The sequence below is a fragment of the Dermacentor andersoni genome, chromosome 1 (assembly GCF_023375885.2).
Source record: "Dermacentor andersoni chromosome 1, qqDerAnde1_hic_scaffold, whole genome shotgun sequence".
Lineage (NCBI taxonomy): Eukaryota > Metazoa > Arthropoda > Arachnida > Ixodida > Ixodidae > Dermacentor > Dermacentor andersoni.
Window position 1 is genome coordinate 214,754,253 of NC_092814.1, and position 144,179 is coordinate 214,898,431.

General features: G+C 46.9%; 1 protein-coding gene across 3 annotated transcripts; it reads left to right on the plus strand.

Annotated features, from left to right (window-relative positions):
* The first annotated feature begins 15,694 nt into the window (after nt 1-15,694).
* pins (G-protein-signaling modulator pins) lies at nt 15,695-109,331 on the plus strand. 3 transcript variants are annotated; one of them, XM_050196222.3, is made up of 12 exons: nt 15,695-15,885; nt 16,219-16,455; nt 16,767-16,902; nt 30,127-30,269; nt 30,429-30,552; nt 42,704-42,819; nt 53,856-54,120; nt 57,865-57,931; nt 65,224-65,294; nt 75,470-75,680; nt 85,040-85,251; nt 100,341-109,331. In XM_050196222.3, the coding sequence occupies exons 2-12, from the start codon at nt 16,232-16,234 to the stop codon at nt 100,617-100,619; spliced, it is 1,848 nt and encodes a 615-aa protein (XP_050052179.1). In that variant the 5' UTR covers nt 15,695-15,885; nt 16,219-16,231; the 3' UTR covers nt 100,620-109,331. The 3 variants fall into 3 exon arrangements, with proteins under 3 accessions (XP_050052179.1, XP_054919132.1, XP_050052180.1); XM_055063157.2 differs by having other exon boundaries at nt 100,476-109,331; XM_050196223.3 differs by lacking the exon at nt 16,219-16,455 and having other exon boundaries at nt 15,696-15,885.
* The last annotated feature ends 34,848 nt before the right edge of the window (nt 109,332-144,179 follow it).

Genomic DNA, 144,179 nt, shown 5'->3' on the forward strand with positions numbered 1-144,179 from the left:
ATAGCCGGCGCGGATGCAACGGACGCCGGGGCTTCGTTCAAAGCGGCGGACATTTTGGCCCGTTCAGCGCCGCCGATACGCCTCCCCGCCAAGCGCGTCCAGGCGTGTTTCAGTGCCACGTGTCTTCGTGTGTGCGTGTGTGTGTGTGTGCCACGCTTGTCAAAGCGCAGCAGCCGGGGAGAGGAGCTCCCCAAGTGTGAAGCGAGGAGGTCTGTTCGGCGCCGGCTCGGCGATGCGTCACTACACTCGTCTCAACATGTCTCTCAGCCTGTCCGGGCCCAGAGTCACGTGGACTCATCCCGAGACGTTCCTTCTTGCCCTCAACTCCGAGAGTATAAGAGCAGCTGCCCCCGGACGCCGAGAGAGAGGCTCCGATTTCTTCCGTTGAATTACGTGCTCTCCCGTCTCTCCACTTCGGTCGACCTGACCGCCCGCTCTTTCGCGATGTTAGAATAAACAAGTTGTTCTGTTACCAGTTGACTCATGCTTTGCCGGGACCTTCGGATGCTTCCAGTTGTGCCCCAGGCCGCCAGGCCAACGCTACCCTTGGGGCTTGCGACCCATTTGCAACAACTCGTGCTAGCGGTGCGATTGCAACAACGGGCGTCAGCACTGAGGTCCCAACAACTGGTGGCGCGGTGGGATTGCAACAACTGGCTGGTAGCGGTGAGATCGCGACAACGGAGGCCAGCAGCGAAGATATGCGGTTGACAGTATGCTGAGCAGCACAACGACCATCCGGGAGCAGTGCAACGAGCCCTGTGTGATGACTGGTTGCCTGCAGCGGAACGACTGCGCTGAATTCTGGGCTGCGAGGTTTGGTGAGTGCGGGACTTTCTTCTTCTGAGTTTTGCCAGGCTTTTGTTAGTGTCAGAAACAGAGCTGGTAATTGTGGTTGTCGTTGCTGCCGGGTTAGTTTGCGGCAAGACAATAGTAGGCAGTAGAGAAAGCAGCGTTCAGAGCAGCCATGGATTTGAAGTCGTTGCGCAAACCGAAATTGCTGGAGCTTGCAAGAGAGTTGGGTCTGGATGTCTCAGACAAACTCAGAAAACCAGAACTGCTGAGGGCTATTCTTGAGTTAGAAGCTGAGGATGACGAGCTGTCGGAATGCCTTGAGACCATTGAGGAGAGGGAGACGGCAAAAAGACAGGAGCGCGAACTTAAAGAACAGAAACAGGAGCGCGAACGAAAAGAGCAGAAAGAAAAAGAAGAGCGCGACCACGCTTTGGAAATGAAGCGTCTCGAGATAGAGATGGAACGCGCTCGTAATGGAAGTCAGGCACACGGTGCAGGAGAACGAGTATTGTTCAAAATGACTGACCTGATGCGGCCGTTTAAGCTTGGAGAGGACATTGGTTTGTTCCTGGTTAACTTTGAGCGAACGTGCGAGAAGCAGGGGTTCTCTCGGGAAACGTGGCCACAGCGCTTGCTCACTTTGTTACCCGGCGAGGCGGCCGACGTAGTCGCTCGCTTGAAGAGAGAGGAGGCAGAGGATTTCGACCAAGTGAAATCGAGTCTGCTAAAAAAGTACAGGCTGTCAGCGGTGGCTTTCCGTCGGAAGTTTCGGGAAAATGAGAAAGGCAAAAGTGAGTCATATACAGAGTTTGCGTACAGGCTTATGTCAAACATGCAGGAGTGGCTCAAAGAAGAGAAAGCGTTTGGTGACCACGAGAAAGTTCTGCAGTGTTTCGGGCTGGAACAGTTTTATAGTCGGTTACCTGAGAACGTGCGGTACTGGGTCTTGGATAGGCCAGACGTTAGTACGGTGGCTAAAGCCGCCGAGCTAGCCGAGGAGTTTGTGACGCGTCGGGCTCGCGGAGCTAAGGACGGTCAAAAGGGTGAATTTGGCTCCAAGTTTGAGAGGCCGAAGTTCACGCCCATGAGAGCAAAGGGGGACACACGTAGTGCGGATGCGAGTGAAAGCAGTCCGACCGAACGTAAGGAGACGGCGGCAGCCGAAGCCGAACGCAGAAAGCGGTTCGAGATGAGGCAAGCGCGCGTGTGTTATACGTGCCAGGAGCCGGGTCACTTTTCGGCGCAGTGTCCAGAAAAAAAAACAAAAGTCGTGTTTTTGTCATTATGCAGCACTGACGAGAACATGAAGCTTCTCGAGCCTTACATGCGAGACCTCCTCGTGAACGGGAAAGAGTGCCGAGTGCTTCGCGATTCCGCAGCTACGATGGATGTAGTTCACCCCTCCTACGTAGAACCCGATATGTTCACGGGCGAGTGCGCATGGATCAAGCAAGCCGTGGAAGCTCATAGCGTGTGTCTGCCCGTAGCAAAAGTGCTTATTGAAGGACCTTTCGGAGCACTTGAGACGGAGGCCGCAGTGTCATCTATGCTGCCCCCCCAGTACCCGTACCTATTTTCGAACAAGTCCGATCACCTCCTGCGCGAGAAGGGGCTTTTGTTTGGTGAGGCTAGCGTTCAGGCCTTAACCAGATCGAAGGTTCGGGAGCTCGCTGCAAAAGCGGTAGTTGCGGGGCCGACGTTGTCGAACAATGAGAAAGGGTCAGAGGCGCAGCAAGCTGATATTCAGAGCACGCCCGAACTGAATAAAATTGAGCCTGTAGCGTTAAAGGCACCAGATACTGGAGAGGAAATTCCCGATACGGGAAAGTTAGAAGAGCTATCTGCAGATTTGCTCATCGCGCCTACGTCAGACGGACTTAATAGGTTGCTAAAAGTCAGCCGGTCGGCTTTGATAGCCGAGCAAAAGAAGGATGGCAGCCTAGAAAACATACGCTGCATTGTCAAGGAAGGTATCGCCAAGAAAAATGCTCGCTTTGTGGAAAGAGGTGGGGTCCTGTACCGGAAGTATCTAGACCGCAGGGGAGTGGAGTTCGATCAGCTGATCGTGCCTCAGTGCTATCGTCAGGATCTGTTGCGCTTGTCGCATGGGGGTTCGTGGTCCGGACACCTAGGAGTTAAGAAAACTAAGGACCGTCTCTTGCAAGAGTACTATTGGCCAGGGTGTTTTCGGGACGCAGACCACTTTGTGAAGACATGCGACACCTGTCAGCGGGTGGGCAAACCAGGGGACAAATCGAGGGCGCCGTTGAAGTTGGTACCTATCATTACGGAGCCTTTCAGACGGCTCGTTATTGATACAGTGGGACCTCTGCCGGTAACAGCCACGGGGTACAGACACATTTGACTGTGATCTGCCCAGCGACAAAGTTCCCTGAAGCAGTGCCGCTTAAAGAACTAAGCTCAGTTGAGATAGTCAATGCACTACTGTCCATATTTGCGCGAGTTGGTTTTCCTGCGGAAATCCAGTCAGATCAGGGCACGGTGTTTACGAGCGCTTTGGCGACAGCCTTTCTCGAAAGGTGCGGGGTAAAGCTGTTAGACAGCTCAGTGTACCACCCACAGTCGAATTCCGTTGAGAAGCTCCACTCCATCATGAAGCGCGTGTTGAGAGCATTGTGGTTTGAGCAAACTGACTGGGAGCTGTGTCTGCCTGGAGTGATGTTTGCATTAAGGACCGCGCCGCATGCGGCTACGGGGTTTTCGCCAGCTGAGCTAGTGTACGGTCGCTCGCTGCGATCTCCGCTTCGCATGCCTCGAGACGGATCACTGCCCTCTCCAATGGCTGCAGACCATCTCTTCCACAAATGGCCGCCTCCTGCACTGGAGCCTCGCTTTGCAACAACATTCCTTTGAGGTGCGTTACAAAAAGGGGAGTCTCAACGGTAACGCCGATGGCTTAAGTCGAAGCCCCTAACGTGGGAATCAGCCTCAAAATTGTTTGTTACTGATGTTTTTCTTCCTGAGGCAGGATTTTTAACCTATTGCTTTTGTGTAGTGTTTCAAAGTGATGATGTGCTTTCTAGTGCAATTTTCCGATTTGTGGACGCGTTCTGAGTGCTGCTAAATTACTGTAAGGAACTAGGCAGTAGTATAAAAGGGGAAAGAGCCTGGCAGGGCTTAGTGAGGGTTGTGCCGTGCTTGCTGACTGAGCGGTTGACTTTCGGCGTAGTTCTAACGCTTGCCGGGAACGAGAACAAAAATGTCAACTCTCCCGAAGTCACTTTGCAGTGTCCTGTGTGAACCTGAACGAGAGAACGAGGCCTTCTCTGTGCGCTGCGCTCAAGAAACGCCGAAGGACGACCGACTTCGGTTATGAGCATCATCAAGCGACATCCCTCCGGACAGCGGATGCAGTCCCCTGACCATCGGGATCTCCTTCCCCCGGCGGGGCGGTCTGTTACGTTTCGCCTACGACGCGCGGTATAGCCGGCGCGGATGCAACGGACGCCGGGGCTTCGTTCAAAGCGGCGGACATTTTGGCCCGTTCAGCGCCGCCGATACGCCTCCCCGCCAAGCGCGTCCAGGCGTGTTTCAGTGCCACGTGTCTTCGTGTGTGCGTGTGTGTGTGTGTGCCACGCTTGTCAAAGCGCAGCAGCCGGGGAGAGGAGCTCCCCAAGTGTGAAGCGAGGAGGTCTGTTCGGCGCCGGCTCGGCGATGCGTCACTACACTCGTCTCAACATGTCTCTCAGCCTGTCCGGGCCCAGAGTCACGTGGACTCATCCCGAGACGTTCCTTCTTGCCCTCAACTCCGAGAGTATAAGAGCAGCTGCCCCCGGACGCCGAGAGAGAGGCTCCGATTTCTTCCGTTGAATTACGTGCTCTCCCGTCTCTCCACTTCGGTCGACCTGACCGCCCGCTCTTTTGCGATGTTAGAATAAACAAGTTGTTCTGTTACCAGTTGACTCATGCTTTGCCGGGACCTTCGGATGCTTCCAGTTGTGCCCCAGGCCGCCAGGCCAACGCTACCCTTGGGGCTTGCGACCCATTTGCAACAACTCGTGCTAGCGGTGCGATTGCAACAACGGGCGTCAGCACTGAGGTCCCAACAAGCGACGTTCCGGAATCGCCAAATGAAGAGAAGGCCATTGCAGTCAGGCAGGGCAGGAACCCGACGCTCGAGGGTTCTAGTGACACATGCGGTGACCACCAGGTAGCGAAACATTGGTTCAGGCGGCGGAGGATCGAAAGAGCGAAGTATTTGGCGCATCGGACACTCGCGAAAGACGCCACATCGCCGCGCGTGAGGCAAAGGCGCAGGCCATCGCGCAAAGCCGAAAAAGGTTCGTTGTGGCGATTCCGGAAACGGAGGCGTCGCGAAAGGTTGATAAGCACAGGAGAGAGCACGTCTCTGCGAGTAAGCGTGCGGCGGAAAAGTTCAACTGAACTGAGACATGCATGCGCGTCGGAACCGGATCGGTCGCGCGGTCACTGAGGTGGAATGCGTCGCGAGGGCGAGAACGAGGGAAGAATGGGCATTTATTCCCGCGTTTACGGCCTGCCCCTCAGGGACGAGACAGCAAGCCGCGAGCACATGAAGTGACCGTTGACGGCATAGGGCAATCTAGGTCCTGCACCCCAGGTGCTCAGCGTGGCCCAAAGGCTTTCAGTCGGCGATCCAATCGAGCGCGCATGAAGAGAGCAATTGTAGAATTAAGCGCTTGTACAGGTTTTATTTTGTTATTGTTGTTTCCTTTTGTAATTAGTACGCGAGTCATTGTTTTGTTAGTTATTAGGAACATAAAGAGTATTTTTTTTCTGTTTTGTTCTAAACTCCAAATGTTTATCGTTTGCCTCAGAGCTGCGTGAGTTGCGCCTTCTTTGAGACACGATAGAAACGAAATTGACCAACACGTTAGTCATTATTGAAACTTTGTTTAGGGTCTGAAATTTAATTTACTAATTAATTTGTTTAGGTTCGTTTGAGCAGTGCTCCTCTATGGCTGCCTTTCCGGCGCTCTCTGGTTCTGACCTCGGGATTAATTAAGGGAGAGGGAGGATTACCTGGCATATCTCGGAGGGTGTTTGGCCCCTTGCCTTGTCGCTGCTCGGGCCCTGTGCGGACTTGGTCACTAAAATGCCAGTTCCAAGCCTACGACCTGCAGCCAACCCCCCCCCCCCCCCTACAAGATGGCCATTGGACGTGATCCTCCCGGCGAGCCCGGGACTTCGAGCCGGAGCTTAGCCTGCTGAGTGGCCAAGTCTTCTTCAAGGAGCACTGATGAGCTGACCCCTTGCGAGCCCTCTTCCTGGCGGTGGACGGGCGGCTGTTGTGATCGGCCGTTCGATTTTCCCAGTGAGCCCGGGACTTCGAGCCAGAGCTGAGCCTGCTGAGCGGTCAAGGCCTCTTCAAGGGGCACTGATGAGATGCCCCCTTGCAAGCCCACTTCCTGGCGGTGGACGGGCTGTTGCGATCGGCCGTTCACCCCGCGACAACCCTCGGTCACGGCTCGCACGATTATAGGGAACGGGCCGACGGCCTCGTCTAAATGGTTCTCGACACGGATGAAATATCGTTCAGGAGAGGTTTGAGCAATTAGCAGTGATACGGCTGTCACCTGTCAGCAGCACAAAATGACGTGTCCAAGCCGGAGACGTGGTCAGTGCGATGATCCGGCCATCACCTGTCAGAGTACGATCGGAGTCAGCGAAAAGGGCAACCTACCTCCGGATTGGTGGTGTCATCGGCCTCCTGACACAGGATTGGGGGAAGTGACTAAACAATGATCATGCAAGGCATAAAAGGAGCTACGGACGGCGGGAGAAGCGGCGGCTACCACTTAATCATCAACTTTTCTGTATTACTTTGCATTTTCTTGTACATATTGTTACGTTTCGCCTACAACGCGCGGTAATGCCGGCGCGGATGCAACCGAAGGCGGGGGTTTGTTCAAAACGGCGGACATTTTGGCCTGTTCAACGACGCCGCAACGCCTACCCGCCAAGCGTGTCCAGGCGTGTTTCAGTGCCACGTGTCTTCGTGTGTGCGTGTGTGTGTGTGTGCCCTCGCTTGTCAAAGCGCGGCAGCCGGGGAGCGGAGTTCCCCGAATGAGGGGCCTGGAGGTCTCTCGGCTCAACCGCTCGCGCCGTCGTGGGCCCCTGCTGCGCCGTCCCGTGACCTTCATCCCGTGACCTTCCCTCCTTCCCTTTTGGACCGCGACGCCGAGGGTATAAGAGCAGCTGCCCCCGGACGCCAGAAGAGAGGCTCCGATTTGTACTGTTGAGTTACGTGCTCTCCCGTCTCTCCAATTCGGTCGACCTGACCGGCCGCTCTTTTGCTATGTTAGAATAAACAAGTTGTTCTGTTACCAGTCTTCTCATGCTTTGCCGGGACCTTCGGATGCTTCCAGTGCCCCAGGCCGCCAGGCCAACGCTACCCTTGGGGCTTGCGACCCATTGGCAATAACGGGCGTCAACACCGAGTCCCCAACAACTCGTGCCAGCGGTGCGATTACAACATCTGGTTGCCAGCGGTGAGATCGCGACAACGGAGGCCAGCAGCGAAGAGATGCGGTTGACTGTATGCTGAGCAGCACAACGACCATCCGGGAGCAGTGCAACGAGCCCTGTGTGATGACTGGTTGCCTGCAGCGGAACGACTGCGCTGAAGTCTTGGCTGCGAGGTTTGGTGAGTGCGGGACTTTCTTCTTCTGAGTTTTGCCAGGCTTTTGTTAGAAACAGAGAAACAGAGCTGGTAATTGTGGTTGTCGTTGCTACCGGGTTAGTTTGCGGCAAGACAATAGTAGGCAGTAGAGAAAGCAGCATTCAGAGCAGCCATGGATTTGAAGTCGTTGCGCAAACCGAAATTGTTGGAGCTTGCGAGAGAGTTGGGTCTGGATGTCTCAGACAAACTCAGAAAACCAGAACTGCTAAGGGCTATTCTTGAGTTAGAAGCTGAGGATGACGAGCTGTCGGAATGCCTTGAGACCATTGAGGAGAGGGAGGAGCAAAAAGAGAAACAGGAGCGCGAACGTAAAGAACAAAAAGAGAAACAGGAGCGCGAACTTAAAGAACAGAAAGAGAAAGATGAGCGCGAACGTAAAGAACAGAAAGAGAAAGATGAGCGTGAACTTAAAGAACAAAAAGAGAAAGAAAAAGAAGAGCGCGACCGTCAACACGCGTTGGAAATGAAGCGTCTCGAGTTAGAGATGGAACGCGCTCGTAATGGAAGTCAGGCACACGGTGCAGGAGAACGAGTATTGTTCAAAATGACTGACCTGATGCGGCCGTTTAAGCTTGGAGAGGACATTGGTTTGTTCCTGGTTAACTTTGAGCGAACGTGCGAGAAGCAGGGGTTCTCTCGGGAAACGTGGCCACAGCGCTTGCTCACTTTGCTACCCGGCGAGGCGGCCGACGTAGTCGCTCGCTTGGAGAGAGAGGAGGCAGAGGATTTCGACAAAGTGAAATCGAGTCTGCTAAAAAAGTACCGGCTGTCAGCGGAGGCGTTCCGTCGGAAGTTTCGGGAAAACGAGAAAGGCAAAAGTGAGTCATATACAGAGTTTGCGTACAGGCTTATGTCAAACATGCAGGAGTGGCTCAAAGAAGAGAAAGCGTTTGGTGACCACGAGAAAGTTCTGCAGTGTTTCGGGCTAGAACAGTTTTATAGTCGGTTACCTGAGAACGTGCGGTACTGGGTCTTGGATAGGCCAGACGTTAGTACGGTGGCTCGAGCCGCTGAGCTAGCCGAGGAGTTTGTGACGCGTCGGGCTCGCGGAGCTAAGGACGGTCAAAAGGGTGAATTTGGCTCCAAGTTTGAGAGGCCAAAGTTCACGCCCATGAGAGCAAAGGGGGACACACGTAGTTCGGATGCGAGTGAAAGCAGTCCGACCGAACGTAAGGAGACGGCGGCAACCGAAGCCGAACGCAGAAAGCGGTTCGAGGCGAGGCAAGCGCGCCTGTGTTATACGTGCCAGAAGCCGGGTCACTTTTCGGCGCAGTGCCCAGAAACAAAACCAAAAGTCGTGTTTTTTTCATTAGGCAGCACTGACGAGAACATCAAGCTTCTCGAGCCTTACATGCGAGACCTCCTCGTGAACGGGAAAGAGTGCCGAGTGCTTCGCGATACCGCAGCCACGATGGATGTAGTTCATCCCTCTTACGTAGAAACCGATATGTTCACAGGCGAGTGCGCATGGATCAAGCAAGCAGTGGAAGCTCATAGCGTGTGTCTGCCGGTAGCAAAAGTGCTTATTGAAGGACCTTTCGGAGCACTTGAGACGGAGGCCGCAGTGTCATCTATGCTGCCCCCCCAGTACCCGTACCTATTTTCGAACAGGTCCGATCACCTCCTGCGCGAGAAGGGGCTTTTGTTTGGGGAGGCTAGCGTTCAGGCCTTAACCAGATCGAAGGTTCGGGAGCTCGCTGCAAAGGCGGTGGTTGCGGGGCCGACGTTGTTGAACGATGAGAAAGGGTCAGAGGCGCAGCAAGCTAGTATTCAGAGCACGCCCGAACGGGATAAAATTGAGCCTGTAGCGTTAAAGGCACCAGATACTGGAGAGGAAATTCCCGATGCGGGAAAGTTAGAAGAGCTTCCGGTCGAGCTTCCGGGACTAGGCTCAGTGACAAACAGGAAAGACGCCGATCAAGTCATTAGTGACTTAATAAGTAAAGCATCGCTGTCGCCTGAGCAGAAAACAGAACTACACCAGCTCTTACAAGAGTTTCAAGGTCTGTTCTCTGAGAGGCCTGGTAGGACTTCTGTCCTTACTCATGACATAGAACTTACCTCCCCAGAGCCAGTACGATCCAAGGCGTACCGGGTGTCACCCCGCCAGAGCGATATTATGGAGGCTGAGGTAAAGAAAATGCTACAGCTCGGTGTTATTGAAGCGGGTGAGAGTGATTATACCTCCCCTTTGATTTTAGTTGAGGTACCGGGCAAGGAACCTCGTCCTTGCGTCGACTACCGCAGGCTTAATTCCATCACTAAGGATCAAATTTATCCGATCCCTAACATCGAGGAGCGCCTTGAGAGAGTGAGTAGCGCTCAGTTTATTTCCACCCTAGATCTTGTCAGGGGTTATTGGCAGGTTCCACTTACAGAAGAGGCTAGTAGGTATGCGGCGTTCATTTCACCAATGGGGACATTCCGTCCTAAAGTTTTGAGTTTTGGTTTGAAGAACGCGCCATACTGCTTTTCAAGCCTCATGGATAAAGTGTTGCGGGGACAGCAAGAATTCGCTTTACCGTATCTAGACGACGTAGCGATATTCTCCGCATCCTGGCCGGAACATATGGCGCACTTGCGGGCAGTGCTAACCCGCCTGCGCGATGCGGGCTTGACAGTCAAGGCTCCCAAGTGCCAGTTAGCACAGGCCGAGGTTGTCTACCTCGGACACGTGATTGGTCGGGGTCGTCGCCGCCCCTCTGAAATAAAAGTGGCCGCTGTGCGAGACTTCCCGCAACCGCGCACGAAGACCGATATTCGGTCGTTCTTAGGTGTCGCCGGCTATTATCAGAGGTACATTCCCAGGTACTCTGATATCGCGGCTCCCTTGACGGATGCTCTAAGAAAGACAGAGCCGCAAACAGTCGTCTGGGATGAGACGAAGGAAAGAGCTTTTAGCGCCCTAAAGAGCGCCCTAACAAGCCAGCCTGTGCTACGATCGCCCGACTACACAAAAGGGTTCGTTGTTCAGTGTGATGCTAGTGAGCGAGGCATGGGCGTTGTACTGTGCCAACGGGAAAATGGAGAAGTAGAACACCCCGTCCTGTATGCTAGTCGTAAGCTGACCAGTCGTGAGCAGGCGTATAGCGCCACCGAGAAAGAGTGTGCGTGTATCGTGTGGGCCGTTCAGAAATTGTCATGTTACCTAGCCGGCTCGAGGTTTATCATTGAAACGGATCACTGCCCTCTCCAATGGCTGCAGACCATCTCTCCCAAAAATGGCCGCCTCCTGCGCTGGAGCCTCGCTTTGCAACAATATTCCTTTGAGGTGCGTTACAAAAAGGGGAGTCTCAACGGTAACGCCGATGGCTTAAGTCGAAGCCCCTAACGTGGGAATCAGCCTCAAAATTGCTTGTTACTGATGTTTTTCTTCCTGAGGCAGGATTTTTTTCTAACTTATTGCTTTTGTGTAGTGTTTCAAAGTGATGATGTGCTTTTTAGTGCAATTTTTCCGAGTTGTGGACGCGTTCTGAGTGCTGCTAAACTACTGTAAGGCACTAGGCAGCAGTATAAAAGGGGAAAGAGCCTGGCAGGGCTTAGTGAGGGTTGTGCCGTGCTTGCTGACTGAGCGGTTGACTTTCAGGCGTGGTTCTAACGCTTGCCGGAAACGAGAACAAAAATGTCAACTCTCCCGAAGTCACTTTGCAGTGTCCTGTGTGCACCTGAACGTGAGAACGAGGCCTTCTCTGTACGCTGCGCTCAAGAAACGCCAAGGACGCCCAACTTCGGTTATGAGCATCATCGAGCGACATCCCTCCGGACAGCGGATGCAGTCCCCTGACCATCGGGATCTCCTTCCCCCGGCGGGGCGGTCTGTTACGTTTCGCCTACAACGCGCGGTAATGCCGGCGCGGATGCAACCGAAGGCGGGGGTTTGTTCAAAACGGCGGACATTTTGGCCTGTTCAACGACGCCGCAACGCCTACCCGCCAAGCGTGTCCAGGCGTGTTTCAGTGCCACGTGTCTTCGTGTGTGCGTGTGTGTGTGTGTGCCCTCGCTTGTCAAAGCGCGGCAGCCGGGGAGCGGAGTTCCCCGAATGAGGGGCCTGGAGGTCTCTCGGCTCAACCGCTCGCGCCGTCGTGGGCCCCTGCTGCGCCGTCCCGTGACCTTCATCCCGTGACCTTCCCTCCTTCCCTTTTGGACCGCGACGCCGAGGGTATAAGAGCAGCTGCCCCCGGACGCCAGAAGAGAGGCTCCGATTTGTACTGTTGAGTTACGTGCTCTCCCGTCTCTCCAATTCGGTCGACCTGACCGGCCGCTCTTTTGCTATGTTAGAATAAACAAGTTGTTCTGTTACCAGTCTTCTCATGCTTTGCCGGGACCTTCGGATGCTTCCAGTGCCCCAGGCCGCCAGGCCAACGCTACCCTTGGGGCTTGCGACCCATTGGCAATAACGGGCGTCAACACCGAGTCCCCAACAACTCGTGCCAGCGGTGCGATTACAACAATATGTAAATATGTACGTGTTTGTCCAACGTCCTCGCATTCACTTACCCCTCCACGAAGAAAGAGGATCCCACGTCTTCGGACCCCGAGTCGCAGCAGCAGTACTGGATCCGCTTTATCACATCTTGAGTGGCTTTCTTGATGACCGACGCTGGAATTCTACGGCAGACATCTGTTATCGTTGCCTTGAGCTAATCTGACGTCCGCCTCGATCATGTAAGCACGATCTTTCACATAACCCCAAAGAAATAAGTCGAGTGAAGAGAGGTCAGGTGACCTAGCCGGTCAATTCACAGGCCCGTGCCTTCCAATTCTATTGCGCATGAAAAGTCGCATCCAGCCAGCTTTGTGCTCGGCTGCCACTGTGTGCTGGTGCCCCATCTTGTTGATACCACAGAAGTGGTAGACCTGACAGGGGGACTTCGCTGAGAAACTCATTCACCACTCCTCCAAAGACTTCGTCCACGCAACGCTGTCCTGACAGGGTGTGCTCGAAGAAGATGGGACTGATTATAGCCCCGGCGTAAATTCCGCACCACACATTGAACGACCACAGGTACTGGTGCCGATTGCGCCTTACCCAGTGTGAATTGGAGTCACTCCAATAGTGTACATTATGCAAATTTACCTGGGTGTTTCTGTGAAAACTGGCTTCATCTGTTCACATGATGCTGCTCAAAGAGTCCGGTGACTCATCGGCTTTTGTGAGAACCCAATTCGAGAAATCTAGACGATTCTACAGGTCCATATCTTCCAAGCATTCCAAGTCGTCATTTAGAATCCTCTAAACTGACGACTTGGAAATCGGTACTTGGGCGGCCACGTCCCGCACGCTAAAAAAATTAAATTATGGGGTTTTACGTGCCAAAACCACTTTCTGATTATGAGGCACGCCGTAGTGGAGGACTCCGGAAATTTTGACCGCCTGGGGTTCTTTAACGTGCACCTAAATCTAAGTACACGGGTGTTGTGCACGGGTGTTGTACACGGGTGTTGTACACGGGTGTTGTACACGGGTGTTGTACACGGGTGTTGTACACGGGTGTTGTACACGGGTGTTGTACACGGGTGTCGCATTTCGCCCACATCGAAATGTGTCCGCCGTGGCCGGGATTTGATCCCGCGACCTCGTGCTCAGCAGCCCAACACCATAGCCACTGAGCAACCACGGCGGGTGTCCCGCACGCTAGCGTGAGGGTTTGAGGCCGTAAATGTTAGGACATCCGTGTGTAGGCTAGGATTGAGAAATGGCGTCCTCCGCCACTGTTTCTTGAAGCTGCCAGTTTGTCTCAGGTTTCATAATTTCCGATGATAGTCGATGCATTTTGTCTACCGCCACACTTCCGTGACTGATATATATTTGCAGCTCCCAAGGCAAGGATCATTTTTACATTCTGCTCAATAGAGAAATACATATGGCGACTGGGACGAAACAAAACGCACCTTTGAGCACGTGAACTTGTCAATTTGCGGTCAATTCGCTTTTTGGTGATAGGTCTTGTGGCAAAAAAAGAAGAAAAAAAAAAAAAACCGTGCACATTATCTACGCTGACAACAGCTATAACAGCTGCTTTCCAACTAACACCAAACACGACGTGTTATTTCGGCCGGGGCGTGGCAGATAAGTCACTAGCTCGATCACGATGTTTTTCTTTATTTCCTTTATTTCGTTCTCGCTAACTCAGAGGGAGCCTGTTCGAGAGCGCTGCTTTATGACGCAGGTGGGAGCACAGTCACGTAGTATTCTTCCTATTTCGCGGCGTTTATTTATCAGTCGGAAAAAATTTGTACGCAATTAGTACGTCGCTGAAAGTACTTTAGATGTGCCTACAAACGCCTCATTGACACTTTGATAAGTAGGATAGTACGTATCCAGTTAGATAATTAAATATGATTACCTAATTAAATCTCAGTAACGAAAAAATTACTGACAGCTACTCCACTGTACTGGAAACAATATGCCCTAGATTTTCTTCGAGTGGTGCATTGCTGTTCTTTTAAATCTTGGTGCATGATAGTTAATTGGGATACCCTATATTTAGACCTCTGCATGCAAGTGACGATGTTTCCATCCCTAATAATGTTATAAATTATTAGAAGTCTCTTTTTTCTTCATGAGTCGTTAGAATTGCTTACTGGAAAGAGACGCAATACTGAGACACATATCATTCACGTGCATTTCACACGCCGTGAAACCCGCCCTGGTTGCTTAGTGGCTATGGTGTTGGGCTGCTGAGCACCAGGTCGCGGGATCGAATCCTGGCCACGGCGGCCGCATTTCGATGGGGGCGAAATGCGAAAACACCCGTGTACATAGATTTAGGTGCACGTTAAAGAACCCCAGGTGGTCCAATTTCCGGAGTGCCCCACTACGGCGTGCCTCATAATCAGGTCGCGGTTTTGGCACGCAAAACCCCATAATTTGATTTCTTAACACCGTTGATAAAAGTTAGGCTCTGTCGAAGGGGTCACGGAAGTCTACAGGTTTTTTTGAGGGTCAACAAAGCACGCAAAGTAATTTGAAGCGAGGTGAATATACATATTTAATCTCTAGGCATAGGCTATCAATACCTTTAAAATAATTGTTAATTGACTACCTCCTACTCTTTCAAATATATAAAAAAATTGTCCTGTGTATATATTTATGTATATTGTGTATGTGCATGATGTTTACAGTAGAAATTTAATACAATGTTGAAGTGAGAAAATACGAATGGGGCAGCCGCCGCTTGGCGCTTCTAATGCGCTTGTCATCCTGTTGTCGGGATATGCAGAAATAAAGCGAAAGTATGAATTAAAATCTGTGCACGTCCACGCCAACAATGATGAAGTAGACTATTAGCCACAATAAATTTTAAGTGCAGAAGGTCGAGGCAAGGCAAAAGAAACCTCAAATGATGTGGGTGACAAAATTCTGGTAATGACACTCTAGCTGAGGGGGTGATAGGCTACGCCATAGCCGAGGGGGGAGGGGCAGAGCCTCCCCCCCCCGGGAAACTTTGGAGGGGGCTCGGGCCCCAATTGCTGTGACGTACAACAGTTGCTACAGTTTCGGAAAAGTATGCCAGCTTGAACAGCGCTTCCTGCTTGACATATGATTACAGTTATTGTGAACTGCTTAAAATATTTCACATCTTAGTTTCGACGACTTCAAAAGATTCGTCATTATTCCTCGACCTCCAGAGCGCAAAACCAGAACCAGAACAGTGCGGAGAGCAGCGTCAACCTTCCGATAGCTATTGATGGTCACGTGCCTTTTCTGCGGTACCGGGCGGTAGAATTCAAACGACTGAGGAGGTGGTTGGATGCGTTGACACGAACGTGGCACACCTTATGGATATCTTGCTTTTACTTTTATTGACCACACGTGAAATGGTAATTTATGGTGCCCCAGGTCATTGTTGGGGTCACGTTTCAATAATTTACAATGGACTTCGTAACCCATTTCTCTCGTACTCAGTTTTTAGCAATTATAGCGCAGTGCCAGTTATTATCTAAGCGAATGCGCTTTATTCGCAATCTGGTAGTCTATCGCATTTACCAAGGAAGTACAACTCCGTTAATACAAGCGTTCATAATCGCACCAGTGGTTCATAACAATTTGAGCCCTCCCACGAAATGCAGCTGCCGCAGCCTCTGCTGCCACACCGTGGTCCCTGGTTCCTACGCAGTCGGCGCCGGTCCCGCCTACTGTTGTCATGGCAACGCCTTACGTCAGTTCGTCTCGTCCTCATCCGCGCTCTCCTACGATGTCCTTCCTTCTCTCTCACAGCATACCCGCAAACCCGCATTTACGTACGCTGTGCCGAGCCCTGCTGAAGCACGTTGCTTCATGACCACCGCTGCAGATTAATTCCAGGATCTTCGCTCCCCATCTTTGGATTTAACTTAAAAGTCTGCTGTTATCCCGGCGGGATGGCAGTGTTGATCTACGTGTAACCACTTCAAGCCTCCACTAAGTGAGTCTCCAAGCATCTTCGCGGATTGCCCAGTTCGTCTTCTTCAAACGTAGTGTAACAGATTTTACCAAACAGTCGTTCCTGTGTAACGTTTGTTGGCCATTAAGCCTATGGTAGATATGACCGAATATTTGGATGTGTAGCGCATTATTTAAGAACCGTGGCAGTTCTCTGTGATTGATCGCTTCAGCGACTTACCTAAAGCTAAGCGTATGCGACGGAGGCGTCAGCGGGGCAGCCTATGTGCGCGCCGCAACGGTCAGCGGCATACGAATTGCAGCAGTATCATTCAGCGCGCGCGACGTTCAGCCGATTTTCTCCTTTCTTTTGCAGGTTCATTCTTAGCATGGAGTCAAGTACTTGTTTAGAGCTTGCGCTTGAGGGTGAACGCTTGTGCAAGGCAGGCGATTTCCACTCAGGTGTCGAGTATTTAAGCGCTGCGATCAACGTAGGCACGGATGATACGAGAGTGCTTAGCGCCGTTTACAGTCAGCTGGGAAATGCTTCATTTTACCTCGGAGATTATAATAAGGCTCTGCAGTACCATCTGCTTGATCTCAATACAGCCAAGTAAGTGCGATACAGGTTATATTTATTGCAGGATTCATTAATGCACATATGCAGCAGTAAAATGTCAACAGCGTCCGTGATTTTTTATTTTTAAAAAGGACGTGTCAGCTCTAATTTTCTTGCTTTTTTTATTACTTTTCGTTTAATTGCTGCTTGCTTGATGTTTGCGTGAAATTAAAGATTGCTCATGCTTGATTGTTTTTTGTTTATTATTATTTACTGCGTTAAATTTCTCACGCATAGTGCAGTCTGCTTGTTAACGTAGCAGACATTTCTTGCTTGTTTGGAACGTTTTTCCTTCGTCTCTCTAGGGCAGCTGGCGACTTATTGGGGGAGGCAAAGGCGAGCGGAAACTTGGGCAACACACTCAAAATGATGGGCAAGTTCGATGAAGCAGTCACAAATTGTGAAAGGCACCTAAGCATATCCAGGGAAAAAGGCGACAAAGTATGCTTTTCTGTTTCTTTGTTTTCTTTGTGTTGCTTGTTTTAGTCCTTAGTTGCATTTTCCCTTTGTGCATTTAACTGTTGCGTGGTGGTTTGGTTCACTAACCATCACTTCTGTGCAACAGCATTCTTGCACTCGTTATAGTTTTGTCTTTATTTCTTATTTTGTGTTCGCTCCTTTCATTTCTTTTCACTAGCACGTTAATGGCACTTTTTTTTTTTTTTGTCAGCAGGTAAAAGGAAATGTTACCGTCAATGTACCAACTGATTGCACATAACCATGTTAGGAAGTTCACCTATAAACTATCATATATGCAAGCATCATGTTGTAATGCTGTGTGCACCACCACCTTTATCTGCTGACATGCACTGAATATACAACATCCACCATATTGGATAGTCAGGCATGCTAGCTGACTGATTATTACTTTGAATGGGGTTTGGTGATCGCAGCACATGATTAAAGTCCCCCCCCCCCCACACTGTTTATAGAGTATCACCATTGAACCAACATATGTATGTTCACTTAAAAAAAAAGTTTTGTTAGATTCAGTTTCAGAGATGCCATGAATTCACATGGTTAGCTCTATATATGAGGTCTATTCGATTCAGCCAAGTTTCTCTGCACCTTCTGCACCTATTCACGGTGCACTGCACCTAGACCCTCGATTCCCCAAGGTGCAGCAGTGCACCCTGCACCCCCGTGCTCGATTGAACGGGGTGCAATGCAAAGTGCCGCCGCGGTGCACTGCACCCTTGAACCTTGCAGCGGGTGGGTGCAGCCCGGCACCCCCTGCACTTTTTCGTTTGAGGTGCCGTGCACCTTTTTCTGAATCGAATAAACCTATGGTCAGATGTGCTCAATATTACTGTTCAACAGCTTGCATTTGTAGGAGAATCCCATTGCACACTTCTTTTTTAACAGCCACACCACCATGCCTTATGTACTGGAGGTGTGGCATAATTAGTCTTTTTATTTTTTGGCAAGAAATTCTGTTTCTAAAGGGTATTCACCACTTAGCAATAACACATAGAATTGTGCTTCCAAACTGACATCCAGGCAATGATATGCTGTTGTGTTAATACTTGTGCCACACACTCTTTCAATTGCGATTGAGCCAGACTGGAGTCAGAATTTCTTGATTGCAATTGGCTTCCTTACCCAAGCTGTGGAAGAAAGCTAATCACAGTTAAGAAATTCAATCATGATTGAGATCGAATGTGCCCCATGTGACTGGGGTATTGTATTATTTGCTGTTCTCTAACAAACAGAAACCTTTGTAATGCAGTATATTTTAAGAATCTTCCTATTAGCATGGCTCAGTGCACAGCAGGAGCGCTAAGGGAAGAATGCCATAGGCTCTTAATATCAATTGCTTGCTCCATGTAGCCATTGATGGTGGAATTCTTCAGAAGCTCATCTAACAGGCTATTTGCAAAGGTTAAGAGTTTGTTTCAAGCTTTAAAAAAAAGGTGTCTTTTTTTCGGAATTATTTTGATCAACCAGCTTGTTTTATGTTTCCTTTTTTGTCTTCTATTTTATGAAGGAATGATTGTTTTATGCTTAAATTTGGGTCTGTGGTAAGAAAAAAAAAACTTCTATGAACATTGTCAGCTTTATTTTGTGCTTAGTATAGCAATGATATGAATTTTTCACTGGTATTTCATATCTTGATCACGCTCTCTATACAAATGATCACACCATGATGGCGTAGGGGCTTTGGTGTTCTGCTGCTTAGCCTAAGGGAATGGCATCAAATTGCAGCCATGGTGGCCACATTTCAATGGGGGCGAAATGAAAAAAATGCCCATGTACCATGCATTTGGTGCACATTAACTCTTTTGTTGCCGTGTCTATAGAAGTTGATCAATTTGATCCACAGTTTTTCTGTGTTGTTAAACATTTATGTTGTAATTCTTCTACTAGCAGCATCATGCAGCATTTGAACTGACAGTTGAACTTTAGCTATTTGTCGGGTTTGACCATGTAAGGCAGATTGAGGAGTCTAGAAAAGTAAAACTTCAATTTCAGGTATCGTCAAAATTGGCCTTCAGTGCTCCTAACTTCTTTAATAAAAACATGCAAAATTCGCACTTTCGTCGGGTCGGCAACATAATATTTAGAAGACAGCAGCAGTGAAGACAGAAACTTCTCTCTGGTTGTAAATTTTCCAATCCGATGTATAGGTTGTTTTAGCGATGTCTCAAACAACGGTAGATGCTCATGGGTACGTATTATTTGTGATTATTGCGTACACCTAATGTCAAGTGCAACTTTATTTTTCCCACCATGGGTTGCTTTTATTCATCAGTGCTTCGACAGTGTGTGTATAACTCATTACAAGCAATATTTCTCATTGTGTGTTCTTTTCACTCTCACAAGAACATGGACTCGATTTCAGAACTGACCTTCAACCAGAGCTTGACTAGCCGTCTAATCTCGTACATTCTGAACACTGCTTGCGCATGTGCCCTTATTCATTACTGTACAATATTGTGCAATGCTCCATGCTACTGTACAGCACTGTACAGGAACTGAACAAAGCATGTAGAGGCTCCAGTGCCAGTTGATCGCAACTAAGACCATCTTGCTTGCATAGAAAAGCTGATCAAACGCAATAATCAAGCATGAGGAGGCTTCTGTGTGCTTCCCTGACCTGACAACCATTGCTTTGCAAGCCTTAAGAACGCATTAAAAAACAAACCAAGTGCCTGCTGCAGTGAGTGTAAATAAATGCTTCCTGTACATCAGGAACTCGCCCGTTTTCACATTTGCAAAGCTACTGCTTTTCTGCATAGCATGGGCATCACTATGGCTGGTACTGACGCCAACAAATCTTCACAATAATGTTTTTGCATGATCTGACTTACATAAGTTGGGAACTAGGAACCAGCTGTATATTTTGTATATTTTGTATATTTCAGATTTTTTTAACTCTCGGTACTTAAAATTAGCAAATTATTAATGAATTATTACTTTCATTTGTGTTCCTTGAGGTGCTTCTTTGAAGTTTTACATAAGAATTTCAAGAATTGTCTTGGCAATTATTACTGCTATACATCCATTCAAAACACCCGCCATGGTTGCTTAGTGGCTTTCGTGTTGCGCTGCTAAGCATGAGGCCACAGGACCAAATCCTGGCCACTGGCAGCTGCATTTCAGTGGGGAAGAAATGCAAAAACACCTGTGTACTTAGATTTAGGTGCACGTTAAAGAACCCCAGGTGGTAAAAATTAATCCGGAGTCCCCCACTGCTGCGTGCCTCAAATCAGATCGTGGTTTTGGCATGTTAAACCTCATAATTTCATTTCACATCCATTCAAAACACCAGTGATCAGACTATAACTTTATGTATTTCTGTATATGTTGCAAACTACTGTGTCTTAAAATAAAATGTTAAAACATATAATCGAAAATGAACACACTTCTGGTGGTGACGAAAGAGTTAAAGAACCCAAGGTAGTTGAAGTTAATCCAGAGCCCTCCATTACGGCATTCCTCATAATCATATCATGGTTTTAGGATGTATTTCTTTTATTTTGATCACAAGGGGTGCCCGGGAGGTGTAAAGTAGTCTGACCAATAAGGACACCTCCAGGACACCTTGTTTCATGGCAGGATTTGATAATCTACAGATTTGTTTTAAATTTGAGGGGCACATGAATACTGGCTTTTCTTTTTAGTATAGATTTAAGCAAGACTGTAAAAGATGCGGAATTCATTAAGCACAGTTCGAGAGGCACCAGAATGCTGACTTTATTTCTTGTGTACTTACTGCTGTCTCTAAGTCCAAGCAGGGAGTGCTTTAAAAAGGATCGGAGAAGTCTCAAATACAAAGCACATGAAGAAACCTCTTTCATGCGGGCACATTTGTTTAGTATATTGGTATAGCAGTTAAGGTAGGCATTAGGAAAGGTGCTGCATTAATGAAGCTGTTCTTATGAAGCCATTGTATGTGATGGCTAATCACAGTAGTGGTGGAACTGATCAGGCATGAGCCATTTTTATATGAAAAGAGCTTCGGAAACTGGTCCCAAAATTTTTATTAGGGCATAGTGTGTGTTTCTGTAAGAGCTTTTCAATATTGTGAAATTTAGTTTTAGTTTTGGTTTCTCTTGTTTTACATATCGTCAATGCTGGCTTTATTAGAAATTGCTGTACTTAGTGGAACGCTTGAGCTTGTAAAAGGGCTTAAGGCATCCAGGCCTTATAGGTGCACCAATTGGAAACTTGCATTGCTATGGTTTATTAGGTATTGTGTGTACGCTGTAGTATAGCCACATGCCCATTGTAATATCTTAACCATGTACTTACTGAACATAACATGCATCGCACATGCCTTGACTACAGCATGCATCATGCAAATTGTGTACCCCTATATAACTGCATAGTTGCTATTATGATAGGTAAACTTGGTAGCAAAGCACTATTAATTATCAGATATTGCTTTTCCTTTGGAATCTCGGTGCCAATTTGTGTCTGAGTGTGTTGTAAATCAATATTTCCTATGAATATTTAAGAAAAACCACCTTTGAATATTGAATGTGTAATATTTTTTAATTTCTAAATGAAATTAAGTATAAGTAATCTGCAACCCTGTTTCTGAAGGAAGGCTTATTTATATGGCTTGATACATGGAATGCCATTCCGAACTGGTTGTTCGATCTACTGAGGAACTACATGCGGGACAACTGAAAGACAATCGTATCTGGGGCACTATCAGAATGAAAGTACAAAGGAACAGCATCTCCCCAGATGCATGTTGAGTGCTGTGTTAGTTCAAGGAGAGCAGTGTAGTACTGCAGCACTGTACATTGTACAAGGATGCAAACATAGTGAGATTGTCCAAATAATGACTTGCTTTTCCTAAATTGCACAAACGAATTTGCAATGTGCTCAAATGTGAGATATTTTTATTAAATGACTAGAAATTATTGAGCAAAAGTTAGCTGCTCCATACGTTTACTCTGCAACGAGTGCATCTGTGCAACAAGTGCAGCTCCCTAGCAGCAGCCACCGTCACCACTTGCATCTGTCTTTCTCTGTGTAGACTCGAATAAGTGTTTTCTTATATTCAAACAGAAGTAAAGATTTGACAATTTCGAATAATGAATGCTGAAATCAAATATGAATCTTGTAACAAAGCTAATTTCATTTATATTTTGTTCGAATATGAGTCAAATACTATAACCAAGCTTATTCGATTGATATCAAAATTTCGAATATTTGTGCACCCATATTTTACACAGAACTATGCTTACTGTTACCATATTTAATCGATTCTAAGCACCCCCTTTTTTTTCACGATCACAATGCCCAAAGTGAGTGGGGGTGCTTAGATTTTAAAAAATCTAGAATGACCCCGCCCTCCCTCTTTTCGCTGCGACATCACGACGAGACAGGTGCGAGAAATAACATTTTATTTTGCAAACATTCAAAAGATAAATCGGTGCAGACAGTGAACCCACTGCTTGTGTAGGATGCTCATTCACTATCACTGCCACTCGAGTTCGTCGCACCGCTTGAACCACTGCTCTCGGTATCCCACAGCAGGTCGTCTTCCGTTCCGTCGAAGTTGTTTGTGATTGAGCACTTAAATGATTTGGCCACAACGTCCACTTGGACCCTCTTCCACGCGTCCGATATCCACTTTGCGATGGTTGATGGGGACGCTTTCTGCAGCTTTCCTGTCGGCGTCTTCTTCCGGTCAGGGTATCGCACCCACTCTTTGTACTCCTGTTGGAGATTGGCTTTGAAGGGCTTGTTGACTGAAACGTCGAGGGGTTGCAGCGCTGGCGTCATGCCACCCTGAATCACAACCAAGTCGCTATTGATGTTCCGAAGCTTTGTCTTTACCTCCAGGGTCAGATGGCCGCGAAACGTGTCCAACAGAAGCATCGACCGCGTGCCTGCAGGTCCGCCCAGCAATTATTCCAGAGTGAGCAAGCGTGCCTGGCGGCCTTGGCTACGCGCTCTTCCTTACAAATATGGGGGTGCTTAGATTCGCATGCAAACTTCTTTCCCAACTTCTTTGCGAAAATAGAGGGGGGTGCTTAGAATTGGGGGGTGCATAGAATCGCGAAAATACGGTATATAACATGGTGTTTTGTCAGCAAAATAGCAGAAACAGTTGTACTAAACTTACCTTACATCAGGTTATAACAATTTGTAATTCATGCAGTTTTAGTGTGATATGATGAGTTAGCATAATGCAGCGTAGCGTAAGTTTAAATAGTATTTTTGACTGAAAATTGTACCACAGTGATGTATTTTTATGGTTTTAAGATGTGCTAAGCGAAGATTGGTATGTTTAACAGGCTGGTGTCTTCGTAAACCATGCAGGCAGTACAAAAGAATTCGGGATGAACTACACTCATCATGGCAGATGAACTCTGGCAAACTAGTTGTTAAGGGATAAAGAGTACAGATGGTAAGACTGAATTTGAAGATAGAGTTAATGTAGAAAGGAAGACAATATGCTGGATAAATAAAGTACTGCAAGCTGTAGTTCGTGGGAACAGCAAATCTAGCAGCCTAGGAGAAACAGGTATAACCATTTCTGTCTTCTTTCAATAGAGAACATTGTATGCCCTTAGCCAAAGTGATCTGTAAATTTTGTACCTTTGTACAAATTGAGTGCCCTAAACAATATTATAATGTGCCACTTGGTAAAAAAAAATTGCATACCCTAATATGATTGCTGTATTTAATGGGACACTAAAGAGCAGCACTTAATCAGTCTAAATTGGTATTCTTCCACAACTCTTGTTTTCATTTAAATTGGGAGGAAAGGCTGATATTACTGGAGAAACGAAGGACCAAACTTCCCTTTCTGAATTTCATGCGGAAACCTCAGCACCAGTGCATCAATATTTCATTACGAAGTTCAAAGCAGTATTTTCCTGTATTTTTGCTGTTTGGAGCCAGAATAATTCTAAAAACTGCTAGGTTAATTTTTAGTGCAATTACGTCCTGATTTGCTGATAAACATTTAACTAGATCTGAGCAGACACTGTTGAAATCTATCACATTGTGGTGAGCTAGTGTCGCATGGTTAGAGCAGGCCTGGGCAGTATCAAATATACACGTATCTTAGATACTGTGTATACTGAGACACTTCTCCACCGAATAAATTAAGTCATCCCATGAATCTCGTGCCACAAAATATTTCACATCCTTCAAATACGAGGGCAAATCGGAAAGTCTTTGCCCCTCTTTTTTTAGCCAAATTATGGCTGTAAATGCGAAGTCAACATATCCATTCCCAGCGGTGGACCTTTTTTGGACTGGACCGGCCTAATCTGCTGGTGGCTCTGCGGCACGGCGCTGCTGTCAGTTGTTGAAGGTGGCTGTTGTGCTTCACAGGTCCACGGCATATGAGCAACAAAGTGTAATTCGTTTTCTGTGGAGCAAGGGATGAATGCCCACCGAAAGCCACAGGGAAATGCAGCCCACACGGGTAAAGGTATCTCGCTTTGAGAAGTGTAAGATAGTGGTGTTGTGAGTTCGCAAAAGGTAGACTGTATTTCCACAGTCAGCCGGATGAATTCTACCACAGGGGCATCTCAAATTTAGTGCTGCAATGGGACAAATGTCTGAACCAGTGTGGGGACTATGTGGAAAAATAGTGTAAGGTACGTAGAATAGCTCGTATATTTGTAATTACCTGCATTTACTTTATTTTGGCAAAGACTTTCCGATTCTCCCTCGTATAAGTGGAGTTATCGCACCACTACCTTGCTTGTCTCTGCTAACGCGCTGGAAGCTACACTGCAGGGAAGACAAGAGGGCGAAGCCCTGGCTAAAGGTTGAGTGCTGTGGCAGCAGCGGTAGACTAGGATATGCAGCACGCCACTGCTATTTCGAAGGTGCAGCTGTGTGCAGTGCAAAGATGAAATTATGTTCCCGTCTTTTTGAGATTGCAGACATAGATATGTTTTCTTTATTTAACTGAAAATGACCAATCGTACATTATTGAGAATTTCTTGTGATCACGAAATCAACCAATAGCGTTAGTGGGCCGGTTGCTTTCAATGACGGCATTGCGGATGCAAGTGCAAGCGACTGTTCACTGCTTTTGACATGAGATTGTAAATTACTTGCTGCATGCAATTCAGTAATGTTTGGCTCACATGTTCACAGGAGCCTCTTTAATAGATTGGCAACATTATTTTACTATGTTCAAAAAGTGTTTCAGGCTACCTTTTAAGATACTCTTTGGGTATCTTGTGTTTCTATCATGATACATTTGCAAAGACTTGTATCAGCATCTCTGTTTTACCTGCTGCGGTAGCCCACTGGCTATTTTGTTGCACTGCTGAGCTCGACGTTGCGGGTTCGATCCCCGCTGTGGCGGCCACATTCCGATAGGGACGGAATTTAAAAATGCCAGTATACCGTGCATTGGGTACACATGAAAGAACCCTTGGTGATCAAAATTAATCCAGAGCCCCCTCATTATGGCGTGCCTCATAATCAGATCGCAGTTTTGGCAAGTAAAACTCCAGAATTTAATTTTTAACTATTTTATTTTGGTACAACTACTGAGGTGTTATATTTGTGAAGATACAAGGTATGTACACCTACTGGAAAATTCATGAAGACTTCTAGAGTCACCGAAGGGTAGGAAATAATGAGAATAAAAGCTTATTCTGAGAGACAATTTTTTGTTTGCTCACATTTCTAATAACCAAGCACAACCACAAATGCACAACACGGTGCCACTTAGAGACTCCGCACTTTCCAACTTTAACAACTGGGGAGTGCCAGCCCACCTCCATTTTCTTGAGACGACGATATATGATACGAGGAAATCAAAAATGAAAAATGGGGTGAACAAAAAGTAAAAGCAGTCATCATCATTTGTTAAAGAAGTATATGATCAATGAGCTTTAATTTGAGAACAAGGTGTGTCATAAGGCTTCATAAATATGGTCAATTGTTCTTGAGACCTCATGTTATTAGAAGCATATTTTTTGCCAAGTATGAAAGTAAAGTGTGGCTGCGTTTCTGAAGTGGGACGGATAAGTTTCTTAAGTGGGACAGATTGATTTTATGAGCATACCCTTTGAAACGAGGTAGCACATGATGCCACCATGCAAGCGTCAAGCTGTTTAGTTTTACCTCTCTGCTGTGTTTATTTTTGGCCTTTAGGATCCATGGTTCATTTTGCAAGACATAGAATCATGAAGTTACTTATTGCCCTAAATAAGTAACATGCTTTCATTCTATTTGTTCCCTATCATTACACTGCCAATACTCTGGTTATCTTTTACTCTGCTCCGTTGCAAGTTCATTAGCCTCTGCCTTGCTATGTATCTTGAAGACCCAAAGCCTTGGGCAGGGGAACTGTGTGCTCGTTTATTTTTGAATCAATGCTCCGACAGTCTCGGCAACTGACAAATCAGTTCTGCAGAAATCTGCAAGGTGTAGGAAGCTTCTTCCACCTTTGGACTTCTGCAGAAATGATGATTTGCTATATTCATTTGACCTTGTGCTTTGAGTTCTTGATTAAATCGGCCTCTCCTTGCAATCCCTGGTTTACCCTGCCTCCTGGTTTGCTCAGGTGATAGAGCGACTGCCCCGGAAGGGTGCTGGTACCGGGTTTGATCCCCGGGTCATTACGAATTTTTCTCCAACTGCAAAGCTTTCTTTCTGAGAAACCTGGGCATTTTCTTTTCTTTTTTTTTCATGCTACTCTTGAGTAGATGACAAATTTTCCCTTTCAGGCTAAAAAAAAACATGCTTACTAGTATCTATTGTTTCCATGTGCTACACATGAACAGCCATTGACAAAATTTGTTTCCATCTAGCACTGCACTACCTTGATTTCAGACACACTGGTATGGCTTCAAACGGTAGTGACGTGCCCTTTGAATTATCGTATATCTTTTCTCCTTTGATTTAATTTATTGCTGTTTGATATATGTACTAGTCCCATGATTGGCTTCCTTTCCACTGAGACCTGTAGCAGTGGCTCAGTCGCTATGGCATTCCGTGACTGAGCATGAGGTCGGGGTTTCAATTTTTGGCCATGGCAGCTGCATTTTGATCGGGCGAAATACAAAAACACTGGTGTGCTTAGATTTAGGTCACGGTAAAGAACCTTATTTAGTCGAAATTTATCCGGAGTCCTCCACTTTGGCATGTCCCTCAAAATTCACTATGAAATTAACCCCTGCATATAATTTGTTTTCATCACACCTATAAAGTATTCTGTTTTTGATCTCTGTATTAAGTTTACGGCTCTTTCCTCTGCTGCTGTTCATGCTATAACATATTTACAGGTTAGTTTCCTTTCTTTTCATTCTCTGCTGCGAGTCAACGTTTTTTGAAGTCTAACTCCCTCATATGAGCTTGCAAAATAGCAGTACAGTAAGGCAAATGCAGCTGCCAAACATGGGAGATTGGCAAAATCTGCACCGTTTGTGAGCCTATTTTCTGAGAATTTATTAAATTTAAAAGTGATCATAAATGCCAAGTGCTCTGTCGCACACTTATCTTGTGAGACTTTTTTTATCTGTTAAATGAGTGAAATAATATGTAGCGATGCGAATGTATCATATATTTTTATCTTTTCTTGTCGCTGACTAAACCTGATAAAGGACCATATCCAATTTATGTGGGAGTGTGTCAGAATCTTGGGAGTGCAAGTGATATTTTTTAATATCATTATTATTATTATTTTGCCAGACATAGGAATCTTCATGCAACATGCATAGTCTCAGCATGTCTTAAGCACTTCACAAGCATTGAAGAATATCAAAAGCATGTTCATTGCTAACATTGGGCACAACCACTTTTTCTGTTTCTCTGCACACTTTCATTGAATAGTTTGTCAAGTGGAAAACACCGCATTTGGGGAGTATGCTGTGAAGTCTGCTTTATTAAGAAAAAACTTGTTTCAAATGTTTTGAACTAGAATTGGGTGTGCATGTTTTATTTTTCACTTCAGTCTCAGCATCTCATAACTTTCTAGTCTGACTTAACATGTCATGAAGGCAGTTGCAGACTGCAGAGATACTGCAGTGTACTGCAGAGATATAGATATTACTATTCAACTTGAATGAATAGTAGGTTTGTAAAGGTTGGCAGTCTGTTCTTGAGTAGAGTGGGCGGTGGCCACATGTTCTGTTTGTCCTGTATACTCGTAATATATACCTTTATTTTTAATTGGTTTGGCACAAAAGTACCTATCTGGCCCATTTTCATTTAGGCCCAAAGTATCATTCTTACCTACTTGTTAATGTTGTCTGCACATTTTGTGATGACCACCTGTATCATAACTTGACTTTTTCCGTACCGCGCCCATCTGGCATATTTAGCCCGCTAACGATGGTTTGAAACACCATTTTCGAGACCTTCCGCGCCGCTCACAGACACTGCATTGTCGGGCGGGAAGAAGGAGAACTATATTTTTGTTTTCTAAGCAGTTCGCCTTTTATCCCCGGGCAGTGATTTTCGAACACATTCCGAAGTTTTTGCAATCGTCAAACTAGAAAGTGAAAATAACTGCCCACTATTGATGGTTTGAAACGCTGCTTTCGAGACCTTCTGTGCCACTCATGGACACTCTGCACCATAGGACGTGAAGGCGGAGAGGTACATTTTTGTTTTCTAAACAGTTCATTTTTCTCCGCTACATGGTAATTATTTTTGAACGCACTTCTAAGTTTTGTGATCGTCAGTGTAGAAAGCAAAAATGGCTGCCTCTGGGAGCGACGTGCGCACTTCGAAAGATAGCAGATCTCGTGATTCCGCTGCATCTGCAGCTGATTTTATTGATGGATCGAGCAGCAGCAAGTCTAAGTATGCTGCCTTTTCATCGGGCTTTGAGAGCGACGACGACACAAGAGAGCCCGGACCATTGACGACCGCAGCCGGGCATGCCAAACTGTAGTGCTTGCATTTAAATGTTTCTGGTAGAATACCTGTTCAATCAAACATTTTGATTTTTTCGGAGATAGTGGCTATCTCGTATATCTCATAATTATCATTATATTTTTTTCTTAGTAAATAGAAGCGTGTCTTTACAAACTACAATTTTATTCCACAGTCTTAATTCTGGCTATTTATATATTTTTTATGCCATACATCTCGTTAATAAAACTTTCATGGGTGAAAAAAGCATTCATTCTGCTTTTTGTTTATGTATTAGATAAAATATTTCATTTAATTTATTTTGACCTTATAGGCCTGGAGGCATTATATAAGGGAGGGCTTTAATCCTTGTAACAATGTTAGCAGAAATGTACATTGAGTTGAATAGTTCTCTGAGAAAAAATAATCTGGCGTAACCTACAAAAAAACACCTATTTTCCCCATGGTAGGGAAAGAGCTAATCGAAACGATAATGAAGTCTGCTCGCTTCATCTGAGATAAATATGTGATACAGTACGCGCTTGCCAACTTTTTTTAGTAAACGAACAACTAACTAAAGCCGTAATTTTTGGTATTTTCACCAAATTTTAGAATTTTTTTTACTTCAACTGGCATATTTCTCAAATTTGAAGTTTGGCAGGTCTGAGAATGGTATATTCACTCACAGGCTTGGGGATGGGCATAAACATTTATGTTAAATTTGCTAGTGGCAACTGTTGTAACCAAGCTGGCTGTTCCAAATTCCACTGCATGCACACACTGTTAAGCATTCTATTGACGAATCTTTCGCCCTGGCGACAGTCAAGAGACAGGGTGTCCATATCCTGCTACTCAAACATTTTTACAGCCACCACTATTGTAGAACCTGGTACTAAGTGTTAGTTTTTTTTTATTTATTATTATTATATATTAAGGCAGAACTGGAATGCTAAAGAAAAAATTCAATGCTGTCGGTGAATCAGCACCCACAGTGGTGGCTTATTTGATATGGTGTTGAGCACTATGGTGCCTCTTGCATCTGCATGTTGCTTTGGTACATTAAGCCCTACCTATCAAGCAAACAAATGTCAATGTATGTGAAAGCAATTTCCATGTGTGTTGCACAAATTAGTTCCTTTTTCTATGCATAAAACGCATAAAACTTCATGGAGGCATGCCGCAGGAGCTGTGCATTCTTCTGCCTTGTGATTTATTGGGGGGGGGGGGGGGGGGGGTGTTGGGGCTGTGGTGTATGGCACTATTTTAGCAATGTACTAGCAAAGGTGTTGTCTATGTTTAGGTTCCATTTACAGAAGCAAGCCACGAGGAGTTCATTACTGATTTTTGCTTTCCTGGATTCTGCAGATAGGAGAAGCACGTGCCCTTTATAACTTGGGCAATGTGTACCACGCTAAAGGGAAGCACATAGCCCGTGCTAGTCGGCAGGAGCCTGGGGAGCTGCCATCTGATGTTCAGGACTGCCTTCGGAGGGCCATCCACTGCTATGAGTGAGTTGAGAACTTTAGTGGTTGCCTGCTACAGGCCTAGCAGAAGCTAGCATCGTATTATAGTCTGGCTTGCTGGCTGTGATGTTTTCACTGGGTACAGATTTAGAGGGGAAAGAAGAAAAAAAAAAGGTACTAAGCACTGCTATTCTGTCTTTTCAGGGAGAACCTCAAGTTAATGGTGGCTCTTGGTGACCGATCAGCTCAAGGTCGAGCATACGGCAACTTGGGAAATACATACTACCTGCTTGGCAACTTCAAGAAAGCCATTGCCTACCACGAGCAGGTGTGTATCTTGAGCTTCATTCATGTCAGACAATTCTTTAAATTTGTTTTATTAAGCACTTCTAAGATCCATCCAAAGAAAAGCTGACTGCTGTTCAGACTTTTGCTTCTTGTGTTTCTCTTGTGGTATTTCATTGGGATTCTTTGATTTATGTGGCCTGCACTGTCCACTGACCTCCATTGTTTCCATTTTGACAAAAGGTAGCATCATAGTCTTGTGACCTAGCTGCCAGAGCATGCTTGAGATTTCCCTGGAAGTTACTCTCCTTGCTGCCGTCACCTGCTCGCCCAGAGCCTCACCACAGGCGTTAGTGAAATCTGTGCTGCTGCCTGAATGCACAGTATATGCAGGGTCCTTCATTTTTGGATGAAGCCTGAAGTTTTATGAAAACCAGGTTCAGCCCGATTTCTCCCCATAGTTTCTCCCTTTTGTGAAGGGGAAGACTAATTGCAGCTGTTACAAAACCACTCAATGCTTCTCGACTTCTTTGAGCAAGTAGTCAAGATATATCATATTAATATTATTCATGCACAAAATATGACATATGCTTCCTTTTTGCTCAACATTCAAGCAAAAACCGGCATATATAATAAATTCAGTGCCTGCTGGCCTTAACAGGTATTCCAGGTAAGTATGCAAGGCAACAACATTGCATGCGCATGTCATTTGTAAATGGTTGCAGCTAGAGGGATGTGATACTAAACTATTTGAGCTTTGCCAGTCGGTGTTTGCATTTTCATGCCTTTCGTTAATAAGTATTAGTGTTGGTTTTTCAATGAGAAAGACATGCCCGATGGAAACATTGAGATAAAAAGCACGTGCTGGCCATCTAAGATGTGTCACTGAGCTACTATATACTCTCAGCAGCACAATATCTATAGAGGTACATAATTAATTACGCCATGATCGGACATTGTGTGGTTTGAAGAGTTTGATAGCTATCAAGAGAATAAACAATGTAGTTGCATTTTCTTAGCATAACAATGTACTTTCAATTATCTTGGATGCAACATTGCCGTGCGCTTTCTGCATCAATGATGATATGGTATGATTGCGATTTAGCTTGTTTTCCTGCCAATTCCGCTTTACTTATAAAAGACCATGACCGCGCAATTGCCTTGTAGCATTGATAGGTACATCAACGCACATCCAACGCGGGTCCTGCACTGTTCACACAATGTGGCAAATGATGGCTCACAACGGTTGCCTAGCACAAAGTATGCATTATAAACTGATCTGCAAACATATACTAACACCCATGTCACAGACATTTTAATGTCATTTGATTCAAATGACATTCGGTGCAACGAATGCCATTCGACCTGTGGTGGTGCTAGACGGGAGAAACTAATGTCATTTGGTCATGATACGAATGGCGATCATTGCAAAAAGGTTGGTGAGAAAATTAGAACAAGGTATGTGTAGAGTGTCTGAAAAGTCAATCTGTTTATTTTAATAAACACATTAAATAACACATATATAAAACTACTGTCGAACCCACTTGTAACGATACTGGTTTTAACAATACTATATCGGTTATCACTATGAAAAGCTGCTGCACAGTCAACTTTTATATGTTTTCTATGGAGAAATAACCTGTTTACTACAATGTCATTATGCCACATTACCGGTTATAACAAAGTGTGGCTGCTGGGTGTCTATGCCGAAAGGTAATGAAATGCGAAATCCTTGTAAAAAAAAAAAAGAAAAAAATTCGATGCGAGCCGCTGCACGATCGCCCGCCACTCTGACTGCTGCCGTGCGCTTCTCTGCACTGCAGTGGCAGCGCAGTGAGAGCCAGAACACTCGACCCGCCAGTGGAATGCAGTGTACATTCGGAGAGCAGATTGGGGGAGGATGTGTGAGGAGAAATGCACGATGTGACACAAGCAATCGACATTCAAGCATTCTCTGTGGGAGAGCGGCAAAACGTGTGTAACCATGTTGTGATCGTCGGGCGTTTACTGGTTCGCGGCAGCATACATCCATTATGTCAACGCATCCGCAGCCAACGCATCCCGCAGCGTTTTCGCCTGCGAAGACTATCTGAAATTATGGATTCTGAAGCTCAGCGCATCCTGCATTCAGGGCAATTCAGCTGCCAAGAGGTCCGCAACTGGCCACATTAATGTAATGCGGAAATTTCTTTTGAGCTAGAAAGAAAAAACTGTCACTTTATTCTCGCTACCTTCGAAAGCTGAACAAAGCACTTCCTCGTCGGAGTAGGAAGAGACAGTCGTTGCAATGTACAAGTCCACTTTTGGTCTTTGCTCCGGCAATGAGAATAGCTGTTGTGACATCGCTGCATACATTTCGTAGTCGTCATCATTGCTACTACTGTTGTCCATCGAACTGCAACTCGAATCCGAAGTTGAGCTCCAGCAGCTTTCACTGCTGTCACCATCGAGTGTCTCAAGCACTTCAGCAAGGCGAAGACTCTTTGCTGCCGCTGTCCCCCGCGCATCCGGCGAGTAGCGATGTGAACTAGAAATGCCAGTATCTGTCGCTTAATCAATGCGAAGCTCGTTCATATCAACAGCGTCAAAGTATCTGGGGCCAAAATAGCGACTATGCTTGGCTGCCGCCACTGCTGCTGTGCTCCGGCTGAAGCAAAATAAATACAAGTTAGGAGGATATGGCGGCTTGAATCACGTGGCTTTCTCCGTACTCAGTTTTTCAGGAAAGAGCAGTGCGGACTGCTCCCGGCTGCTCTCTGCGCAGCGGAACTACTCTTGTTCTACCACTGGATGACGGCGCTCCCACTCCTGTTCGACCACTGAAACACGCTGCGCCTGAAAAGAGCACTTTCAGTGTGCTTTTGAGTGCTGCTGTTTTCCTAATGGAATTTGCCATAAGGTTACAAGAAAATTGTATCTGAATGGTCCGAACACCTTTTTTGAAATTCAGATCTCCCGCCACCCAACCGGGGCAGTGGTGACGTTGCATACGCCATCACTGCCCTTTGCTGCTGTCAGTGAACACAACAGCGCCCGACAGAGGGCGGCACCGAGTTAAGACAGAGCGGCTGATTCGCCGCTGTAGCTTCTTTTTGGTCAAGTGCCGTTGAACGTTCGGGCATCCCGCGACACCACATAGAAGTTGAATTCTCTGCCACTTGCAGTTTGTGCGAGTTTCGCGAGCCAGCAAAACCAGCGCAGCACTATCCGATCAGGAAAGTACTGAAACGTGAAAGTTTGGACGGCGCAGAGTCGAGCGAAAACGAAACCTTTTGACCGTCGTCGTTGTCAATGGTAATTTCAATTAGCTCTTTTTTCCAAAGATGAAATGGAACTGGACAAGTAGCATTTTCTTTCATCGCATAATACAATACGAGGATGTTTGTTGCAATGAGAAGTTGTGTACTAATGACAAAATTTAACTGGGGAGTGCTTTCGTCATCGGGAAAGGGCTTGAATGTCCCGGGGGGTCTCTAATCATGTCCTGCATTTACTATGACTTCTTGATTACTAAGGCTCTGTTCGTGATAATATTGATGCCTTAGAGATTCTCAAGCACTAATCTATCACTTTAGTTTGACTTGGTACAGTGAAAGCTCATTAATTCGACTTCCGTTAATTCGGAAAATCCTATAATTCGACCTTCGCGCCTGGTCCCTACAATTATGTATAGGAGTCTATGGGACGAAACTCTCGTTAATTCGGACGGATTCCAGCCCACCTCGGATAATTCGGACGATTTCGGGCAGCCACCGAGGCTCGAAAACGAAAATACGGCAAACGCGGCACAAAAGTGATACCCAAACGCAGCATCGCCATTAACATCAAGTGGCTGAAACTTGGCCAATCCGATCCAATTGGCTCGACTTGTGGCTGGATGGGCGCTTTTCCTTGTTTTTGCATGTGTCGGTGTTATCGACGGGGCCATTTTGTCGCTTTGTTGCTGTAGGTGCGCTACATCCTTGCACACTGTTTTGCCGAGGACCGCTGGATTTAGCGCAGCTCAGTTATTTAACTTTATTGGTGCTTTTTTGTTGTGCTCCCGTGTTGCTGCATTCTCCGCCGATGGTAACGCCTCCGAAGCGGCCGAAATACAAGGCCAAGGACTTGGCTACCAAGGTGGAAATTTTGCTGGCCCTGAAGGACTGGCTCTCTCGATAAGAAGTCGTGAAGAAGTACGACGTGAAATGAAGTACCTTGAGCACGTATGTGAAAAATGAAGAACAGATTCTTCAGGCGTTCGAAAGCGAGAAGTTCCGAGCGTCGCGAAAGCGTCTGCGAACAGCAGCTCATCCAGAGTTGGAAGAGGCTTTGCTTCGGTGGGTGGTCGGCTCGCGTAATGCAAACCTGCCTTTGAGTGGACCCCTCATCATGGCGCAAGCCAAGAGGTTTGCACTGATGATGCATATCGATGCATTCAAAGCATCGGAAGGGTGGTGTGCGCGCTTCAGAGAGCGACATGGCCTCGTTTTTAAGACTGCGTGCGGCGAAAGAGGTGCTGTCAACGAAGACATTGCCAACAACTGGAAAAACGCTCAGCTGCTCGAACACATCGCTGCCTACGATCCAAATGATATATTTAATGCTGATGAAACAGCAATTTTCTTTAAGGCTTTGCCAGGCAAGACTGTGACCATGAAAGGAGATCCGTGCATCGGTGGCAAAAGATCCAAGGAACGAGTCACCATTCTTTTAGCCGCCAACATTACAGAAACAGAGCGCTTGCCGCTTGTCGTCATTGGAAAGGCACAAAAGCCACGGTGCTTTAAGAACATGCCTGCTCTTCCGGTGGAATACCGAGCGAATAAAAAGGCCTGGATGACGTCGGAAATTTTTCGAGGCTGGATGCAGAAGTTAGACCGACAGTTCTCTGCAAAGAACCGCAAAGTGTTAATGGTGCTGGACAATTGTAGTGCGCATAACAGTGTCAACGGACTGGACCACATAGAAGTTGTTTTCTTGCTGCCGAACACATCATCGGCCCTCCAACCGATGGACCAAGGCATAATTCAGTATGTCAAGACCAAATACCGCAGGCGCGTGCTGGAACGTATGCTTCTGTGCCATGAAGTGGGCAAGCAGTACGACTTGAATCTTTCGAGCGCGGTCAACATTCTTGCCTACCTTTGGCACAACACGCCCGCGCACGTCGTCGCCAACTGTTTTAGACACAGTGGCTTCGTTGTGCGTGAGCCTGGCGATGATGCAGTGGCCGAAGTGTCGCTAGACGACAATGGAGATGACTGCGAGGATTTTGGAGGAGTTCTGCCGGATGCGATGACACTCGCTGATTACGTCGGCATTGATGATGGCGTTGTTAAAGCCGGCTCGCTTACCGAAGGAAGAAATTTTTAGGGACGTGCTGCACGGCGAAGATTCTGAGGAGGAAGAGGAGCCGCGACAGGAGCAGCCTCGGCCCCCTCGCACTGTGAAGGAAGCTGCGGAGGCCCTCGCTGTGTTGAGACAATTTATTTGGGACACTGCAGACAGCATGCGAGCTGCTAAGCACCTGGAAGGACTTTGAAAAGTAGTATCCGCGCGGGTTCCTGCGCGAAAGCAGACGAGCATCCTCACTTTGCGCAATAAAGGAATGTTAATGAAAGTCGTGCATTTATTGTTTTTGTCCGCTCAATAATTCTGACATTCGGTTAATTCGGACATAATTTACGGTCCCTAGAAGTCCGAATTAACGAGCTTTTACTGTATTTGCCTTTAGTGTCCCTTTAAATATCGCTGTGTAGCAGCTGAATAATGTCATTCGATTCGAATGACATTAAAAAGTCCTGTGTGACAGGAGTGTTAGGGTCTTTCATTTTTTTGTTTTATGTTTTTCAAAAAATCGAGGGGTAAAAATCTGGTGTTATTTTTAGGGAAAAACCTGGGAGAAATCTCGTTTTTGTTGTCCGACAGCCAAAAGTTTGAGATTTTTCTGGTAACATTCAGGTGTGGTTCACAAAGGCTATTCTTTCATTTCGGACACAAAAATTGACACTGACAGGGACATATAGTTCCAAAGAGAGCTGTTTCCAAGTTACGTGACAAAATTATCTATACAATAATTTGCACTGGTAGGCATTATTTACACTGATAAAACAAGCCACATAAACAAACAACAAACAGAGATGTTCTTGGTGATCCCTTGTTTACCTTATTCTCTGCCCTTCTTTATCAAAAGAAAGAAGGCATGAATAGTAGTGCACACAGGCATATTTTTCAAGAAGTGTGACGCTTTTCCTTATCTTACAAAGCCCTTGTTCAAGTACTTTATCATGCACATTTTGAGCATTTCTCTGTCTATTCTAGACCTGTCATGTCTCTCATCCTTGTCCTGTTTTATTGCTTTGCTCTATATGTTCTTGCAATAAAATAATTAAATACAAACCAGCCAAATCAGTCACCCTTCATTCAACACAACGTCACGGCTACCGTTCGCAGTGCAGAGTAACGTCAACACGGCATTCACTTCCAAGCACATCACTACATGTGTGCAGAGTGTGGAAACTGCAATGTGACACGCCATTCTTGTATTCATGTAATAAACACAGCTACTAAAAGGGCAACAAGCTTTCTTTCACTTAAAGTCACCTGTTTAATACACATAGCAACGAGCATGTATTCACACTTGGTTTTCATTATTCAAATTCGCTTATAAATATAACATACATGTCCCACTTCATTTTGTGTGCGAAAACTCTTCTCACCAGCAAAGGAGAGCATTTATCTCATTTGTTTGATGCTGCCTTCTATGTAAAGGTTTCAACACTTCATGCAAGAATATTTTTGGGAATATGTACAAATTGGGAACAAGAGTGTAAAATCTAGAAAAATTGATTTAATCGTTGGAACACTTCCTAAATTTGGCCCACAGTTGCTCACAGAAAAAAAAAAAAAAGATGAAGAAACGTTCTCGAGATGCTCGATAAGTTATTCCTCTTTCCTCTTTTAGACTTGCACCTTTAGTTCACAATAAGCACCCATTTTTATATCTTGGGGTGATAATTTGTCCACAATAGTTGCCCTTGTAAATGCACATGCAAAAGTATGCACGTGCAAAAAAGCACTCATGCAATTGGTGTTCGATGCTCTGGTCAAAAATGTACCCAAACATTTTGTTTATGGCTTCTGCTGTGCCACTTTGTCCATTGTGCTTTGGCCAAGTTTATGAAGGAAGTGGTTGTTCATAAGTTTTCATCAAAAAGTGGGACGAATACGTCCCACTTTTTAAATCTAAATGGCTTGTTGTACAGAAGTGTAATTAGTTGTAAACTACTACTAAAGGCCTCATTTACTTACACTACACAAAATATTTCAAGAGTTTTGGTTCACAAGGAAGTGGTCAGAAACAATTTTGCATTCGGATCTTAGAGGGTCAATATGACATATGCGTCCCACTTTTTGAAAGATATATCATAAGAAGCCAACAAACACTGACACCAAGGACACCATAGGGGGAATTACTTGTGCTTAATAAATGATATAAAGAAACGATAAATTAATGGAAATGAAAGTGGATGAAAAAACAACTTGCCGCAGTTGGGGAACTATCCCACAACCTTCGCATTTTGCGTGCAATGCTCTACCAACTGAGCTACCACGGCGCTGTTTCCCCATCCACTTTCTTGGGTATTTATGTTTCCTACTAGAACCCTGGGAGCGTTAGCCAGCACCACCACTAACAGACCTTGGCGGCGGATGTGGAACATCCTTTCTGCCGCAGGCGTCACAAGAACGTGATCTTTTTGGGTGAAGGCAGCCGGTCAATAATCCCACACATGCTACCTGAAGGCATCAGTGTTGCTGGATTCGAGACCCTCGTTATGTAATAAACGAGAAGTCAGGGGGTTAACCGAGGGGCCCGGATTTTTATTAGTCATGTCTTAAATGGCCAATAAACACTGACACCAAGGACAACATAGGGGAAATTACTTGTGCTTAATAAATAAAATCAAGAAACGATAAGCTAATGGAAATGAAAGTGGGTGAAAAAACAACTTGCCGCAGGTGGGGAACAAACCCACAACCTTCGCATTTCGCTGTCGAACACTCCCAGGGTTCTACTAGGAAACATAAATACCCAAGAAAGTGGATGAAGAAACGATGCCGTGGTAGCTCAAGAGCATCGCACGCGAAATGTGAAGGTTGTGGGATTGTTACCCAACTGTGGCAAGTTGTTTTTTCATTCACTTTCATTTCCATTAATTTATCGTTTCTTTATTTCATTTATTAAGCACAAGTAATTTCCCCTATGTTGTCATTGATGTCAATGTTTGTTGGCTTCGTATGATATGACTAGTAAAAATCGGGCCCCTCGGTTAACCTCCATTCTTCTCGTTTACCACTTTTTGGAAGACCATTTAGATTCAATGGGACAAATACATCCCTCTTTTTTAAAATAGGTGGCTTGGTGTAGAGATGCTAAGTTTGATGTAACTACTTCAAAGCACCTTATTATTCATAACATGAAAAAAATTTAGTGTTTTGTAAAAAATAATGCCTTCCTACTAAGAGTTAAGCATTTCAAAACTTTAGAAAATGTATTGTACAGAAAGCAAGTTGATTGTTGGGCTTATTACTTTAAAAAAAGCTGATTAAAGAAAGCTATTAAAATAGCAGCAATTACAGAGAGCATGAAAAGCTTACACAGTGATACAGAAAACACCTATGTAGCAATGTGAGAGTTAAGCACGCAATATCAGCTGTCTGGAACATGTATTCAGAAGCATACAGTGTTTTTCACAACATGACTGCATTGCATGTCTTTTTCTGGCAGCCATCATCTAGCTATCTGAACAAAAATCTTCCAACAGTTTTGACTAGGCAGTCTGGGACTGCCTGTCCATGAAAAATATGGTTCTGGCAACTCGGACTAGTGGGTGAAGCTTCCAGAGCTGCCTAGGAAAATTGAATGCTGGACAGCAGGTTCATGCAGTCTGGGACTGGATAATCAAAGAAACCCACTGGTTCCTCAGTCCCTCCCCCTTTTTGTTTCTTTTAAAGGGACACTAAAGTGAAAAATTATTTCTTCTGCATCAGTAAATTACCGTTCTACAACACCAAAAACACCACTCTTACAACGATAAGATGTTTGGTAAGCCAGCAAAAGCTCAAGAACGAAATACGGGTGGCGATGCCTACTTAAGTTCCCGCACCTGGGGGCTGTGACGTCTTGGATTTTGATGGTATTTTCTAGGCCCTACTAATTATGTATAGCGGTACAGGTTGACTTCATTGTGTTCTAAAGGAACCAAGCATTAAACATGGCAAGTTTCGGGAACCTTTATTCAGCCAACGCGGCCCAAATGCGAAAACATGCTTTGGAATCCCTGACGTCACGCTGACGTGCCGGCGCTGGGGTTTCGGCGCGAAATTCAAATACTGATAATTGGACCTTCATTTTCTCATCTAATATTCAAACTATCTTTTTGAAATGATTGCCTGCAGGGTTCTCAAACAATGCTTTATTAGTCTAAACTGATTTATTGTTTCCCTTTAGTGCCCCTTTAACATAAGTGTGCGCAAGCGGTGCAGTTTATGAGGAGAAGGTCAACAAGTCTGAGCAGAACGAGAGCCTGGGCGGAAAAAAATAAAATTATTTTTCATGTCTGGTTATCAAAAAGCTGTTCATTGAGAAAACAGTGAAGCAAGCCTACACTTCACGTGGGAGAACTTACACAGAAGTCTACAAACAGACCACACACATTGTAACCACTCTGCTTCTGGAATTTCAAGTGTGGTATATATAGTGGCTGCGACACGGCCTTTAGTTTTGAAACTACTATTTTGCAGTTTTAACATCAAAGAAAGTAACTGTCACGTTTATGTTACTAATTAGTTGAAATTTGTTATTGGCCTTTTTATTTTATTGACCATTACCAAAGTAATCCAACAAACATTGAAATCCTACATTTTTCATTTCGCATATATTTTTAGGGAATGCCTAATGCGCACATGTGAAACTTTTTGTGCTACAAAACTTTGTTTAGCCAGGATCATTGGCCAAAAACAGTCAAACGTGAGCACTAGTGCACAGATAATAATTTTTAAGGTTGCTCTTTTTGAGTTGACCAAAGTATGGGCCAGTTCTAGCAGAATGCTAGTACCAGGGTCCTTCAATACTTTTCTTCTGGTCATGAAACTTCCCCAAAAGTTTCATATAGGGACAGGAGGTGGCACCAGAGTTGCTGGCATAAGTAGAAGGCAAGTAATCTGCTGCACCAGATGGCTGGGCTGCACAATCATGCAGATCTTTCATGAGGAAAGGCACCTCTCCCGCATTTATTTCAGCATGTTTGTAGAGTAAACATGCAACCGGAACTATTTGCAAGATAATTTAATGTGTGATGCGTTTGTGTTAAATTACACACAGCACTGTCTTATGATTGACGTCGCCCCTCTCCTCCCTAATAGCCTTCCTTGCATAAACTGTTTCGTTGCTTTTTGTCTAGTTAGTTGGATAAGTTATATTTGGTTAGCTAGCTCAGTGTGTTAGTTATTAGTTGATTGGTTGGTAAGGTAATTATATTTCTTTAGTTGTTATAGTTAGATAGGTTATTAGTGAATAATTTTATTTAAGTTGGATAACTTAGTTTAGCAGTTGGTGAGCTTTGTTAGTTTGATTAGTTAGTTTTGTCAATTACCCTATTTATTTAGTTACTTGGTGTATTACTTAGTTATTATGTAATTAGTTTACGGTTAAGATGGTTTTGTTACTCTAGTTATGTTACTTATTGAGTTTAGTTAGTTAATGTAGTTAGATTAGTTGGTAAGTTAGGCCAGTTATTAGTTTGATAATTAGTTTAATAATTACCCATTTGTTTGTTTGGTTAATCAGTTAGATAGCTTTGTTAGTTTAGTAATTTGCTGATAATTAATCGTTAGTAATTGAGTAGTATGTTTAGTAATTTGATAATTATTTAGTGATCAGATGGTTTGCTTTGTTAGTTTAGTAATTACCTATTTGTTTGGTTAGTTAATTAGTTAGCTTTGTTAGTTTGAAACGCAGGCTTCTTTACACACATTCACGTAAAGGTGCGATGTGAACTTGCTCTGTAGTCGGTTTCTAACAATGGAATAGTCCAAGTGACCAATTTGAATTATGAGTTAAGCTGCTGTTGCAAACGCAGTTGAACCTGGAAATGAAACAAGGTGTTGTTTCGAAATTGTTCACATTTAAGTTTCTGCAGCGATTTTCACGTGTCGACAATATTCACAAGCTGATACAGGTAGTTGGCCATTGTGCAATAGCAAGTGTACGCACAGAATGTCTAAGGCGTCCGTTCGTTTGCTCCAGTCCACCTTCTACTTGCTCCAGGGTCGCGGTGCATCAACTGCGTGTGCTATATGAAGCTCTTCCATAGCGTTACATGGTAGTTTCGTGACCAGATAAAAAGTATTGAAGGACCCTGCTAGTGCCTTTGAAGCTTTTCTGTTTGTATGACCTACATGTGGCAAATGTGAGAATGGAGTGTGACACTATTATTTTTCATCAGGATTTAAATATTCTTTATACAGAACTGAACTATAATTCACATCGCTGTCGGAATTGTCCAAGCTGTTTCACATGCCGTAGTTTTCACCATCACTGAAGCTGTAATTTATGTATTTTACAAATTGCAGTTTATACATAAATTTATACATAATACATACCAAATTTTTATCGCAACACTGATGTGTTGCAGGAGCATGGGATAGTAATATCGGCATATGGCATCGTATTTCAGTGTGATGAAATGCATAGCTGATTTCCGCTTGCCAGGTGTGGTGGCGGTGGTGAGGTAATAAATTCAGGGTGCTGTTTGTGTCCGCTAAACTGAGTAGAGGCCTTATGGTGCACTGCTTACTCCAACAGCAGTGCATTTTGCGACACAGTTTGGGTCTATGTTTCTTGAAAGTGGTGCTAGGAATCATGTTTCTAGTATATGATTTGAGTACTGGCTTACTTCATTTTGCAAATACATGTCCCCTAAAGTAATTAAAGGTTAATTCATGAAGTTTTGTTAATGATCATATTGGCACAAATTTTGATGTCTGCCATTGCTATAAAGCCTCCCCCCCCTCCCCCCCAGGCAGCAAACATTTTTTTGAATTCTAAGTTTTCAATCTGAGCTTGTCGCATAAACATGCAGTAGAATTGCAGGAAGTCTGTGTGTATGCTTCCAGTTCTGATGCATGCTTATTTTGTGTTGGCATTCCAGAGGCTCAAATTGGCCAAAGAGTTTGGGGACAAGGCAGCACAGAGGAGGGCAAATAGCAACCTTGGTAACGCCCACATTTTCCTGGGGGAGTTTGGTGTTGCAGCTGAGCACTACACGTAAGACCAAAGTAGAATATTCATTGTATATATAAAGCCCATAACTTTCATATTACAGCTAGTGCTGTAAAATAAAAAATAAAAATAAAAAAAAACTTCGAGAGGCTTTTGTGAGAATCTTGAGAGGCTATTTGTGGAACTGTCTTATTGACAACTTCTGATCGTGTTTAAAACTGATCCTAATTGTCCGTGGTAGTAGGCTGTTATATTTATATTTTTTTCACTATTCAGTACAAGTGTCGTACCCAATTATACCAAAATAAATATTCCTGCTATAAATATGTGCATCTGTGTTTCACTATTCAATATGTGATGTTTACTGTTTGTATTTGATTTCTTTTTAAAAATTTTGATGTTTGCCAACCTCTAGTAAATATATATTTGTCACGTTGAAGCAAGAAAAATCTTTTATGTGTAAAGTACATGCGACTTATTCTTAAGTATATAAAATACTGCACTAAATATTTTTTTTACAGATATATTAAATTAACACAACCGGTTTCATCCAATTATTCGGATGCTCCAGGCACAAATATGCCATCGGTGCTGGTGCCACCGTTGTTGTGCTGTCCCACTTGATGGCGCATGTGTGACTCGTGCACTAATACAGTTCTTCGGATACAACTGATCAGGAGCTTACAATACAAGGCCATGAAATACTAGAGTAGCCGAATACAAATATCTCGGGGTATGGATAAACAAAGGGCAGATGTACACGGAAAAGCACGAACAGTCTCTCATAGCAAAAGGGCGAAGAGATGCCGGGATAATGAAGCATAGGGCATTGTGGGGGTGCAACAGGTATGCAGTACTGAGAGGTATTTGGAAAGGAATAAGGGTGCCAGGGCTTACTTACGGGAATGCGGTCCTGTGCTTAAGGGCAGAATTTCAGTCTAGGCTAGAAGTAAATCAGAGAGCTGGTAAACGATTAGCACTAGGTGCCCACAGGAAAACCACGAACGAGGCAGTACAGGGGGATATGGGCTGGGCATCATTCGTAGCACGGGAAGCTCAGAGTAAAATCCTATACAAAAAGCGCCTGAGGAAATTGGACGATAACAGGTGGGCAGCTAAGGTGTTTAAATACCTATGCAGAAAGAGCATTAACTCACAGTGGCAGAAAAAAACTAGGAAGCTAACCAGTAAGTATGCCAGACACGAGGACGGAGAAAGACAGAGCATTAAACGACAGGTTAGAAACGCGGAAGGTAAAAATTAGATAAATTCAATGGAAAAGAAGCATAGCGTTGAACTATATCGATACTGGAAACAGCAGATCAGGAAGGAAGCGTTTTATGATAACTCAAGAGGCCGTGCCCTACTCTTCGAAGCTAGGTCAGGATGTCTTAGAACGCGCAGCTATAAAAATAAATTTAAAGAAGAAGAAGACAGATGTATTGTGTGTGGTAAATCTGTAGAAACAATAGAACACCTCATACTAAAATGTGATGGTATCCATCCCGATGTCGATGCGGGCGCAGTCACGCTTCCTGAGGCCCTAGGGTTTAGAGATAACAATAGTCATGTAAATAAATATGAGGTGGAAATTAGCAAAAAGCGATTGGAAGATTGGTGGCTCAAAAGCAAAGAGGTGACATAAGGTTAAAAGTTTAGGAAGAAGTATTTAAAGAAAATGGCAAATTTTAATAACTTACAACACAGTTAAACAAAAATAAAAAGCTGAGCATGGTGGCAACTGCCGTCACCCTGTTTCAAAGGGGACACTCCTACCATCCATCCATCCACCCACTAAGGGTTAGAGGGCCTCCGGAGACGCAGAGTGGGTTTGGCTACCAAAATGTTGAAGCGAAGTTAATGCACTGTCAACGCTGCACTCAATCACCTTGGTAGTGGAGCCAGGGCAGTGTTCTGTCTTCCGCTGCTGGCATGAGTGTTGTGTATGTGTGTGCGAATATCAAATTTTCACTTTCAAAGCGAAATTGCATAATCAAAACCAAGTGTGAATGAAATAGAACATTTTTCAAATACTAATACAGTAGAACCTAGTCATAGTTCCAACGACGGCCGCTTCCCACTGGTTCACCGATCATCCGGCAGGCACAGAAGTTATCTAGAAGGCTATACAGTAGAATCTCGGTGATATGAATTTCAAGGGGAGGCGAAAATATTTGTATCACCTGAAATTTCGTATCACCAAAAAACGAGCGAAATCCGTTCCGAAACCATGAGACACGCACAAAAAAAAAAGAAACATTTATTAACGTGGAAAGAAGTCATGTACCGTATTTACTCGCATAATGATCGCACTTTTTTGTCAGAAAAAATTGACGCAAATTCAGGGGTGCGATCATTACGCGGGTTAAATTTCCCGCGAAAAAAAAAATATTTTTTTTCGTCCCCCGTTTGCTGCGGGATGCGGGTGCGGGACACCAAAACAAAAATGGCGGCCGGCTGAGCAAGCCGAAAGCGCCGAACGCGATTTTTCTTTTTCTTCTCGTGAGTACGTTACATGCATTGAAACAGTTTTTTCCGTATCAGTAATGAATAATATCGTTAATATCGGCAAGTTTGCGGCAATAACGTAGCCATGTCCACTTTGAGGGGACAGAAACAGATGGGCGCGCTTAGCTGCCAGTGACATAGGAACACAGGACGGGCATGCTGCGGAAACTGCTGCATCTGTCTTCACTACTATCCTAATACCGCACGTTTGCGTTAAGGGTGGGTGAATATCTTAGCTGTGTTACAAGCGTTGGTGTATGAATAAGGTACACTTTTAACGTATCAGTGTAAACGTGGCTACTATCGTTCGCTTGCGATTTGTTGCTTGCCCACGAGTGCAGATGAGAAGAATCGAAAGGCGCCTTTTTTGTTGTTGACCACAACCATTATAAAGCCTACACATAATAAAGGAAAGTTTGGTTGTACCTCTTTTTGTCATGGAAGTGCGGAAAGTGATGAAAGTAATGAAATGAGGCATCTACTTAAGAGTGTTTGGTGCGTGCAGACCGCCTGGTTCGTCTCGAATAGTCGTTCGCGTAGCATTCAACAGATGGTAAGCGCAATCATTATTAGCTAGACTTGGCACACGACATATCGCTGCGGCAAGTTCGGGGTGCGATCATTACGCGGGAAATTAAAAAAATCGAATTTTGACGACAAAATTCAGGGGTGCGATCATTACGCGAGTGCGATCATTATGCGAGTAAATACGGTATGTCCTTCTGCGTCTTCTTCTCCGCGAGGTCGGCCAGCAGAGAATTTCGGAAGCTGAAGAACTGAGCTGTAGTGTGCTGCAAAGTGAAAACGACAATGAAGACACAGAAAACCGCGTTCGCCGTGGTGCGAGACCGACATCATCGCACGTGCCGGAGCGGCTTGAGAACGTCTGAACAAAGGGCTGTCACTGAATAAACGGGCGCAGTGTTCCCGTTCTTGTGTGGGCGTTATTATGCTCCTGGCCGTCCGGCCGGATGCCGTTCCCGCCCGGTAGCAGTCATAACAGTTGAGTTATAACAGTGGCGACGAGGATGGGATTGTACTACATGCATACAAGCAAGCGCGATGCCACCGGCGAAAATACCAGTAAGCTGGCCACTAACGCACGAGAATTGGTCACATGTCCATTTGGATTATGGTGGTCCAGTGAATAACACCATGATCCTAGTGGCCATAGATTCACATTCAAAATAGATCGAAGCAATTCCAGTGCGTCATGCCACAGCACAATCGACAGTTACATCCTTGCGTGAAATCTTCAGCAGGCTGGGCATACCAAGAACCATTGTGACAGACAACGGAACTCAGTTCACGTCAGAGACTTTCACGAAGTTTCTGACAGGAAATAACATAAAGCACTTTCGTATGGCACCCTATCACCCCCAATCGAACAGGCTTGCTGAACGCGCTGTGCGGACGCTGAAAGATGGCCTCAAGAAGGTTAGGTCAGGTGACTTGTCTGAGCAATTGGCTAAACTGCTCTTTAGCTACCGTAGAACGCCCCTGGATGATGGACGATCACCGTCTCAAAGACTTTTGGGATACCAGATCCGTTCTCGGTTGGACACATGCCTTCCACCACCCGTAACCTTTCCTATCTGTCCACAGGCAGATCAAGAAAACAAGCTGAACCTGGGCACTCCTGTTTGGGCTCGCAACTTCGGAGAGGGAGAAAGGTGGTTGCCAGCCACAATGAAAGAAAGAAGAGGATCCCGAATGATCACCATTGAAACGGCAGGGGGTGAGCTTCAGCGTCGCATAGATCAAGTCCGTCCTTGATACAGTCCTGTGCCGGCAGAACCTTCGCAAGATCAACCAGCTGGTGTACCGACGCTACCAGAAGAGGCTCAACCAGCTGTTCTTTGTAGTTCGACCCGTATACGAAAATCCATACAGCGGTACTCACCTTAAGGAGGGAAGAGTGCTGCAAAGTGAAAACGACAACGAAGACACAGAAAACTGCGTTCACCGTGGCGCGAGACCGACGTCATCACACGTGCCGGAGCGGCTTGAGAACGTCTGAACAAAGGGCTGTCACTGAATAAATGGGCGCAGTGTTCCCGTTCTTGTGTGGGCGTTATTATGCTCCTGGCCGTCCGGCCGGATGCCGTTCCCGCCCGGTAGCAGCACGCCGCAGAATATCTGTAGCAAGTAGGTGACGCCCCCTCGGACATAATCTTGGTTCACCCGCCAAGCTCGGCGGCCTGCTATAGCTCGGCAGGCAACAGTGGTCACCCGCACCACAATAAACACCGACGAGCATGGCAGCTCGCCGGTCAGTAATCATTCAGCACCACCACGCTGCGGAGTGTCCGGCTATCGGAGGGTGCCAGAAGCCCTCCCTTGTTCACGACCCGGGGTGGATTGTGACACTGGCGACGAGGATGGGATCCTCGTGACACTGGCGACGAGGATGGGATCCTCGTGACTCTGGCGACGAGTACCTACGGAGCGTCCCACGCTGCCGCGAGCGGCGAAACACCGCCCCCCGTTGCTGTCGCCATGCCGCTGTACGGAAGGCTCGAGCCGTTCGAGGGAGATGGGTCCGCCTGGCAAATTTACGAGGAGCAAGTCCACGTGTTCTTCCGGGCAAACGACACACCCGAGGCCAAACAGCGGGACATTTTCCTGGCCAGCTGCGGGACCCGCGTCTTCAGCCTCCTGCTCGACCTTCTCAAGCCAGCCACGCCGCACGTTAAGACGCTGGGTGAGCTGCTTGCCATACCGCGCTCGCATTTTAACCCAGCACCGTCCACGCTAATGGAGCGTTTCCGCTTCAACAACCGGAGCCGCCGGGAAGGAGAGACCCTCGGGCAATTCGTTGCTGCGCTATGAGGGTTAGCGAGTGCCTGCACCTTCGGGGACCAACTGGACTCGCTGCTCCGGGACCGTTTCGTCTGCGGAATCAACAACCCCGCCATGCAGACGCGACTCCTGGAGCTTCCCGACCCGTCGCTGGATGACGCCGTGAAGGCAGCGCTGGCAATGGAAGCTGCCGCCAAGGACGCCGGCGAGATTTCCCGTGCGACTGGCTCACCGTCGGCGGAAGCGGCGGTCAACAAATTCGCGACAAAGGGCAGTACCTGCGGTCGCTGTGGTGGTGCCCACTTCCCTTCACAGTGCCAGTTCTCTCAAGCACAATGCTTTACGTGCGGGAAAACTGGGCACCTGGCACGTGTATGCCGAAGTGGGAGGACGAACAGCAAGCAGCAGCCAGATTCAAGCCCAGGTACAACACAAGCCCGCGGCCAGGGTAGCCGTCGCAAGGGTACGCGGCGGAGGCATGCGGCAGCAAGCTCAAGTTCTTCCGCGGCCAGGCTCCACGTTGTGGCCGAGGACCTGCCGATTTTCGACATGTGGCACACAGGCTTTGTACCGTCGTCTGTGCCGCCATACATGCTGACCGTCGAAATCTGCGGGCACCCCATTTCCATGGAGCTGGACACGGGGGCCAGCGTGTCTGTAATGGCCGGGAAGCTCTTCAAGCGGACTTTCCCCGGCGTGTCCGTCGAGGCTTCGGGTGTGATGCTGCGCAGCTACTCCGGGCAACTCTCCCAGGTCCAGGGTCAGGCACAGGTCAGCGTTCGCTTTGGCGACAGGGAGGCAACCCTTCCCCTTTACTTAACGAAGGGGTCGTCGCCGACGCTGCTGGGCCGAAACTGGATTCATGTACTGGGCATTCGTCTGCCAGAGTACCCGGAAGCCAGCTTGCATGTGATGCAGAGCTGCCAAATCTGCCAGGAGCATCAGCGAGCCTCGCGTAATGTGGAAAGCACCCCCTGGCCGTTCCCACAGAGACCCTGGTCCCGCCTACATGTGGATTTTGGGGGCTGTGGCGGTGGTGGCGGAGCAGCCTCCCTGCGCTTGGAGGACCTGCAGAGCCAGCTAGAGGAACAGCGGGAGCTGGCATCGGCACGGCTGCTGGAGCTGGAGCAGCTTCAGCTTGACCACAAGGAGGCCCTGAAGACGGTGGAGCGGCTGCAGATAGAGCTGCGGTCGCTGCCCGAGAGCCTGGTGGTGAGCACGGCAGAGTACAAGTGCCTGCAGAGCCAGTTCTCCGTGCTGTACAACGAGAGCATGCAACTCAAGACTCAGCTGGACGAGTGTCGCTCCTTGCTGTCGACAGCCAAAAATGCACACCTTCGCCACATTGAGCAGATGGAAAGCGAGGAGCTCGTTGTCCAGAAGAAGCTTCACTCGGAGGTCATCCGCCTCGAGGACAACATCGCGCAGATTCGTCGAGAGTACGAGAATCTACGCACTGAGTTTGAGGCGTCGTCGGTGTCCAGCGAGCAGGCTCAGCCAATCAACCGGGAGATGCGGCACATTATAACGAGCCTGCAGAGCCGCAACAGGCAGCTCAAAAGCGAGGTCTCCCGCAGCAAGCGCAAGCTGCGCAAGGCTCAATCAGAGAAGCAGAAGCTGGCTGCTGACCAAGGGTGCCGTCCCGGGCCTTTGCCAGAGTCGGGAGCTCCAGTTGTCGCCAGGAACTTCCGTCCTGGCCCACCCTGGTCTGCCGGACAGGTGGTGTCTCCTGCCAGCGCCTCATCGCTGCTCGTCCGCATGCCAGATGGGGCCATGTGGCATAGACACGCCGACCATGTCAGACCTCGCCTCGGGACCTGGCCAGCACCCTCAACTGCCACTGAGTTCCAGCCCGCAGGAGGACTAGCGGCAGCACCAGTCGCTTCTAGCGGAGTACCACCTACCTCGGAGGCGGCAACCGTAGCCAGTGGTGCGGCACCCGTTGGACCGGTGTCGAGCTCGGCACCACTCACGAGGCCGACCACTACGGACCCTCCGGATGGAGCAAGGCTGGCTCAGGCAGCACCCGGCGTTGCCACACCCGACCCGTCAACACCGGTGCCCAGGCGGAGTACTCGACGGCGGAGGCCACCAGACCGTTACTCGCCTGGGTAGCAGGCACCGTCGACCCAGCTAGGGTAGAGGCAGAGCCTCATAGTGTGAACTTGGACGTTTGTTGAACTTGGACGTTTGTTGAACTTGGACATTTGTTTGAACTTGGACGTTTTTTTTTTTTTTATTTAACAAACTGGGGGTGAGGGGTTGTAGCTAGTAGGTGACGCCCCCTCGGACATAATCTTGGTTCACCCGCCAAGCTCGGCGGCCTGCTATAGCTCGGCAGGCAACAGTGGTCACCCACACCACAATAAACACCGACGAGCACGGCAGCTCGCCGGTCAGTAATCATTCAGCACCACCACGCTGCGGAGCGTCCGGCTATCGGAGGGTGCCAGAAGCCCTCCCTTGTTCACGACCCGGGGTGGATTGTGACAATATCGAGACCGTGCATAGTTTCGGCTGCCGACGGTGGTTGGTCATCACCATTTTGGCACTCGTCTTCATTGTTACTGGTCGAAATTCGAGGCTGCGACGATACATCCTCCACGATGTCTTCCACTGTGCGCAGACCATAGGTGACGAGATCATCACCTGGATCACACCCAGCCCTGGGCGTGATCCTACGCTGCTGTCCACTTGGTCAGCAACTTCTTGAACAGCTAAACGATGATTTCCACGGATCGTAGCACAAACTCTCTCGACATGATCATCATCTGTTGATGTGGGAGGTCGTCCATGCTTGGGATCGTCACCGACCAACATTCTGCCACGTTCAAAATGCTCAAACCACTCGTAGCGCTGAGTACAAGACATACAAACCTCCCTGTATGCTTGGCTAAGCAATTTAAATGTCTCTGTGAAAGTTTTGCCAAGTTTGTAGCAAAGTTGCACACACATGTTATTCTCTAAGATTTTTCATTGTCACTTTGGCACTAATCCGACCACCAGCCTGCAGCGCAATAATTGCGCAATGCCGAGGGCCACTTTCAGCTACATTCTTGTGCAAAGTAACTGAACTGAAGGAGAGGCTGGCACCTTTAACGGCGCCCGCTATTCCTTTTCAAGTTTATTCAGCAGCGATGCGAGTTTTACAAAGAATTGGATACAGAAATAGCACTACACAGGGAGTCCCAAAGTTAGAAACTGTCAGGGGGACTCCCATACATGAACAAAATAAAAAAACAAGATACAGATCAAGCATTGGTTACGGTGACAATACAAACAATTTCATAAAAATAAGGAACAGTGTGAAAAACAAGAATATAAAGCTGTTTAGTAAAACAAAAATTTCGAAGAAAACTTCTGTAGTGAACAAGTAATGCAAATTTACAACACAATAAAAGTAGGAGTAATATAACGTAGTACAATAGCCAAGTGAAATATTATTACAATCACAAAAGTCAGTTAGGATGAAGAGAGTTGCTGCATAAAATATTTCTTGACTTGCTTCTTGAATGTATGCTCTGTGGGGGATGATTTAATGGTATGTGGAATTGAATTCCACAGTTTTATTCCCGCAAATGTGGTAGTGAACTTACCATAGTTTGTGCGCACTTTAGGTAAAAGACGATTGTCGAGTTCAGAGAACCTAGTAGTGTTAGTATTCACAAACGTTTCAGCAACAAAGCCATCTATATGTGCAATATTGCGAAATAACTTATAGATCACGATTGTTAACTTGAACTGAAAAAGCAGGTGAAGAGGATGAATGTTTAAACGGCAATAAAGTGGCGTAGAATTGGATAGAAAATGGCTGAAAGTCATGAGACGAAGCGCCTGATTCTGCAGGCGTTGAAGTTGGCTGAGGTGAGCGAGGTATGTGTTTCCCCAGGCTGATACGCAGTAAGATAAATGGCTGTGAATGTGTGCAATGGCTGTGAATGTGTGCAAAGCTACATTCTTTGTGCGACCACCGGCAAGTGGTCCTGCTCAAGTGATGTTGACACCCTGCAGGTAAGAACTGTGACTTTTAGAACACACCGGATATCTTCAAATCTGAGTGTGGCAGCGACGAAACGGTTCGGAGTAGAAAAAGAAACCTGCCAGCGGATACCTGTTGGCGTTTGGCACTATCTGGTGCACTTTTGCCGTCTGTGCTGAATTTCGATGAATCAAAATCGTCTTCCAAGTCTTTGCATCTACCACTATAAACAAATTCTCACGCGGACTCATCGAAATCTGTTGAAATTCGCCGTTTCCAAAGGGCATCTGTGAGCGACGTCGACGCCATGTCGGAAGCTACAAGCGCTTGTCATGCCCGCGTTCAGCCAATTCAGAAGTCTCCCCGTGGTGAAAAAAAGAAACACGAAAGCAAAACTAGAAAAATAGTTCCTCTTTTAGGCGCTGGATAACACTAGCTGTCTGAAAGTGCCCCGAGCGCGGCAAAATTTGAAGTTAGGACCATCGATAACGGGCTATCGGTGGTTGTAGGCATGGATAAGGAAGTGTTAAGGATCGAAGGTGAACATTCGGCAGAGATGTGCCCGGTTGGGAACAACTGAATTAAACAATAAAGAAACTAACCAAATTTTATTTTACAACCCGACATTTCGGAGCCCGATTGTCTCCTTCTTCAGGGGTGAGATGGTGTGTAGCATAGTCGTACTTATATGCATTTTTTAGCTCCAACAGGTGCTTGGAGGCTTTGTGCAGTCCTTGTAGCAAACACTGGGAAGTGTTCCTGATCAATGATCGAGGTTCCCCACATCTTTTTGATGCGCCAGGACTCCAAAAGAATCCGTTGCCGGTGGTTGTTTTTACTCTCCAAGACAACGGCTCTATCGAGGCTAATCTGGGGATCGAAAAGTTGCTTCAGGGCCCTTTTAATATTTCACTTTCATGAACCCACTGCGAAGGCTTTGTGGCCATGGCTTTCTGCTGCTGAGTGCGAGATTGCGCGTTCAGCTCCTGCCATAGCAGCTGCATTCTGATGGGAGTGGAATGCAAAAATTCTCATGTACTTAGAATAAGGTGCGCATATAAAACTTCTTGTGGTTGCATTTATCCGGAGCCCACCACTACGGCATGTCTTGTAGCTTGTGAGTTGCATTGGAAGCTTAAACTGCCTAATTCGATTTTTAGACTTGTATAATTGTTACTGAGTGCCACTGGGTGCACTGGTGCCTCTGTTGTGTACATCTTTTTACAGCGAAGCTGTTAGCCTCTCGTTGGTCGGCATTTTTCGTGTCTGTCTGTGAGCAAAAAAGTTGGCCGATTCTGGAGGTAGTGAAATACCGGGCCGACCTGCTGCAGAGGTGAAGCAGGCTTCAAGCACTCGGCAGAGTGAAGCGAAAACTGCATACATTCTTTGGAATCGCATGTACAACCTACAGAACACCATTATTTTCTGTAAAGAACAAGCAGAAAACAAGCATCTGAATCACATAATCGATGATAAGGCGCTCCTGATAACAATGCAAAGCACGTAGCGCTCCCCGCATACGTTTCCTGCTAAAGATTACTGTTGCACAAGCTGCTGCAGCGACGGCAGCTTGTAGCAAAGGGAAAAAGAAATGGCAATACAACCAGCGGTGGCGTGATGTCAAAATTACCTTTGCTACTGTTACTCTAAATTATCATTACTCTACCATTGCTTTAAAGCAATAAATCGTTGCATACCCCCCCACAGCAGTTGTGGTTTTCGAAGCTTTGCTGGACATCCACTTTTGCAGGGTCAAGGTGGCGAGTCATTTTTTTTTCTTTTTCTTTTTCAGGAAGACTTACCACTTGGCCAAAGAACTTGGAGATCGGGCAGTTGAGGCCCAGGCCTGCTATAGCTTGGGAAACACATACACTCTATTACGTGACTTTGAGCAAGCCATAGAATTTCATTTGAAGCACCTCCAGATTGCTGAAGAACTCGGGGACAGAGTTGGTGAAGGACGTGCATATTGGAGTTTGTGCAATGCACATTGCTCTCTGGGTGACCACAAAGAGGCTCTCCACTATGCCACCCGGCACCTGCATGTTTCTCAGGAGGTAAGTTGTTGTGAGGACTTTGCAGCTGTGACTGGTTCTCAGGCAATGCATGGCTTTTGCGAAAAATGAGTTTAGTCATCACAGCTGCATTGTGACCTGTATATTAAAGATGCAGTGAAAAAAAAAAAAAAGCTTGCTTAATTGTGTATTGCAAATAGATTCATTACCTTTGCCATGTATTGTCTAATTTGGTAGTTGTGAACAATGATATGATTTGCTTTGCCAGTTGCGTCAAAGTGCACCCATAGCTTATATTTGCTACAGAATAGACCACTTATAACGTAAGTTGCTGGAGTTGAATTTCTGCACCATAAGCAGTACTGCACTATAAAAAAAAACATTTTTTCAAAATCTGTACACATGCAAAACACGTAGACCAATCAGCTGCATTTGTCTGGGAATTCAAGCATAGGATGGCACATATGCCTGCACTTTCTTTACAGAGATGATTCCTCCGCTGCCTAAATGCCGTACAGTCATTGCGAAGCATTTATTTCATTGACTGCGCCAAACAGCAACTGTGGCTGCTGACTCCCGACGAGACAGCACTGGTTATGTTTAGCCAGTGGGAGTGTCGGGCGGCATGCTGTTGCGAGAAGCTCGCCCTTGATATATATACGTTGGTACCTGTAGACGAAAACACAGAGTTCTGATGCAAGGTGATGTACACAGGCTGCACTGATGGCAGCGCATATGAAGCAGGATTCACAGGCGACCAGCAGGTAACTATCGTGAATGCATATAGCAAAAGTTTGTATGTGCATGTACTGGTAGAAACAGCAAACGCTCGTGTAGGCAACATTCTGAACTGATGAATTTGGGGAACATGGTTTAAGCCGACAGCGTTGCGGAGTCGAGGTTGCATGCGCAATATCTGTACTTCGTAATGACACGTATCCATTGCAACCGATGAACACGAAACGTGCTTACACCCTCGACAGATTTTTCCGTGATGCTGGAATTGTAATGAAACATCAACTTGATCTTACCATCGAAATTCATTTTTCCAGCCTGCCCAATAATTCAGACATTTTTGCGACTCCATCCATGTCCGAGAAAATCTCATGGTGACAGCAAAAGGCTTCTCTGTTGCCTAGGCAACCCCCATGCATGCCAGACCGCTGCCGTGACATTTTTCTTTTCCTGCCCCCTTCCACCCAATCATTCTTTGTTCGTTTGCTCACTCCGCGTCTCCTCCTCCTTTGCGTCGCTCTCCCATCAGCCGGTGCACCTCGTTGAAAAGCACACTTTCTGCCTCTCTTGTCTGTGGGGTTTTCGAGTAACTGCATTATAACCAGTGTTCTGTCTCGCTCGGCTGCTTTATAAATGGCATGCATATACATTGAGTTCTATGGGAAGTTAAAAGGGAGTTAGGTATATCCGATCCTGCACTATAAGCGGTTACGTTACAAGTGGTCTGAGCTGTACGTTTTGGCAAAATCTGAATACTAATTTGCACCCACTGTCTGCCCAGAGGTCATTTTTGCCATCTTTCATTTAAAAAATAACACATGCTTGAATTTCATCATTTGGTTTCACATTACTGTACTACCAGTTTCTAAGTGAGAACAGACAAGTAGTTGCACTGTAACTGTGATAAGATAATGCACCACGAGGCCTCGAAAGCCATTTACTGCATACTGAACAAAGCACAATGCTTGTTAAAGCTGAGGATGATGGATAGAAGACTTAACACCACATTTTGTAATTTAGGAAAGGTGGCACACACTGTTGTGCAGCTGTTGCCTGGCATGTTGATGAGCAGCGTGCAAGTTGTGATTGTTGGCATTTGACGGATACAGCATACCATAGTAGTAAGGCTAGCTTGACCTGTGCAAAAGGTTGCCATCAATTACCTTCATCGGGTATCAGTTTCTCCACAGTTGAAACCATTGCCTGAGGAAAGTTCAGATGCAATGAAAGACGTGTACAAGCAAGTGGACAGAAACACACTTACTTGTCCATCTCTTTTATTGCGCTTGAATGGTCTTCAGTGTGTCTTGGCAACAAGGCCGAAGCTCTACACCTGTCAAGGTACCATTGTCTATTGCAACTATTTAAATCGCACTGATAGTCAAGCACAAAGCATTGTGCCTCGGTGCTTGTGGGTCGCTTACTCATTTAGAGCAGCTGACAGCATGTAAAAACGTGTGCATTTGTCATTGCAAACTGTTGGAGACTTGTGCATCAACAGACAAGCTGCACATTTGTAAACAAACGGGCATGCGGTTGAACCCACTTATAACAATATTCAAGTGCTAAGAAAATCCCATAGTTATAATCAGGTTGCTCAATAAAAGCAGAGGTGACAAACATCCAAACATTTTAATTGTACAGAAAGAAGTACAGGTGAACTAACTTGTAGTGTTACCAGTTTTAACAATATTCTGAAGTAACAATGAGCAGCCTGGACTACAATGTTCCCATGCTGCATTACTGGCTATAACAATTAAATATGGCTTGTGGGTGTCTGCGCTTCAAAGAAAAATGCAAGATCGAGTGCAAAAAATTTTTAAAAAAAATATCGCAATCCGCTGCACCCTTCTTTTGCCACGTTCCCCGCACGGCACACTTTCGTCGCATTGCCCTATGCATTGCGGGCCTTGTGTACCCCTCTCCAGTCTCCCTTCTGCCTCCCCACGTTAGTGCAGTATACTCGTGTATCACAAGGGTGAATCGGAGATGGGAGAGGGGCACGCGAAACATGCGATGTATAGGGAGATGCGACAAAGGCATGCCGAGTGAGTTGCATGGCAGAAAGGTGGGTGTGGTAAAGGTGTGCCACATGCAGGTAAATGTGGTGGCTCGTATTTTTTTCCATTTCTTTCTTTTTTTTCTTCCTTTTCTTTAGGATTTGGCTTCTTTTTTCCTTTTGTACACATATCCACTAGCTAGATTTAATTATTATCACCAATAACGCTGCATGAGAGCATTGTAGTAAGTGGTTTATTTCATCATAGGATGCATAAAAAAGTTGACAGTGTATCTGCTGCTAATTATTATATCCCATACATTGTTAAAACCGGTCGACTGTAGTACAGCCAAAAAAAAGCAGACTACATTGATACTTCCCTCTTTATTCACCTTGTGGTTGCCGCATCATAGCCTCTGTTGCTCTTGTGTGATAAAACCCTACCTAACTTATCCACTGGTCTCTGCTTTGAACAACTATCATTGAAAGGGAACCTTTCCAAACTTGGCCACATCTGTTAATCTTGCTTTCCAAGACAATTCATGCCAGAAAAACTTAATCTTTTTCAGTAATGTTTGACTGTGGCAGCAGTACCGCTGTAACTTTGTGACATCACACTCTTAAGCTTGTGTATAATTTAATTTATTTAGTGCGTACTCTCAGTTCTAAAATGTGAGCTTTAGCTTTGCTTGCTCTTGTCTCGTACACTACCATATAAGAATTGAGGAAAGCATGCTTGAAAAAAATGGAAATAAGTGCAAATGATCCTCCTTGGATCATGAAAAGATGAAAAACGTATGTGCATGTGTGATTCTCTTTTAAAAACATAGTAATACACACTACTGTACTAGATGCTTACAAAAATGTGTGCCTATTAGCCACTCCAAAGGTTGATTTGCTGCTTCAAAGCAAGCTTTCTATTGCACCGAAATCTGTGTGACCGAACTTATGCATTTTCTGCACTTTCTGTTAACCGGATTTAGTGTCATTAGTGCATAGAGCCCTGTTCTACTCACCAAAGCATGTTGGTTTTTGTTTGTCCTCCTTGCCAGCTCGGAGACAAAGTAGGCCAAGCAACAGCACAGATGAGCATTGCAGACCTGAAGCAAGTTCTTGAAGGTAGTTCCTCTGTTTGTTGAACACTGTAGGGCAGTGTATTTTGTTTGCTGTTGGTACTGTTTTATTGGTATAGCCAGACAACTATGGTGTTTCAACGCTGATTAATGCTATTTACTAGCTACATACATGTATTACATGCATGTACGGTGCATGTGTTGACTACCTTTGTCTGCCTGGAGTGACAGTATGACAATGGTTATGATTCAGACTGTCTAGGTCTTTTCTTTATTAAGTCCTTTGTTACTTACGAGAGCTTGCCTACTTGTTGCCTTGGTGCCTTGCCTCCCACTTCAATTGCTGCCTCTGAAGCCAGCCTCGTTACGGTTTCATCCATTACCTCTATGTCATCATCATCATCATCATCGCTCTGTTCTAAGGCTGCATATTTGTTTGCAAGTACCAGCCTAAGTTGACCTGTTTTTTTTCTTGACCAATTTTACTCTTTCTCTGTTCAAATCGAGGTGAATCGTAGCCCTCACTAACCTATGAGCACTGCGCTTTACCCTACCTATCACTTCTACATCCTGCACTTTGCTGGGATTGGCAGAAAGTATGAAATCAATTTCATTTCTTGTTTCACCATTAGGGCTTTTCCAGGTCCACTTTCTGTTGTTACGTTTCCTGAAAAAGGTGTTCATTATTCTCAGCTTATTGCTTTCTGAGAATTATACCAGCATCTCTCCTCTAGCGTTTCTAGAATCGACGCCGTAGTTGCCAATTGCCTGTTCACCCGCCTGCTTTTTCCCAACTTTCGCATTGAAGTCACCCATTACTACTGTATACCGAGTTTGCACTTTTCTCATCGCTAATTCAACATCTTCGTAAAACTGATCTACTTCCTCATCGTCGTGACTGGATGTTGGAGCGTAGGCTTGTACTGCCTTTAATCTATACCTCTTATTAAATTTGATTACGACTACTGCTACCCTCTTGTTAATGCTGTAGAATTCGTCAATGTTGCGTGTTATGTCCTTATGGATTAGGAATCCTACCCCGTATTGCTTCTTATAAGGGAGACTTTTATGGCAGAGGACATGGCCGTTATTTAGCAATGTGTCAGCCTCACCAGTTCTTGTAATCTCAATAAGGCCAATGATATCCCAAACAATGTCGGATAGTTCCTCAAAGATTCCTGCTAAGGTAGCCTCATTCAACAGAGTTCAGGTGTTAAAGGTTGCCAGGGTCATTTTGCATTGGCAGCCTATGCAGGTCCAGAGATTCTTAGCACCCTCTGCTGCGTTACAGGTTTGACCGCCGCCTTGGTCAGGTGCTCCACAGCTGCTGGGGCCTGAGGGCTATTGGGTAATTAAGTGAGCCATGTGGGAGCCCATCTGTATTCATGAATAAACAATGCATGTTTACCTATGGAAAATATTTTTTGTCGGTTTATAGTCACTCTAAAAAAATTCCAGGAAATGTTTTTCGAGATGAGTCAATCTGAAGATTTTAAATCTGCAATAAATAATATGCAAAAACTTGACCCTCAAAAGGTTAACAAGAGTAGACCGTAGTGTATATCTTGATTTCTATGTACCTAAGTTACTGATGGCTTGCTACATTCTTGTTATGCAATTCTAGGGGACGCCCAAGCATCTTAAGCACGTTTCTTTTGCCTAACATTGGTTAGCTTTTAAAAAAAAATTTTGATATTCAATATTCGATTATATATTCAGCTTTTCTTACTTTTCCTTTTCTTTCTTTCTTTTCCTTTTTTTTTTTTTCCCCACGGCGGCCGCATTTCGAGGAGGGCGAAATGCGAAAACACCCGTGTACTTAGATTTAGGTGCACGGTAGAAAACCCCAGGTGGTTGAAATTTCCGGAGTCCTCCTCTACGGCGTGCGTCATAATCAGAAAGTGGTTTTGGCACGTAAAACCCCATAATTTAATTTCTTTCTTTTTTTTTTCTTCAATTCAAAATATACAGTTAAACCTCCATATAATGAAGTAGGTAAAATTGGCAACTTGCTTCGTTATATCAAAATTTCGTTGTATTGAAATTGACCTTTTATGCAAATAAGTACAGTTGCTGATTTATTTTTCATACACTGAAAGGGGCCGCAGAATTTCCCGAATTATCAGGCAATCGAAAACAAAGTTGAATGAGAAAACAATTAATTTTTATTAATTTAGGAGTCAGCTATGAATGATAGTTTTATGCCACGTCGACGATATCTTCACATATGTGGTATGAATTATGTAAAGCCAGCCACGGTTTCGGGTGCTCTCTGCCCCCGCAGCTGGTAGCATCACCTGCACTGGGACGACGCTATCATGAAAAGTGCCGGCAGTGGGAAGTGAATGCTTAGTCTCCCTCTCGCTCCAACAGGTCACCAAAACTTCAGATTACGCAACGTTCAATACTAAACGCGCAGGAAGACAGCTTACGTGATGCCACTCCGTCTCGGCACGCCCACTCTTGCCACACACGGCAGGTTACCTCTAAAGCAGGGTGTGCAGCTGTGTATGCGCTCAGCTGCGCTTACAGCCGTGCGCAGCCACGGCCGAGACACGCGCCAGAAATTGCGAAGCACGCCAACTTAACACCCCCCCGGCCCCCACCTTGCCCCTCACGTGCGCTTGATCGCATTTCCGCAAGCTCGGGCTCCCCTCCCCCTCTTTCCCTTTGCTCGCACTGGGAGGCGGCACTCGTGCGTGTAGCGACCATCTTTCTCACCCTCTCACACTTTCACTGGCACCTAAAGCACAAAGTGCGCGATTGCATCTTATCACACTTGGACTTTATACAGAACATGACGTGGCTTCACTTCGGCAGTCACTCTTTGTGCGCCGCACACAATTTGAGAGGTGCATTTGCAAGCAGCCACTTGTAATTTGATTGTTGTATTCATATATTCATATATTCATATATTCATATATATTCATATATTCATATGATTGTTGTATTCATATCCCCAGCAGCCGCGAAGCAACTGACCACGGCGGCGGTCAGATCTGTGACGCTGCAGAGGGTGCTAAGAATACCTGGCTCCGGACAGGCCGCCATTGGAATCTGAACCTGGCAACGTTTAACGTTAGAACGCTATCTAGTGAGGCGAGTCTAGCAGTGTTATTGGAGGAATTAGAGGGTAGTAAATGGGATATAATAGGGCTCAGTGAGGTTAGGAGGACAAAAGAAGCATATACAGTGCTAAAAAGCGGGCATGTACTGTGCTACCGGGGCTTAGCGGAGAGACGAGAACTAGGAGTCGGATTCCTGATTAATAAGGAAATAGCTGGTAACATACAGGAATTCTATAGCATTAACGAGAGGGTGGCATGTCTTGTTGTGAAACTTAATAAGAGGTACAAAATGAAGGTTGTTCAGGTCTACGCTCCTACATCTAGTCATGATGACCAGGAAGTCGAAAGCTTTTATGAAGACGTAGAATCGGCGATGGGTAAAGTCAAAACAAAATACACTATACTGATGGGCGACTTCAATGCCAGGGTAGGCAAGAAGCAGGCTGGAGACAAGTCAGTGGGGGAATATGGCATAGGCTCTAGGAATAGCAGAGGAGAATTATTAGTAGAGTTTGCAGAACAGAATAATATGCGTATAATGAATACCTTTTTCCGCAAGCGGGTTAGCCGAAAGTGGACGTGGAGGAGCCCGAATGGTGAGACTAGAAATGAAATCGACTTCATACTCTGCGCGAACCCTGGCATCATTCAAGATGTAGACGTGCTCGGCAAGGTACGCTGCAGTGACCACAGGATGGTAAGAACTCGAATTAGCCTAGACTTGAGGAGGGAACGAAAGAAACTGGTACACAAGAAGCCAATCAATGAGTTAGCGGTAAGAGGGAAACTAGAGGAATTCCGGATCAAACTACAGAACAGGTATTCGGCTTTAACTCAGGAAGAGGACCTTAGTGTTGAAGCAATGAACGACAATCTCATGGGCATCATTAAGGAGTGCGCAATAGAAGTCGGTGGTAACGCCGTTAGACAGGAAACCAGTAAGCTATCGCAGGAGACGAAAGATCTGATCAAGAAACGCCAATGTATGAAAGCCTCTAATCCTACAGCTAGAATAGAACTGGCAGAACTTTCTAAGTTAATCAACAAGCGTAAGACAGCGGACATCAGGAACTATAATATGGATAGAATTGAACAGGCTCTCAGGAACGGAGGAAGCCTAAAAACAGTGAAGAAGAAACTAGGAATAGGCAAGAATCAGATGTGTGCGTTAAGAGACAAAGCCGGCAATATCGTTACTAATATGGACGAGATAGTTCAAGTGGCTGAGGAGTTCTATAGAGATTTATACAGTACCAGTGGCACCCACGACGATAGTGGAAGAGAGAATAGCCTAGAGGAATTCGAAATCCCACAGGTAACGCCAGAAGAAGTAAAGAAAGCCTTAGGAGCTATGCAAAAGGGGAAGGCAGCTGGGGAGGATCAGGTAACAGCAGATTTGTTGAAGGATGGTGGTCAGATTGTTCTAGAGAAACTGGCCACCCTGTATACGCAATGCCTCATAACCTCGAGCGTACCGGAATCTTGGAAGAACGCTAACATAATCCTAATCCATAAGAAAGGGGACGCCAAAGACTTGAAAAATTATAGACCGATCAGCTTACTGTCCGTTGCCTACAAAGTATTTACTAAGGTAATCGCACATAGAATCAGGAACACCTTAGACTTCTGTCAGCCAAAGGACCAGGCAGGATTCCGTAAAGGCTACTCAACAATAGACCATATTCACACTATCAATCAAGTGATAGAGAAATGTGCAGAATATAACCAACCCTTATATATAGCTTTCATTGATTACGAGAAAGCGTTTGATTCAGTCGAAACCTCAGCAGTCATGGAGGCATTACGGAATCAGGGTGTAGATGAGCCATATGTAAAAATACTGGAAGATATCTATAGCGGCTCCACAGCCACCGTAGTCCTCCACAAAGAAAGCAACAAAATCCCTATAAAGAAAGGCGTCAGACAGGGAGATACGATATCTCCAATGCTATTCACAGCATGTTTACAGGAGGTATTCAGAGGCCTGGAGTGGGAAGAATTGGGGATAAAAGTCGATGGAGAATACCTTAGCAACTTGCGATTCGCTGATGATATTGCCTTGCTTAGTAACTCAGGAGACCAATTGCAATGCATGCTCACTGACCTGGAGAGGCAAAGCAGAAGGGTGGGTCTGAAAATTAATCTGCAGAAAACTAAAGTACTGTTTAACAGTCTCGGAAGAGAACAGCAGTTTACGATAGGTAGCGAAACACTGGAAGTGGTAAGGGAATACATCTACTTAGGGCAGGTAGTGACCACGGATCCGGATCATGAGACTGAAATAACCAGAAGAATAAGAATGGGTTGGGGTGCGTTTGGCAGGCATTCTCAAATCATGAACAGTAGGTTGCCACTATCCCTCAAAAGGAAAGTGTACAACAGCTGTGTGTTACCAGTACTCACATATGGGGCAGAAACCTGGAGGCTTACGAAAAGGGTTCTGCTGAAATTGAGAACGACGCAACGAGCTATGGAAAGAAGAATGATGGGTGTAACGTTAAGGGATAAGAAAAGAGCAGATTGGGTGAGGCAACAAACGCGGGTAAACGACATCTTAGTTGAAATCAAGAAAAAGAAATGGGCATGGGCCGGACATGTAATGAGGAGGGAAGATAACCGATGGTCACTAAGAGCTACGGATTGGATTCCAAGAGAAGGGAAGCGTAGCAGGGGGCGGCAGAGAGTTAGGTGGGCAGATGACATTAAGACGTTTGCAGGGACAACATGGCCACAATTAGTACATGACCGGGGTAGTTGGAGAAGTATGGGAGAGGCCTTTGCCCTGCAGTGGGCGTAACTAGGCTGATGATGATGATGATGATGATGATGACTTGTAATTCAATCATTTGGCCATCTGTGTCTGCAGAAGTTCCCATTTATTGTCTCGGCATTCCTTTGCTGTGGTAGCGAAATTTTGTTATATTGAAATCGCATACAAACACTCTTCGTTATATTGAGGTTCTAATTACATGGTGTTCTATGGACAAGAGGTTATGAAAAGTTAAATACTTCGTTACATTGAGAATTTCATTATATGGAAGTTCGTTATATAGAGGTTTATCTGTATTCGGTATTCACGCACCCCTATATTTAACATTATGGAAAAGTGCTTCAGCAATGTTGGCACTTTCAGGCTGAATATATAGTGCGATGGTGAGCCACTACTTCTCATGGTGGTGCGAAAGACGAGTACACCCACTTCTCTACCTCACAGCGTCATGCCACGCAGGCTGATGCAGCTAGGTGTAGCCTCCAAGATCACATCGGCACTGTCGCAATCACAGAGGCCACGAGTCGGCCAAGCCAAGCAGGTGCTGCGAGGTTCGTTGGCCTCCTCATTCACACAGAGCCATGTGAGAGTGGCGGATCAGATTAGATCAGCTGTGTAGTTGGTGCACCATGTTGTGTGCCACGTGCTGCTCGACCACGATGGAGTGCAAGCTGTTTGACCGTTTTGCCGGTTTAACAATGCTACGGACAAGCCAAGTGGAACATCACATTGGAACAGAAGGCAGCTATTGTAAAGGCAGTCTTGTCAGCTGCTAAAAAGTCGTGTGTTGTGCACGCTTAAGGTTCTTTTGCTGTTCTTTTATAAAATTTCATTGCACATGTATGTAGCCATGTGGAGGTTCCATGGATTGCAATGCCAGCTTCTTCTATGCATTGTTAAAGTTGTATATCCCATCGGGCATATATTGCAGTAAAAGGCAAAAATGTATATTACATAGCAATTGTAGCTCCCTCTTCAACTTAGTTATAAGGAGGTTTTACTGCAGTTGCATTTGCTACATCGTTCTTATCACCTGTAAGAAGGATGCAGCACATCCAGACCTGCATGTCTTCATGTACACAACCTACTTTTTTAGTACACACTGCTTACTATACTTTCCTAGTATGCAAACCTGATCAAAAATGGGTCAGCAATACTATGTGCTCTAATGGAAACCCAAGAAGGTTCTGCCAGTTCATTTTGGCAAATATATTGATGTATTCACACATCTTTTTGAAGCACTATGCTTTCTCATGTATAACATTTACCGCAAGTCAGAAGGATCTCATGCACAAGATTTATATTACATTCAAGAAAATTATTACCATGCATTCTATTACGAATAGACCTAAGCACTTTGTCATAGTTGATGTGCTTGTACAGTACACATGAACTCCGATGTCATTTTCCAAACCAAGCCAACTGGCCAGCATTATATTTGTGCAAACATCTTTGTATACTTTCTTATTGTTACAAATATCTGAATATATTGTGTTACAGGTGATGCAAGTGAAGCTAAAAAGGGTGCCATGGATGATATGAGTGCACCACAAGTTGCTTCTAATGCCAAGGTAATCACATTATATAGATATGATGCAAATTTTCTGTGAAGTTTTATGGCGCTGTTGTAAAAGTCCGTTATTGCTGTTTCTCCATGTTCGAGATCCTATAACATATAAGATATGTCTGTACATCATTGGTACTTCCATCTTCCTATGAAGCAGTGAATTCTTTTTAACCTTATCATTTAGCATCGCCATGTTATAATCTACATTACTTTCCTGCATCTCTCTGCATCTACTTTCTCGTAAGTGCAAATACATCTGTGTAAACCGGGCATTTTAATTGCTCTTGAATTGATGCTGTAGTGAACGATCAATACAAATTTTGGTTTTGAGTGCACCCAACTTAGTCCTGCATGAAAAAAAAAAAATGCATTTGAGATTCTCATGCTCCTGTTGTCACCCTCATTTTTAGCAAGTGAATGCCAGATGTCAACCAGAAAATAAACTCTGAACACTATTATTGTTAACAAGTAAGGTTGCTTTCAGTCAATCCAAGAACTCTTGGAATGGCTAATTTAGATGTATTAGCCAAGATAAACTGCAAATGTGAGGCACAGTTTAAAGTATAGCTTGCATGTGTATTGTGATGCATGGCATGTGTGTGATCACCAATCGAAATGAGGATGAATTGGACCATGTAGTGGTGCCTCGCTACAGTTGTGCTTGAAAAAGCCAAGCACTAACTCTTGGCAAGGATAATGGCTTTGACATCACGTGTATTTGTCATGGTATGCTATTGCTCTTTTGTGCTGACTGTTGTGAGTTGTAAATGAACAAAGAATATGTGTCACATTTTGTTTCCCACTGAAGAAAACCCTAGCAGAGACCCACTGAATACTGAAACTTGAATTAAATAGAAGGAAAACGAAAACTCCAGCCATAATTTACTTTAAAAACCCGACGTTCCGAAGCCCGACCAGCTCCTTTTTTAGGGGTGAGATGGCGTGAGGCATAGCAGTGCTTATATGCGTTTTTGGTGCTTTGACAGGCGCACAGACACTTTTCGCAGACCTTGAGAGTAAACGTAGGAAAGTGTTCCTGAAGAACAAGTGATGTTACCCAGCATCTTCTGGATGTGCCAGGATTCCAAAAGGAGCCGCTGCCGGTGGTTGTTTTCTTGATTCAAGACGACAGCGCCGTTGGGGCTAATCTGGTGATGAAAAAGCTCGCAGTGTTCTTCCACAGCACTGCATTCTCTGTTTAGGTGGCGAAGGTCATTCTTGTGTTGACAAATTCTTTCCGGGAAGTTTTATTGCAATAGTAACTATATGGACACTCACAAGTGCCATCACTGTTGCTGTGATGTTGTGCATAAAGTCCAAGGGCAATAACATCGTTGCCGCGTGCAGTATGCTGCATGTACTAGTGAAAGTGTGCGACGGTGCACCGAGGATGGTGGCTTAATCTCGTACGCGCTAGGGCGGAAGGTGGGGAGCCAGCATGCCATTTCCACTTGGGACACTTGGTGGAAAGGGAGTCCAGTGTGAGTCCTGCTGAAAACAACTGAATGGGACCTTTGATATGGTTTCGCTGTTCACTAGTCTGCCTATGCTCCTCGCGCTTTCTGGGACACGTGCGCTCGAACATGACCCCACACTGAAGGATTGCACTGCCCTTTCTATTAATCGCATCTGTCGGTTATTGGAATTCTGCCTTTGAAGCACTTCTCAGCCACAGCAATTTGGGCCTGTTTGTATACAGTCAACTCTAGTTACAACGGACCCTGATAATACGACAAAAAATTTCCATTTTATCCGAAGTTCATATTATCCGAAACGCCTCTATTGCGAAACTTTGGTTGCGATGTGTAGCAAAGTTATTGAAAAGAGCGAGTGACGAACGTCTAAAGTAAAAAACAAACAAGAAAAGTCGCAGTTTCACCCGAAAGGTGAAGCATCGATTGCGATAGCAAATTAGTAGACAGATATGTGAAGTAAGGATAATAGCTTTATCGGCCATATAAAGTTGTAAACATTCGCTTATTAAATAAATTAACAAGCACTGTGTCACACGTGTACAGGTAAACATGAACGCTTCTCGCTCGATGACCGCGGAAAGTTGCTGTTGGAACGTTGGTGTGAGGAAGTGCGGTAGCAGCAGCGAGTGAATTGACCATCGTGCTGTTTCTCGCTTCAATGCAAACTAAACATCAAAAGCATAGAGCATACAAAGCTACCAGCACTGGGCACACTTTGTCCACATTGCAGATTGCTTTCAAGATATAGCGCCCGCACAGCCGTGCCATAAGCAGCAGCTGCTGGAGTAGACCACCCCCCCCCCCCCCTCGTGCCTTATGCGCAAGAAAAGACGGCGCGCTGCCGCCTCGCTTTCCTTTTTCACGCACATGATATTGAGCTGCGCTTGTCGGCTGACCCTCGTAAGTCTGTTGTCAACCCATGTAGACACGGCAAAAGTCCGTTTTATATGCCCGATTTTGACAAAAATTGTCTCTAATTTCATCCACTGTAGCTGATACTCCGTTGTAGCGCGGTCCGTTAAAAGCAAACTTTGTTGCATTAATTAGATAGGTAGAGCAAACTATAGTTTAAATGTGGTCCGTTATATCCGAAAGTCTGTTGTACGTGGGTCCATTGTAACGAACGTAGACTGTACCATGGTAAAGGATTTTTAATAGCGCATGTGAGAAGATTACAAGAAAAGACAGAGCACTAACTTCCAACAAACATTTATTTGGGGAAACTTGCTTCTCTTTCAACAACCAGTTCTACAAACAGACTAGTTGAACTGCTATGGGTGCTGCAATCTCGGTCACAGTTGCCGCGCTCGCCATGCAGGACATCGAAAAGTGGATGCATTGTACTTTCACCCCCAAGGCAAAAATGTTTGTGCACTACATGGACGATTATTTTTGCGTGGTGACGTCATCCGTGGTGGACAATTTGCTTGCGCACCTGAACTCCATAGGGCCGGTTATCAGGGCGTCGCAACGAAATGTTTTTCGTTTTGGTTTTAGTTTCGTTCCACTGAAAAAAGTTCCGTTCTGGTTCTGCTCCGGAACGAAAAAAAAGAAAAAGTTATCTGTAACGGTTCGTAATGGTTTTAGTTCGCAGGCAAAAGTTTTCAAAGCAGAGTGATTATAAAAATATAGCATTTATTTTTCTCAATGTAGTAAACTCTCACTTGTACAAACGTCAGTTTAATGAATATTTCAGATTAACTAACTTTTACAAAATCTCCGGCAGTTTCCCTATGCATTGAATGCAAAAATCTTACAATTAAACGAATTTCTGAATGGCAAATATTTCAGTTGGGCGAACTTGATCAGTGTACCCGGGCTCATTTTTAAAATCAGTTCAACGAAGTTTTGTGCTCTGCAGCGCAGGCGTAGCCATGCCCACTGCCCCGAAATCGCCCCTCCAGCGGCGGCTATGTGCAGTGTGACAATGAGCCGGTTACCTGTGCTGAACTATCATATCTGGAAAGTGTTTCTAGTGTTCATCCCTAAGAAGAAGAGTGCGACGAGGAATATGCAATGGCAGAGGCAGATTCAAATCCTGTAATTCTAGGCGAGGCTGTAGGATGCTCTGGAAAGTTGCGAGACTGTGTGTCTTAGCAACAAGCTGTGCCAGAGGAAGTGCACAAAAACATTACTCTCTCCACAGGTTTGTTACTTCTTGCACTTTAAAAGCACCAGTGCAAATGAAAATTAGATTCTGTGTGGTCCTTTTTATTTATTTTTTTCATAATGAGATTGGTAGCAACATAACTGTTACGAACATCGTTGATACTGATGTACATAACTACACAAATTGCATTTCACACTTTTGATTCGGATGTCTGCTGTGCGCTATGCTTTTCTATATTTTAGTGGATGTTCAGTTAAGTGAACTATTTCCTTGGGTGCCTTGAAGTTCACTCATGTGAGAGTTCACTGTAAGTGAATTATAAATTCTGAGATTATGCTCAGTGCCTTGACTCAAGGCACTGAGCAAGATCTGAGAAGCAGCATGTCATCGAGTGTACTCAGCGAAATGGGAGACCGCTATTCCAATAAAACGAACTTAAACGAACATGAATGAACAATAAAACTTCAGTAACAAAGCGTTGTACCTGTATAAAACGAAACATTAAGCTCTTCAGCACTGTTGAGAAGTCGGGGGTCCGCTAGGCCATAAAGGTTCCATTGATGGTGCCATGTCAAATGCCAGGAGAAAGAAAGGTCCTGAGCAACGTTCAAGAAATGAGAAAAAGGTTTATATACAAATGTGTATGATTGAGTTTTACAAAAAAGGCTCCATCTCTCGGAGCACACTACATGCTAAAGTCTTTTTTATGTCCGAGCCTCCCCTCACAGCAGTACAGATCCACTTTTCATCCCATTTATTTCCCCCTTTCACTCTTCGAGACAATTCAGTTCATCTTCTCGGCCAATCACAAATGCCGAACTGTTCACAATATCCTGCCCCCAACATCCCACCTTTTTGCCGGACTTTACCTTTTTGCTGGACTCCTTGGCCTCCAACGTTGCACAATCACCCCCGAATACGAGGCAACCACGTAGCAAACTGTGAAGCTGATGTCGATCCCGTTCCCTCGGGATTCCTCAACAATGACCCTTTTCATCAATTGGCGGCCTCTTCATGACAGTCAATCTGTCAAGATTGGGAGACTGTCCTTCGCAGTAGTCGGAGGGCGGTGTTGTTGTCTGGAAGTGAGCCGTCATTGTTACATGTCACCGTCAGCACCAGGCCCAGTTGTAGTCCGGGCGAGCACTTGTCTCGCCTGTCAGCTCTGGGCGGTCAAAAAGCTGATGACATGGAACATAATTGCTTGTCCATAAGTCTCAGGTGATGCTGATTTAGTTGCCTTGAGTAAACAATGAAGCATGAAGAGCACTCCACAGCTGCACATCTGCTGGTGAAGCACGCTTTGTTCCAAGGGATCACCATGTGCAACAGCACGCAAGCCCTGGGTTTTGCTGCGATGCCCATCTGCTAGTGCACCGAGCGGCAGGCTTGGATTAGTGGAGCGCTCAACCAGCTAGCGCCCACGCTCTCCCTGCCTGAGATATGCGCTTATGCGGATCCCTGAGATATGTGCCAATTCTGACATTGCCTGACGTCAGTTGTTTCGGATTGCCAACTTTTCCCTTGAACTGAAAACTGATAAAGATATTTCAATTTCACTCCGAAACGATAATAAATAATGTTTCTAGCTTGTGCGAATATTTATTTTCGAATAGTACTTTTGAATAATACGCTATTCAATATTTACTTCGAGGGCAGTTGTAATATTCTTGCTTTTCGAAGTGTTGGCAAACTCACGGTCGTGGGTCTGTTAACTGTCCAATAATCGGTAGAGCAGAGTTTTTAAGATAAGAAAACTCACACGTTCGGCAAAACTGCATAAATATTATGGTGAGAGCTTTCAAATATACTGTTTATAATCATTCAATCAACTTTGTTTACCAACTGCAAGAAAAAAAAAAAAAAAGCAATGATATGCCGATACACGTCGGCATAGGGCGGCGCCATCTTGGCGCATTTGTTGCCCGCAGTCTTTTCTCACCTGCGCCAAATCTACAGTTAGAATATGAGGTTCTTATAAAGATAACTATTTATTTTGATCTGACACATGTTTTCTCTTTTAAATAATTGCTTCATTAATTTATCCTTTTTTTTAATATTGTAGTCATTTACTATAATACTGTACTACTGTATAATATTTACTATTTACGTTGCTGAGGCTCGGTGAATGAGAATGACATCGACATTGTCAAAGTTGAAAATGGCGGAAGCCTCGTTGGTTGGTAAAGTAGACGACAGTGTGAAAAGCCCAGTCTGGAGGTAATTCTGTAAACTTCCATCTAAAAACGAAGGACGGTGTGAGCAATGCAAAAAGTTACTGAAGACGCCAACAGGGACAACAACCACTCTTGCAAACCACCTGAAAAAGCATCCGAGCTTGTATGCGGCCTACGAAGAAGAACGCACCACCCGTGAAAGACAAAAGAAGACCTTTGGGCAGTCTATGCCGCAGCCGTCAGTTTCATCACATTTTTGGCCGATATTGAAATCGACTGCACCGAAAGCGAGGCAGTTGACTGAGAAGATTGCGACCTTCATCGCGGGCGGCTTGCACTCCTACAGCGTGGTCGAGAAAAGTGGCTTTGTCGAAATTCTGAGGTGCGCTATTCCACAGTACAGCGTGCCCTCAAGGACCACATTCTCGATTTGTATGCCGCTAAAAAGGCTGAAGTTATGAAAGCGCTCCGGTCAATAATTGATGCTGGAGTCAGGTGCTACAGTTCGACCACTGATAGCTGGACCTCGCGCGCTTGTCAGAGATACTTAAGTGTGACATGCCACATAATGGACAGGAAGTTCGTGCTGCACACCTACACTCTAACATGCGGTCAAATGGCTGAAGACTGTACCGCGGAGAACATTCGTCAGTTTCTGCAGAATGTGATTAGGGATTGGGAGCTTCCAGAAGACTTGCCAACATATATTGTCACTGATAATGGCAGAAACTTCGTTGCTGCTGTGGAGCATTCCCAGTGGCACAAGGTTCAGTGTTTCGCCCACACTCTGCATCACTGACGCAAAAAAGCAAGCACAACCTTTTTTTCAGCTATGTGCAAAGGCACGTGCTATTGTTGGTCACTACAAACGTAGCACTCGAGCACGCGTCTGACTGCAAGAAATGCAAAAAAATATGGGGATTGAACCCCTCGAAGTCATGCAAGACGTACCTAAGCGCTGGAATACCGAACATGCCATGATGTCCAGGCTCCTTAAGCTTCCTACTGCAATCTCTGCAGAGCTATCCGAGTCAGACAGTGTTGAAAACCTGTTGTCCACGGAGTGGAAGCTAATGGCAGGGCTGGTCAGTGTACATCAGCCCATTCAGCAAGCAACAACAGAACTGTGACCACATACCCAACACTCTCGCAGGTGATACCCTTGCTTGAGTGCACCGAGATTACACTGAAAGAGTACATTTCGGGAGCCAATGAGGCAGCCTCCTTTGCTGGCAGCCTCCTGCAAAGTCTGAAGACCAGGTTTGTGGATGTGAAGCTGTGTCCACTGTTAGTGCTGGCGACACTGGTAGATCTCCATTATAAGGCAATTTTTCATTCCGCACCAAGCGAAAAGGTTTGTGCGAGTAGCCTGCTGCTTTCTGAAGTTGAAATACTGCACCCAACTGGGACAGAAGAAGCCAGAGAGAATGAAAGTGCCGTAAGCACCAAAGAAGAGGCATGCTCTGTGTGGGCTGCGATTTCATAAGTGAAGATGGCTTCAGAGGAAAGACTGCAGTCGGTCAGAGGATCCCCTTCTGTGGTGGTCAACCTTGGGCTCCCAACTCTACCATGTGGTAGCTATAGTCGCGCAGAGGTACCTGTCAATTCCAGCTACTGGTGTATCCACACGACGGACGGCTCCGCGCAAATCTGTGCCGTGGACGCTTATTGCGCCGCTCGTCCGGCTGCGAAGCGCATCCAGACGACGGACGGACTGAGTAGACGACCGCGCCGGAAAAATAAAGATGGCGGCTACACTCGAAGCGACTGCCGTCCGCCTCGAACCTGTCAAGTCGTCGTCGTCCACTGTGTGGCCCGTAACTTTCAAACTGAGGATTGTATTTGGTTTAAATTTGTGTCCAGAAGCTTCGACAGCAATGTATTCGTGATGAGTGGACACCGTTTCCGAAAGCGATACTCAGATTCTCGGCGTGTAGGCTTAGAGTGGCTGTATTGGCTGAACATGGCCTCGAAGATGCTGCGGCGGCCCGGGCGGATCTCAGTGGCCGTAAGTTAATATAATTGCTTGTTTCTACTCACTCTAGATGGCGCCATCGGTGTAACAAAGACTTTGTCATAGGTGTTTTCACTCTGAATGAAAATGGAGATCGAAAGGAAACGACGGTTGGCCGCAATGGCTGTTGTTTTGTCCGAATTGGACACGAATGGTGTCAGCAGCGATGAAGCTGTTTCAGAAAGATCCGAAAGCCGCGCTTGTTGCCAGACTGTAGAACATGCTAGGCTAAATCCGCAGCATTCGACCCCCAAAATCCGAATGCGAAAAATAACTCTGCATTTTCCGTCCGTGGGGGTCGCGGACGACGCGCGGACGGCACAAATCCGTGACGCGTAGTCACGTGATGCGCCGTCCGTCGCGAAAAAGACGGATTTCATCCGTCGTGTGGATCCACCATACACAGGCATCCAGCGAAAGGGTCTTCTCAACTGCAGGCAACATTGTGACGACCAGGAGGGAGCACCTGCTTCCAGAGCACGTCGAACAACTTGTATTCCTTCATGACAACTGACTGAACTCTGTGTCCCATTTCATTTAGTCTTTCATATTTGTGTTCTAATAAATAATTCATACTAGAAATTATTGTGGTCTCATTTTCACCAATTAAGTTAGTCTACTTAATTGCACGCATCTAATAATGCTCTTGCGTATCACCTTTGGGCCAAGTATTTCTTAACAACTATTCGAAATTCGATTCGAAAATATTTGGCCATAATCACTATTCGCTTCGAACTCAAAATCCACTATTCGCACAACCCTAAGTGTTTTGGTTAAGTTTTCGTTACGATCTAAAATATCCTTTTTTTCTCTTTCTTTTTGTTTCCTTAGTTTTTTTTGTTTTTGTTTTTTCATTCTGTTTTGACACACTGCCGGCTATACAGTTTACAGCGGAAAGTGAAGATTCTAGTTCTCTCCCTTTTGTAGATGCCCTCGTGAAAAGAGAGCAACCGAACCGGTACTTTTCCGCATTCAGAAAACCAACGCATACAGGACGATATTTTCATTTTAATTCTAATCACCCCACCTGCCACAAGTTTTCTGTAGTCCGAAGCCTTGTAAAGAGAGCCAAAAGAATTTGCTCATTGTGGCACCTCCAGAAGGAAGAATAGAACATGGTAATCCATGACCTTGGGATGAACGGTTATACAAAGGCATTTATTCACTGTGCTGTGTCTCAATACCATATGTTCGAGGCATCAGCGAAACATTAGCCCGTGTGGGGCGAGGGACTGAGATGACGTCGCTCACAAGTCTCTCGCTATGGTTGGTAGCCTCCTCCCTTGTCCAAAAGACCGCATTCATGACGAAAAGGCACAGGGAATTGTGTACAAGATTAACTACACCAAATGCCCCGCATTGTATATTAGCGAGACTAAGAACCTCCCGCAAAGAATTCATCAGAACAACAATGACCTTCGCCACCCAAACAGAGAACACAGTGCTGTGGCTCTGTTGTTTTTTTTTTTTTCCCCCCTTTTGATCACTAGATTAGCTTGGCAGCGCTGTTGTCTTGGAGAGAGGAAACAAGCATTGGCGGTGGCTCCTTTTGGAATCTTGGCAAAACCAGAAGATGCCGGGTGGCATCAATTATTCATCATAAACACTACCCACCATTTACACTCAGTCTACAAAAAGTGTCTGCGCGGCTCTCAAAGCACCAAAAATGCATATAAGCACTGCTACGCCTCACGCCATCTAACCTCTGAAGAAGGAGCCGGTCAGGGTCCGGAACGTAGGGTATTTAAAGTAAATTTTGGTTGGAATTTTCCTCTTCCTTCTCTTTAGTTCAATTGTCCCAAACTAGACATGTATCTGCTTAATGTTTACCTTTGATTCTATACTAAAACTTGCATTTGAAAATGAAGGCATGGGCCATAGTCATAGCCAGTTGTTCAATCGTTTCAGGAACAACATGTCATAGAGAATTATGAACACTCTCGATTAATGAATAATGAATTATGAACACTCTATTCTCTCTGTCTGCATACTGCTGCAGCTTCTATTGTTGTGTTCATCCATGTCGTATACCTTGGTTGCATTGATTAGTCACCCCTGGTATGGGCAGCCATTGTACTGGCAGGGGCTGTGCAGCCCGGCTCCAGCCTTGAGCCTGTCATCCAAGTGTACTGAATATTTGTGAAACTGAATAAGTGGCTGTTTCATTGTGAATTGGCGCATTCAAATATTCGTACCCCTCTAAAAATTGCCAGAGAAAGATGTTTAGTTATTATTGTGGCTCAATAATTGAATAAAGCAGTACATAGACAGGTAAAAAACTTCGCATGTGCTGTATAACTTACTTCCTGCTCACGTCTGTTACATGAATCACCTTATTCACCTTTAATAGTTTGGTTTTAAGCAGCTGTCATGCAATAACTGTGCCATTTTTTTCATCCTCAGAATACAAAACCAACAAAGCAAGAAGTGCCCACTGATGCTCAAAAGCAGCAACGGTCTGGAAGTGACATGGATCAGGATGCCTTCTTTGAGCTGCTAAGCGAGTTCCAGAGCAAGCGTATGGATGATCAGCGCTGTTCCATCACACCGCTGGAGAATAAGGAGAATGTATTGCCCAATGGATCACCTCCATATCCCAGCCCAACAAGTTCAGGTGTGACTTATTAAGTCTCCTACATGGTGAAATTTACCTGGAAAGCACATTCACGCGCACATGTGCACGTTTCAGTCACACTTCACCCTTTCTATTTATCTTTGTCTCTACTTGGTAAGCTACATTGACTGAAACACATATATTGTGTACCAGTTGTGTCATCAAGTATATTTCAACTATATTTTAGATGGAATTTAAGGCAATGAGACACCTTTTACCAGCAAGATTTATGGCAGTGGCAGACGTTAAATTTGACCAAGAATTGCCAATTATTAAATGTAAAAATTTCCATCCACCTGACAGTATCACGGAGCTTTGAAGGAAACCCATACAGGTTTCTCGGAAAGAAAGCTTTGTAGTTTAAGAAAAATTCATCCTGGTCCAAGAGGAATGGTCGTACATCTCCATTGCTGAAAAGCTAAGGCCATGAACATGTACGACCAACTGTGATTTGCCACAAGTGGTGTACGTTACATCAGAGTTGGTCGTAGCTGTTTTGGCCTTTTGCTTTTTGCCAAGCTGCACAAAATTCATGTGCTCCCCTGTTTGCACCTGAATCACTCTACACAGTATGTTCGATAAGGCACCAAAAGTGCTTATCGCTACCCCAAAGCAGCTTTTATTGTGATATTGATTATATACAGTAAAATCTCGTTAATTCGAATTCCGTGAGGATGCCACGAAAATTCGAATTATACAAAATTCAAACTAATGAAAGTCAGAGAAATAAATCACTCAGTTAAGGCGTCTATATAGTCCGACGTGGTGCGAGCATGCCCGCACACGTGCTACGTCACGTTGGCATGAACAACAAAATCTATACTTCGAATCACTGGTGCAGCCAACGTAACCGGACGCGGCCAACATGGTCTGACGTGCCCGGCGTCGAGATGGCTCTTGCTCCATCCACGGGTTCGTCGCGCCAGCTGGCGCGGAGAAAAAAAAAAGCAGTTTCGCCCAAAAAACGAAGCATCGATTGCGATGGTAAATTAGTAGATAGCGATATGAAGTAAGGATAGTAATTTTTTCGGCCGTATAAGCCTGTAAACATTCGCTTACTAACTAAATGAACAAGTGCAGTGTCACGCGCACAGGTAAATATCAACACATCTCGCTCGATGACCGCGGAAGCTCGCTGAAAAACACTGGAGTGAGAAATCATGGCAGTGGCAGCTAGAATGTTAGAGGACTCATTCATAACCTTGACGATATTAGAGAACTCCTACACAAACATAATCCAAAGTTGCTGTGTGTTCAAGAGACGCATCTAAAACGCACACAAACTTTCTTTGGCAGTACGCTATCTTCCGAAAGGACCGTGACGAAGCTTGTTGCCACGCCAGCCTTACAGACACCCCTTTAGGCAGTGTCAGTTAGAGGAGTTCTTTTCAATAAGTGGGTAACTGTTTGTTCCATATACAGTAAAACCTCATTAAACCGTACCCACTTAAACAGTAGTTTCGTTTTAAAAGTAGTAAAGCCGAATCCCCGACTCAGTGGCCATTGAACATAATGTGTTTTGTATCCGCATAAACTGTACCGGCTTATTGCGTACGTATCGGTTAATACGTAGTGTTTCCACTTTTCGTCGCGCAAACATGGCAGTGCGTCGTCTCCACTGGGCGGCTCGGCAGAACAACAAGCCTCAGAGATCAGAACAACGGCCTTCAAGCGCCCTGTGTGTTTGCGCGTGAAGCCACATCAACATCAACATGATTTCGGCGCTGTGCCAGAGAGCATTGTGGCGTCGTGCAAGCGAGGACTTGCGTCGTGCCGAAGCTCGGATAAAAAAAGACGCCGGGTGCTCAGCATAGAAGAAAAATTAGACATCATCCGTGCTATCAAACATGACATGAAGAAGTCAGCGCTGGCACACGACGGGGATCTGCTGTTGACTACGGTGTGTGGCATTTGGAATTCGAAGAAGTTGCTCGGTAGCGCTGCTGCGACCGCGAAGAGATTTTGGCTACGAGGTTCGACTTTTTGCCATCGTTGCCTCTGTTGTTGCCGAAGTGCTAGCGACAGTGAGGAGGACGACACAGGAAGCGACAGCATGGGCGATTCAGTCCCGACAGTGGCAGAAGCTGCGCGTTACGTCAGCCTCATGAATGCAATTGTCGTGATGACAACAGCATCCCACAAAGAAAAAGGTGCACGGAGAATATGCAACGCCAACAAGGAATCTGCCATGCGAGTGTTTGCCAAGGAGGCTGGCTGAAATGCTGGCTCGCAGCTTCAGTAAGTTTGAGGCCGCTGTCGTCGCTACTAGGCCGCGGCGGCATCAAACGAAAATAACACTTTTGTCGCGCGAAGTGAATAAATAGTGCATGTTTTCTCCCTTTCATTGCACTCTCTTCGAGTTCCGTTTTTGACAGGTAAGTGGGCGATCTCATGCTATTTTGGTTAAGCAGTACTACCTTTTAGTAGGCACTTTTTCCAAGCTCCGGCCAACTACAGTTTAATGAGGTTTCACTGTATATACCCCCAAACTATCGTATTTACTCGCATAATGATCGCACTTTTTTGTCAGAAAAATTGACGCAAATTCAGGGTTGCAATGATTACGCGGGTTAAATTTCCCGCGTGAAAAAAAACTAATTTTTTTTTTCGTCCCGCGTTTGCTGCGGGATGCGGGTGCGGGACACCAAAACAAAAATGGCGGCCGGCGGAGCAAGCCGAACGCGATCTTTTTTTTTTTCTTCTCGTGAGTACATTACGTACATTGAAACAGTTTTTTCCGTATCAGTGATGAATAATATCGTTAATATCGGCAAGTTTGCGGCAATAACGTAGCCATGTCCACTTTGAGGGGACAGAAACAGAGATGGGCATGCTTAGCTGCCAGTGACATAGAAACACGTGGCTGGCGTGCTGCGGAAACTGCGGCATCTGTCTTCACTACTATCCTAACATGGCACGTTTCCGCTAAGGGTAGGCGAATATCTTAGCTGTGTTAAAAGCGTCGGCGTATGAATAGGGTACACATTTAACGTATCAGTGTAAACGTGGCTACTATGATTGCCGCGCGCGATTTGTTGCGTGCTCACGAGTGCAGATGAAAAGAATCGAAAGGCGCCTTTTTTGTTTTTGTTGACCACAACCATTATAAAGCCTACCCATAATAAAGGCAAGTTTGGTTGTACGTCTTTTTGCCATGGAAGTGCGGAAAGTGATGAAAGTAATGAAATGAGGCATCTACTTAATGTTTGGTGCGTGCAGACGAGTCGTTCGCGTAGCATTCGACAGATGGTAAGCACGATCATTATTAGCTAGACTTGGCACACGACATATCGCTGCGGCAAGTTCAGGGTGCGATCATTACACGGGAAATAAAAAAAATCAAATTTTGACGACAAAATTCAGGGGTGCGATCATTACGCGAGTGCGATCATTATGCGAGTAAATACGGTATCACTTCCAAAAAACAGATTTTGGTAACCTCATAAATCAACTTCCGAAACCCTACATACTTGTGGGTGATTTTAACGCCCACAACACGTTATGGGGAGATGCGTGACGCGACGCAAGAGGCCGACTCATTGAAAATTTTGTTCTTACATCTGGTGATTGCCTGTTTAATAAAAGGAACCAACCTATTATAGCATCCAACACAACTCATGTTCATCGATAGATCTAGCAATGGGCTCTGCTTCTCTTCTACCTCATCTGGAATGGAATGTCATCAATAATCCTTTTGGAAGTGACCACTTCCCTGTAACTTTAAACTCAATGATGCAATACAACAACCCTCCCCATGTTCCTATTTGGAAATTAGCATCGGCAGACTGGGAGCATTTTAAAGAATCATTTACCACGAGATTTTATACATGATCTTACTATAGATGATTCTGTTGCATATGTTACCGCTTTTATTATCGATGCAGCCGAAAAGCTTATCCCGCAAACGAATGTTTGCTCACTTACAAGATGTGTTCCCTGGTGGAACGAAGACTAGAGAGGTGCGAAAGAGGCAGATCAAGGCATGAGGCGTATCGGGCAGATCACCAAATGCCGAAAATATAATTCAATTTAAACAAATTCAATCACAGGGAAGGCAGACACGACGTCAGGCAAAGAGAGAAAATTGGGTGATACCCCTGTCACACGGGCACCCGCAAACTCCTTTTAACTCCGTCATCTTTATCTCGAGGGAGATGCACTCGGTGTCACACAGTCGCCCTTCCCGCTGAGGGAGTTTAAATGAGCTTTTGGTCAAGGGAGATCGCCGACCTCCCTCGGCGGCTGAAGGGAGTAGTCTCGTGCCCATACTTTTTCTTGTAAAAGTGATAATTATTGTTTGCATTAAAAGTAATGTAGCGTGTGTTTAGAATGTTTCTATTGAATTAAATAAATGTCCAAGCACAATCCAGCAACAGTTATGCTTGCTGCTGCACAATCCTCTCGACCTAGGCCGCTGGCATCATGTTTTTCTCGTCTTTCAGCGTTTACATGAACCCAACCGAATCGGTTGAGGCGGCTTGTCGGACTGGAACCTGCCTGTCAAGTTCATGTAAATGCTCGCAGGTCGGACTGAACGAGCATTGAATTGGGCTGAGTTTGCCCGACTCGTTTGCAGTGTACATGTAAATGCGGATGGGTCCGGCCTGCCAGTGCCAAGACTGGTGTGGGAACACTGGGATATCATGATTTATGCAGTGGCAGCGGGTATAGTGTCAGGGCAAGGTCAGGACAAGGCACTGGGCAGTGCAACCTCATCGTAGCGATAAGACCCATGAAATAGAGCTGTTGCAGACTGCAGTGGGAACAGGAAGCCCGGTTTCAACACGTTCATGTCTCGACTCGACTCTGTATGCCATCGTTGTCCTGACTCGTCGGAAGCGAGTTCACGTTAACATGGTAAGGTCTGGTTCGGTCAGCTTGAATTCCGACTCGACCCACTCGCGTCGGGTTCATGTGAACATGTCGTGCTAGTCGTGCAGTGGTCGGTGTGGTCACTCATGACTGACACTGGCACAGTAGACAAAAGAAAAGCTCAGGAGGTCACCATACACGGAATGTTGTGTTTCAGTATAGTTTGCAGTAGTTCGGGTAGCAGAACCTAGAGGTAACTCGCCACGCCACAAAGGAAAACACAGATAAGCACAGGATGGCTAGCGTCGCTGTCAGCACTGCTACATTTAGCGAGCGCACTTTGATATTTAACGAGGTGTATGTTTATTGCATCAAATCTACAGTCAAACCCACTTATTACGATACCGGTTTTAAATGACAAGCTCCTGCACCGTCAACTTTTGTATGTTTTTCGTTATGAAATAACACACTTACTACAGTGCCCCGATGACGCATTATTGTTTATAATGATGAAGTCTGGCTGCTGGCTGCCCGAGCCAAAAGGTAGTGAAATGCAAAATCCTTGAAAAGAAAAAAAAGAAAACGAGAAATTCGAGCTGCTGCACGATGGGCCGCTGCTTCAACAGCCGCCGGGCGCTCATTTTCCAGCCATCTCCGCGCGCTTCTCTTCCGTCATCTTTCCACCCCTCCAAACACGAATAGGCTGCGCCCATAGCTCTACACCGCCCCACCCTTTAAAATACGAACGGACTGCACCAACTGCGCTGCTCGCATGTTGCTCGCTGGCTTTTTATTTAGCGCAGTTCTGCTAACAGCTTATTCATTCGTGTTCGTCTTTGTTGGTTGCATCGAAATCGTTCCTGGCCACGCAGTTTCTCAGCCTCGTTTGACTCGCCGCCGAAATGGGAGATGGCTGATGCACCCACCGATCATCGGCAATGAACGACGTTGCTGGTGAAAATAAAGCACACGGCTATAGATTTGGAAACTAAGTGCTTCTAACCGATAAGGCGATCGTCGCAAACGTGCTTGCATTGGATAGCGACGGTGACGACGGCAGCGATGATGCGATAGGGCAAGCTGCCTCAACGTTGTCCTCACAGGAGGCCAGGCAAATGATTCAGTCCCTCCCGGGCTTTGTTATCGCGAGGAACCTTCCGCTGCACTATGTGGAGCACCTGGATGCCTTGGAGAAGGATGTCAGCAAGCTTCGTGTAAAGTATGCTAGGCTGACGGACATAGGGTTTTCTCGTGCAAGCCAGTGAGAAGTACGTGGTGAGATGCTTGTGGCGACCTCGCCTCAGCGTTTCTTCTGGATATCTCAAGCTGACAGGCTGCCACGGCAGCCTTCTTGCAATTTCGAAAAAGCCCCTTTTGGGCCACCAAAGCGATGCCTCGGTGGTGCTCGCGTATCGCTTGCTACCTGTGACCCCTCTTGGCAGTTGTTATAGCAGTGCCATTCTTTAACGCCGACAGCCGCGGCTCTTTAGACGCGATCGGAGCGCCCAGGAAGCAGGAACCGCTCGGGAAATGAGTGAACACAATCGGCAGCCGGATGGAGGAAAGTGGTGGGGAGGGGCACTGGCCTCCCCGCGATTATAGTTTTCCTACATCAGGTCTGTCATCCCCCTATTTTGATTTTTTCATGCAACCTAGTTATAACAATTATCGGTTATAACAATGGAATTTTCGTGGCACTTGAAAATTGTTATAAGTAGGTTCAACTGTATTAAATAAGTTTTTTTATTAAAAGAGCGTTAATTATAATGGCTACGAGCATAATTAGAAGTTACGTTCTTGTACTTGTACAAAACCCAAACACTGCTGAGTGCGCCTCTGGCAGCTACTTTTAAGAATTTCTTATTGGTTGTATGACATGACCACAACTTCCTTGAGGTCGAACTCCCTTAGGAAGTCTTGCGCTTCCTTATCCTTAAGGTGTTCATGGGTGCCCGTGTGACACGGGTATGAGGTTCCTCTCGGGCATTAATTCATACACGCAGCGAAAGTGTGGAATGGCTTAAGAAAACTAAAAGGGCAGCAAATCCATCTGCTGCCTCTGGTGAACGACCAAGGGAATACCTTGCAAGGCCAGGCAGACTCTCTCGGGGAGCACATTGAGCATGTGTCGAGCTCAATCCATTATTCTTAATCCTTCCTTAAATACAAACAAATAGAATAACTTAAGCCAGTCTTATGTAAATGCAGACAGAAACGAACCATATAACCGGCCTTTCAGTATTGTCGAGCTGAAAGCTGCGTTGATCGCATGCAAGAGCTCTGCACTAGAACCTGACAGAGTCATGTATGACAGGATCAAAAACTTGCACACTGACACACAAGTTACGCTACTCGCACTTTTCAACACTATTTGAGCTGCTGCATACCTTCCATCCACATGGAAAGAAGCGATTGTGGTCCCTGTTTTGAAGCAGGGTAAAGACCCTTCCTTGGCGGCAAGTTATCACCCGATAGCTCTTACAAGTTGCCTGTGTAAGCTTTTTAAAAAAATAATTACTCGTAGCCTCATATATTTCCTTGAACTCAACAATGTACTTGATCCCTATCAGTGTGTCTTCAGAGAAGGGCAGTTCACAACTGATCATCCTGTGCACATTGAAGGATATATTTGCGATGCATTTGTAAATAAGCAGTTTTTCTTATCGATATTCCTCATTATGGAGAAGGCGTATGACACGATGTGGCGTTACAGTATATTGCAAGACTTGCCGGGAACGGGCATCTGCAGAAATATGCTAAACATAAGAGAAAGCTACTAGTCGAATCGTATCTTCCATGTGAAAATTGGCAACGTATTGTCAGAACCTTTTATACAAGAAACTGGTGTACCCCAGGGAGGCGTGCTTAGCCGCACGCTCTTTATCATGAAGATGAACACGCTTCATGCTTCATTACCACCGGCCATTTTTTATTCCGTCTATGTGGACGACATTCAAATAGGCTTTAAATCCTGTAGCCTTGCATTATGCGAGAGACAGGTACAGCAGGGCTTGAACAAGGTGTCCAAGGGGGCAGACAAAAATGGATTTAAAATCAACCTCCATAAAAGCCCTTGCACCACTAAACACCACACATTCATTCAAACAGCAGCGTATCAATGTAATTTTACTGTATTCACTTAAGGGGTTCAAGAAGTGGGTTCACTGCATGGTAAAACCTCTAAGTACTGTCAAATCTGTTTATAATGAACTCGATAGTTCCGTGAAAAGTGATCATTGTATCATTACTACATTATATGTGAACTTAAACTTCAAAATGAACAAAAATTAACAACAATAAAGCTGGCATTGGCAGTTACGGTTCGATGCCACTTTGGTCAGAAAATTATATATTCAGTATCTTCATTTTTGTTCTTGGCACGTTCCTACATCTTGCTGTAAGTTTATTTTAAAAACGTTATCTAAAGTGTGAAATGGGTCGTCGTGGCTCTTTCGTAGCCTGGCTGGTTCCGATCACCTGCCATTTCGAAATTACAAGCGCAGTTGCCGCCATTTTTTCTTGAAGAGCTTGTGATTTATTTTGTTTTCAGTGGGACAGGAGTAGATTCTGCATGTGATAGGAAAGTATTCTAGTTGACTGGAAGCAGAAACTACTGCTATATGCCGGCATTTTGCAAAGGTCTTGCCGTAACAGCTAGCATCAACTATGCGCACGCCGAGAGCCGGGAAGTTATGTTTTCTGTGTTGCTTTGGCCGTAAGAGTATGAAGTTTGAAAGGTAGGTTGCCGTTCCGAATCGTTTTCAGCAGTGACGTAAATGAACCGTTAGGGAACCACGATCTCTCGATAACGGTGCAGTAACCGCTGACTCTTTGCAACTTTGCATGGCAGCAGTGTGTCGTGCCGCATTCTCGCTGACTTGGGCGGCGTGAATATTGACAGGAACAATAAGATAGCAACATGTGATTGGCCTTTGGTCCAACTCGTCCAATTATATTGCATATGGTGCCACACGGAGACAGGCAGACAGACAAAGAACTTTAATGAGGTCCTGAGAAGCGCTTCACTTAGAGTAGCTCGGAGAACTGCGCAAAAACAAGAATACCACCGTCGTGGCCTCTGAGATAGCACCATAATTGTTATCTCAGAGGCTGCTGTACTCTGCTGCTTTGCCCTGAAGTATGCTGGAGACTACTTGAAAACATGATTACCCTAGCATGGTTGAAAGTGAGCGACTTTCCTCACGGCTTCATAAATGTGCATGGAGCGCTCACTCATCTCTGCAGTCGTATCTTTGTTGCCGTTAGACTGACACGGGAGGCGTGCTGCAATGCTCCCATTTCAATTGCACTTCCGTGCTTCGAAACTTCACATGTTCCCTCCTGCTACCACGACTAGATTTTAAGTGTTCGTTGTAACAGTAAGATGCTTTTGAAAATGTTTGCTAAATCTGAATGCCATTTCAATAGGCTGGGTCTCAAAATCATAATCGTTACCTCTGAGATCATTATAAGTGGGTTTGACTGTAGGTTGGCCAGGATGCATTGTGCTCTGCTTTAAAGTGAGCCCATTGCATATGTTGTTGCAGGCCCAGAGGACAGTGCTAGTGTTCGGGAGGAACTGCTTGACCTGATAGTGGGCATGCAGAGCCGCCGTATGGATGAGCAGCGCACCAGCCTTCCACAGCTGCCAGGCCTGCGCCGCAACAACCACAACAACAATAGCCTGCATCATCATCACCGCATGTCTGTTGGATCGGTGCTTGAGGATGACTTCTTTGACATGATCGTGCGGTGCCAGGTGAGCAGATACACAGCAAGCATACTTGCTGAGTTGTGTTTCTTGAGCTTGTTAGTTGGAATTGAGAGCGATTTGCTTCCAAATTGATACATTGATAGATGAAGGTGTATGCATAGTGTGGTGGTAGCAGGATGGGAGCCTGGCAAAGAGGCCAGTGCTCCCCGCTAACTAAATGTGAGGTTGCATCTTGTGCCTGGCTGCTATGAACACAGGGGTATTAATTTTGAACAGTGTCATGCCTAATGTCAAATGTGAAGGCACCAAATGGTGAGCACAAGTGGCAGTACTTTGATCTAATGTCCTTTAGAACAAGTTTGTTTGAGATGCTTGGCAGCTTCTAAGCTAGCTGCTTATGAGCAAAGGTGGGCTTGAGAAGGTGCTGTGGGGATCTGAGGGGTGGGGGCAGAAGTACATACTGACCTCAAGTTTGCTTCCCCTACCCCCTTCCTCCAGCACCTAATGAATAACCCTGTGCATGCTTGTAATGATAACACTTGGGTTTGCTTGAGACAGGCATGCAGTCTTTATATAATTGCAGCATATAACTGTGGTTGTGTAGATTTTTTTAATGCCCAATTTTTCCAATCAAGCCATTGCAGCACTCGTCTTACTCCACAAAACCCCTCTATTATGGCGACCGAAAATTTCGACGCTGTATGGTCTCTCATTCGGTTTTTTAGTACATGATCCACACGGGATTTCAAAAATATTGCAGCCATGACAAGGTTGCTGCCATTCATGTTGCCACCCATACACTCTGTTTTATTGTCGAGGTTATTTTTCTGCTTCCCAAATGCTGTACTGTCACTGCAAAGAAATCTTTGTCAACTCAACAGAACTGAACTCAACGAAACTGTAACTTTGGCCACCAACTTCCAACGAAGCAGTACTGGTTAGGCCTGGTGGCCTTGGCTTTGTCTCCATTGTTGCTTGAGCAATACAACACAGTACCCCTCATTCATACAGATTCACTCGCTTTAAAAGGGCCCTTGAACACTTTTCAAGCCACCGTTTTTCATTTGTGGGTTGCGTAGATTGACAGTTGGAGAGATAAATGCAACAAGAATGGTAGCGATAGGGATACACAGTCCGCAGTTATTCCGCTGAGAAATTTCAAAATACAAGGGGAAAAAATGCGTACCCTTAACTCAAATTTTTCATGGTCTTTTTTTTTTCCCATTTCTGTCACCCTCTGAGGTAACCCCTCACTGCCAATGGTAAGAGCCCAAAGCACGTACTTAGCGGAAATTTGCACTCCATGGTTGCCTACATGTTCTATGTTCATGGATTCTGGTTACTTCACTGTGCTGATGATGCTGGTCGAGCAACCTGGGACTTTTCAACGTCTTTATACGTAGTCTCTTCAGTTAAGCTGAAGGCATGTTCAGCGCTGCACCACAAACAAACAAAAAGGGTGCGGCAACAACGATGCACCAAGGTGACAAACCTGCACCACAAGAACAACGGGCAAAATGAGTCAGTGAGAAGAGAAGATTTTATGCTCAGAGTCCGGGGGTATGCCACCATATCGTAGGCAAAAGAACAGCCAGTGCTCTTACCTAGTCTTATAGTTGCAGTGATCTTTTACGGCCTTATCTCTTTGCGTCATTACAAAGATTACAGCAAACAAAAAGAAAATCAATTAACTTTTTACGTTTTTGCTGCACATCAGTGGTTATCTACAACTTAGTTTTTATCCAATCACAGAGCAGCGAGTTGTGATGTCAGTGATGGTTCTGGCGAGTGCTACTGCGCAATGATGCAGTTGCCAGCGATGTAGTGATTTGTTTGCGTGATTAAAATATTAAATAGTTCAATATTGCTGCCTTGACCTACACTAGAATCATCTCCAACCATTGATCTATGCAACCCTGCAACAGAAAGATGGTGGCTTGAAAAGTGTTGCCACACAAAGGGACGACCCTGAAACAATTTTGACAATTTTGTACAAATGTACTGAGTCATTAGGGTAGGTCCTTCAGATTGTTAAGTGATACATTTAAGCGCTCCGTGTAAAGCGTATAATTTATAAGGTTTCAAAAATGTACATTGCTACCTATTTCAACGGTGCCACTCTTCTGAGTTTTCAGCTGCCCCACCCCAATTGACTCGTGTCGTCTATCTGACATCAGTTGGACGAGCTATCTGATTTGCTACCAAGGACACGTCACCAATAACTTTTCCAACTATACGGTGAACAAATGTTGTTTGTAATATTTGGAATGTTGGTTACCTTGTTTATATAAAAAAGAAGTAACAGAAAGAGAATATGCAACGACAATTTAATACTACACTCAAGCACTTCTGGCACGCAAGTGTCTGCTTGTGTCCCTCTGCTAGGCAGCAGGCGAATGGAGTGGATACAGTACATCGGACTGTCGGTACAGTGCAGTCCACTTATAACGATATCAAGGAGAACGAAAAATCCAGTCGTTATAACCGATCATCACTATATCTGGACTGCTGTAAAAAAAAGCTGCCGAGCATACATTTGTAGCTCCGAAACCAAATTTGCCACTTTCGCTAAAAATAGACGTCTGCAAAGTAGCCTGTGCAAAGTAGCCTGTGAAAAGTAAAACGCTTATTTATACCTCTGAACAGCATATCAAGCGTTAGGCACGCTGAAATAGTCAGAAATCCGCACTTGCTTTCGCTGGAGTTTCAGGTTCACAACACCAGCTGCTGCATGAACATTATTGGCAATAATTAAGCATGCATGAAATCAATGAGCGAATCGATCGATGACAGTGCACTTCGTGTGAACATCGGGGTCGGTGTCAAAGATGGGTCATTGTCAATCTTGTCAATCTTGTCGCCCCTGTCGCACAATGCCGCCATCTGTCTTGACAACGATCACCCCGTCAGAGATCTCTTCGTATAATGAGGCAGCACTATCTACACTCAGAAACTTCTCCATCAAAGCACCACCTGTTTCATCAGTAGCGACATCCTTCCAGAGCTCAGTAATGTGAGCGGCTTCCACCGTGTTGGATCCAGGGGTTTTGCTCAGGCACACAAAGCCCGCCTTTTCCATTGATTGGCATGGCCCCTGGTTGCAGCCGTCATGATCGTGGCGCTTCGGTGTGAGCTCATATTTCTGGCCTTACAAAATCTGCAGCTTCGTCTCAAGTGATACAACATTGTGCTTTGTCGGCACCATCTTCTATCAACCTGGCTGTTTGCTGCTGCTTCCACGGCGCATGTCTGCGCTCACAGAGAATGGGACAGAGGGCGGGCATCACTTCGCTTCACAAATTTTTTTTTTTTTTTGTCTTGCACGTAACTCGATCATGAGCGACGCGGATGTGAGGCGACTAGCGGTTAATGGCGGCAGATATGAACGCGCGTAGGCAAACAAATTGCCCTGTCTCGGCATCGTTCATTTAAGGGGAACTTAGGAATGCAAGTTTCACAATTATTCTGCATGGAAAACGCCATCCAGGTTCAAAATTTTGATCGTTATATCCGATATGCAGTGAATAACGTATCGTTATGTTTCTTTTTTCTTATAGCCCTAACGTGTAAGTTGACACTCTTAAGTCAACTCACTATTATAACCGATATATCGTTATATATATGGTACATTATTGCAATGAGTGGACTGCACTGTATGTGATCAGTGCCAGGATCTACACATTTGCGGCCATCACTTCACACAAGAGGATTACTACTATAATACAGTCAAACCCACTTATAACACTATTCAAGTGCCACGAAAATTCCATTGTTATAACTGATAATTGTTATAACCAGGTTGCATGAAAATAAAGCAAAATAGGGGGATGGCAGAACTGTTGTGAGAAAACTGTAATGGCGGGGAGGCCAGTGCCCCTCCCCACTAATTTCCTACATCCAGCTGCTGATTGTGTTGACTCATTTAACTGTTTAACTCTGCTTCCTGTGCGCTCTGATTGCGTGTAACAAGCCACAACTGTCGGCATTCAAGAATAGTACTGCTGTAACAACTACGAAGAGGGGCCACAGGCGGCAAGTGACCTGCGAGCTCCCCCGAGGCATAGCTTTGGTGGCCCTAAAAGGAGACTTTTAAGAAATGCAAGAAGGTTGCCATGGCAGCCTCTAAGCTTGATAAATCCAGAATAAACACTGGGGCGAAATTACCACAAGCATCTTGCCACATACTTCTTAGCTGGCTTGCACAAGCAAACCCTATGTTCGTCAGCCTTGCTTGCTTTATGCGAAGCTTGTCGACATCCTTCTCCAAGGCATCGAAGTGCTCCACGTAGTGCAGTGGAAAGCCCCTCACGAAAATGAAGCCCTGGAGAGACTGAATCATCTGCAGCGAGGACAATGTCGAGGCAGCCTGCCCTACTGTGTCATTGCTGCCATTGTCACGGCCACTGTTGCTGTCACTGTCCGATGCAAGCACATTTAAGACAGTTGCCTCATCGATTAGAAGTTCTGATGTGTTTAATGCATTGTCCGTATGTAGAAACTCTTCCGTTCTGAAGCATCCTCGTGGACTGCGGACCAGCATTCAGGCATCACTTCATCCGTGAGAGCTTCGCAGGCTTCATATAAGTCAGTGCTGCCTCGGACAAAGCACACTTTCCCAAAGCGGTTCTGCGCTGTAGAAGCACCTGCTTCGGACCACGCACCAATGATAAACTGCACAGCCATAAGTAGATTCGTCTTCAAGTCTGGTTTCACCATGCTTGTGCATGTGGCCACGTCCATCAACTAAACTAACTTGTTCAGGAAGCAGTAATGATACATGTCCTTAAAATTGGCGATCACGGTAGTGTCCATGGGCTGCAAGCCTGCCATCGTGTTCAGTGGCAGGAAAAATACTTCCATGCTTGAGAACTCAGGCATGGAGTGATGGGCACAACAATTATCTGGGATGAGCACCACCTTCCTCTTAGATCATTCGGTTCATTATTTGAACTCCAAGAGCCATTACAAAAAAGTCCTTGCATCATCTATGCATGCCTTGCAGTTGTGAAAGTAGTGTATTGGTAGTGTATAGGCTGGTATTATACTGTATTGTTAGTGTATAGGCTGGAAAACAGGTTTTATTGTATGAGCGTGCGGCAGCCGTTTAGGCAGTAGGCAAGGGTGCAGCAGCCCTAATTTCTTTCTTTTTTACAGCGGAGCTGTTGATGGCTCTTCTTTTTGAGGATTTCACATTACATTGCCATTCGGCACAAACATGTTCATGCATTTTTGTTCTCCGTGGACAAAAATTATCATCATCAATGGCTCATACCCCCGTAAACAAGCAAAAAATGCAATGGCTCATAGCCTCGTAAGGCAGAGGCTACAAGCACTCAGCCAAGTGAAGTGGACAGTGCTTACATTTGTTCTAATCATGCATACAACATACAGAATAGCATGCCGAAAACTGTCATGATCAATGGCTCATACCTCCGTAAGCACTGGCTCATAGCTCCGTAGGGTTCATTGCTACTCACTTTGGGTGGGTTAGTTGCGATGACACTACCCGTGATCGTTGTTGGTGATTTCAATGTGGATGAGTCGGTACCAAAAAGGGAGTGGTTTATACGTCTCGTGTTGGTTCCAATGCCACACTGATCTGGCTGAACCAACCACACAGCGGCGTACGTGCATCGATTTGGCATTATCAAAGAATATGTTCACAGTTGCAAGTCAAATAATGTCCACCGATCAAGACAATAAATGCGCATGCGTACCTTTCATCACCATGACCACCCATCAAGACAATAATTGAGTTCGTACCTTTGTTCAAAACTCTGTGTCACCTATATGTTCTGTGTTAAACAGCTTTGCTGGTCATCCACCTTCCCAGAGTGGAATGGCTCATAATTTTACAGCGAAGCTGCATGTGGCTAGGGTTCCATGCATTTTTCTTTTTGAGGATTTCACATTACATTGCCATTCGGCACGGACATTCTGCCGCCAGACTTCATCATTATAACCTATAATGTGGCATGTGGCCATTGGAGTAAGCAGGTTATTCACCATAGAAAACATTCAAAAGTTGACGGTGCACCAAGTTCTCATTGTTATAACCGATATACAGTCGAACCCGGCTATATCGAACTCGCAAAAAAATGCCTATCAGTTCGATATAGAGCATAATTCGATATAAGCCTGCTAAATAATTGGATGTCATAAAAGCACATACCATTTATAAAATCACTTTATTGGTGAAACTAGCTTAGTTTCGCACTAAGTAGTCCTGCATTTTCTTCTGCTTGGACAATTTCGCTGCCTGTTCGCTGCCTGCGTCGCACGCACTTTTTCACATTGTCTAAAGCGTCGGAGCAGCTGAGGCCGCAACCTTCCGCATTCGCGCAGAAGCACCGACTAGTGCGAGCGCACCAATCGCTTCGGAGGATGTGGGCCAAGGACCGTCGTTGCTTTCCTCATTGTGCCCACTTTCACTTGTGCTTGGTACGATGTCGGCAATATAGTCTTCGTTTTCGGGCTCTCCTGTGGTCGCGACATCATCATTTGCACTCACAAACTCGTCCACTGTTGATTCGTCAACAGCTTCCGGAAATTCTGACAGCTCGCTCCGAACTTAGGCAACATCGGCAACGGCTTCGTTGCATTCATCAGAATTTAGTCATCACCGAGCACGCGAAAGTCGGCACGGCTGAAGCACTTTCAAATGAGCCACTCGCACACGGCCGTGCGTACGCGTCGGGCGCCACGGGCACCGGGTCACGAGTTGGGCCGCTTTAGCCGTAATCTCCCCCTTCAAGAACGTGCTGAAAGTGCTCCTCGGAATCTTGTACGCTGCGGGGACGTCTCACCGCGTTCGATCCTGTTTATGATTTCGAGCTTCACGACGAAAGGCGAATTGTGCCGCTTCATCACGGCAACACTGCGGGAGAAGGCCCACAAGGCGCACACACAATGAACCAGAAAAGCTGCGAGACAACTCGCACTTCCGCCATCTTGCACGACGAGCGCACAAGAGCCTCTGATTGGCTGTCTGAGCAAGCGCTGCAGGCGGGCCAGGATCATTTTTTGCAGGGGGGTGTCGACGGCTCGTCCGAGGCAGGGCGGTCACGGTAGGGAGAGCGGTTGGATGGAGCCACGCCGCCGGGTTTTCCTGTACCGCGAGGGAAAGCCAACTTCCGGGGGCACTTTCTCCCGCTTGACGTTCGATATATCGGGAGTCGCTGCTTTTTTTGTTCGATGTAAGCGTAACTTTTGCTATATATATGCATTGTAACTATACCGTGTCAAGAAATTGTTCGATATATAGAATAATTCGATGTAAACGGGTTCGATATAGTCGGGTTCGACTGTATTGTTAAAACTGGTGTCGTTATAAGTGGGTTTGACTGTAAAGAGTTTTAGCGTGTCCGGTATTCGGGTAAATGCAGGTGTAAGCAGACTGTGTGTTTTACCGGACGAACGGAGATGCAAACGTGAAAGGCCTGTACAGTGCAGCCATCTGGTGCAAAAGAGCTCAACCAGACAAACACAGAGCTAATATAGCAGTAACCAAGTGTCTTTTTAGCAAGCACATACCCAGGCCTCTCCCCCATGCCACCACTCCTCACACGCATTCCTAAAGCACCACAAGATCAATCTTCAGACTTCACAACTATTCGGCGGTCAACATTATGCTGCATTTTTCACTCCTTTTGGATGGCAGTAGTTATTGGCATCTCCTGTGGTGTGAAGGCCAGCTTTCTCATCGATTCGGTGCCCGCACAATTAATTCAAGCTGCGTTCAGTTGTCACCATCTATTGCAACGATCACGCGCATCGCTGTTGTTTCGTTGGTTCAACCTTCCTTGTTTAGACTGATCCAGGGACAAGGAGACGGATTCAGTTCATAGTCAGCTGGTCTGTATGCTCGTGGAATGAGTTGCATCCAGAGAAAACGTTAGTTGGGTTTAACTTTTCGTTTTGCTGCATTATTTCCTCAAGTGATGGCTTGGCGTGATGCTGGCAGAGTAATTAAGAGAAAATGAGACATCCGCCCAATCGTAGCATTTGCTACAAGGGAAACCTATATGGGTGCCTCGAAAGAAAGGCCTAGAAATAGATGACATGATGACGCATCATGGCGTAGAGCCAGTGAAGGCAGAGCTTAGCCGCGCTCATTTGGCGAACGAATTGAGGAGGAAAAGCATGGCTAGGGAGGAGCGTAGCTTGTTATTGTCTGTAGATCTCTTAATATGAGATGCTTCACTTGAATTGTGCCGTTAATGTTTTACTGTAGCTGTACCCTACAAGTCTACAAAATTTGTCCAAACTGTTTCAGGGACCCTTTAAAGGCCAGCTACAACGAAATTTTTGACCGCATAAGAAGCCCAGTTTCAGATGATTTAGACTCTGTGCAAAATCTTGCACTTGAAATACAGGTGAATGCGTCACAGCTCACAAAAATCTGTTTTTCATACCAAAACTGAAAAAAATGCCGCCATTGTTGCCCAGCAGAAGCGACATACAGTGAAGAATGTTGAGAGCCAGCGCCCGTGCTGTCTGTTTTCCTTGCTTGTATTCCGTTCCGGTGTATCAGCGAACAGGTCCCAAACGTCAGCTAGCCACAGAGTTCGTATACTTTGTTAGCTGCTTCGTGCGCTGTGACACCATCATGGTGCGCCCATGATGTTCTTTTAATGTGAAATATTCTCCTCAGAGTCCAGCCAGTTTTCTCTATCTGGTTGTCTACATTCAACAGCAGGGCCTCGATGCATTCTGCTTCTGCTCAAAGAATAGAGCATTGGGGTAGTCAAGCTAAAGGTGCAGTATAGTCTGGCTTAACATGGACACGATCCACGTGTGGTGCGGTTATACTACATCATCGAAAATTGGATGCAGTACAGTTTAGTGTGGCTGGCGCAGTAGTAGTAGGACATTCTTCTATCACACGCCGGAGCAGCTGGAACAGTGTGCTAGCTTGGCTCAGAAGCAGCATGCTGTTCGGGTATACTGAAACGCGCGTGTTGCGTTTGCGCCTTCAACAAAAAAAGAAGCACTCACTCGCCGCACACTTGTCCGCTAGCGCTGTGGCAAGAACTGATCGCCGTGCTGCTGCGAACGTTTAAAGTACAGGGTAAAATTTTAGTGATGTTAGCGTCTTATGGCATGACGTATCTGACTTCACCAGCTGCTGCCTGGCGCTGGAAGTGCCGGACTCGTCGACTAATCAGACAACCAACCGCCATCTGTAGTAAAGGGTGATAAGTAGCTGAGGCTTGGCACGGCCGAGCTAGAGTGGCTGGGTGCTAAGTGTGCGTAAATTCATAACCAGACAAGCTGCACTGCGGCCGTGATGAAGCGTTGCCCATTTCGCCCTGGCAGCATCTCATTCCTGCATAGCTTGCGACCGCATCTACACCATGGCTGCCGCGTCACGTTCTCCTTCGGGACAGATGCAGCATGCGATTCCTGCTCGTTTCTGGCGCTGTGTCGGAAGGAATTTCATTTTGTCTACTTCGATGCGTCCGATGTGAAGACATATGAAATATCTTGAAAATGATGCACTACCAGAAATGATAGCTTGAGAATATCGCCCTTGAATACAACTTATATTTGAACGTTACCTTTGGTTTTCATGCACCATTGCGGCATGTAGTACTTATAGTCACCCTTAGAAAGCATTTGCCAAGCAGATCTTAATGGGCAAGTGGCTGTGCTGTTTAAATGCGCCGCGGTGCACGCTTTCGCTCTGAAAGCTGGGACAGGAAAGATGTGTTCGGCTTTCCTCTACTCAGCATTGTGTACTGCACAACCATTGCTTGTGTTCGAGTACATATTTGGACACCCGACGGCCACGCAACACATCAGAATTCTTGCAACAGTTCAAATCACGAGCGAAACAGGGAGAACGCATGCCAAGAGAGACGCCCGTCAACTCTCAAATGATGAGTGAGCAATGCGCCTGGCTGCCTAGGCGCAACATGGTGCAACTGAGCGATCAACAGTTGCGTACGGTTCTTCAATATTCGCCATATCCGCATCGCTACCGCTTTGCCGCCAGATGCATACATTGTCTGCATAGGCGCTATTTAATAGCTGCTAATAACAAAATTAGGTAATTACCAGCCCTGCAGCCTTGCCAAGACTACTTTGAGAGCATAAGCTAGGCATTTATAGTCAATTTAGCCCAAGTCAAATTTCGTTGCAGTTGACCTTTAAAGCAGCCTGATGGGTGCCTCCAACATTTAACAAGTTTTACAAGAAGCATTCAGTATGCTTGAAAATGCCCAGGAATCATCTTGTGATGGTGGTGACTGTTGCTGTTAGGTATGATGCCTCTTGCACTGACTACTGTTGCACTATGTGCTGTTTGTTTTGATCCTCCCAGTATTATCATCATCACAGCCTGTGCTGTGAAAGCAAGAGAATAAAGATGGCGATTTGTTAGCAGCTACCTCATTGCAGTGTCTTCTCCCTCGATCCTCCTGAGCGAAGGCATCAAACATGGTGCCAAAAGTAGTTCAAGTGTATCCGAAAGTGGCAAACACCACTAGGAGCAGCGGAGTGCCTCCATGAAGCAGCATCAGTGAACACACTTGTAACGGATCACAGACCGCCACCATTACATGGTGTCGACACTTAAGGCACCAGAACGCATGCGCATGACAGCGACTTGCGAGCGAACTGGATGCCGTTCAAACAGCGATTTCAGCTCTACCTCACCACCACAGGTCAAAAAACCATGTCTGTTGAATTAGTTAGTTTTCTGGACTTACAGTATTTACTCGCATAATGAACGCTCTTTCCTTTTCCCTAAAGATACACGCAAAGTTGGGGGTGCATTCATTATGCAGGGTAAAATTTTGAGCAATTTTTTTTTGCACAGCCGCCTCTAAAAAAGTCCGTTTCGCCCTAAATGCGAACCATCGATTGCGATAGCAAATGTGTAGAGAGCTACATGAAGTGTTCGCTTCAACGCAAACTGAGCGGCGAGAATGCAGCACGCACATAGGTATGAGCCACTATGAACTCAGCCTACCTGACGCAGATTGCTTTCAAGATAGGGTGCTCCACCCGCCGTGGTTGCTCAGTGGCTATGGTGTTGGGCTGCTGAGCACGAGGTCACGGGATTGAATCCCGGCCACAGCGGCCGCATTTCGATGGGGGCGGAATGCAAAAACACCCATGTACTTAGATTTAGGTGCACGTTAAAGAACCCCAGGTGGTCGAAATTTCCAGAGTCCTCCACTACGGCGTGCCTCATAATCAGAAAGTGGTTTTGGCATGTAAAACCCCATAATTTAAGATAGGGTGCTCCGCGGCCGCGCAATGCACAGTTGCTGCAGGAGTAAAACCTACCCCCCCCCCCCCCCCCCCGGAGCCCGGGGGGGGGGGGGGGGGGGGGCTGTTTTGCCACCTGAGATTGAGCTGCGGTCATTGGCTTCCCTCGTGCTCTTTCACTCGCACCTACAGCATGCAGAGCGCAACGACGACGACAAAAATGTACCTGGAGCGTCCATATAATTGCTATTGCAACAAAAGTAGGAGACACGGTACGATTCGGTGTCTGACAAGGTGTTCGACACAATCGCACCCGCCAAACGCCATATCAGATGCCGAATCGTACCGTGTGTCTCCTACTTCACAGCAGCAAGTTCAGGGTGCGATCGATCATTATGCAAGAAAAAGAAAAAACTCTTCTTGATTGGAAAAGTGGGGGCTGCATTCATTACGCGAGTGCATTCATTATGCAAGTAAATATGGTAGGTTACTGCAGCCGCATGAAGACCACCACAGGTCAAGAAACTATGTCCGCCGAATGATTTAGTTTTCTGGTCCTAGTCTGGTTACTGCAGCCACATGCGCAGCGACTAGTGATGAAGACCAGGGGGATCTGAACATTTGGAGTTGCAGCCACTGGGCGAATAAGCTTGCCAGCAAACAACAAACGGCATTCGCGTCCCCTGCAGCATGCCCTGCAACGTCTGCCAGCCGGCGCTTCGAATCCTTATGCCGGCGACAAATCACGCGATCAGCGCGAGCCATTGGGAGGGCAGGCGACGTGGGGAAAAGGAATGCGATACTCTCAAACTTGTTTTTATAGTGACTACTTCACCCCCCTTTATTTTTTTATCCTTGAAGCACTGATGAAATAGCACCACTCACAGCCATGTTCTGATCGAACTTTCATTGTCAAAATGACAGCAATGCCACTGCTTCCGATGGTGGAGCTGACACTCAGTGCAGGTGACTGGAGTTGATGACTGATGCAGGAGTACATAATTCACAGGCACCCTTCAACGTAAATAGTGAAAGCCTATGCAGTATAGCGATCACACCTACGGGGTTAACTCTTTTGTTACCACGCCTATAGAAATTGATCAGTTTGGTCAATAGTTTCTGTATGCACTGATAAACTTTTCTGTTAGAATTTGTGTACTAGCAACATCATGCACTGTATGAAATGACAACTGAACTGTAACTATTTGTCCAATTTTACAATTTTTGGCAGATTTTAAAACGACACAAAATCTACGCTATCATCAACTCCTGAACATAATTTTTAAATGACGGGAGCAGTGAAGACAGAAGCTTCTCTCGGGTTGTCTAATTTTCAGGTCATTTTCTTGGCTGTTTTAATTATGTCTCAAACAATGATAGATTCTCATGAGTGCATGTTATTTTGATAATTGTGTTCCGCTTATATCGAAAGCAACATTATTTTTCCCACCGTGGGTTGCTTTTATCCATCAGCACTTCGATAGCATATGTACAGATTATTAGGAGCAATCTTTCCCATCGTGTGAGGTTTTCACTTGCACAAGTGCATGCAGTCGATTTCAGACCGACCTTCGACCAAAGCTTGTCTAGCTGTCGCATCTCTTACATTTTTAACGCTGCCTGTGCAAGTGCCCTTATTCATTACTGAACAATTTTGTGCAGCGCTGTATATGAACTGAACGAAGCATGTGGAGGCTCTAGCGTCAGTTGAATGCACACTAGACCACCTTGCTTGCATAGAAAAGCTGATCAAACACATTATGCAAGCATGAGGTGACTACTGGCATGCTCACGACCTGACGGCCATTGCTTTGCAAACCTAAAGAATGCAGTAAAAAATAAACCAGATGCCTACTGCAGTGAGTGAAACGAAATGCTCCCTGTACAATAGGAACTTACCCATTCTCACATTTGCGAAGCTACTGCTTTTGCCCCTAGCATGGGCGTCACTGTGTCTAGTATTGACGCGAACAAGTCTTCATATTAATTTTTTCTTACAAGATCTGTCATGCAAAAGTTGGGAAGTAGGAACCAGGTTCATATTTTGTATATCTCAGATTTCTTTTTTTTTGTTACTCTCAATATTTATATTAAAAATAGCTAATTATTACTTCTGTTCGCATTCTGAGCTGGTGATATAAACAAGCATTTATGAAATTTCTAGATTCCGAAAAATGATTGCCAGCCCCTCTTTCTCGATTTGCACATAATTGCCATCTGTTTTGGCTTCTTCTGACAGTCGATTACATGTGACAACAGCGCTCCTAAACCATATGCAGATGTATCACATGTCAGACGCAAGTCCTTTTTCACATCGTAGAGCTCTAGCAAGTGGTTTTTACTCAGGAGTTCTTTGCATTCTTTGAAACTCTTGTTGTGCCGATTGGACTATTTTCATGCACTTTCTTTGTGTAGCAAGTATGATGGCTCAAGTAGTGTTCCTAAGTTGGGAAGAAACTTCGGATAAATGAGACCAAGAAATACTTTGAGCTGAGCGACATCTTTTGGCAGGGAAGCATGCATGATGGCTTCCATCTTTTCCGGTGCTGGGTGCAACCAGTTTCTGTCAACTGTGTAGATGACAAACTTTGATTTGAAAGAATGTGCATATTTCTGCGTTAATGCAAATTTCATGAGCTTGTAGCTGCTAAAGCACTCTTTTTGCTCCTCTTTTTCTTAAATTAGGACATCATCTATGTAACATACAGTACCAGGAATGCCTTGCAAATTCTGGTTTAAAACAGCTTAGAAAATAGCCGGAGCACTTGCCACCCCATATGGCAGTCGTTTAAATCAAAAGAAAAATGCAAGTGAGTGTTCACTATTAAGAGCTCAAGCTGAAGTCGAAGGTAAGCATTGGAGAGATCTAGAAGTGTGAAAATTGTGCCTCCTACTATGGATGAAGAAATGTGCTCTGGTAGAGGCAGTGGGTAATGATCTACCTCTGTGTGCAGATTAAGTTATTCCGTAATCCCTGCAGATCGTTCCAGAACTGCCTTTCTTTGGCACGATTATTAGAGGTGTGGCCCACTCGCTGTGCTTCTCTCAATAATGACATCAGGTCATGTAATTCTTCAGCTTGTTCCGATATAAAGTGTGGAACTGGTCTACCCTTAAGAAAAAAAAGAAAAAAAAACAGGTGACGCATTCTCCTCTAGAAACAATGCTTCCACTGAAGCCCAAGATTTTATAGTACCCTTTTTTCAAACACTTTGTGGTACTTTTTTCATTAGAGACTTTTCTGTCTGACTGCTGTACACTGGTAGAGTCTACTAGAACCTATTTTGAGGGGTGTGACTTCACCTCTCCGCCGGACATGTTTTGTGTTGCCAGTAGCGGCAGCGCTGCAGTCGCTAACTATTGAAGGTGCATCGTGGTAAAGCGCGTCTGGCGCTGGAGCACAGTTGGCCTGGAACGCATGTCTGGCATCCAACCAGATGCGTACTCCATACTGGCCATGGTTAGAGGTACGGTTTGCTAGGCACAATCAATTGCCAGTGATAACCATGCTGCTGCTACTAGGAGCACTTTGCACAACACATGCAATAAGGCGAGGCGTGCACCAGCAGGTGCACTGCTCATATATTCTACTTCGCTGTAACACTGGTACTTCTTCCAAGCAGTCCAACTTTATTTTTGACACCCAGTTACATCCCAGAAATGTTGGCACCTCCCAAGCCTGATTCAAGCTGAGCTATTATACAGCAATGTGCCACTGTGTGTCATACTCATTATTTCTACAGCTCAATTAAATGTTACACGTAGTTTCTCCTATTCTTTCTCTGGCTCCATTGTCTGTCGGTTTTCTTCGTATAGTTGTAACTAACAACGAAATCTTGCTCTTCAGATTCTCATCTCACTCACCTCACAAAGGTATTATTTAATTGGCAACTAATGGTTGCACATTTTGCTAACAGGGCAGCCGGCTGGAGGACCAGCGCAGCAGCATGCCCACTCTGCAGCGTGCCCCAAGCGCTCCTGTGGTGCCAAGCTCACGATCGGCACCAACGGTGCCTGATGAGGACTTTTTCTCGCTCATCCTGCGCGTGCAGGCAGGCCGCATAGAGGACCAGCGTACCTCCTTCCGGCCCCCCGATGCCGCCCCAACCACTTCATCTGCCCCCGTCCGGGCCAGCCTCAAGGGCAGTCTCAAATCGGCCCTGCGGGGAAGTCGCCACTCCAAGTCCAAGCAGTGAAGGCAGAACATGTTGTTGGCCAAAGGGTCTTGCTCACAAGAGGCACGGTTTGCATGCACATGGAGTAGCCACGTGGTTCTCACTTTCCTGGGTAGGTGAAAGCTTGAGGCCTCTGATGAATTCCCGACAGATTACAGGTTTCTTAACTGGTCCACACAAATGTAAACCAACAGAAGGCAGTTGTAAATGCCCTGGCAGGAAAAAATCGTTAGTGTTGGGTGCCACCAAAGACTCTTAGGTTTAGTTTGAGACTCAGTTTCAACTGTCCATAAATATAACTCATTATATTGTATTGCATCTGGTGCATAGCATGTGAGGTTTATTGACGACATAGAGCAGTGCAGTAGTAGTTGTAGTTATAACTAAAATGTTTCACAGCACTGTTTCACAATGTTAACGCAGCTTCTTATTTATTTATTCAGCTTTGGAATGGCCACTATGCTACAGTGCCCATGCTTTCTGCCATTTTTGGTTGTGTGCAGTGGTAGTCCAGCAGTGCCATTGGCATAATTTGACCAATTTGTGTTTGCCTACACGAGTTCGGATGCTCTATGGGACACCAGTGAAATTAATTTGTATGACAATGCAAGAATGAAAGCCCCCCCCCCCCCCCCCCCCCCCCTTCACTTTACACTCATTGAATTATGAGATCAGCAGCACTTGTACAGTTGCGAGCAAAAGTTTGGGGACCAAAGGTGCCGTGTTTTTGCAAATGGGGCATTCCAGCTAAAATCCAACGCACACCTACGTGTGCATATTGGACCAATACAATGCATTAAACCGATTCCGGGCTGCAGAGCTGCACTTGAATATATTTAAATTTTTTTTTGCTGATGCCATGGTCTCCACAGCTTTGCTCGAACCTGTACACATGCAGTTTCTGTGTAAAAGCATCCTTGGTTGGCATGCTGTTAAAACATGACTTGAATTACTGACAATTCTATTTGTCAGTGCCAAGTTTGGGCAGCCTGCCTATTTTGATTAGATGGACATATTTGTAACTGAAAAATGCTGACACAATAGTGAATGTCATCCCAAAGGGAAAGCTTACCTGCAGTAACATAATGTTGATGCTTGCAATCCAGCTGGTGTTGCACAAAGGCAAATGCTAACATCTTCATGAAAAAATGTGCAGTTTTATCTTAATGTGCGACAGCCAGAATGAAAAATATGCAGCACTTTCGTAGCAGTTAGTGGGAAAATATGGCGCCATTTCCCAAAGTCTGGGCATAGTTCTGTGGCAGCAGACAGGCCTCTTATTTATATTCCAAAGATACCTCTTCATTAAATAATGTTTAGACATCAGTCACGGCTTTTGAGCATGACTACTCAGCCATGCTCAGAACATACCTTGACATTATTAGTGAATGCATGTGTAATTTTTGTTCCTCAGTTATGTCTCGTAATGCTCATAATTAATGTACAAGTTGGATAGAGTTTTCAGCTCTCCTTGTGATGATTCTTCATCAATTTTATCATTTAAGAGATGAAAGTGGCACTGACAGCCGCTTTAATCGCCGTGATGCTGTTTTTGGCTGAAAAATCCTGCTATTTCTGCTTTAGTATATGAATATCTGATACAAAACCTTTCGTACTTGGGACTGCTTGGACCACCACTGATATGTCCTTAGCAGCATGTGTGTTCTTTCGCAAGTCAACAGCTCCACTGCTGTTTTTAAAAAAACGTTGAAACAGCTTCAAGTTTTTCCGACGCCACTGCTCTATTTCACACTAGAAACTTGGATAGGCAATGTGCAAAACTCCACAAGCAGGCATCTCTGCACAACTTTTAACACCACCACTACAACAGTAGTGCTCATGCTCAAACCATTTGCAGAGCAAGGAATGTGTTTGAACATGTTACTTTCCTGCAGTCACTCATTGTGCGTGCCCCAGTTGGCTCTCTCTCTCTCTCTCACTCTCCTTTTTTTTTTTTTAAGCTTACAATCTTTACCTTAGTGTGATGTTTGAGTTGTGTGTAGAAACCAGCTTGTGAACTTTGCATGTCATCCACTGGGCAGTATAAAATGAGCTTTAAGCTAGCTGCTGATAGTAATTGTAGTGTCTCCAGCTTGCATCCATAGTACCAGTTGCAGCCATGTCAAGCTTGAGCAATGGCCACCGGCACCACGCATTGACACTGTGACAGTATGGATTATGGTTGCAAGTGATTTGGCAAAGTGTGGTATTTATACTATTTTTTAACACAGAAGTGGTGCACATTAATATTGTGTAAGATATCGTGTCTGCATGTATAGATCCTCCATGTCTGGTTGAAATGGTATGATGCTTTTCTTTTTATTTATTTGCGCGTTGGGCAAAATGTATTCTACTTGCTTTTTTTACTGAAAGTAATTATAGTGCAAGTTTATTTACATAAACAATGGGCTAGCTATTGTAGTAAGCTTTAGCTGTAAGAAGCACCTAAATTATTTTGATTTGTCCATGAGTGTTTTTTTACACACAGCATATTAGCTTCTAAATTGATTATCAAAGTACTGCATAAACATAATTATTCTGAGTGCTATATTTTGTTCCCAGTGCTAGATTTACTGCTAAGATAGTGGTATACTGATGTGATGATGTCACAGGTGTCATTAACAAACCGTGTGATCCCAAGTGTTCTGGCGAATGCCAAGTAGCCATTTTAATTTATTGTAACTCCACATTTCACTACACATCAACTTTTGTTGCTGACTTGCTACAGCTACATGGTGTGGCTAAATATAATGCATTTGTGTTGTGATGTCTTTTTGATAATGTGCAACTACCATTGCCACAAACTGCACTTAATCAAGGTTACTATTAGTGTACTGACTCGACTCTTGAGCAGCATTTCTGTGTGTTCTGCTAAATTTCATGTGCAACCTTTGCCACAGGTGTGCAGGCCACAGTGTATGCAGTGGGGTGCCTGTGGTGCTTTTGACTTCTAGAGAGTAAGAAGGGCAGTTCATAACTCTAGAGCTTCAAGGTGCTGTGGATGCTACAAGAGCCCCACTAGGTGGCCTGTGGCCTGTTTGCTTTTGACAGAGGTTGTGGCTTAAGTAACAAATGGCAAAGTAATGTTCAGCTTGAACTTTTCTTTCTGACTGCACAATGCTTGTAGTCCCTTTTGATTTTAAACTTGTTTAGCATATGGCAGTGCTATGTGGTAGGAATGTGTTGGGTAGTTTGCAAAGGGTTGCAGAAACTTGACCAATGGAGCTGACCAAAGCTTGTTGCAAGTAAATGCGCTTTTTTCAGACATCCTCTCTAATGCACAGAAAATCAGTGAGACCAATGCCACAGCCTAGTAGCACAGTTATCACATTGCTATGAAGCATTGGCAGTAGATATTTGCGACTTTCCTAGAGGTGTACATCATCTTGTGACTGATGGAGGTCAGGAATTCCCCCTACATGTGTAATGCTGGTGTGCTAGTTAAAGTGTGACCTTGTGTGTAGTATCTTGCCCAAGAAAGAAACTTAATTCACCACCAACAATCTTATATGTAGTAAATTTCCTATGGAGAGGATATTCAATTTTCATGTTACTGTGTCTAAACAGTGCCAGTACACCAAGCTGCCTGGCATTATAGAGCTAAACAGTGCAGCTGAACAGGTAGTGCATAATCTTTCAAATACTTGCTTATTTGGGGCCAGAGTATTCGATAGATACTTTCTGGTTAAGAATATGGATGTTTCTACATGTATTTGCACTGTTTCATACGTGTAAGTGCACAGTTAGTAGTGTGCGGAACAAGGGGCTGTACCATACAACCAGCAGGTACTCCTTCACTTGACTGCTCTTTTCCTTAAAAGCTTGTTTCTATTTGAGACAGATCTGGCCCGATCGTGTTGAATGTAGCTTCACATCCATCATGTTGTTGCTAGGGGAGCAGACTTGTCTGACACAACTTTCTTTCCATTGGATTTGTGTTCAACCTGTCCTTGTCTTCGTAGACAGCATAGCAAGGCAGCATGTCTTTTCTCTTGAGCTGAGGCATTGATTTTTTGCTCCGAGATTAGCAGAATTGCAACATAAGGGGAAAGGAGTACAACTGCTGGTGAGCTACCAAATGCCAACAGTGGTGTCAGAATCGTAAACACCTGATTAAATTTTCCCCATGAGCTCTTGTTCGAAATCGAACCACAGTTTCACCTGGTTTAACCTGGAAAAACCTGCTTAGAATGTTGTGACATTGCCTTTAGACCTCTTTTCATTTACTTTGCTCATAATGTAATCACTACTACTTTACTTGAAAAACATGCACAACATCTTCTGTTAGTTTTATTCTGTACCAGGATTTCTTTTTCTGTCATTTAGGAAATGATGTTAAAATTTTTTTTGCTTGTAAGACAAATCTGCCGGGGTATAAATAAACAAAAGAAAACCCCCTTTTTTTTTTCTGATACCATTTCTGCATTTGGTGGTTGGTTAATATAATGCCAAGTCTCCTATGATTCATCCTGCTGCTACCAAACCATATGGCAAGTCAATGCTTCATACAATGGCATAACAATGAAAGTGCCATCATAGCACATCTGTGGTGGCATTGTAGAAAGGGTATGTTCTCCTATTCCAATAACCCCAAAACTATGTCAACATCCTCTTGAAGATTAAAGACCAAAGTTGGAATAAGACAAAGGAACAAAAATAATTATCTCGTAGGTAAGTGTGCACCTTTCTAACTGAATCTGAGATAGCCTTCTTGCTGAAGGTGTTTTCAGGGGATGTTTGTGGATTAACAGACAGCCAAAATATGTTTTTGCTGAGCCTTTGTTCCATCATGTTAGAGAGCAATCAGTGTACATATTGTCTACACAGTTGTGTTGCCGTTAGGAAAAGTGAAGCAGAAAATTTGGGTATGGGAAAAAAATTTGAATTAAAAAGTTTATTTTCATTTTCAGCCAAAGTAATAGTAGAAAGGCTATTGCAGCCCAATTGTAGAAAGAAAAGTCTTCCTTGCACTCATGCCAAAGCACCTGTGTCAGCACATTTTTATTAGTGTGAGCAGTTGTGAAAAGCTAATGGCATTGAGTCTCTTAATGACAGACAAGCATCATGCGACTGCAAGTCTACATTAAATGCAAGAGAAACAAAAACAGAGAAAGCTGCTAAAGAAAGGGTATTTTTAAAGGAATGTGTCAGCTTCAGTGATTTCAAGAGTTACTGAAATTGTGGAAATGTGTAGAATCATGCTTGAAATAACTGACACTTGTCATTGATACACATGTTAAAAACACTCATTCATTTGCCGTTGCCTTTCTGAAGTTGGCTTCATCGTTTATAAACTTTTGCTGTTCTTGAAGAGAGATTTGAGGATTGTGTCAATGCTGCTTATTGGTTTGGCACTGTTTCAAGGATTCAGTATGTCTAGCCTCAGAGCCTTTGACAAAGCTAACAACTTTTAAAAAATAAAAAGTAAAGGCTGTGCTTTCTTGTCAAATAAGGTAGCAATACAGCTGGATATTTCTTCTCCAGCAACCTGCAGCTTACTTTAGTGACACTTCCTTTATATATATTTTTATTTTTCAGCAGTAGTTTGTTTTATTCTGTTTGAGATCATATTGACACTGGCCCATGCTGTGTTTTCCCGTGATGATGCCCTGACACCATGTGACAGGTTTTGCTGCACAACCATGACCATTGTGCAGGTGTGTTAATGTTGGCATTTGTGCTTTGTGAACGTTGAAACCAAATTCAAGTCCCTAGCTACTGCATGGAACCAGCAAAAGAGAGATGTGCTTGGCAGCTTGTGTGATGGAGACAGCATTGTGCTGGTGAAGTGCAGGCCTTCAGTAGAGTGTCTGACTTGTAGTTCTGAGCCCTAGGGCAGAATCGCCTGCCTTATCAAGTCTTTGAGGCAGCCTTGCCAGGCATGCTTCAGCAGGTACCTGAACTGCTTGTCTTTTAAGGTTTGTAAAGCGTCCCTGTGAGAAGGCGTTTTTGTCTGGCACATTTATGTCGTATCTTGGTGATGTAAGATGCCTGCTTCATGATAAAGTGCACACATGCCAGCCATCTGTGTTTTCCGCGAGTTAAGACCTCAAAGGTGTGGCTATCTGTCCTTCAGTGTACCTAAACGTCTTGTGGAAACTGTTATGAATATGGAAGGTCAGGGTGGGTGTTGTCGAATTTGCATTTATAAAGCGCACACACAACACATATGCACATAAAACTTGCAGTCCTGAACGAAGTAAATATAGCTGGAAAACTGTGCACACCTCTAAGTCACTGCAAACAAGTATGCACTCAAGGATAGTTCTGCTGCTAGGAAGTGACCAACACCACAGCAATGAGTATATAAAGTCTAGATAGTCGTGAAAACCAAACCAAAGCTGTGCTTGAAATAGCAACCTTCCATCACTTGAAGTCTGCGAGTGTTTTGTTGAAGCTACAGTGCCATTAGATGGGTTATGAAGCCAATAAACCTAATGCAAGCATCTTTTATGACTGATTACACTATGCTTTGAAAATGTGAAGCATGTCAATAGGTTTTTTTTTTTTTTTTGTTAAACTGGCAACCTTTATCCTGTGTACAGTCATGGGAAAAAGAAAACTGAGTAGAAGAGTTTATAATGGTACTACAAAATCGAAAGATCATGCTCGAGGTGAGTAATGCATCAATTCAGTTAATTTGAACTTGCTATATGACATACTGTTTTTCATAGAATATAGCAATGACATTCACGAGCAAAGTGGAATAGTCTTCTTTTTTTTTTTTAGTCAACTTGTTTTAGGTTTCATTTTCCCATGGCAGCACAGCTAACAGACGTTGCTATTTCATTTCTTCACAGTACAGGGTAAATTTTGTTAAGCAAGATTAACCAGAACATTATTCCAAAATATTTCAATTTTTTCTGGCATTTTTTTGTCTTGCATGCTCAGTTGCCTCTTTCTTGAATGTACCAGAAGTTATTGTCGTGGTGCAAGATTTTTGACACTGCAATTTTCTTGTGGTTAGGCAACATGCAACCAGGGTATAACATTGTATTCAGGTTCGATTTGCATATTTTATTTTTCCCATCGTTGGCTTGCGCACTGCAATTCCTCATCAGCTACTGTGTTTAAGGTATATCGAGAGGAAATAAAAGAAAACTAAAAAAATCCTGTATTATGCCAGCATAACGATGTTCCTCCGTTTGTAAGAAAAAATGAATGCTATGAGATATTTGTATTTTCAGGCAATATTGGTAACCTCAATCTAAATATATATATATATATATATATAATGTCTTATGCAGGTGGGTTTGCCAACTCCAGCTGCATCGAATGGTTCAACTTGAAATTCATTTAATTATACTTGTGAAGGTGTTTGTCATTATGCGACATTAAAAGACAACCATTAAGATAGAATATTATCATAGAGACTAGTGCTATCTAAAGCTGAAGGAAGTTTTGAGATCAAATAAAGTCCAAGTTTCCTGAACTAATGGCAGCAGAAAATCTTGTTGCAAATAGAGTGACAATCTTACACTTCCAAGCAACTTCCTTACATAGTGTTTGGTGAGCTGGGCACTTTTACAACCACTTGGCTGCTTAACATCCTTTATATACTAAGAAATTTTCGAAGGCATATATAAGTTTGTTTTATGAAAGAACAAAGAAGGAAAACATTTAGGAAACCTAAGAACAGCATGTGGTGTTGGTAGGGTAACTGGGAACTGAACAGGTTTTGCAGCTATGGCCAAGAGTCTGTGCAAGTTTCCTTCAGCCTAATGGAGGCTGTGCATCAGACCAATGTGTTGCACCAAGGCACTCTGTGTTGGCCAGTGTGTGTCCTTGCGTGTGTGTGTGTGTGTGTATATAATATATACCTAAATATATGCGCTTGTACGTATCAGCCTGGGAGGCATTCATGTCCTAATGTCCCTGTGTGTTGTCATAGCCATGAATTGTGTTTACTTAAAAATTCACTTAGTGTCCATCTCGTACAGGTGTGTCGTATATACATTATAAATATATAAAAATATAACCCAGCCACATATAGAAGCTCAGTAAAATTGTTCATGCTTCATGTAAAGTATATTTTTTAGAAGAAAAAGCAAGCCAAAACGTTACTAGTGGTCATCTTTTTATGCAGCCAGACTAGCGCAGACTGCATCCATTTAGCATTTACTGCTTGTTACGCAATTGTTGCATGAAGTGAACAGTTCATAGAACAAATGTTATTTCTTCCATGTTCAATATAGCACCTGCCAGTGAACAAGATGGGCTGTTTTTTTTTTTTTTTTCTCCCATTTTCCTTTGGATTGGAAAAGAGTAATTGTTGTAACGTGTTGGTTGTTCACTATGTGTAATCGTGTTCAGAAAGCCTGCTATGCTGAATGAAACTGTTGGTTCCTCCACAAGCAAATGTCATTTTCAAGAACTTCAACCTACTACAGTGTGCGAACTTTCATCCAGGAAAATGCATTTGTCAGGTGCCCATGTGTGCAAATGTTTGCACCATAGCTGTTGTTGCAACTGTCAGCAGTTCCCAGTGATAACATGAAACATTATTGTCTACTTGGAAACTGTCAGTAAACTGTAGACACTATGTTGTCAGCTGGTGAGGGAGCTGCCATTATCCCAAACTGAAATTCTTCCAAGCTACTACAGTGTGAACAATGTGAGTACCTGTATTCAACTGCCTTCATTATTTCTAGTGTTACCTAGGCATCGCAACAGCACTTCAGAATTGAACTGTAAGCTGCCCATACACATATGGAAATAAACTATATAAAAGTATGAGGTCTGCTCATTTTGTGCATAGTGAAACAATTTCCTCATTGCTAGAATGTTCAAAATTTATTGAGAGCCATCTCATCTACTGAAGGCATAAACAGCCACCTGCAAAAGAACAGTTCCCCCCTTGCATTTCAAACCCTTCACCAAACTAGTGAGCATACTCCTGTTTCCTTTATAGTTGCATGTCCTTTAGAAACTGCACATCACGAAGGATAGCAAGCACTATCAGATGTTGCACAAATTCAGTGTGAAATGTGAAGGAAGGCTTTCTCGCGAGTATGTTTTATAGATTCCACGGGCTGTAGGAATGATGCTATGCAAAGCACTTTGCAGGTAGCTGGCTATCCAGCGTCATTTGGGGTTCTGCAAATCAGTATTGCATGGACAAACGTGCTTATGTAAGGCGAGTAGTGTGTGTGTGCGTGATGTGAATGCTATGCGCCGAAGATAACAGCCTTGTTACTCGGGAAATCGCAAATGGCTAAACGAGAATTCCTGAAACTACAACACAGAGCTGTAGCACCATACAAATGGCCCACTGGAAGTCACGTTCAGGACAAGCACTTGAAAAGGATCTTCGAGTATCCCTTCCCTCAGAACTAAGAAACGACATGTTAGAAATAAATTGAGATACACACTCATAAAAATGACAAAAGGACTGGAACGGGACATTTGTGGGGGGGGGGGGGGCACTGTGATAGCAGTCTCATAAAACAAGATTTCAAGCTATTTAGTCGGGCACCATCTACTTTTCTAAGGAAAATTCAGATTTGGAAGATCTCTCAGCTGAAAGTTGGGACAGCAACAGGCTTGCCCATTGGAGCAGTATTAGAAATTCTGATTTCATAGCGCCATGTTCTAAGTTTTCCGCCCAGAGGTACTTACGACATTGTTCCATTGTAAACTGTGCAAGTACAGAAGGTCAGCTATTTAACCAGTTCGTTATGGCCAGGTACCCCAACAAGGTGAACTTCCTTTACATGCACTGGCACCAAAGTGACAAAGGTGCTGGAAAACAAACGGCTGACAGAATTGCTAAAAACTGCTTGAAAACTGGGTGTAGTTTCTAAGCCAAAGTAAGCAACTCCGACCTAAACTTTGAGAGTAAATTTACTCCTCCTGCAAGGCGCCTCTGGCAATGGGACGAGTTTGGTATGTTGCAACATCCTGTAGTAGTATTTCTAGATGCTGTCGTAGAAAAAGCTTTGCATTATTCAAATAATTTTCATCAAATTCTATACCTAATGCAGGACTGGGACGGGAAGCAATAATGAGAAGGTGGACGTTTAGAATACTGATCAATGGCTGTGTTGTCCTTGCAGAAAAACCAAAACAAAAACTGCTCGAAACCTGTTTAGCATCAATCCATATACGAGCAGAAAAGTAGATCATTAAAAAAGTTTCACCGACGATTACGATACTCCCTAATGCGAAATGAGCGCAGCTCTAAACGTGTTTTCATTTCGCGGTATATTGGTTGGCGCGGACATTGTCTCGTGCGGCACGTTCCAAACGGCGAAGTGCGGCGCGTGTGCCTCGTTAATCGGGAGATCGCGAGAGGTAGCGTGTGAGTGCGATTCACAGCAGCCGCTGCAGACACCTCCGCTCATGCAGCGCTTTATTTCCACACAGACGACGCGCGCTGCTCTGACGCTCGTCGCCGCACAGCCCGTCTTTCGCGGCACTGCGCTTTTCTTACGCTTTCGTTCCACCAACGGCGAGAGCGGCCTTTCGTCGAGGGGAAGTCGTGCCACCAGTGTCAGCGGTGACAACACCCAATGGAGCGCCAAATTGAGCCTTACTCGTAGCCGCTCGCCATCGCCCCTTGCAGGAGCAGTGATCCCCGTCGCACACACTGGTACCTCTCGTGCCGTGGACTAACCTCAGCAGCATACTCCACGGACGAGCGTAGCCCACAGACATGGAGGAAGGAAAACTAACGCCGTGCGCACTGAAAGCCGTGTTGCGGCGGCCCTCGTGCCGGAGACGCCTGCTTCCACTGCAGGCATGACTGAAGTGTGTGCGTGCAATTTGCCTGCGCGCCCCAGCCGTTTAAGGCGCCAATACACTTCGACGTGACCCGGCGCGCGCGCGCGCCGTGGTTGCGCTATGTCACGCCAGGTCGGCTACGCCGCGTCAGGCGTAAATCCGTCCCCCTACAGTACAACGCCGCGCCGCTGCCGCAGCTGGAGTAGCGCATGCGCAGAACACCGCGCTGCTCCGTGGCGCCTGTCGTGGAACATCGAAACAAATCTTTCGCGCGCTTTCTCTGTCGGTAGCGATTGCGACCGCGGACCGTACTGTAGCTCGGCGATGTCACGGATGCAGACACATTCCACAAGACGAAATTAAGCAGGAGACACACGGTACGATTCGGCGTCCTATCCGACGTGCGGCGCCACATGCTCCGGCATGCGACGATTCGGGGCACACGGTGCGTGCATCCGAAAGATTGAGCAGCGCGTAAGCTCCGCCCAGATACAGCCCCCCAGCTTCACTTCATATCCACATCGAGAAACACAATACAAACAACTCTGCACAACACTGCTTCGCTTTACGCGAATATTGTCAATAAAATTATGCCCCTGCGAGTGACTGAACACTTCACAACGGCGCGTTGTCTACTGACGGCTCCGCCAACAACCAGTGATAGGGCCGGTAGGCCTAGCTAGGCGAACGCTGCGGCCGACGGCGCTGGCGATCCAACGCGAACTCGTCAAAGAGCGCTTATTTTTGCCAAAACAATTAACACTTTACATTTAGGTCGCCCGTAATTAAATACAATTGGTTTACTCGACGCAGTCGTTGCGAAGGGCAAACGTGCAAGCGAAGCGAACAGCCTCGCTCAGACGGTCGGTGTGTGCTGTCTGCCCGCGAAATGCCCTCGCGTCACGGCTCCCGATCTCGCCAGTAGCTTGGTGCTAGTGTATTAGGCGCTGCTTTGCATAACAGGCACACGTTCGAGATAATTTTACTGAACTGGTAACTATTTTGTGTCGAAAACAAACTGCAGCAGGCAAGGAAAAAAAAAAAGACTGCGAGAAACCGGCCAGCCAGCGCCGCCTCCGTGGAGGGAACGTCAGAGAACGTCACAGGCCAGCCGCGCTGTCATTGGCTGCGGCCAGACGACGGTGCGGTTGTCGGACGATGAAAATCTGCCCGGTTTCTCGCACGCCGGACGTCCGATCCGGCGCTTCGGCACGGCAAAACACCTCGATTCCGGCTGCCGTTCCGGTGCGTCGGACGCCGGATCGGACACCGAATCGGACCGTGTGTCGCGTGGTCTGCGTCGAAAGAGGAACAGGTCTCTCTACATAACACAGACACGTAGCCGCTGCCACTCCTTTTCGTCGCTTCAACAGCTTTCAGTTCACGAGCATAGCGGTCCCTCAGCCGCTTCCATAGTTTCAGGCACTCTTCGACTGAAACAGGGAAAACAAGTCAAACAAACAGGCGCTGAATGAATAGCATATCCAGAGACGTATGCGCACACGTGCGTAGCATTGACGCTCCTGTTGAGAGGCCAGAGTACATGCGTATCTGCTCCCGCGCGTTGTTTTCCCGCTCCGCATCCCAGTAGTCCATTCTTTTGGTGTCGTAGACACACGGGTGTTGCTGGACGACGTCCAGAAACCTTTCGATTCTGGAGCCGCACAGGTCGGGCACGCTTTCTTGCGAAGAGGCCATATCGTTCTGGCTCAGCCTGCCGAGTAGTGAGTCTCTACCTCGACGAGAGAGGGCGCTAGGCGCTAACTTGCTCGGCGCGGTCGGCGCGAAATGCAGTCGGTTGCATTCGGCGCCGGACGACGTCCGAGCGCGCCGAATGCCGCCGGTCGCGTCGGCGCCAGATGCCGCCGGACTGTAGAGGGTCGTGTTTTCGCCAACGTAACGTCGCCATGACGAGCGCGCGCGCGCGCGCGCGTTACGTCGGAGTGTATTGGCGCCCTCATTTTTAGTGGCGATATTTTCCCCCTTCGAGTGTCTACTTTACAACGCTTGAAAGCACTACAATAGGTAGTGGCTGCCTTTGAAGGCGCGCAACATGGTAGGCTACTGCTCCGTGCCGCAGTGCCGTACGTACGCAACGAAGCCCGGTGTCAGCCTTATTCGCACGTAGCCGCAGGACAAGAAGCTGCGTGAAGCTTGGCTCGCGAAACAAAACCGGCAAACTCGGCTACAACTCGGGTATGCAGCAAGCACAGACGCGAGGAAAATTTCTGCTACGGTGCCGGGTCTGCGATGTTCGGAAAACGCGCACTGAGACGCTCGCCCGAGTCCGCTGCCCGACTAATGTCATGACGGTTTGGTCTATGAACTTGTCGATGCTATAGATACTGTCAAGTTCACTGGAGTGGAAAGGTAGCGGTAAGAAGCACATTAAAAAAAAGCATGACATATGGTCATGTTTGTGTTATGAATTAATGCACTGTATTATAAAAAAGAAACAGCGGGAAATCGCACGCTGAGAACACTGATAAACATACAGTGCGACGCAACTCGAGAAGTATTATTGAAACGGCTTTGCTACGAGGTAAATTTCTTCCAATGGCAGGAACTTGGCTGGGTCTTTGTACCGCACATCGGACAACGGCGTGGCCTCCAGGTAGTCTCGCTTGATGTAGCATTCCAGTATGCATTTCAGCATGGCCGAAACCTTTTCATGGAGCAAGTGAATTCTGGTTTCTTCCGACTGCATTTCCTTATTTAGGTTAGTGAAAAAAGGCAGGACGTACTCGAGAAACTCGAGGTAGAGTTTCGTTGACGGGTCAGTCAGTTTTTCCAGAATGGCTTCTGCAGCAAGCAGGCGGTCGTCAGTGGCTGCTTTTTTGAAAAACAAAATCAGGGCAGGCATCTGCTCAAGCAAGCGTGTCACAACAACTTGGAGAGACAGCCACCTTGTTTGGCTAAATTGGGTGCAAGAGCTTGTGCGGTTTCACCTCTGCCAGCTTCTGGAATTCTTGGAAGGCAGATGTCTGCTTCGGCGACAAAAAGTAATTGAAAACATCGCGTGCCAGATCTTCAACTCCTCTTGGAAGTGTTTTACACGCATACGAGGCGCACAGATGGAACGAATGGCAAACGCACTTCATAATGAAGAGGCCTGGAATTTCTGCTTGTAGCAGCGACGCGACGGAATGATGTGCACCCATCATTACATTCGCTCCGTCGGCCGCAAAACCAATCAAATTTTTGTCGTACGGAATTTCCGCAGCACTGAACACCGCCTTTAAGCTAGTGTAGAGAGAGCTGGCAGTCGCATCACAGACTGGTACTAAGTCCAAAAACGCATCCATTATGCCGCCGTCGGCGTTCATTACTCGGGCGACAAGTGACAGATGCTTCCCCGTAGCCTTGTCAGTGGATTCGTCCACCAGAAGGGAGAACTTCTGTGTGCGCAAAAGCTCACAGAGCTCTTCGCGACTCTCCTCTCCAAGCACATTCTTTATGATTGCAGCGCACTTTGTCCGGCGGCAACTTAAGTTCTTTGCAATCTGCGAGTCGTCACACGACGCCTTGACAACATCAACTAAATGCCTCATGGCATTAAAAGGTAGACTGTGTTCCGTGACAAACGCGGCAAGTCTGATTTCAGCCTCTTTGACCGATTTGTCTACTTGAGTTTGCCCACTTATTGAAGGCATGGATGTCAGCGCGCGGGTCGATTGCAAGCTTGCAGCGCTTTTCTTGTGCTTGGAGCTTGCAAGGTGGCGGTCGATTTCTGATTTTCCACCTTTACAATCGGATCTGCATGCTTTGCAGGAAAAGTACAAGTGCCCTTTTTTACTGGCTGACAACCACCCTCTGTACTTCGGATCCGCTTCCCATTTGGTCAAATATTTTTGGTCGTACGTTTTCGCTTTCTTTTTGCTTGGCTCACCATCATCAAAGTCTCCTGGTCCAGAAGTTGCCATCTGACATGCAGCACGTTTGAATGGTGAAGGTACGCGGTGAGCGTAAACGTAGCGCGTTGATGCTGACACTACAAGTCAAAATTCAACTTTTTCTTTCGTAGAGCAGCAGTCACTCGTAGCGCCGGAGATCACACGCACGATTAAACAGTTTGAAAGTCATATGGTTTCGTTTTACCTCTCTGTGCAGCAGCCGATTATTTCGCGTTGCAGAACTGCTGTCGCCATCTATCGGCTTGGCAGAACACCAAAAATAGATGAGCAGTAACTAGCATTTTTCATAGCATTTTCTGTTTGGAAGGCAATATAATCAGATACGCCTGCCTTGAGGCCGCTTAAAGTAACAATTATATGGCCTCTTAAAATCCGTAGATTTCACAAAAAGACGCTAGATCCCTAAAGCAAAGAAAAAATCTCTAGATCTAGGGATAAATCCCTAGGTTTGGCATGACTGCTCCTGAAGGCTCGTTTATAGTCCGACGTTATCGGCGCGCGGGCGAGCGTCGTTGGCGGTCAGTCACGCTACGTCGGTTGCGCTGTGCCAGCCGAGATGCCATCCCCTCTATTGGCCTCGAGCTCCACCACTGGAAAAGCGGGCGCCACCGTCGGCGTGACGTGCTATGAGGGATCACGTGGACATAGCGGCCGCGTCGGCTGCTTCGGGAGCGCCGAAGCGAGCTCAAAACGAAAGTGTAAATTCCCTCGTACGCTGCGGTCCTCATTTAGCGGCGAGATTTTCTCGCTTCGAGTGCCTCCTTTACAGCGCTTGAAAGCACAATAGGTAGTGGCTGCCTTTGAAGGCGCGCAACATGGTAGGCTACTGCTCGGTGCCGCAGTGCCGGACGTACGCACCGGAGCCCGGTGTCAGTCTTACTCACACGTAGCCGCTGGACAAGAAGCTGCGTGAAGTTTGGCTCGCGAAACATAAAACCGGCAAACAGTCGTCGGCTACAACTCGGGTATGCAGCAAGCACAAACGCGAGGAAGATTTCTGCTACGGCGCCGGGTCTGCGATGTTCGGAAAACGCGCACTGAGACGCTCGCCCAAGTCACTGCCCGACTAATGTCATGACAGTCTGGTCTATGAACTTGTCGATGATATAGATACTGGCAAGTTCACTGGAGTGGAAAGGGAGTGGTAAGAAGCACATTAAAAAAGGCATGGCATATGGTCATGTTTGTGTTATGAATTAATGCACTGGATTACAAAAAAAAAAATAAGCAGCGGGAAATCGCATGCTGAGAACACTGTTACGTTTCGCCTACAACGCGCGGTAATGCCGGCGCGGATGCAACGGACGCCGGGGCTTCGTTCAAAGCGGCGGACATTTTGGCCCGTGCGACGCCGCCGCAACGCTTCCCCGCCAAGCGTGTCCAGGCGTGTTTCAGTGCCACGTGTCTTCGTGTGTGCGTGTGTGTGTGTGTGCCCTCGCTTGTCAAAGCGCGGCAGCCGGGGAGCGGAGTTCCCCGAATGAGGAGCCTGGAGGTCTCTCGGCTCAACCGTTCGCGCCGTCGTGTGGGCGGGTTGGCGATGCGTCACTGCACTCGGTTCAGCAGGTCTCTCGGCTCGACCGTGCGCGCCGTCGTGGGCTCATGCTCCGCCGTCCCGTGACCTTCATCCCGTGACCTTCCCTTTTGGACCGCGACGCCGAGAGTATAAGAGCAGCTGCCCCCGGACGCCAGGAGAGAGGCTCCGATTTGTACTGTTGAGTTACGTGCTCTCCCGTCTCTCCACTTCGGTCGACCTGACCGGCCGCTCTTTTGCTATGTTAGAATAAACAAGTTGTTCTGTTACCAGTCTTCTCTTGCTTTGCCGGGACCTTCGGATGCTTCCAGTGCCCCAGGCCGCCAGGCCAACGCTACCCTTGGGGCTTGCGACCCATTGGCAATAACGGGCGTCAGCACCGAGACCCCAACAACTCGTGCCAGCGGTGCGATTCCAACAACTGGTTGCCAGCGGTGAGATCGCGACAACGGAGGCCAGCAGCGAAGAGATGCGGTTGACTGTATGCTGAGCAGCACAACGACCATCCGGGAGCAGCGCAACGAGCCCTGTGTGATGACTGGTTGCCTGCAGCGGAACGACTGCGCTGAATTCTTGGCTGCGAGGTTTGGTGAGTGCGGGACTTTCTTCTTCTGAGTTTTGCCAGGCTTTTGTTAGTGTCAGAAACAGAGCTGGTAATTGTGGTTGTCGTTGCTGCCGGGTTAGTTTGCGGCAAGACAATAGTAGGCAGTAGAGAAAGCAGCATTCAGAGCAGCCATGGATTTGAAGTCGTTGCGCAAACCGAAATTGCTGGAGCTTGCGAGAGAGTTGGGTCTGGATGTCTCAGACAAACTCAGAAAACCAGAACTGCTAAGGGCTATTCTTGAGTTAGAAGCTGAGGATGACGAGCTGTCGGAATGCCTTGAGACCATTGAGGAGAGGGAGGAGCAAAAAGAGAAACAGGAGCGCGAACTTAAAGAACAGAAAGAGAAAGATGAGCGCGAACTTAAAGAACAAAAAGAGAAAGAAAAAGAAGAGCGCGACCGTCAACACGCTTTGGAAATGAAGCGTCTCGAGTTAGAGATGGAACGCGCTCGTAATGGAAGTCAGGCACACGGTGCAGGAGAACGAGTATTGTTCAAAATGACTGACCTGATGCGGCCGTTTAAGCTTGGAGAGGACATTGGTTTGTTCCTGGTTAACTTTGAGCGAACGTGCGAGAAGCAGGGGTTCTCTCGGGAAACGTGGCCACAACGCTTGCTCACTTTGCTACCCGGCGAGGCGGCCGACGTAGTCGCTCGCTTGGAGAGAGAGGAGGCAGAGGATTTCGACAAAGTGAAATCGAGTCTGCTAAAAAAGTACCGGCTGTCAGCGGAGGCGTTCCGTCGGAAGTTTCGGGAAAATGAGAAAGGCAGAAGTGAGTCATATACAGAGTTTGCGTACAGGCTTATGTCAAACATGCAGGAGTGGCTCAAAGAAGAGAAAGCGTTTGGTGACCACGAGAAAGTTCTGCAGTGTTTCGGGCTAGAACAGTTTTATAGTCGGTTACCTGAGAACGTGCGGTACTGGGTCTTGGATAGGCCAGACGTTAGTACGGTGGCTAGAGCCGCTGAGTTAGCCGAGGAGTTTGTGACGCGTCGGGCTCGTGGAGCTAAGGACGGTCAAAAGGGTGAATTTGGCTCCAAGTTTGAGAGGCCGAAGTTCACGCCCATGAGAAAGCGGTTCGAGACAAGGCGAGCGCGCGTGTGTTATACGTGCCAGAAGCCGGGTCACTTTTCGGCGCAGTGTCCAGAAACAAAACCAAAAGTCGTGTTTTTGTCTATATGCAGCACTGACGAGAACATGAAGCTTCTCGAGCCTTACATGCGAGACCTCCTCGTGAACGGGAAGGAGTGCCGAGTGCTTCGCGATACCGCAGCTACGATGGATGTAGTTCACCCCTCTTACGTAGAACCCGATATGTTCACGGGCGAGTGCGCATGGATCAAGCAAGCAGTGGAAGCTCATAGCGTGTGTCTGCCGGTAGCAAAGGTGCTTATTGAAGGACCTTTCGGAGCACTTGAGACGGAGGCCGCAGTGTCATCTATGCTGCCCCCCCAGTACCCGTACTTATTTTCAAACAGGTCCGATAACCTCCTGCGCGAGAAGGGGCTTTTGTTTGGTGAGGCTAGCGTTCAGGCCTTAACCAGATCGAAGGTTCGGGAGCTCGCTGCAAAGGCGGTAGTTGCGGGGCCGACGTTGTTGAACGATGAGAAAGGGTCAGAGGCGCAGCAAGCTGGTATTCAGAGCACGCCCGAACGGGATAAAATTGAGCCTGTAGCGTTAAAGGCACCAGATACTGGAGAGGAAATTCCCGATGCGGGAAAGTTAGAAGAGCTTCCGGTCGAGCTTCCGGGACTAGGCTCAGTGACAAACAGGAAAGACACCGATCAAGTCATTAGTGACTTAATAAGTAAAGCATCGCTGTCGCCTGAGCAGAAAACCGAACTACACCAGCTCTTACAAGAGTTTCAAGGTCTGTTCTCTGAGAGGCCTGGTAGGACTTCTGTCCTTACTCATGACATAGAACTTACCTCCCCAGAGCCAGTACGATCCAAGGCGTACCGGGTGTCACCCCGCCAGAGCGATATTATGGAGGCTGAGGTAACGAAAATGCTACAGCTCGGTGTTATTGAAGCAGGTGAGAGTGATTATACCTCCCCTTTGATTTTAGTTGAGGTACCGGGCAAGGAACCTCGTCCTTGCGTCGACTACCGCAGGCTTAATTCCATCACTAAGGATCAAATTTATCCGATCCCTAACATCGAGGAGCGCCTTGAGAGAGTGAGTAGCGCTCAGTTTATTTCCACCCTAGATCTTGTCAGGGGTTATTGGCAGGTTCCACTTACAGAAGAGGCTAGTAGGTATGCGGCGTTCATTTCACCAATGGGGACATTCCGTCCTAAAGTTTTGAGTTTTGGTTTGAAGAACGCGCCATACTGCTTTTCAAGCCTCATGGATAAAGTGTTGCGCGGACAGCAAGAATTCGCTTTACCGTATCTAGACGACGTAGCGATATTCTCCGCATCCTGGCCGGAACATATGGCGCACTTGCGGGCAGTGCTAACCCGCCTGCGCGATGCGGGCTTGACAGTCAAGGCTCCCAAGTGCCAGTTAGCACAGGCCGAGGTTGTCTACCTCGGACACGTGATTGGTCGGGGTCGACGCCGCCCCTCTGAAATAAAGGTGGCCGCTGTGCGAGACTTCCCGCAACCGCGTACGAAGACCGATATTCGGTCGTTCTTAGGTGTCGCCGGCTACTATCAGAGGTACATCCCCAGGTACTCTGATATCGCGTCTCCCTTGACGGATGCTCTAAGAAAGACAGAGCCGCAAACAGTCGTCTGGGATGAGACGAAGGAAAGAGCTTTTAGCGCCCTAAAGAGCGCCCTAACAAGCCAGCCTGTGCTACGATCGCCCGACTACACAAAAGGGTTCGTTGTTTAGTGTGATGCTAGTGAGCGAGGCATGGGCGTTGTACTGTGCCAACGGGAAAATGGAGAAGTAGAACACCCCGTCCTGTATGCTAGTCGTAAGCTGACGAGTCGTGAGCAGGCGTATAGCGCCACCGAGAAAGAGTGTGCGTGTATCGTGTGGGCCGTTCAGAAATTGTCATGTTACCTAGCTGGCTCGAGGTTTATCATTGAGACGGATCACTGCCCTCTCCAATGGCTGCAGACCATCTCTCCCAAAAATGGCCGCCTCCTGCGCTGGAGCCTCGCTTTGCAACAATATTCCTTTGAGGTGCGTTACAAAAAGGGGAGTCTCAACGGTAACGCCGATGACTTAAGTCGAAGCCCCTAACGTGGGAATCAGCCTCAAAATTGCTTGTTACTGTTGTTTTTCTTCCTGAGGCAGGATTTTTTTTAACTTATTGCTTTTGTGTAGTGTTTCAAAGTGATGATGTGCTTTCTAGTGCAATTTTCCGATTTGTGGACGCGTTCTGAGTGCTGCTAAACTACTGTAAGGAACTAGGCAGCAGTATAAAAGGGGAAAGAGCCTGGCAGGGCTTAGTGAGGGTTGTGCCGTGCTTGCTGACTGAGCGGTTGACTTTCGGCGTAGTTCTAACGCTTGCCGGAAACGAGAACCAAAAATGTCAACTCTCCCGAAGTCACTTTGCAGTGTCCTGTGTGCACCTGAACGTGAGAACGAGGCCTTCTCTGTGCGCTGCGCTCAAGAAACGCCAAAGGACGCCCGACTTCGGTTATGAGCATCATCGAGCGACATCCCTCCGGACAGCGGATGCAGTCCCCTGACCATCGGGATCTCCTTCCCCCGGCGGGGCGGTCTGTTACGTTTCGCCTACAACGCGCGGTAATGCCGGCGCGGATGCAACGGACGCCGGGGCTTCGTTCAAAGCGGCGGACATTTTGGCCCGTGCGACGCCGCCGCAACGCTTCCCCGCCAAGCGTGTCCAGGCGTGTTTCAGTGCCACGTGTCTTCGTGTGTGCGTGTGTGTGTGTGTGCCCTCGCTTGTCAAAGCGCGGCAGCCGGGGAGCGGAGTTCCCCGAATGAGGAGCCTGGAGGTCTCTCGGCTCAACCGTTCGCGCCGTCGTGTGGGCGGGTTGGCGATGCGTCACTGCACTCGGTTCAGCAGGTCTCTCGGCTCGACCGTGCGCGCCGTCGTGGGCTCATGCTCCGCCGTCCCGTGACCTTCATCCCGTGACCTTCCCTTTTGGACCGCGACGCCGAGAGTATAAGAGCAGCTGCCCCCGGACGCCAGGAGAGAGGCTCCGATTTGTACTGTTGAGTTACGTGCTCTCCCGTCTCTCCACTTCGGTCGACCTGACCGGCCGCTCTTTTGCTATGTTAGAATAAACAAGTTGTTCTGTTACCAGTCTTCTCTTGCTTTGCCGGGACCTTCGGATGCTTCCAGTGCCCCAGGCCGCCAGGCCAACGCTACCCTTGGGGCTTGCGACCCATTGGCAATAACGGGCGTCAGCACCGAGACCCCAACAACTCGTGCCAGCGGTGCGATTACTACAACACCGATAAACATACGTGCGACGCAACTCGAGAAATAATATTGAAACGTCCAAGAATTTAGAAGAAAAAAAAAGATTGAATCGTCGCGACGGCACATCACAGTCCCCGTAGGCGTCGAAGTCTCTACAATGAAAGTATTTTTGAACAGCTCTGATAGCGCCCACGCAACAATGGTTGCTTGTATACTGTCAAATGCTCATGTTCTGCGGCCTAAAGCTCATGGCCCGGTGCGAAAACGCGCACGCGGCGAAAGCGAAACAGTGCGCGGACAAGCATGCAGACGCGCAGTCGGTCGCTGCGAATCTGTGCGATCGCTGCATTGAGGCTTCATTCTATTACGCTCCATTTAGTTATACAAACACTATAAGAACGTATTTCACATAGTTTGCTCTCAGCGTTTACCTACCTTTCACGCAAGAAGCCGGTTCGGGAGACTCCATCGCGGCAACCGCGCGCAGTGGCGTTCACTGTACGTATTCGGTAAAGAGATAGCGTCTGTAAACGACTCTGTGCTTTCCGCTTGCCCAAGATTATTATTTAGGCAGTAAAAAACTTCTCTCATTTCGAAAGTACTTACAGAAATGTCCAGGAGAGCTCGTGGGTGGTGTTTTCAGTGAGCGCTGACAGCAAAACTGAGGAGCGCGTCGCGTGATCCCTCATACTATGGTGGCTAGACTCATACTACGCCACCGTACTCATACTACGCCAGCGAGGCGCTTCCGATAGATGGCGACTCCGTAACTCCTCGCCACCAACGCGCGCGCCGCCGGCTGCTATCTTCGGAGCATGCGCAGACGTTCGCCAAGTCGCGCGCCGTCCGCAAAAGCCGTCTGCGGAGTTGTGTTGGCGCCTTTTTCTTCGCGCGCAATGCATTGTGGTGCGAGAGTTCCGCCGACTCCGACGCGCGAATGGCTCAGGAGCTATATCGGCGCCGGGTACGTCGGGGCGCGTTGGAAGCCGCCGGTTACGTTGGCTACGCCGGTGCGCCCGACTATGGAGGGGTCGTTTTCGCCGACGTGACGTAGCGTGCGCGCGCGTGCGTTACGTCGGACTATAAACGGCCCTTGAGCCATTCGCGCGTCGGAGTCGGCGGAACTCTCGCACCACAATGCATTGCGCGCGAAGAAAAAGGCGCCAACACAATTCCGCAGACGGCGGACGGCGCGCGACTTGGCGAACGTTCTGCGCATGCTCTGAAGATAGCAGCCGACGGCGCGCGCGTTGAAGTATAGAGGGGATGGCATCTCGGCTGGCGCAGCGCAACCGACGTAGCGTGACTGACCGCGAACGACGCTCGCCCGCGCGCCGATAACGTCGGACTATAAACGAGCCTTCAGTGTGCGCAAAGAAATCGCACTGTGCAATCGACATGTGTCCAGCTTCACGGCTGTCTGGGACAACACTACTGTCTCCTTACGCACCAAGTGCTTGCCGCAGATGAGCATCAACAAGCTTGCCTACGTCGCCAGCATGTCGCTTTCATTATAACGCCCGGCCGCTAATCTCTTCATTTGTTGGCCCGTGAACCAACGTTCTTTATGCACACACTTGCTTCGTTTACATGCCGTGTATTTTTATAGTAGGTTGAGGACGCGCCATCGCGCCTGCTAATGTGAGAAGGTAGTGACGGTAAAGCTTGCAAATCAGCACAATGAGCTTGAGGGAAATAGCACATATAGGACTCCGGCAAAAATAAAGGGTTGATTGTTTTTATGCTTGCGTCTTGCTACTGTCTGCACAGCATGGCTTTCACATGTTCTATTGTGAAACAAGCAGAGCGTTCCGATGACTTTACGGGAGCACGCGAGTGAGATATCGGAAGACGCCATAGCTGAAAATTTGCTTCCCTGGTCAGTCAAGAGCATATTGCTTTTATATCTTATATTATTTTTTAGTATGGTATGGTATGAAGAACTTTATTTAGGTCCTGAGGGATCAGTCTGGGACTGATGCGGGCCGCTCCCACGTCGGTAGAGAGAGGCCGAGCCCCTCTGCCGTCACACGGGCCCTCTGGACAGCCCTGAGTTGGTCCGCCAGCACTTCACTGTGCAGCGTCCGCTGCCACCACTGTTCACCTCGAGAACCGTCACCGGCCAACGCCAAAGCATGTGTTCTAAATCGAGTAAACCCCCACACTTACTACAATAGAATGAAACCCCGCTGTCTGGGTTAATTTTATTCATGATGATCGGGTTAGGGTACGTTCGTGTCTGCAGATCTGCAGACACGAACGTACCCTAACCCGATCATCATGAATAAGTAACCGCCTGTGGCCTATTTAATTTAGAATGTGGCAGGGGGAATGCCCTGCGCCCTAAGTAATAGTGCTTGGTGATTTCGTTGTAGGTTAACAGTTGGTCCCTGTACTCAGGAGCGGTAGATCCAGCCCCTTCAGGGAGTACACGGCACACTAATCCTCGTGCCTCCCTGTGCGCCACCTCGTTGAGGTTACGCGGGGCTCCCTCCACTGTCCCCATGTGTGCCGGGAACCAAGTAACTGTATGCGAAGTGATATCCCTACCCTGCAGCAGTCTGTTAGCCGGTTCCGCAACAAGTCCTCTCGAGAAGGGCTTTAATCGCAGATCGCGAGTCACTAAACACCAAAACTCTTCTTGAATCAATTAGTGCTAGAGCAATAGCCACCTGTTCGGCAGCCCCCGGATCTTTGGTATAAATGGAAGCAGCATTTCTAACGCTCCCTTTGCCATCTACCACCACAACCGAATAGGCATTTTTACCATTAATCCATGCGGCGTCAACAAACGCAGACTGCTCCTCCTGATCCTTTGCCTCTCGCAACAAAGCCCTAGCTCTCGCGACCCGCCTCCCTACATTGTGCACGGGGTGCACATTCCGCGGAAACGGACGAACCATGATATTTGCCCTAAGGTTCACGTTCAACTCGTGTAGGGGCGCCCTATCGTGCGACACAGCCACCGATTCTTCCATTGACTCTAAGATATACCTACCCGCTGGTGTACCTAGCAACCGCTCCCTCTGTGCAGTACGCTGAGCCTTGGCAATTTCATCTAAAGTATTATGCAAACCCAGTCGTAACAACATATCGTTTGACGTAGTCATAGGCAGACCAAACGCAGCCTTGACGGCTTTGCTGATGAATGCTTCCAATTTAGCATAGCTGCCACGTACGAGAAATGACACATAATAAATGCGTGAACTAAGCGCATCGCACCTTCTTCTCCTAGACCCCTATGCCTATTCTTAGATCCTTCTTATAAGTCTTATGGCCTCCTCCGTCTTCTTGGTAATACGCTGAATGGTTCTAATGTTCGATCCGTTCGCTTCAAGTACAAAACCGAGGACCCTGATTGCTTCAACTTTGGGTATCACCGACCCTTCCCTAGTGTGAATTCTAATGCAAGGCTCAACTTCCGGTACCCAACCCTTCGACCTACGACCTAGCTTCTTAGATTTGAAGATCAACAACTCCGACTTTTTAGTAGAGCACTTGAGCCCCATGAGACCCAGATACTCCTCCGTAAGCGTTACCACCTTCTGCAGCCTAGCCTCAAGCTCTCCATCACTCCCACCGACACTCCATATAGTAATGTCATCCGCGTAGATAGAATAGCCAATATCCTGGACAGTGTCTAGTGTATTAGCCAATTTCGACATCGCCAGATTGAATAACATAGGCGAGAGTACGGATCCCTGCGGAGTACCACAGCAACCCAATTTAAAGACCTCCGACTTTATCTCCCCAAACCTGAGACATGTCCTTCCATCCATAAGGAAAGCCTTTACAAAATGGAAAAGCCGCTACCCCATATTCAAGTCCGATAGCACCCGTAGAATGAAAGAATATCGGATTTTATCGAAAGCTTTTTCCACATCAAGTCCAATTAGGGCCTTAATATCCCTTGTCCGCCGGTCAATGAGCTGATGCTTAATCCTGATCATAGCATCCTGAGTCGAGAGGCCGGGCCGAAATCCTATCATCGAGTGCGGAAAGACCCGATTGCCCTCAACATAACACGTTAGCCTGTTTAAAATGACATGGTCAGCGACTTTCCCCAAACACGATGTCAGGGAAATGGGTCAGATTTTCAAGCCCTATGGCCTTCCCCGGTTTGGGTATCAGAACAGTAGTTGCAAGTTTCCACTCTTCCGGGAAAGAGCCTTCCTTCCATCGGCAATTGATCTCCCGCGTAAAAAACTCAATTAATTGACCCGTCGTCTAAATTCCCTAAAATTTTATTCGTAATGCCATCCGGCCCTGATGCCGATCGACCATTAAGATTCTGCCGCGCCATCCTTATATCACTTTCAGTAAATTCCTCATCCATAGCTGCATTTTCGTCCCCACTATATTCTAAAATCACGTCAGGTGTATCGTGCCAGGTCTCCAACAGAAGGTATCTCTCAGCCAAATCCTTCAGCAACTCCTGCTCCGTGGAGTCCCGACACGCCTTATTTTTTAGTGTCACTACCATTTTTACTAGTATCACACTCGCACTCAAATGCAGAATTCAACTGCATGTTGTATCGCCTGTTGTAATGCCCCGAATACTAACTCTATGTGCCCCGAGGACGCTAAATCTGGACATTCCGCCATTTTCTTCGATGCGTGACCGTGTATGGAGGGGCTTTAAACGGGTGTAGGTTTCCGCCGCTGCTTCCCTTCACGATCGCGCTCGCGTTCAGTTCGCGCTGCGCGCGAAACGTCTCTTGTTTGCGACGGCGCCTCTTCGGATGACCGGAAATTATTATTGTGTTGTTAACTGTCACGGCAGCAATGTAAACACGAAAGGGTTGATGCCACTAGTGAAATTCTGCCGATTCACAAGAAAATGGTACGAAAAAAGCAGACGACAGACTGCAGTGCGCCGAACGAAGTAAACAACTGGCAAACGAAGCGAGCTCGTTCATTGATCACTCCCGAGTGTATGACGGTTTTTATATGTAACCCACATGAATTTAATAATTACTCGGTATATAATTCTTTTATTCGTAGAAAAACTTTCCGTTGTTCGACCAGCGCTTGTCCTGTCTTCTTTCTCGTGTTTCGTTTGTGTGTGCGGTGTTAAGAACGGCCCAGCTGAGGTGAAAGTTTTGCCAGCCAGTTGCGACAGCGGCGTCAACGCCACCGTTACGCTCTAGCCTCGTCGCCGTTGTAACTGAATGCGTTCGGCGGGCCAACTATTGTTACCGAACCCACCAACGCCGACCTGTTCTGCTATGAGCGGGGGAGTTGCCGCGGGAACGTTTACGAAGGCCCCTTCCCACGCGCCGTCCAAGACGCAAGACAATGGGCACCCGGCCGCGCTGCGGGGGTCAGCTCGGGGAATAAAAGGCACCTTTCCTGACACAAGCCCCGAGTTCTACGAAGTCCGTCTGACGCCGGCTCCGAACCGTGAACCTCGCGCAAGGAAGTGTGTGTGTGTGTGTGTGTGTGTGTGTAAACCGTCCCGCAGAGAGGCGGTTTGTTTACGATGACTGGACGAACGTTTACGTCACCTTGGGATCGAGGGGGGGGACCGAGTTTTATAAACCGCTGTTGTGCGGCTGCTCAGGGCACTTTCTCAAGCAGTCACGTTGGACTGATGTACTTTTCTCTCGCAGTCATGCTAGACTGATGAACTGCATGTAGATACTGTAAATAAACCCATATTCCTCGTTCTCGATGAGAAGCAGTCCTTCCCTTCATCAACGTCCTCAGCGTGGATAAGTTGGACGACGGCATGGGCCAACTACCTTCTAATTCATGCCCGACTCCAATCTTGAGAACGGGTTACGAGCGATGGGATTGAGCCCCCGATCCTGACAACTGGCTGACAACGGTGAGATGGACTTTGCGACATGGTGCTGTGTTTGCGGTGAGTGCTTGGTTCTTGCTTTGACTCTCTAGGCTTCATTTTGTGGTTGTTCTGTTTAGAACTGTAGGGAAGCTAGATTGTTGATTGTTAGCTAGGTTGTGTTTTCCTTGATAGATTTAGCGAGCAGGACCAAGGCAGTAAAGCAGCAATCATGGAGTTAAGGACACTGCTGAGAGACGAGTTGTTGATTGTTGGTGAGGAACTGGGCCAAGATGTACGCAAGGAAATGCTAAAATCGTCATTATTGGAGCTAATTTCCGAACAGGCCAGTGAGGAAGAAATTGAAATGGGGATGTAACTTCTGAAAAAGAGAGAAGAACGAGAGAGAAAAGAACAAGAGAGAGAGGAACGCGATAAAGATCGCGAGTTAAGAAAAATGCAACTTGAACTTGAAAGCAAACGTTTGGAGTTGTCTCAAGGAAGTGAAGGGGCTCTGGGTCGATCAAGTGAGGCAGAATCATACCGCATGACAGGCTGTTAAAGCCATTTGAGGTCGGGACCTACATAGGCTTGTTCCTATTGTAGTGGGTAATATGCACGTGGCACTGTGCGGACTGCCACCGCTGCGGCGCGAGACACGAGCGCGGGTTGTTGATGCGAAGCGCTAGGACTCGTGATCTAGAGCTACCTGCGATCCCTCGAACGAGCTACAATAAACCCCATTTCATTTGGTGGAGCTGCGGGGTAACCTCGAAAACTGGAACTCCGAAGCCGGACGCTACCGACTGCTGCGACCATGCCTGACGAAACCACCCAGGAAGATGCACCACAGCCTCCGACGATCATCGTTTCCGGTGCATTGCGCCAGCGTGATCCTGCCATCTTTAGCGGCACCGATGATCATGACGTGGAGGATTGGTTGTCATCTTACGAAAGGGTGAGCCAGCATAACAAGTGGGACGACATCACGAGGTTGCACAATGTGCTGTTTTACTTAACCGGCGTCGCGAACCTCTGGTTCCGAAACCACGAACACGATTTCACAACGTGGAGCAGATTCAAGACAAGTTTCACAGAAGTGTTCGGGCGCCCCGCTGTGCGCAAGCTTCGCGCAGAACAACGCTTACGGGGGCGCGCGCAACATCACGGTGAAACGTTCACAAGTTACATCGAAGATGTCATTGACCTGTGTAAGCGCGTGAATCCGTCAATGGCGGAACAGGACAAGATAAAACACATTATGAAAGGCATTGATGAGGACGCATTTCAAATGTTGCTAGCGAAGGATCCGCGTACCGTGGCCGAAGTTATCAACTTGTGCCAAAGTTTTGACGAGCTACGGAAACAACGCATCTTAGCTCGGCGCCCACCGCCTACGGAAGATTCGTTAGCAGCATTGGTTATTGGCGACAACCACACAACTTTGCTGACGCAAATAAAAGAATTTGTGCGCGAGGAGGTCGCGCGACAGCTCTCGATTTTGCCGACCACGGAGAAGCCTTCTCAATATTTGGCTCCAGCGATCCGACAGGTAATTCAAGAGCAAGTGACCGAAGCTCTTCCACCTCCGTGTCAGCCGGCTCCTGTGGCCGCGCCTCTGACGTATGCTGAAGCCGCTGCACGGGCGCCTCGTCTGCCGGGATTCTCACCTCCGCCGTCAGCGCCTCTCCAGCCGGTGTTCTCTCATCCGCCCTCGCCTCGCCAGCAGGTCGCTGCCTTTTTCAGCGCACAGCAGCAAGGTACAAATCCTTGGCGCACTCCTGACAACCGCCCAATATGCTATGCCTGCGGTACACCGGGACATGTAGCGCGCTTCTGCCGCCGGCGCTTGCCGGCCTTCGTGGGCACCGCGCGACCACCCAGCTCCGGCTTCCGACCTTTCCGTATGCCTTCACGACCACCACCGGAAGTCTACGCTGCTGATGACATACCAGCACCGCAGTCACAGCTCTACAATACTCGTCGCTCACCTTCCCCTCGTCGGCGCTCACTCTCACCCATGCGTCGTAGGCCCAGTGCCAGTACTACTGAGGCGGAAAACTGATTTCCGCAGTTCCTGAGGCACGAACTGCGTCATCGTCGGAACATCAAAGTCCTCGTTTTTCCCCCGCTAACGTTATTGAAGTGTCTGTTGATGGCATCAAATGTCTTGCGCTCGTCGATACAGGTGCTGCTGTATCTGTGATTAGCGAGAAACTTTGCCGTGAATTACGGAAAGTGACCATGATGCCTTCGGTATTATTGCTTAGAACAGCCAGTGCACAACAAGTTCAGCCAGTCGCTATGTGCACTGCCAGGGTGTTGATTCGAGACATTTTGTATTCGATTGATTTCTTTGTGCTAACTTGTTGCTCCCACGATGTGATTCTCGGTTGGGATTTTCTGTCGCGCCATCACACGGTCATTGACTGTGCACGTGCTGAGGTTCAGTTCTCCGTTCTGTGCGATTTGCCATCTCACGACTTTCAAGTTCATGATGTTACCAGGATCTGTGTAGCTTCAGATACTGACCTTCCCCCTCACAGCGCGGTATTTGTCCCTCTTTCATGCGCATCGCTTGCCGAAGCGACGGTCATGTTTTCACCCGCTGCCGTCTTCATTCGCCGCCAGCCTATATTGTTGCCTTTCGCCCTCCTCACGGTTCACCATGGGGCTGCAGAAATACTGATTTCTAACCCAAATTCGTACACTTTGGCTTTGCACTGTGGCGAGACTATTGGTACCATCCAGACTGTGGACGCTGACGTTATTGTGCAGTTCCCTGTTCCCGACGACGTGGATACTGCCAACGTAACAGCACTGGTACCCCATGTGCCATCTAACCGAGTACCACCGGATGTTTTTTGTCGCTCTATTGCCGATGACCTCGAGCCGACACAACGTGAGCGGCTTATTACTCTTTTAAATGATTTTCACGCCTCTTTTGACTGCAACCAAGCATCATTAGGCCGCACGAGTACCGTCTCTCACCACATTGATACGGGACACCACGCACCATTACGCCAGCGTCCGTACCGCGTGTCATCCACCGAGCGTCGTGTCATCGCCGAGCAAGTTGAAGACATGCTTGAACGTGGTGTTATCAAGCCATCCTGCAGCCCTTGGTCATCTCCTGTAGTACTCATTAAGAAAAAAGATGGCTCGATTCGTTTCTGTGTGGACTATCGTCGCCTCAACAACATTACACGAAAAGATGTCTATCCTCTACCGCGCATAGATGACGCCCTGGATTGTCTTCATGGTGCCGAATTCTTTTCTTCTTTGGACTTGCGATCGGGCTATTGGCAAGTGTCAGTGGATGAATCCGACCGCTCGAAGACAGCTTTCATTACGCTTGATTGCCTGTATGAGTTTACAGTAATGCCATTCGGCATCTGCAATGCGCCCGCGACATTCGAAAGGATGATGGACAATATTCTACGAGGCCTCAAATGAAAGACGTGTTTGTGTTATTTAGACGACGTGGCAGTTTTCTCCCCTGATTTCACCACTCGCCTCTCTCGTCTACGCGAAGTCCGTACTTGCTACCACCGCCGGCCTTCAACATAACTTGAAAAAGTGCTGCTTCGGAGCCCGCCAGCTGACCATACTTGGCCATGTCGTGTCCAAAGACGGCGTCCTTCCCGACCCTGACAAACTTCGTGCTGTCGCAGAATTTCCGCGGCCGACTACAGTGAAAGAGCTCCGCAGTTTCGTCGGTCTTTGCTCTTATTTTCGCCGCTTTGTGCGCAATTTTGCCTGCATCATCGCTCCCCTGACGAAGCTCCTGGCTGGCTCTGGTGACCTTCGTGACTGGACTCCGGCATGTGACCAAGCCTTCACCACTTTGCGTCGTCGGCTTACCTCACCGCCTGTTCTACGCCACTACGACCCGAGTGCACCCACTGAAGTTCATACCGACGCCAGCGGCGTTGGTCTTGGGGCCGTCCTTGCACAACGGAAGCCTGGCTTTCCAGAATATGTGGTTGCATATGCGAGTCGTGCTCTCACGAAGGCAGAATCCAATTATTCTGTCACGGAAAAAGAATGTTTAGCTATAGTTTGGGCCTTAAACAAATTTCGCCCTTACTTGTATGGCCGTCCGTTCGACGTTGTGACAGACCACCACGCGCTCTGCTGGCTTGCGTCACTGAAAGACCCGTCGGGGCGTCTTGGACGTTGGGCTCTTCGGATCCAAGAATTTGACATTCGCGTCATTTATCGATCCGGGCGCCAACATTCTGATGCAGATGCGCTCTCCCGTGCGCCCATGCGATCCGACGAAAGGCCACCTTCATCCATAGAGTGCCCGGTTGCTACGCTTGCTGTTACTGACATGCCGTCTGAACAGAGAAAAGATCCGTGGATTCTGTCTCTCATTGACATTCTTAGCAGTCCTTCAACGTCTACATGCCCTCGAGCCATTCGTCGCCAAGCCACCCACTTCGTGCTACGGGACGCCATCTTGTACCGCCGAAACTATCAGCCCGACGGTCGCAAATGGCTGCTAGTCCTCCCTCGCCATTTGCGTTCCGACGTATGCACGTATTTCCATGCAGACCCACAACAAGCTCATGCTGGCGTCCTGAAAACCTACGAGCGGCTCCGCCAGCGGTACTACTGGCGCGGCATATATTCTTATGTCCGCAAATACATTCGGTCATGTGCAGCCTGTCAGCGACGCAAGACATCTTCTCATCCGACAGGCCCTCTGCAACCTTTACCGTGTCCTGCACGTCCTTTTGATCGGGTTGGCATCGACCTTTATGGGCCTCTTCCGTGCAGTGCTGCCGGAAATCGTTGGATAATTGTCGCAGTAGACCACCTGACAAGATATGCTGAAACTGCTGCACTTGCTTCGGCTGCTGCTCGCGACGTCGCCGCATTCATCTTACGGCATTTCGTCTTACGGCACGGCGCACCGCGAGAACTACTCAGTGACCGAGGCCGTGTCTTCTTGTCCGAAGTTATTAATGAGCTACTCGCCGCGTGCCGCACTATTCACCGCACCACTACGGCGTATCACCCACAAACTAACGGTCTAACGGAACGATTCAACCGCACCCTTGGGGACATGCTCACCATGTATGTTGCGTCGAATCATTCAAATTGGGACGATGTCCTCCCTTTTGTGACGTACGCATACAATACCGCCGTTCAGGCTACCACAGGCTTCTCACCATTTTTCCTTCTTTATGGGCGTGAACCATCCACTACCCTCGACACCGTACTACCATATCACCCGGATGCCTCTGAATTCACCCCTCTTTCCGAAGTTGCTCGCCATGCTGAAGAGTGCCGCCAACTGGCTCGCTCGTTCACGTCGGATACCCAAGGAATCCACAAAGATCGCCACGACAACGATCAGCCCACACAGTCCTTCGCCGTGGACTCTCACGTCTGGCTTCGGCTGCCCTTCCAAGCTCCAGGCCTTAGGCCAAAGCTTGCTCCGAAATATCAAGGTCCGTACCGGGTCGTCGCGTGTACTTCGCCTGTAAATTATGTGGTCGAACCGGTGACACCATCTTCGGACAAACGCCGCCGTGGCCGCGAGACTGTTCACGTCAGCCGCCTGAAGCCGTACCACGACCCCCTTATCTTATCATCGCCTTAGGTCGCCAGGATGGCTCCTCTTCGCCCCGGGGGTAGTTGTAGTGGGTAATATGCATGTGGCACTGTGCGGACTGCCACCGCTGCGGCGCGAGACACGAGCGCGGGTTGTTGATGCGAAGCGCTAGGACTCGTGATCTAGAGCTACCTGCGATCCCTCGAACGAGCTACAATAAACCCCATTTCACTATGCAATTTTGAAAGGACTTGCGAGAAGATGAACTTCGGTCCGAGTACATGGCCACAACTGTTGCTGTCTGTGTTGCCGTGTGAGGCGGCGGAAGTAATCGCCAGACTGAGTGCACATGATGCATATGATTATGCAAAAGTTAAGGCTAGTCTCCTGAAGAAATACCGCCTTTCAGCCGAAGCTTTTCGGCAAAGGTTTAGGAGCACAGGCAAGAAAGATAGCGAGAGGTATCCGGAGTTTGCACACGGCTTAAAGGCCAACCTAGTCGAGTTGCTGAAAAGTGCGGAGGCGTACGACAGCAGAGACATGATCACTGAATGCATGTGTCTAGAGCAGTTTTACAAAAGCATCCCCCAAGCTGTGAAACTGTGGGTGCAAGACAGAGGGAATGTAAACACTGTGGAAAGGGCGGCTGAATTAGCCGAAGAGTACGCAACGCGTAGAAAGTGAACGCCGAGGACGGAAATTGGGACGGTCGAAATGGACCACGGAAACCATTTCCGTTCAAAAAGGGTTCGCAGACTAGACGATCGGAGCCTGTAGACGTGGAGGAAAAGCCCTCAGAAAAGAGGGAGGAGAAATGAAACGGAGAAACACTACCAAAAGAGCAGAAAAGAAAATTCGAATCATTCAGACCAATCCGCTGTTATAAATGCCACAAACTGGGACATATAGCTGTAAACTGCAGAAAACCTAGCGTAGTTTTTTCCTACGTAGATGAAAAAGACGAGAATATGGATTTTTTAAGCCCATATCTTCACGACCTGCAAGTTAATGACAAACCATGCCAGGTGCTAAGAGACAGTGCCGCGACGATGGACACTGTCCATCCGTCTTGCGAGACGGTAGATGACTTCACTGGAGAAGTAGCATGGATCAAACAGGTTGTAGAAAACACAGCGTGTGTCTGCCCATGGCCAAAGTCAAAATAAGTGGACCATTCGGGGAGCTAGTGACCGAGGCTGCAGGTTCCCAATTTTTGTCACTGCAGTACCCTTACATTTTTTTCGAATCGTTCGAATCAGTTACTGCGTTAAAAAGGGCTTAAACTGGGAGAGGGCGTAGTACAGGCATTCACGCGAGGCCAAGCTCGTAAAACCGCGTCGCTTTCGGCTGAATATGCACAAGCTGCTCCAGCAGAAGTAGCAAAGGAGATAACTTCAATAACCGAATCCGAGCTAGGCTCGAAGGACGAAAAAACAGTTGAGGAAAGCCTGCCAGCTGACCAGCTCAATAAGAGCGTATCGCCAGGGTGTCAAAGTTCACCCCTGCTGGAAGAGCCCACTGATGCACTTGCAAGCGAGACAGGGTCATTACTATCACCGGCCTCTAAGAACTTTGATCAGCTTTTACATGTGGATAGAGAGTCACTGGCAGCCGAGCAAAAGAATGATGAGAGCTTAGCTAAATTACATCACACAGCTAAGGAACGCATTGCTAGGCGCAACGTGACGATACATGAGAGAGGAGGATTCTTGTATCGGCACTACAGAGATCGAAAGGGTAGGATTTTAGATCAGTTAGTCGTACCTACTAAGTACAGGGAGGACCTTTTGAGTCCCTGTCATGGAAATGGGTGGTCCGGCCACCTAGGCATAAACAAATCAAAGGAAAGATTGCTTATGGAATGCTACTGACCTGGCTGTTTCAAAGACGCAGAAAACTTTGTAAGATCATGCGACGCCTGCCAGCGCTCGGGTAAACCAGGAGGGACATGGAAAGCTCCACTAAAGGTAGTGCCCTTAATGACAGAACCTTTCAGACGACTTGTGATAGACGCGGTAGGGCCTCTACCAAAAACAAAATCGGCTTACAGGTACATGTTTACCATGCTGTGTCCGGCTACAAAGTTTCCAGAAGCAATCCCTCTGAAAGAGCTTAGCTCCACCGAAGTAGTAGACGCGCTTTTGACAGTGTTTACACGAGTTGGGTTTCCAGCCGAAATTCAGGCGGATCAAGGGTCAGTATTCACCAGCGCACTGACTTCCACATTCTTGCAAAAGTGCGGGGTAAAGTTAATACACAGTTCCGTCTATCACCCTCAGTCAAACAATGTAGAGAGGTGGCATTCAGTGCTTAAGCGAGTTTTGCGTGCGCTCTGTTACGAGCACAAGGAGGACTGGGAGAACTGTCTGCCGGCAACTTTGTTTGCTTTGCGAACGGTTCCACATGAAGCGACAGGGTTCTCGCCAGCAGAACTAGTGTATGGGAGGTGTTGGAATCTCAGCGCTGACGCCCGTTGTGGCGTCTTTCGCGAGTGTCCGATGCGCCAAATACTTCGCTCTTTCGATCCTCCGCCGCCTGAACCAATGTTTCGCTACCTGGTGGTCACCGCATGTGTCACTAGAACCCTCGAGCGTCGGGTTCCTGCCCTGCCTGACTGCAATGGCCTTCTCTTCATTTGGCGATTCCGGAACGTCGCTTGTTGGGACCTCAGTGCTGACGCCCGTTGTTGCAATCGCACCGCTAGCACGAGTTGTTGCAAATGGGTCGCAAGCCCCAAGGGTAGCGTTGGCCTGGCGGCCTGGGGCACAACTGGAAGCATCCGAAGGTCCCGGCAAAGCATGAGTCGACTGGTAACAGAACAACTTGTTTATTCTAACATCGCAAAAGAGCGGGCGGTCAGGTCGACCGAAGTGGAGAGACGGGAGAGCACGTAACTCAACAGAAGAAATCGGAGCCTCTCCCTTGGTGTCCGGGGGCAGCTGCTCTTATACTCTCGGAGTCGAGGGCAAGAGGAAGGCCTCGTGACGAGGCCACGTGACGGCGGGGCACGGACAGGCTGAGAGACACGTTGAGACGAGTGTAGTGACGCATCCGCCGAGCCGGCGCCGCTCAGACCCCCTCGCTTCACACTTGGGGAGCTCCTCTCCCCGGCTGCCGCGCTTTGACAAGCGTGGGCACCAACATGCACACACACACACACGCACACACGAATACACGTGGCATCGAAACATGCCTGGACGCGCTTGGCGGGGAGGCGTTGAGGCAGCGCTCAACGGGCCAAAATGTCCGCCGCTTTGAACGAAGCCCCGGCGTCCGTTGCATCCGCGCCGGCTATACCGCGCGTCGTAGGCGAAACGTAACAGACCGCCCCGCCGGGGGAAGGAGATCCCGATGGTCAGGGGACTGCATCCGCTTTCCGGAGGGATGTCGCTCGATGATGCTCATAACCGAAGTCGGGCGTCCTTCGGCGTTTCTTGAGCGCAGCGCACAGAGAAGGCCTCGGTCTCTCGTTCAGGTTCACACAGGACACTGCAAAGTGACTTCGGGAGAGTTGACATTTTTGTTCTCGCTCCCGGCAAGCGTTAGAACTACGCCGAAACTCAACCGCTCAGTCAGCAAGCACGAAACAACCCTCACTAAGCCATGCCAGGCTCTTTCCCCTTTTATACCACTGCCTAGTTCCTTACAGTAGTCTAGCAGCACTCAGAACGCGTCCACAAATTGGAAAATTGCACTAAAAAGCACGTCATCACTTTGTAACACTAAACAAAAGCATTATGTTAAAAATCCTGCCTCAGGAAGAAAAACATCAGTAACAAACAACTTTGAGGCTGATTCTTACGTTAGGGGCTTCGACTTAAGCCATCGGCGTTACCGTTGAGACTCCCCTTTTTGTAACGCACCTCAAAGGAATGTTGTTGCAAAGCGAGGCTCCAGCGCAGGAGGCGACCATTTTTGGGAGAGATGGTCTGCAGCCATTGGAGAGGGCAGTGATCCGTCTCAATGATAAACCTCGAGCCGGCTAGGTAGCATGACAATTTCTGAACGGCCCACACGAGACACGCACACTCTTTCTCGGTGGCGCTGTACGCCTGCTCACGACTGGTCAGCTTACGACTAGCATACAGGACGGGGTGTTCCACTTCTCCATTTTCCCGTTGGCACAGTACAACGCCCATGCCTCGCTCACTAGCATCGCACTAAACAACGAACCCTTTTGTGTAGTCTGGCGATCGTAGCACAGGCTGGCTTGTTAGGGCGCTCTTTAGGGCGCTAAAAGCTCTTTCCTTTGTCTCGTCCCATACGACTGTTTGGGGCTCTGTTTTTCTTAGAGCATCCGTCAGGGGAGCCGCGATATCAGAGTACCTGGGGATGTACCTCTGATAGTAGCCGGCGACACCTAAGAACGACCGAATATCGGTCTTCGTGCGCGGTTGCGGGAAGTCTCGCACAGCGGCCACCTTTATTTCAGAGGGGCGGCGACGACCCCGTCCAATCACGTGACCGAGGTAGACAACCTCGGCCTGTGCTAACTGGCACTTGGGAGCCTTGACTGTCAAGCCCGCATCGCGCAGGCGGGTTAACACTGCCCGCAAGTGGGCCATATGCTCAGGCCAGGATGCGGAGAATATCGCTACGTCGTCTAGATACGGTAAAGCGAATTCTTGCTGTCCCCGCAACACTTTATCCATGAGGCTTGAAAAGCAGTATGGCGCGTTCTTCAAACCAAAACTCAACACTTTAGGACGGAATGTTCCCATTGGTGAAATGAACGCCGCATACCTACTAGCCTCTTCTGTAAGTGGAACCTGCCAATAACCCCTGACAAGATCTAGGGTGGAAATAAACTGAGCGCTACTCACTCTCTCAAGGCGCTCCTCGATGTTAGGGATCAGATAAATTTGATCCTTAGTGATGGAATTAAGCCTGCGGTAGTCGACGCAAGGACGAGGTTCCTTGCCCGGTACCTCAACTAAAATCAAAGGGGAGGTATAATCACTCTCACCCGCCTCAATAACACCGAGCTGTAGCATTTTCTTTACCTCAGCCTCCATAATATCGCTGTGGCGGGGTGACACCCGGTACGCCTTGGATCGTACTGGCTCTGGGGAGGTAAGTTCTATGTCATGAGTAAGGACAGAAGTCCTACCAGGCCTCTCAGAGAACAGACCTTGAAACTCTTGTAAGAGCTGGTGTAGTTCGGTTTTCTGCTCAGGCGACAGCGATGTTTACTGATTAAGTCACTAATCACTTGATCGGTGTCTTTCCTGTTCGTCACTGAGCCTAGTCCCGGAAGCTCGACCGGAAGCTCTTCGGGAACGTTTACCATCATACACACCACTGCTTCCCGTTGTCTATAGGGTTTGAGCAGATTACAGTGGTAAACTTGCTGTGCTTTCCGTTTTCCTGGCAGACTCACCACGTAGTTAACGTCAGACAGTTTTTGAACAACCCGTGCTGGGCCCTCCCACTTTAGTCGAGTTTGTTTTTTAGCGACGTGCGCAATATCATGACCTCATCGCCCACCTCAAAACGACGGGCCCTGGCTGTCCGATCATAATAAACCTTGGCCCTCTGCTGGGCCTTTGCCATTGCTTCACCTGACAACTCCTGTGCCCTTCTTAAGCGTTCGAGGAGCCTAAGCACGTACTCCACCACGACTGGGTCGTCGCCCCTGCCTTCCCACGATTCTCGAAGCATGCGAAGCGGAGACCGAAGCGAGCGACCGTACACCAGCTCATCTGGCGAAAACCCCGTAGCCGCATGCGGCGCGGTCCTTAATGCAAACATCACCCCCGGCAGACACAGCTCCCAGTCAGTTTGTTGTTCAAAACACAATGCTTTCAACACGCGCTTCATGACGGAGTGGAGCTTCTCAACGGAATTCGACTGTGGGTGGTACACTGAGCTGTGTAACAGCTTTACCCCACACCTTTCGAGAAAGGCTGTCGTCAAAGCGCTAGTAAACACTGTGCCCTGATCTGATTGGATTTCCGCAGGAAAACCAACTTGCGCAAATATGGACAGTAGTGCATTGACTATCTCAACTGAGCTGAGTTCTTTAAGCGGCACTGCTTCAGGGAACTTTGTCGCTGGGCAGATCACAGTCAAAATGTGTCTGTACCCCGTGGCTGTTACCGGCAGAGGTCCCACTGTATCAATAACGAGCCGTCTGAAAGGCTCCGTAATGATAGGTACCAACTTCAACGGCGCCCTCGATTTGTCCCCTGGTTTGCCCACCCGCTGACAGGTGTCGCATGTCTTCACAAAGTGGTCTGCGTCCCGAAAACACTCTGGCCAATAGTACTCTTGCAAGAGACGGCCCTTAGTTTTCTTAACTCCTAGGTGTCCGGACCACGAACCCCCATGCGACAAGCGCAACAGATCCTGACGATAGCACTGAGGCACGATCAGCTGATCGAACTCCACTCCCCTGCGGTCTAGATACTTCCGGTACAGGACCCCACCTCTTTCCACAAAGCGAGCATTTTTCTTGGCGATACCTTCCTTGACAATGCAGCGTATGTTTTCTAGGCTGCCATCCTTCTTTTGCTCGGCTATCAAAGCCGACCGGCTGACTTTTAGCAACCTATTAAGTCCGTCTGACGTAGGCGCGATGAGCATATTTGCAGATAGCTCTTCTAACTTTCCCGTGTCGGGCATTTCCTCTCCAGTATCTGGTGCCTTTAACGCTACAGGCTCAATTTTATTCAGTTTGGACGTGCTCTGAATATCAGCTTGCTGCGCCTCTGACCCTTTCTCATTGTTCGACAACGTCGGCCCCGCAACTACCGCCTTTGCAGCGAGCTCACGAACCTTCGATCTGGTTAAGGCCTGAACGCTAGCCTCACCAAACAAAAGCCCCTTCTCGCGCAGGAGGTGATCGGACCTGTTCGAAAATAGGTACGGGTACTGGGGGGGGCAGCATAGATGACACTGCGGCCTCCGTCTCAAGCGCTCCGAAAGGTCCTTCAATAAGCACTTTTGCTACGGGCAGACACACGCTATGAGCTTCCACGGCTTGCTTGATCCATGCGCACTCGCCCGTGAACATATCGGGTTCTACGTAAGAAGGGTGAACTACATCCATTGTAGCTGCGGAATCGCGAAGCACTCGGCACTCTTTCCCGTTCACGAGGAGGTCTCGCATGTAAAGCTCGAGAAGCTTCATGTTCTCGTCAGTGCTGCATAATGACAAAAACACGACTTTTGTTTTTGTTTCTGGACACTGCGCCGAAAAGTGACCCGGCTTCTGACACGTATAACACACGCGCGCTTGCCTCATCTCGAACCGCTTTCTGCGTTCGGCTTCGGCTGCCGCCGTCTCCTTACGTTCGGTCGGACTGATTTGACTCGCATCCGCACTACGTGTGTCCCCCTTTGCTCTCATGGGCGTGAACTTCGGCCTCTCAAACTTGGAGCCAAATTCACCCTTTTGACCGTCCTTAGCTCCGCGAGCCCGACGCGTCACAATCTCCTCGGCTAGCTCGGCTGCTTTAGCCACCGTACTAACGTCTGGCCATCCAAGACCCAGTACCGCACGTTCTCAGGTAACCGACTATAGAACTGTTCCAGCCCGAAACACTGCAGAACTTTCTCGTGGTCACCAAACGCTTTCTCTTCTTTGAGCCACTCCTGCATGTTTGACATTAGCCTGTAGGCAAACTCTGTATATGACTCACTTCTGCCTTTCTCATTTTCCCGAAACTTCCGACGGAACGCCTCCGCTGACAGCCTGTACTTTTTCAGCAGACTCGATTTCACTTGGTCGAAATCCTCTGCCTCCTCTCTCTTCAAGCGAGCGACTACGTCGGCCGCCTCGCCGGGTAACAAAGTGAGCAAGCGCTGTGGCCACGTTTCCCGAGAGAACCCCTGCTTCTCGCACGTTCGCTCAAAGTTAAGCAGGAACAAACCAATGTCCTCTCCAAGCTTAAACGGCCGCATCAGGTCAGTCATTTTGAACGATACTCGTTCTCCTGCACCGTGTGCCTGACTTCCATTACGAGCGCGTTCCATCTCTATCTCGAGACGCTTCATTTCCAAAGGGTGTTGACGGTCGTGCTCTTTTTCTTGTTGCTCTCGCTCTTTCTGTTCTTTAAGCTCGCGCTCCTCTTTCTCTTTCTGTTCTTTAAGTTCGCGCTCCTGTTTCTCTTTTTGCTCTTTAAGTTCGCGCTCCTGTCTTTTTGCCCGCTCCTCAATGGTCTCAAGGCATTCCGACAGCTCGTCATCCTCAGCTTCTAACTCAAGAATAGCCCTTAGCAGTTCTGGTTTTCTGAGTTTGTCTGAGACATCGAGACCCAACTCTCTTGCAAGCTCCAGCAATATCGGTTTGCGCAACGACTTCAAATCCATGGCTGCTCTGAATGCTGCGTTCTCTACTGCCTACTATTGTCTTGCCGCAAACTAACCCGGCAGCAACGACAACCACAATTACCAGCTCTGTTTCTGACACTAACAAAAGCCTGGCAAAACTCAGAAGAAGAAAGTCCCGCACTCACCAAACCTCGCAGCCAAGAATTCAGCGCAGTCGTTCTGCTGCAGGCAACCAGTCATCACACAGGGCTCGTTGCACTGCTCCCGGATGGTCGTTGTGCTGCTCAGCATACAGTCAACCGCATATCTTCGCTGCTGGCCTCCGTTGTCGCGATCTCACCGCTACCAGCCAGTTGTTGTAATCGCACCGCTGGCACGAGTTGTTGGAATCTCAGCGCTGACGCCCGTTGTTGCAAATGGGTCGCAAGCCCCAAGGGTAGCGTTGGCCTGGCGGCCTGGGGCACAACTGGAAGCATCCGAAGGTCCCGGCAAAGCATGAGTCGACTGGTAACAGAACAACTTGTTTATTCTAACATCGCAAAAGAGCGGGCGGTCAGGTCGACCGAAGTGGAGAGACGGGAGAGCACGTAACTCGACAGAAGAAATCGGAGCCTCTCCCTTGGTGTCCGGGGGCAGCTGCTCTTATACTCTCGGAGTCGAGGGCAAGAGGAAGGCCTCGCGACGAGGCCACGTGAGCCTTTGACCCTTCCATCGGCGGAGCAGGGCGATCTCGGAGATCAACAAGATCTCGGAGCTCAACAAGGTCATCGATGACCACTGCAAGGCGCTATGCCAGCAGCAGTGGGACGAGCTCTGCGAATCCATCGACGGACAGATGCGCAATGGCAAATCCTGGGGTATGCTGAAGCACCTTCTCGACGAAAGCGGCTCAAAGTCAAATCAGAGGCATACGTTGGCCCGGGCCCTTCACGAAGCCACCAGGTCTCATACGGTCGACGAGCTCGTTTCAAAACTCGTACAGAAGTACTTGCCCGTCCGTCGCGACGGAGATCCAGTGACCCAACTCCCGGGCTACCGAGGCCCTCCACGCCCCGATCTCGACGAAGACTTCTCCGTTTCCGAGGTCAGACAGGCCATCTTCGCGCTCAACCGCAAGTCTGCGCCGGGTCCAGACGGAGTCACCAACAGAATGTTGAGAAACCTCGAGGACACGTCGATCGTCTTTCTGACCGACAAAATCAACGAGTCCTGGCATAGCGGCGTTGTTCCTGCAGAATGGAAGATGGCCTGCACGGTGCTCATTCCTAAGCCAGGCAAGGCCCCGAACATCGAGAACCTCAGGCCGATTTCTCTAACCTCCTGCGTCGGCAAGGTCATGGAGCGCGTCGTCCTCAACAGAGTCAACGGGTACCTCGAAGACAACGAGGTTTACACGTACAACATGATCGGCTTCCGTGCCGGACTCTCGACGCAGGATGCAATGAAACTAATAAAGCATCAGATTGTGGATGGCCGTTCCAGAGACGTCAAGGCTTTGCTCGGTCTGGACCTCGAGAAAGCTTTCGACAACGTGCTCCACAGCTTCATCGTAAAGACCATTTCAGACCTGGGTCTAGGTTCCAGATTCCATAGCTACGTCAGCTCTTTCCTAACGGATAGGAAGGCCAAGCTTCGCATTGGGGACTTCCGCTCCAACGATGTGCCCCTCGGAGGGCGGGGCACTCCTCAGGGCGCCGTCATCTCACCCACCCTGTTCAACATCTGTATGATTGGCCTTTCCGAGAGGTTGGCACGCGTGGAGCTCGTCAAGCACACCATATACGCCGACGACATCACTTTATGGTGCTCCGAAGGCTGCGAGGGCAGAGTTGAAGAATCCATGCAGGAGGCGATCGACGTGATCGAGGAGTATCTCCGCCCCACCGGACTTCGATGCTCCCCCGCCAAGTCGGAGCTTCTGCTTTACAGAAAAGAGAAGGGAGGCAGACCCAAAGATTGGAAGCCAGTCTCCGAAAGCAGCATCAGTCTTCGCACTTGTGACGGGGGGGTGATACCCAGGGTCGACGTTATTCGGGTCCTGGGCATGTTTGTCGAATTCAACGGCGGGAACGGAACGGCTCTCCGCAAGATCATCGCAAAGACGGACAACGCTTTCCGCCTAAGATGGCCTGCACGGTGCTCATTCCTAAGCCAGGCAAGGCCCCGAACATCGAGAACCTCAGGCCGATTTCTCTAACCTCCTGCGTCGGCAAGGTCATGGAGCGCGTCGTCCTCAACAGAGTCAACGGGTACCTCGAAGACAACGAGGTTTACACGTACAACATGATCGGCTTCCGTGCCGGACTCTCGACGCAGGATGCAATGAAACTAATAAAGCATCAGATTGTGGATGGCCGTTCCAGAGACGTCAAGGCTTTGCTCGGTCTGGACCTCGAGAAAGCTTTCGACAACGTGCTCCACAGCTTCATCGTAAAGACCATTTCAGACCTGGGTCTAGGTTCCAGATTCCATAGCTACGTCAGCTCTTTCCTAACGGATAGGAAGGCCAAGCTTCGCATTGGGGACTTCCGCTCCAACGATGTGCCCCTCGGAGGGCGGGGCACTCCTCAGGGCGCCGTCATCTCACCCACCCTGTTCAACATCTGTATGATTGGCCTTTCCGAGAGGTTGGCACGCGTGGAGCTCGTCAAGCACACCATATACGCCGACGACATCACTTTATGGTGCTCCGAAGGCTGCGAGGGCAGAGTTGAAGAATCCATGCAGGAGGCGATCGACGTGATCGAGGAGTATCTCCGCCCCACCGGACTTCGATGCTCCCCCGCCAAGTCGGAGCTTCTGCTTTACAGAAAAGAGAAGGGAGGCAGACCCAAA

Bases quoted from the DNA above. Each gene is read 5' to 3' on its own strand.
- pins (XM_050196222.3), top strand. From the start codon at position 16,232: ATGGAGTCAAGTACTTGTTTAGAGCTTGCGCTTGAGGGTGAACGCTTG. The intron at 16,903-30,126 runs GTATGCTTTTCT...TGGATTCTGCAG, and splicing joins CCAGGGAAAAAGGCGACAAA to ATAGGAGAAGCACGTGCCCT. The intron at 85,252-100,340 runs GTGAGCAGATAC...TTTTGCTAACAG, and splicing joins ACATGATCGTGCGGTGCCAG to GGCAGCCGGCTGGAGGACCA.